At 32.7% G+C, this 121,896-nt stretch overlaps 12 protein-coding genes across 19 annotated transcripts; 4 read left to right on the top strand and 8 right to left on the bottom strand.

The window, feature by feature from the left end:
* The first annotated feature begins 363 nt into the window (after window positions 1-363).
* Window positions 364-4,263, top strand: LOC105322930 (post-GPI attachment to proteins factor 2). 3 transcript variants are annotated; one of them, XM_034443571.2, is made up of 6 exons: window positions 364-519; window positions 1,901-2,159; window positions 2,525-2,640; window positions 2,754-2,862; window positions 3,104-3,239; window positions 3,408-4,263. In XM_034443571.2, exons 1-6 carry the CDS (start codon window positions 376-378, stop codon window positions 3,430-3,432), a joined length of 789 nt encoding a protein of 262 aa, XP_034299462.2. In that variant the 5' UTR covers window positions 364-375; the 3' UTR covers window positions 3,433-4,263. The 3 variants fall into 3 exon arrangements, with proteins under 3 accessions (XP_034299462.2, XP_065931773.1, XP_065931774.1); XM_066075701.1 differs by having other exon boundaries at window positions 364-523; window positions 1,905-2,159; XM_066075702.1 differs by having other exon boundaries at window positions 364-523; window positions 1,905-2,159; window positions 3,104-3,271.
* A 1,174-nt stretch (window positions 4,264-5,437) lies between these two features.
* On the top strand, window positions 5,438-10,410 carry LOC105324196 (post-GPI attachment to proteins factor 2). Its single transcript, XM_066075699.1, has 6 exons — window positions 5,438-5,557; window positions 5,710-6,001; window positions 7,107-7,365; window positions 7,577-7,692; window positions 9,313-9,421; window positions 9,706-10,410. The coding sequence occupies exons 2-6, from the start codon at window positions 5,858-5,860 to the stop codon at window positions 9,840-9,842; spliced, it is 765 nt and encodes a 254-aa protein (XP_065931771.1). The 5' UTR covers window positions 5,438-5,557; window positions 5,710-5,857; the 3' UTR covers window positions 9,843-10,410.
* Window positions 10,411-12,267: 1,857 nt separating this feature from the next.
* LOC105348191 (neuropilin-1) lies at window positions 12,268-15,036 on the bottom strand. 2 transcript variants are annotated; one of them, XM_034443570.2, is made up of 6 exons: window positions 14,765-15,036; window positions 14,613-14,668; window positions 13,838-13,919; window positions 13,518-13,654; window positions 13,203-13,364; window positions 12,268-12,973 (listed from the first exon to the last, which is right to left on the bottom strand). In XM_034443570.2, the coding sequence occupies exons 1-6, from the start codon at window positions 14,773-14,775 to the stop codon at window positions 12,633-12,635; spliced, it is 789 nt and encodes a 262-aa protein (XP_034299461.2). In that variant the 5' UTR covers window positions 14,776-15,036; the 3' UTR covers window positions 12,268-12,632. The 2 variants fall into 2 exon arrangements, with proteins under 2 accessions (XP_034299461.2, XP_019930844.3); XM_020075285.3 differs by having other exon boundaries at window positions 13,838-13,922; window positions 14,765-15,035.
* A 395-nt stretch (window positions 15,037-15,431) lies between these two features.
* Window positions 15,432-20,705, bottom strand: LOC105322921 (ankyrin repeat and SOCS box protein 3). Of its 3 annotated transcripts, none has more exons than XM_011421826.4 (2): window positions 20,536-20,705; window positions 15,432-18,023 (listed from the first exon to the last, which is right to left on the bottom strand). In XM_011421826.4, the coding sequence occupies exon 2, from the start codon at window positions 18,007-18,009 to the stop codon at window positions 16,639-16,641; it is 1,371 nt and encodes a 456-aa protein (XP_011420128.2). In that variant the 5' UTR covers window positions 18,010-18,023; window positions 20,536-20,705; the 3' UTR covers window positions 15,432-16,638. The 3 variants fall into 3 exon arrangements, with proteins under 3 accessions (XP_011420128.2, XP_019920669.2, XP_011420127.2); XM_020065110.3 differs by lacking the exon at window positions 20,536-20,705 and adding an exon at window positions 20,416-20,486; XM_011421825.4 differs by lacking the exon at window positions 20,536-20,705 and adding an exon at window positions 20,308-20,421.
* Window positions 20,706-25,650: 4,945 nt separating this feature from the next.
* LOC105322920 (uncharacterized) lies at window positions 25,651-29,811 on the bottom strand. The gene is made up of 8 exons (XM_011421824.4): window positions 29,629-29,811; window positions 29,377-29,547; window positions 28,832-28,872; window positions 28,660-28,714; window positions 28,443-28,510; window positions 27,174-27,365; window positions 26,278-26,518; window positions 25,651-26,164 (listed from the first exon to the last, which is right to left on the bottom strand). Exons 1-8 carry the CDS (start codon window positions 29,675-29,677, stop codon window positions 25,863-25,865), a joined length of 1,119 nt encoding a protein of 372 aa, XP_011420126.3. The 5' UTR covers window positions 29,678-29,811; the 3' UTR covers window positions 25,651-25,862.
* Window positions 29,812-32,835: 3,024 nt separating this feature from the next.
* On the bottom strand, window positions 32,836-36,954 carry LOC105322929 (histone-lysine N-methyltransferase PRDM9). The gene is made up of 8 exons (XM_066075698.1): window positions 36,836-36,954; window positions 36,562-36,750; window positions 36,092-36,135; window positions 35,040-35,097; window positions 34,836-34,903; window positions 34,534-34,725; window positions 33,693-33,933; window positions 32,836-33,533 (listed from the first exon to the last, which is right to left on the bottom strand). The coding sequence occupies exons 1-8, from the start codon at window positions 36,870-36,872 to the stop codon at window positions 33,322-33,324; spliced, it is 1,041 nt and encodes a 346-aa protein (XP_065931770.1). The 5' UTR covers window positions 36,873-36,954; the 3' UTR covers window positions 32,836-33,321.
* Window positions 36,955-39,514: 2,560 nt separating this feature from the next.
* Window positions 39,515-43,511, bottom strand: LOC105322918 (histone-lysine N-methyltransferase set-17). 2 transcript variants are annotated; one of them, XM_034443567.2, is made up of 8 exons: window positions 43,329-43,510; window positions 43,059-43,247; window positions 41,884-41,924; window positions 41,735-41,789; window positions 41,524-41,591; window positions 41,182-41,376; window positions 40,418-40,655; window positions 39,515-40,064 (listed from the first exon to the last, which is right to left on the bottom strand). In XM_034443567.2, the coding sequence occupies exons 1-8, from the start codon at window positions 43,363-43,365 to the stop codon at window positions 39,775-39,777; spliced, it is 1,113 nt and encodes a 370-aa protein (XP_034299458.2). In that variant the 5' UTR covers window positions 43,366-43,510; the 3' UTR covers window positions 39,515-39,774. The 2 variants fall into 2 exon arrangements, with proteins under 2 accessions (XP_034299458.2, XP_065931769.1); XM_066075697.1 differs by lacking the exon at window positions 41,182-41,376 and having other exon boundaries at window positions 43,329-43,511.
* Window positions 43,512-45,906: 2,395 nt separating this feature from the next.
* On the bottom strand, window positions 45,907-50,588 carry LOC105322917 (histone-lysine N-methyltransferase PRDM9). Its single transcript, XM_066075695.1, has 9 exons — window positions 50,170-50,588; window positions 49,043-49,111; window positions 48,779-48,967; window positions 48,137-48,177; window positions 47,891-47,945; window positions 47,664-47,731; window positions 47,211-47,402; window positions 46,616-46,856; window positions 45,907-46,319 (listed from the first exon to the last, which is right to left on the bottom strand). Exons 2-9 carry the CDS (start codon window positions 49,095-49,097, stop codon window positions 46,054-46,056), a joined length of 1,107 nt encoding a protein of 368 aa, XP_065931767.1. The 5' UTR covers window positions 49,098-49,111; window positions 50,170-50,588; the 3' UTR covers window positions 45,907-46,053.
* Window positions 50,589-50,622: 34 nt separating this feature from the next.
* On the bottom strand, window positions 50,623-53,754 carry LOC136269528 (histone-lysine N-methyltransferase PRDM9-like). The gene is made up of 7 exons (XM_066075696.1): window positions 53,383-53,754; window positions 53,178-53,218; window positions 52,970-53,024; window positions 52,818-52,885; window positions 52,270-52,461; window positions 51,269-51,509; window positions 50,623-51,171 (listed from the first exon to the last, which is right to left on the bottom strand). The coding sequence occupies exons 1-7, from the start codon at window positions 53,435-53,437 to the stop codon at window positions 50,906-50,908; spliced, it is 918 nt and encodes a 305-aa protein (XP_065931768.1). The 5' UTR covers window positions 53,438-53,754; the 3' UTR covers window positions 50,623-50,905.
* Window positions 53,755-56,019: 2,265 nt separating this feature from the next.
* LOC105322915 (uncharacterized) lies at window positions 56,020-59,719 on the top strand. The gene is made up of 5 exons (XM_066075694.1): window positions 56,020-56,195; window positions 58,373-58,596; window positions 58,936-59,096; window positions 59,273-59,448; window positions 59,627-59,719. Exons 1-5 carry the CDS (start codon window positions 56,114-56,116, stop codon window positions 59,668-59,670), a joined length of 687 nt encoding a protein of 228 aa, XP_065931766.1. The 5' UTR covers window positions 56,020-56,113; the 3' UTR covers window positions 59,671-59,719.
* A 5,036-nt stretch (window positions 59,720-64,755) lies between these two features.
* On the top strand, window positions 64,756-73,209 carry LOC105322914 (uncharacterized). Of its 2 annotated transcripts, none has more exons than XM_066075693.1 (6): window positions 64,756-64,877; window positions 68,023-68,128; window positions 68,287-68,510; window positions 69,917-70,077; window positions 71,359-71,540; window positions 73,104-73,209. In XM_066075693.1, the coding sequence occupies exons 2-6, from the start codon at window positions 68,047-68,049 to the stop codon at window positions 73,145-73,147; spliced, it is 693 nt and encodes a 230-aa protein (XP_065931765.1). In that variant the 5' UTR covers window positions 64,756-64,877; window positions 68,023-68,046; the 3' UTR covers window positions 73,148-73,209. The 2 variants fall into 2 exon arrangements, with proteins under 2 accessions (XP_065931765.1, XP_065931764.1); XM_066075692.1 differs by lacking the exon at window positions 64,756-64,877 and adding an exon at window positions 67,875-67,913.
* Window positions 73,210-108,215: 35,006 nt separating this feature from the next.
* Window positions 108,216-112,915, bottom strand: LOC117682607 (uncharacterized). The gene is made up of 2 exons (XM_066075688.1): window positions 112,760-112,915; window positions 108,216-112,451 (listed from the first exon to the last, which is right to left on the bottom strand). The coding sequence occupies exon 2, from the start codon at window positions 112,445-112,447 to the stop codon at window positions 111,311-111,313; it is 1,137 nt and encodes a 378-aa protein (XP_065931760.1). The 5' UTR covers window positions 112,448-112,451; window positions 112,760-112,915; the 3' UTR covers window positions 108,216-111,310.
* Window positions 112,916-121,896: the final 8,981 nt, after the last annotated feature.

Genomic DNA, 121,896 nt, shown 5'->3' with positions numbered 1-121,896 from the left:
AATTATTATTTAGGCTAATTATTCAAATTGACATAGAACTACAACAAATACACATGTGAGCGTATTATTGAAGTATATAACTGTTTATAAGTACATACAAAACTAGCTGCATGTCGGTAGCTCCCGATCTGAACAAATGTGGATGGAAATTTTTTTCCGAATTAGAGCTACAGACATGCATCTAATACAAAACAACAAAGTTTAAAGCAAACGCCAAAAAATACCGTGGGTACGAGTTGACTAGTGAAGTCGTACTCAAATATTTGGGTGCGAGTGAACCACTCAGTTTTGGGTACGACCGGACCATTTGAGTACGAGTTTGTTTGGGTGCGAGTGGGTTTGGGTACGACTTCACTGTAATTCCTTCCGTCAACCATGCGTCGACAACAATCACTTTTCAATGTAAATTTTTCCCTTTTAGTGACAGTTGTTGCCCTCTTACCCTTATTAGGAGCTTTAACTTGTATCGTTTTATCGATCTTACTGAATTTTAAGGAATCAACATGGACGCATTGTCGGGTAAGTATAATAGGAGAATCGTATGCAGTAAGCCAGGAAACCCGAATTTCCTCTTGCCACTTCTGATTAAGCAAAGACTAATTAAAATGAGTAAATTATAAAAAAAAAAATACTTCATCGAATTCAACAATATTTTATCGTACATTGCCATAACTTCCCTTTAACCCTAATCTGTTTTAGACTTTTAGTGCAATAGTTACAGTAACTTCCTGAGTAAATATTAAGGTGGTGCGGGACTTCTGTGGATATTAATGTGGATTAAAGTACATATAATTAAAATACTTTCACTAGTATCGAATTTTCGAACTTTACATTATGTAGCCAAGAAATACGTTTTTAAAAAGTGTGGAAAAGAAATTTTTTAAAAACCCTAGCAGGATTCAAACTCATGACTTACAAATTCGCAGCGAACCCTCTAACTCGCACTACGCTTTCTTCCTTTTACTTCAATTTTTAGAGACAACCCTGTACATGTCTACAAAATAATGACACTCCTAAATTAAAAATGTAGATGCTCATGCATGAAGCGATTTAGCATAGTAAGTGATTGTTTAATTAATGGTTTGTGTCTTGCAAATGATAAATGTAATATGTTCGTTTGCAGTAAAATGTGTTCACCCTTGATGCCGTTCACCTTAGTTTCCGTTCACCTTAGTTTCCGTTTGCCCTTGGACAGTTTGATACAGTTCCCTCTACGTATATATGTCATTTAGAAATTAAATGATTAATTGTGTTGTGCTTGCATGGGTATATAAATTCTTCAAAGATGTAATAGGTGCTGATCCGCTTCTCCCCTTCAAAGTGGGCAAATTAATGTCTCAATTTTTTTAAACTGTTTTAAAACATCAAGCAAACCGTAAAAAAAAAAAAAAACCAAACATGAGAGTTATCTATAATATATGGCAATAAAATCAAGCAATTAGCCCAATAATGAATAATAATTTTATTATTTAATCGCTCGCCCACTCGTACCTTTTTTTTACTGGATGTCCAACGAACAAGAAATGATATTGGTGTGGCTTAAAAGTAAAATAAAATTTATCATTGAAAATGTTCAGAGTACCGTAAATGAAATAAAGATTTTTCTCTTAAAATGATATGGTTTATGAATGAGGTTTAGGTGGAGCGAACAAGGTCTAGGGGAACAATAATTAGAGCACAGAGACTATGGGTGAACGGGCTCAGGCGAACAGGTAGATAGGACGAATGAACCCAATACCATAAGTGACAGATCTGATTAAATCAGATAACACTGTTGGTAATATTAAATGAAAATAAAACTATTAAGAGTAAAATTTGGGGATTCAACTAATATCTAGATCTGAAATGTTTTGACTACCGTAATTTTACTTACTAACTTATGGTTATTTTTTAATTGCAGATAGCTAATTATCTTCCGTCCATTAGTTCAGCAATTGGAGGATATGCTCCCCAGAAATATATATGGAGAATATGTATAGCTCTTCATGCAGCACCAAGATTCTTGTTTGCTTTTGCATATTTTGGTTACTATACAAGTTTTCATGTGGGTCCAAGAAACACTTTATACAAAAATCTTGCTAGACTGTGTGTGTTCTTGCATGTTTTGGAGAATACAGCATTAGTGACTCTAACTTATGTTTCCTCAACTGATAATTATGGTAAGTTCGAGAAAGCTAAAACTAAGCTAAAATGGATTTTAAATTACATGTATTGTTTGTTAAACAAAATTTATCAGGAAAGCCTTTATTATATGGCCAAATGCATAATAGGATCTGTTACAATCTAAGATTTCTAAAATTCAGTATTTCTACAGGGAATCTTTAACCATATGCATATTGCCTTTATTTGATAAACTGGTAGTGAGTTATTAGATACTGTCACCATTAAAAGGACATTCAGAATCACGTTTTGAGAGTTTCATGTGAATTTAATTTTAGATTTGAATTGAACATCCTATTTCATTTCATATTACAGAGATGTACATTCTCTATTAATTTACCTACTACACAAATCTCTTTTTCAGCTGTTCACGAAAATATGTTTATAGTATTCATGGTGTGTTCAGAGGTTTACATGTTGTTGTCATGTATACTGTATAAATGGAGTCATGAAAGTAATGGCAGAGTCATGACCAAATCAGTGAGTGAACAGTTTTTATGCATTTTCCATAATTTGCTTTCTTATATTTACACTTTTATTTACATTGCTTTTCTTGTAACAAGAATTGATAGAAATATTATAATTAATGCCAGGAAGTCAGGTCGTACCAGTATAAGAAGAGACTGTTTGTCTTCAATCTAGCCATGTTTTTGACAGCAGTGTACACATTTTTCCGACATGAGTGGTATTGTGAAACAGGAGGTGAGAAAGACTTCAGTACATGTATTTATCTTTTAGCTCACCTGATTTTACTTATTACTTTAATATCATCATAGAATTACTGTAAGCATCATGAATTTTTTTGAAAACGACCTTAGTGTGTTAGCAGCTTTAAAACACAATTTTCCACAAAATTTGACATGTTTTAATGTCCCTTTAAAAGATAATGATGATCAATATATGTAGCAAACGGATGTCTAATATTTTTTTTTGTCTGTTTCAGTTTACTCCATTTTTGCATTGTGTGAATACCTGGTAGTATTTTCTAACATTGCCTTCCACTACACGGCTAAATACGACTTCTCTGACCAACAGGTGTTGCTGGCCGGGGAGGAGAGTGGGGACCACCCCAAAGAAATGTAAGCCCTGTCTACACCCACAGACTTGTTCGGTAATAATTGAGGATTCTATCATCATTCTTGTTTTTAAATGCTTTTTGAAATGTGATAACCAGATTATGTGTGTGTGATATAATTATATTTTTTATTATTAATATAGTGTTCACTAAAATTATTGTATATTTTCAGGGTTTTATCGCTTCATCCAGTTTGATTCAGATCAGGCACCCTTTTGTGATGTCCAGTAAAGTGATCTTTGTGATCAGCTTCGAAGAATAAGGCCTTTGTATTGTGAAGGGGGTGGGAAGAGAGCAATATTTGTGATCAGAAGAATATAATGAAATATCATTTTTACAATGAATGTTTCTCTGTAATGATTTTTTTGAAATCAAAAAGGAAAAACGGAATTTCAGAAATTGTGTCCGAACAGATCTTTCATATCTAATTGTATTCGATACTTTCTACCATTGAATTAAAAAATCTATTAAATCAAAACAATGAAATTTCTTTTTAAATATAAATGAAGTCCGAATTTGTTGTGTACCCAAATGCAGGCACTTAAATATAAATGTGAAAACATGATATGCATACTTTCAGGTAGCATAAAAGAAATTAATGGAATTTTACTTTATGCATCAATTTGATTTATCATTATACACACCTGTGCATCACAATACAATGCTGTTTATGTAACAATGCATTTTTACATCCCTACTAGGAATAATCAATTTATCAAGAAGCATGACATTTGTTAGATTAATGGTTAGATTATGGAGTAGTTGATATGTTTATGGAGTCACGCCCAGCAAACACTGATACATCTACATACTTGTATACCTTTTGTACAAGAATGGATCAAGAAGAATGGTGCTTGTATGATATTAATATGAGCAAAATATATTGGTTCGTTTGATACTGTTTAATGAAACGTTTATGTCTTGTTACTTTTAAAAGCCGATTTGTTACGATGAAAGTGAAATATTTTGTATATCTTTCATATTGAAATCTTGAGAGAAACAAAAATAAAACACTACCTTCAGTTAAAGTGCTTACTAATTTATTATGTACATCCACAAGGGATAGAATGTACCAAAATTTGCATAATAATCAAAGTATCAATTTCAAAATATTCGTTGAATAATTCATATGAAGTATAATGTGCGCACATGTGGCGTAGCTTTTTAAAGTAATGCCACAGTTGAAAACGTTTTGAAAAAGCTCGAACCTACAAAATATTTTAAAATAGACACAGTCTTAACCTTGTCAGACTGCTGTATATATGCGACGCTTTGCATCTCTAAACTAAGAACAAAAAAGGCCGCGCATGCGAAAACGTATACGATGTGCAGTTTTGCTTTGATTTATGGAAATCCCCAGAAAGGGTATTGAAATTAATTTATCAATCCCCATTTAATGAAAGTCTATGCAACGCTTATAGTCGACAGAGAGACGTCAAAGTTGGCGTCTTACCACGGGAGCCTGAAGTTATTCATTTTTCTCGCGATGAAAAAAATGACAAACAACATGAAAACAAAAAATTCAATCCATTGTAAAGTTACCTGATAAAAGCCCCCCCCCCCCCCCTTCAAAAAAAAAAACAAAAAAAAAAAACAAAACTGTGGAGAGCCGCGCATGTTTGCGTCGGATTGTTTCACTGATTTACATTTCCCATCGTCTCAAGCCACGGGTTTTGTGTCCATTCTATTTTGTGGAAATAGAATGGACACAAAACCCGTGTCTTGAGACGATGTACATTCCCTTAACCGAACGTTTTGCAAATCATGCACGGTGTAAGGTTAATTGTTGTTACATTGCGGACCAGAAAGACATACGGACAGATACTAGTGGCTGCAGATTTGTAGTTCTACATGTCAACCCGAATTTTACTGAAGATCTACTGATCTGCAGCGAAAAGCCAATTATATCACAACACGTAGTCTGGATGACTGTCTAGATCAGACTTGTCAATGATGTCGTTAAAAACATTTCTAATAAGATTTTTTTCTTTAAGTTTGCAAAAATGAGTGCATTTAAATCGTTTAAAGCATTTAAATGGAACGAGTCACGACCCAATTAACGTTGATTAAGATTTTATTCTGTATCATAATTATACAACTCTAAAAGTTAAAAAAAATCTACATATTAAAAGAAACAAATATTTAAACATTAAGTGCCTACCATCGTCGGACACCCACGGTTGACTACGCGTCGGTGATGTAGAGAGGAACAACGCGAAATCAACCGTGGATGTCCGACGATGGTGCCTGTGCTCGTATATAGTTGCAAGTCTGCGCATTTTATTTAAAAAAAAAAACAGACCTTCGATATTTTTGCCTGAGGTAAGTGATAAACTGTACATATGTACAAGATAAAGATACTACATAACTACTAACTGTTCAGTCTCTGTTTATCTAAGATACGTATATGTATATCTAATTTCTTGTCACGTGATTCAATTCACACAGTTCAATATTGTGTTTAATATTGACAGACGTCTATATCGAGGAGGTACATGTCATTGTGTGTTTACACAAGGACTAAAACATTGTTCTTTGGATTAAATGCGAAAGTTTTTAAAAATTAATGTTCAACAATTGAACAACAATCCAAGAGCTTAGTACACCATTGATCAACAGAACATGGAGAAGGAAAAGGCACTGTTTCGTGTACATTTTTCATCTTTAAGCAACGTTGTAGCTGGGTTGCCGTTTTTTGCAACTTTATTCTGTGTGGCATGGTCTGTGTATTTTAATTTTGAAGAATCAACCGCAACACATTGTCGGGTAAGATATTTAAAAATTTTATTTCATGTTCATATATGTTAAATGATTGTAAATGCTTAAAACCAGGATCAGAATTCTTTTCTCCCTTTTAAAAAAACCCCATAAAATAAGAATGTTGAAAAAAAATATTAGAGAATGAGATATGGAACTTGTATATTAAATTGAAAAGATCATCACTTTCATAAAATAAAAGTGAAAAAAATGCAAGAAAAATAATTAAAATATATATTTTCAGGATATATATATATATATAGGTTAGTCAGTGGTATGTAACTTAGTTAAAAGTCACTGCCTATTGTAACTCTTGGCCAAGATTAGAGGATCAACGTACTTGACCTAATAAATTATGTAACAATTTTAGTAATAAGGACCGGTATTACATGTATTTATATATACATATGTATGTCTTATGCCCCAGTCACACATTCATGGATCAAATGCCGGATTAGCTACGGAAGCGATCCGGAATCATTCGTGGCGATATGTATTGACCCGTGGCTTTTCCGTCTGTTATCGTATCCAAACGTAGCAATACTTGTATAGCTGCGACAATTTTTGAATATGTTCAAAATTCCACTACGGATGAAACCACCGTAGTACTTCCTTAGAAAAACTTACTAAACCGTTTTAGAACGTAGAAGTCCGTTTTAACTCCGTATAAATCCGTAGTAAATCGTATGTATCAATTTGTATCCATTTCCGTAGTGCATCCGTACTAACTCCGAATCATTAGATTTTCCTGTGTCAACCGTGGAAAATATTCCGTAGTAGAACTTAGGAGTTGATCCGTGAATGTGTGACTGGGGCATTAACGAATATTTGATTTTCCGGTGTCAACTGTGGAAAATATTCCGTAGTAGAACCGTGGAGTTGATCCGTGAATGTGTGACTGGGGCATTAGAGAGCAGAGCGGATACGATGGCCATTACAATAAGTCTGAGCGCCCTTGTCAAAAGATATTAAATTTGTTATTACTTGTGTAGAATAAACTGACAAGATAGTGTGTACTTAGTATAAATACAGTAATTGCGTGCGGTTAAGCATTAGTTTAGCCGAAAGACATGCACATGTACATGTAAATCAACACTTTTCAAAAATTGTGCAGGTACCTAATTACCTCCCCTCTATAAGTGCCGCCATTGGAGGATACATTCCACAGAGAAATGTCTGGAGAATCTGCATTGCTCTCCATGCGTTTCCTAGGTTCCTTATTGCGTTAGCTTACTTTCGTTTCCACATGCGATTTTTAGTGGAGAAATGGAGGAAGTTGTATTCGACACTGGCCGGACTGTGCACTCTTCTACACGTGGTGGAGAATTTTGCGTTAGTTGTGCTCACGTACATTTCGTCTTTAGATGACCGAGGTATTCGATTTGTTGATGACTATTCTTACTCAAGTCAATAATAAACTACAAACAAATTTCAATCTGCAATATTCTACACATTTAGCTTTATTTTGATACAAATGAAATATTTTGATTCATAAAAGTTTCAATTTCGTTTTTAGCTAACATGCATGACTATTGACTTACCAGATAGGCGCACGCTCTTTTTAAAAAGTATTTTAATTTATAGAAATTCACGAGAGCATGTTCGTTTTATTCATGGTGACATCTGAGGTCTACATGCTGTTAACCTGTTTGTTGTACCGATGGGGACACACAATAGGGGGCCGAAAGATGACTCCAAATGTAAGTAAACAATGTAATCAACACAGTGAACACCAAACGGGGGTACTTTTTGAGAAACAGTTTTCTCAAAATTACATATAGTAAAATGAATTTCAAACGAACTGCCTTTTTTAAGACAATGATTAAAACGGTATCGAAACTAAAGATATAGATCAAATTGTAAGATGCAAGGCAATAACTGTCCCTCAGGACGGATTAGGATTTTAAGGATATTAAAGACTGGCAAAGACAGTATTTGCCATATAGTCTCTAATTTTTTGATTATCAAGAGATTGCACGTCTAAATGATGCTCTCATTTGTCTACAAAGAGATGCGCTACATACTAATATGCATAACCCGATGCCTTCTGACTTGAAATAAATGACACATTATGCTCAAACTGAACTAAATTACAATCTAGTTTACTGAACAATAAGTGTATTCAAAAGCATCTCTTGATTATAAACGTGTTTTATTTATAATTAAATTCATGAAATGTAATCAGAAGTATCGAAATAAAATGTATAATCCCTGAGTCAGTGAACAGTTTTAATCAAAAATTAATGGGAAACCTAGGAAACTGGAAATAAAGTCACTAGAGCTAGAGTACTGCATTTAAAACGAACAAATCATTATAATTTGATCAATATTCCGACTGTTTCCCTTGTCTGCTGTGTATATAACCTTTAGAGGTTCTATCTCAGATGAAGCCAAAGAAACAAATGACACATCTTTACGTGTCAAAAAATTTCCGATCTGCTAACTACTAAGCTAACTAATGCACAGAAATAACTTCTCTCTGAATACATGCATGTACAGTGTAGTTTAGTGTGGCTCGATTACTAGTATCGCTGTCTTGCAAATAAAAAATCCCACTCCCACCCACCCCTCCAAAAAAAAATTAGAAATCAACGATACATTCTTGTACATGCTGTTTGTACATGTACATGATTATTCTATATCTATGTTTATTATGTTTATTTTTCGAGAAATCTATAACGGTTAATTCATTTAACAGCGGACAAAATTGAATAACATCTGTTACCAGTTCTAATCAATGAGTCCGTGTATCAATATCACGCACCCAGCGAACTTTTTGAAAATGATTTCAAATTCCATTTTGCATAGTATTTATTGCACGCTATCGAAATGCCTGCGATAAATAATCCTTTTGCCTCCTCATTCTCCTACCTACACATCAAACAAACATTTACATTGTCAGGTAACACATGCGTGTATTAATTTGTGATTGACCGAACGTTTTAGTGAAAGTCTGCACGGGTTGCCATCAGAAGTTTATTATAATGCAATGAAAAATTAACTGGTCAAGCTAACTAACACACTGATGGACAGTAATGACAATTTACGTTCTTTACGTACTCGCTTAAATTTATGAAAATAATTTAAGAGTGATTTAATTAGTGTGATGTATATTATAAAAAGTGAATGAATGTTTTCTTCGGTAGACCATGCAGACTATTAAGGTAGCTATCAATGCTGAAACAAAACCTTCAAGGGTATATGGTCCACCGCTGCAAGTTTTTTTTTTTCAATGTCCTCTACGTACCTTCATATTTGAACAACCGCACTGAATTCGCGACACTGAACACCAATGCAGTTTTCGTTCTGTTTCTTTTCAGGAAATACAATCCTACCACTATAAACTTGGAATGTTTGTGTCAAATTTCATCATTTTCATGATGGCGGTATACATGTATTTTCGACATAACTGGTATTGTGAAAGTGGCGGTGAGTACATTGATCGTCTATAGAGTTCGTTTTTTATATTATAAACATGTAGAATGCGCGGATCCGGATTTTTTCCCCAGAAGGGGTGGTGGTTGGGGTGTCAGACATGTGATTTAATTTTATTTTCCAGAGGAGGGAGTCCAAGACCTATTTTAGGTTACTTTACCAGGAACTGAATAACATTTTCCCGGGGGGGGGGGGACCACATGACCCCCTCTAGATCCGCGCATGTATAGGTATAGTGGACTCAGTGGTCTATTGAAGCTCTTTCTCTCTCTTTTCAGTGTACACTGGTTTCGCTGCTTGTGAATACCTTGTGGTGTTCACCAACATCGCTTTTCACTATACAGCAAGACTAGACTTTCACGACCAGTACTTGTCTCTAAAAGGTGAATCTCATCGGACGTCCAAGACGGCCTAGCGTCAATTGAAGCAATGCTTCATCCATTCCAAAATGTTCTGCTTAGAAGGAAGTGATCTGATTTCCCGCTAATAACGACTCACAGGCAACGAAGGGTTTATGACTGAAAGCAATAGCTGGTGTGGATTTCATCCAATATTGTGTGGGATTTATTATAAAAAAAATATTAAAAAGGTTTTTATGTAAATGCTTCGCTAATGAAGGGTTTTGAAAAACCTTATAGTGTGTCACATGAATCGATTTGTGTAATGCAAAAATATAAACATGTGAATTTTTCTTTTATTGCAACTGAAAAAATGACACTAAATTGATTTAACACATTATGTACATGCTGTTAGAATACAAAATTGTTTACAGATAACTATATATTTTGGGAGGAATAAACAGCTAAATGTAAAGTGCTGATTGCCTAAAATTTAATACATATCATGTATACTGTGCTCGTTTGTTGAATACTAGCATTTCTATTCCAATATTTCCATTTTTCAGTATCTTTGTCTGCATGTGATAAAACTACATGTGTATCGATTTTGTATTATACAGGCCAATAAATTCATATGGCGTATAATTGGGGTGCAAACGGGATTTGTTTATTTATATTCAAATATTTAATTGTACAATGACTAAAAATTATATAAATATAATTAATAAGGAATCGTTCTTTGAATATTAAGAGGCGAATACCATGTGATAATTTTGGTCGGGGCCTAATCAAATTTATCATAAAGCCCTTCGGGCTTTATTGGATTTGATCACGCCCCGACCAAAAATACCGGTATCACATCATAATACTCAAAGGATTCTTTATTCCTTAATTAAGAGGAATGGTCGGTCGTGACCATTTTATAGATCGTATGAATCTCCTTAAACAGAAAATCTCTGTATAGTACGATGGCCGATATGGGCCGGACAAAAAGAAACCATGAGATGTGTTTGATTTGCCGGTAATTCCTGAAATGCCGGCAAAAAGTAACCACGAGTTGTGTTTGATTTGCCGGCAATTCTTAGATGCCGGCAAATCTTAAATGTGGGCAAATCTTATATTTAATGTTTAATTAAAATACCAGAAGATTGAGGTCACAAAAGTCAAGTTATCTTAATTGGTCGTAAGGGTTGAAAAGAAGCAAAGTATGAGGAGAAGTAAGGGGGGAATTGCGCGCCGGCAATGTTGAGGGCCTTTCGAAACTTATTTATCACGGCAAATATAGAGATGACGGCTTTATTCTATTTAATGGAAGCCCGGATGAATTTAAAGAATTTTTTGACATAGGGAACTCTTGTCATAAATATCTGAGATTTACTTATGAATTATCTCACACCAGTCAATTTCTTAGACACGACCATATACAAGAAAACAAGATTCTCAGATAGCCAGCGATTAGACATTCGCTCATATATCAAACCTACTAACAGCTTCCAATACCTGCACAGACAAAGTGCTCATAGCTCATCAGTTTTCAAGGGCCTAATTAAAGGACCAGACATCTGAGAAATACTAGTGATCAAGCTGTATTACAAAGTATTTTTAAAGACTTTAAAACTCATCTAAAAAAAGAGATTAAAAACAATCAGAAATTGAACCTATTATGCAAGAAACTATTTCAGCAAATAGAATTAATCTTCTAAAAAAATAAAAGAAGAACACAATGAAAAGGCTGTATCTAATGTTTTGGTGACCAAATTTGTATAAAAGTATTAAGGAAACGACTTATGAAATACCTGGATAACATACAACATGACGAAGTATGCAAAAATTATTCACAACACCTCCTATGGTTGCATACAGTAAACACAAAAATATAGGTGATCTTATCATTAGATCCAAATTAAAACCAAATGAATTTCAGAGAGATTAATTGATTTATGTATAAGGTGAGCTCCTGACGAGGTGGGCCTTATTACAAATTTGAAATGTCACATGTGCTATTAATACCGCCAAAACGCTCTTAATTAGTTATGATATATAAGCAATTGACCAAATGCTTCATTAAGAGTGTCGGGTTCCAATGAGTTTAAGACATGTCTGGATGTTATGATGCCGTCTTTTTTTTTAATTTGCTCTTGTGTTCTGTTTGATGTCATTAATAATGCACGTTGCAAGTAAAACTGCCATGTTTTTTGTCAAACCCTTTTGTCAATTAAGATAACGAGACTTTTTGACCTCTATATCCTCTGGTATTTTAATTGAACAATAAGTAAGATTTGACCACGTTTGAGATTTGCCGGCATCTAAGAATTACCGGCAAATCAAATATAACTCGTGGTTACTTTTTGCCGGCATTTCAGGAATTGCCGGCAAATCAAACACAACTCGTGGTTACTTTTTATCCGGCCCATATCGGCCATCGTAGTATAGATATATAAAAAAAACATTCCAACTTTACAGTTTAAATTGACGGATTTTTAAAAAAAATACTAGATAGCAGTTTAAAGATTAACAAATCATTTTTCAAAATTTAAGGTAGATCTGATGGTTAATTTTGTTGACCACACAGCCTCCTTAATTATGCAGACTGTAAACGAACTGTAGTTTTCAAGTTTACACCCTTCTTATTTGCTTTCCTGATCATCGAATTAAATTCTATTTACACAAAAAATCTACATCACACAAAACAGGATAATAATAGAATAAAAACCTAATAATAATTTTGGAACAGTATTTACTACTACATTTACAAATTTCCTTTTTTCGTTAAAATTCCAAGTACATCTATTGTATCCATTACAGTCACCCATGTTACCAAAGCACGATACTTGTACATGTTGCTAAGTTAGAATTAACGTTAATGATTAACGTAATCGTTTGTCAGATGCTTTTGATACTGAGCCATTGCTGTTCGAAGTTCCCGCATTCGTCTGACCGTAACAAGATTCCAGTAAGTCTGGTGGTTTGGTCCCAGAGGTCGTTGCACCTGCCGTATTTTTTCGTAAATTGTCTTGTTCTAGTTTTTCTGAAGCCTTCAGAGTTTTCGGTAGATGCAGTCTTGGAAGAATTTTATTTGAGAATTTGGAATTAGGATACTTGTGTTTAAAATACAGTAGAGGCAGAAGCACACCCACGCAGGAAAGACAAACAGTCGTTATAACTATGATGATAATGATTGCACTCTCTGAGGTCAGCTCACTGCTATCTGGAAAACAATCATGTGAAAGATGAAATGATAGATATTACCGAAAAAAATACCCCATTTCACAAACATAACAACTTATGGAGAGAAAAAAAATCAACAAATTGCCTCCTCAGCTCCTGTAGAATTTCACTTCATATTTACAATTTACATGGACCATATCTGTATAACATTAGTACATGGTTATTAAAAATCTTACGTAAACATTTTCAATTGAACTATCAACACCTACCTGTTGCGGTCTCATTGGTGTAGAACTTGAGATAAAACCCTCTTCCATTCACCGTGGAATCCGACACAAATCGCAAAAAGAGATCTGGACCGGAACTTTGTAGTGTTGTGACGTCATTTAGACAACATCCTTGGTACAGAACAGAACTGTTTGAAAGGGGCCCTGTTTGGATCGGTTGAAAAAATATCGTTGTTTCAAAAGTTAAAAAGGAATAAACTTTTAAGTCTCTCAAAAGATACTTCATTTTTTCAACGAGAAATAGATCAAATCAATTTCAAAGTAACCGACACAGGCAAATCAGAGTTATGAACTGACCGTCATGCACTGTTATTCGGTCGAGCTGACAGTACGGCACTTTGGCTGTTGCGAACTCTAGATCACAGTCCAAGAAGTCCATGTAGAGAATAGCCGAACGACTGGTTGCCGTGAGGACCAAATCCAGTGTTAAGTTACTTTAGAAAATGAAATAAATATTTTTTTCCAACACCAATTAAATGAGTAGCAGAAATCTGCTTATTAAAAAGGACTTTACTTAGAGACTAAGTGTAGCAGGAGTAGAAACACTTTAAGGAGTCAAGTCAATTTGTTAAAAATATGAGAATTTTAAGTTTTATTCTTGCAGTTCTAAACATTACCTGGCATATGGCTGTGGATATCCGGGGGAGGAGAAATAGTCCGCTGTCCCTGTACCCGTCCGACTGTACTGAATGGTGGTACCTGCTTAATTAATGTTAAAGGTTCCTCACTACATCAAGACTTATTAATACTTTTTGAGACACCACGTCACAAGATGGCGATTAAAATGTTTTGTTAAATTGTTTGTATCAATTTGTATATATATGTAATCATAGCTCAGTCGGGCTTGTGAACCGCAGATTACTGACTAATGGTGCCAAAAAGAGTGGACACAAGTTTCAAAAACTTAAAGAGTCATCTCCTTGTTGTACATAATATATTGTAATGCCATACAATGCCAGTTAACATTTATGACAGTTATAGTACACTTAATGAAATAGAAATAAATCACTAGTTTTGAATGTTGTAATTCTGTGCAAATCAAATTCGAATCCGCCTGGGGCTAGGTTTTGTTCATATTTACTGAAATAAATTTTTGAAAATCATATTTTTTAAAATCTAAAATTGCTTATTTTTTCGCATATTTGAATTGTATACTTCATTTATTATATTTAAGTACATATTTTTAATTTTCAGCTGATTAGAGAAACTATTTCAAGGTGTAGCGAGTCACCTTAAAATGCACCATGCCTGTAATACATACATGTAGCTAACCTAAATACTATGCTGAATCACGGCGAACAATTTCTCATGGTACCAAGTTAATATCATTAACACAAAAATATAACAAAATGGGCAGAGAGAAAGTAAAAAAAAAAAAATTAATTCCCATACCTGTGGCAAGGCTGAATTGAAGCACCATAATTGCTGCCAAAGGACGTATACATATGCTGAAAAATTAAAATTAAAATCCATAATTTCTTTGAAAAATTATACCAATTTCCCGCAAAAATCAAATCAACAATGCCCATAGCATACATATATACCTTTTCTCCATCTCTGTGTCAATGAAAATGCTGCTTGACCCTATACCGAAAGACCCCGGTTCCCTCCCTCAATCAGTTTTGTTAATTATTAGTTTAATGTAGCGGTTAATAAGTTGGGGATCAATTGGTTCCGGACAATTATTGTCCAGATAGGTGACAGCAAAACTTCATTATGTACGTACGTTCCCATTTGTTTTTCTTGCAGATGTAAGTTGAACACCCCAAACATACGTTCTTTGATCTGCCCTTCCGCTTTGTTACCTTTGTTAATGAAAGGGATTTTAAAACGCGACATTGGCACTTGTAATGTTCAACTACATATAGTTATCTCTTTTTATATTTATTGCTAATTTTTTTTCATTATCTGAATAAAAGGTACTTTTTATACCCACACATTACATGGGCGTAGAGTAATGGAGCCAAGTGAGGAATGCCCCTATTTTGAAACGACAAAAGATCAATTTTATCCGAAATATGACAGTTAGAAAAATGCATTATGCAAAACGTTCGCAGTATTAACTTACCTATACATTACCTATAGGTTCTTATTTTGATGATAATTTTTATTTCGTTGCCACCGATTAACTGTTTGATTATTTTTTTCTACCATTTAATTAATGGAAATTTCCGGTATAAGCCCCCGCCGCCAAAAAAAAAAAATCAGACCTAAATCTAAATTATTTATGGAATACACAATATTAAAGGCATAAACAATCATTTTAACAACATCTTTTAAACGTAACCCGGCAAAAACTATACATACTCCTTATTTATAATATTTGTCAAAACTGATTATGACAATCTTCGCTAGCCGAGGCTTTTCGGTCATCTCCGCTCCCCATAAATTATGGGGAGTGGAGAGGACCGAAAACCCTTCGCTAGCGGAATAGGACCCTTTTTTTAAAAATGGTATGGGACACCTGCTGATACTAATGTGGATAAAAGAACATTATAATCAAATTACTTTTACCACTTTAGAATTTTCAAATGCAATATTAAACCAAAAAAATGTTTAAAAAAAATTTAAACGGTAAAAATTGTAAAATCCCCAGCGGGATTCAAATTCCTGACTTACAAATTAGTGTATAGTTAATGCTATATCTCATTGCACTAAGTTGTTAGCAATTTTGAGAGAATATTCAATAAAATTATACTTGATTTTATTATTTCTATAGGAAGTATGTCACAATACATGTATTTAGGTGCCGCATACCTTTAAAAATATAGGGTTATTGAATACTACAAAAAAGTAATATGCTTAAAACAAAATGCACAGACAGTGTGGAGTATAATGATTTAAAGGAAAGTTATGCACATTTTTTCTTCTGAAGAGGAGCAAAAAACAGTAACTTATAATCAATCATCATTACAGTATAGCAAATATTATTGCATGATTGGTCTTTTGAATTCAGCGCTATGGATTTCTCATTAATAATGAAAATCATCATATTTTAAAGATTTAAAAATCATTTTAAATTCCACAAATCAAATCTAAGCATCATGAATATGTCTTGGCTCTTTAGACTATTTCTAGTCTACAAAACAAGAAAGACAACTTTTGGTATTTGATATTTTTTAAAACATAAGCTGACTAAACAGTAATATAGAAAGGTGTTATAAATATCCAATAAAGTAATTCATAAGTATTATGTACTTCAAACAATTTCCTTTTTATATAATCTTATTTTATAAGTTCACTGTATCATATGGTATATATCGTAAATAAAAATAAAATCTTTAAGCACTTACAGCATATATTAAAACAATACTGAATAGTTAGAGATCACAAATGTATTAAATATACAGTTTCATTCTTTATATAGCATTTTGATAATATAAACAGTTTATCAATTAATGTAAATTATCACAAAATTTCAAAGATTTGGTGATTTGGTTGGAGACCTTGAACCAAATGATTCACTGGATGAAGCTTTTTCTGGCAAGGAAAACTCTGTCAGCTGCAGATATCTCTTGATTTCTGTTGGCAAGGGAAGCAATTCTATAGCAACGTCTTTAACAAAATTTCTCAAACTGTTTCTGATTACAATGCGACAAAGGCTTTTCAGGGACCTCATTGGAAATATCATATCCCAAACCCATGGATTGATTTTATCAAAGCTGCTGCAGAGGCGTAGTTGATCAATCTTATTGGCAAGAACAGGGTCATTATCTATTGGGGTAAAACCTGCATCTAACAACAAGTTCCAAGACATAAGCTCCTTGCTCCATGGCGTAATGACTTCTGGATTTTCCAAAATGGATTTTGAAAAGGAAAGGGAGACTAAATTAGTCATCTCTTCCCTGGTCAGCGTAGCTCCAAATGACAACAAAAGTTTGATTTTATTCACAGAGTTATGGACGTAAGCGAAAATGATTGGCTTCTGCTTCTTCCACCCCCCTCCTCTGTTTACATCAGCCCCGTGATCCAGAAGTAGTTTTACCACTTCTGTTTTCACATTAACACAGGAGCAGGCTGATCCTAGAGGTGTGCACATGTTGTCATCCAGCATGTTAATGTCCATGCCAAGGTCGATTAGTTCTTTGACAAGAGTCAGGTCACCAAACTGGACTGCTGTTGGAAGAAGGGTGGCCTCAGTTATGTCAGCACTCGCATGAAGTAATATCTTAGTTATTTGAACTGGTGGAAAGTAATTTGGATCACTCTGAGCACTGTTCACAGACATTTCCCTACTATGCCAGTACGTCCAAAACTTTGCATTCCTGCAAGCAACCTTCATTGGCGAGTCTCCATTCATCGACTGCACATTCACTTTGCAGCTAGATTGAACCAAAAGCTTAACCATGTCTACATCATCCACTTCACATGCAGAAAAAAGTGGTGTACATCCCATGTTGTTCATGGCCTCCATATTAGCACCATTTTTGATGAGTAACTTCAAGATCTCCAATAAATCTTCTTTCTTTTCATCCCTTCTCTCATCTCCTTCACATGTGTAATGAAGAGCAGTCTTGCCATCATGTCCAGACATGTTTAAATCCACCTTTTTCTGAATAAGAATCTTTACAACATCCACATGACCCATTTTGCATGCTAAACTCAAGGGTGATGTAGGTTCATCTTGGAAGATAATTCCTATTTTATTCAAATCAGCACCATCATCTATCAGCTTGGAAACTTCAGCCGGGTTGTTGCACCATATTGCTTCCAACAACTCCTCCCCCAAATCCAGCTGGTTTTCTTGCTTTTGAGCACTGTCTCTCCATGTCCCTCCAAATAAGTCCATGGGAACTGGAATATCTGGAAACAAAAACCAATAAGAATTATATATCCCTTTGAAAAAAAACCCACCTGATTTCCCCATGTAGATTTTTTTTCTACTTCTTTGGTGCCTTTACAACTGCATGTAATTTAAAATGTTTGTATGAATTAAGTTGTGGATGCCTGGAGTTTCAGAACATACTTAATGGTGCTATGCAGACTAATCCGGCTAAATCAAAATAATTTTGTATAGCTGAAGGTCTGTAGCTTCCGGCCTGAAAAAATTTGGATGGAAAACCTGGGAGGTACAGTGCCACCCATTAAAAAATTGTATATTTATTGTGCACAAAAACTTGCCCTAGTTTTGGACTGATTAACCTTATTTATACGCAAATTCTGAGAAAACAATTGTACCATTAAATTCTTCATGCAATTTACTTTTTTTTTTCTCTGTACTTGCAGCATGCCTCAGACTTTCTCTGGAACATGCTACCAACCTCGGAAAATCAAATGTTAAATTTACATTGAGATCGAGAGTTGCCATTTTCACATGTAAACAAACTGCATGACTTTAATTTACGGGGCTGGTTATGGAGCGGGGGTATACTGTTTTACCCTTGTGTGTCTGTCTGTCTGTCTGTCCGTAACGAAAATTTCTGTCACATTTATCTCAGCAACTATTTATGGCAGATGCTTGAAATTTTTACACAGTGTTTGTTAAGGCATGCCATATCGTGGGATATATTTTTGTACCAATCAGACATCAACTTCCTGTTAAATGACGACTTTGCTTATTTTTTAACCAAAATTTTCAAACAAATTTTCGTCAAAGATTTCTCAGCAACTATTTATCGCAGCTGCTTGAAATTTTTACACAATATTTGTACATGTATAGGCATGCCATATCGTTGGATATATTTTTGTACCAATCAGACGTCAATTTCTTGTTAAATGACGACTGTTTATTTTTAGCAAAAATTTTCAAACAAATTTTCCTCAAAGATTTCTCAGCAGCTATTTATCGCAGATGCTTGAAATTTTTACACACTATTTGTTTAGGCATGCTATATCGTGGGATGTATTTTTGTACCAATCGGATGCCAGCTTTCTGTTGAATGTCAACTTTGCTTATTTTGCATATTCACATCAGAGCGGGGGTATCACTAGTGAGCATTGGCTCACAGATATCTTGTTTTTTCAGACCAGGAGCTACAGACCTGCTGGTAAGTTTTGTATAATTTGTTGTTAAAAGAGTTTAAAATACTGGTTACTGTAGCACTCTCCCTTGACCATAGAATGCAAACATTAGTGTGATTTACTCAAGAAAGCCGTTTTTCTAAATGTCTATCTCAATAAATGATCCCTTTTACTGTAATAATGGTAACGAAGATTTGGGTAGATTCCTTATAAAAATTAAGCGGGGAATTAAATCTGACAAAATTAAGAAAAGCATCCTTTGTGGAGTTTTAAAATTTTGCTATTATATTTACAAGTTGTGAACAATATGTTATTCAAGATAACCCCCCCCCCCCCCCCCCCAAAGAAAAAAAAAACCAGCACACATAGTTATTTGATATAAAAAGTGGAATTGCAGAATTTTAAAAGTATTTACATAAATAAGGATTGTACTAAAGAATCTAACGTCAATACTTAAAAAAAGAAAAAAAAAAAAAAGAAGTTGGTCCAATCTTTTTGGTGCAAATAAAACTGGAAAAAGTTTTTTAATGTCTAATTCTACGGAACTATACATACATGTAACATGTTATAGTTGGACTAGCTTCAAAAAGACCTGCATGACCAAAGATATCAATTTAAACTTGTCAAAAGTGAAATGTAAATATATTTGGGAATCCAATCTGAGGTTTACTTGACCTACATATTGACATTGGTTAGATAGCATAATATAAACCCAAATATCATGTCCCAATGTTTGACCTAGCTATTATTAAATTATATAGTGCCATGTACTACTAACATTTATTTAACACATAAAAATTTTATGTACCTAACAATGTACATAAAAGTATAAGCATAAGTGCAAAATCATATAAATCAAGCTTTAACTGCTTGAATATAGGAAAACAATTCAAGATATACGCATTTTAATAGACATTGTTGAAATACCTGCGCTGATAACATTGTGAAACCATTCATTATACCTTGCAAGACACAATCAAATCTGTGACCCCCACCCTTGATAGAAATACATAAATGAAAGGAATAATTTAATTTAACAGATTTATAGAATATATAATTGCACATGCAACTTATTTAATATTTATTATATCTATAGTTCATTTACTGGAAAATCAAATTTACTTACTAAATTCTGCCATCACCTATTTTTTTATCAACAAAAACAGCTGACAAATTTAGACCGACAATGCTTTTTTTACTAAAGAGGGAGAACGAGATCATAAACTTGGCTTACCTATCACGTGTTAAATGAAACTGAAATTCGTGATGGTTTGCAATCAACATCGTGCTAAACTAATGTTTATGATAAGCATGCAGACATGGTAACCTATGATGAGCAAAATTAAAACATTACCTCCATATGCCAATATACAAAGTCCAATTAATTTCCCAAAGTTCCCCGAAGAATGAGACAAACGGGCAATTTTAACATGATAAGTGAACGTAACATGACATAATAGCCCAGTTTTCTATCATTCCTCCTGCACGTGCTCAATGCCAATGTAGGCCAATAACATTGTTATTTTTCCGGTTTACGACATCGGTTGTTTACATTTCAAACAACAACTATTTTGAAATAAACTTCGAATAATGATTATTCAAAGGGTATAAACATTCATAGAAAATGGATAGATTGTGCAATAGCTGAGAGGAAGATGCAATTTAAACGAATTAAACAACCAATTTCACGACAACCGTGAATAATACGGTGGCCCATTTCTGCAACAATTTTATCATAATTACTGCAGTATGGAACTCGCTCCATACTGGCTACTTGAATTAAATAAACTGGTTAACACGCAAAATTTTTAAACGCAACACATGTCTAAATGTAAGAATAAATAGTATTGTAAAAATAATATGTTTTACGGTGCTACCGTTCTGGCGAGCGCAACAAGAATTACACATACCTTGCATCATTGTCAACTTATAGTTTTATTTAGGTATCAACGAACGTCAAAGAATTTTTGAGAGAGTATTGCTCTACAATAAGTATGCCAAATGTACTAATTTTAATGGTTATGATACATACAGCGCAACCCCCTTCCCAGAGAGAGAGAGAGAGAGAGAGAGAGAGAGAGAGAGAGAGAGAGAGAGAGAGAGAGAGAGAGAGAGAGAGGTACCTGTTTGTATGTGTGTAATTTCCCACTTTTAAATTTAATGGTCTGACTATATGCAATATCTACATAATTTTTTTAACTGTTTATTTTTCATTTTATTCCTTTTCATTTAGTTCAAAATGTCTTATTGTTTATTTCCTCCCTACTTATGCATGCACAATTAGCTTGAAATGGATCGATATGACAGTAAATTATGGCTCTTGCTAATATATATACATAAAATCGGTATATTAAAAAAAAAATAAAAACAAATCATATGTCAATGAGGCAGGTATCGCAGTCTATACTGAAATAGCTAGTACACGCATTACAGATGTTTGATCCACCTCTAAATTTATCGCGGGAAATATAGCGCGAGTGCACTGTGACGTCATCCATGACTTTGTTCGTCTTTGTTTACGTTTCTCGACTCAATACGGAGGTATGGAAGCATGTAACAAATCTTGTTGAGTCTCGTCAGAGCATATGCGGTACTCAAAACGTGTCTTCAAACTGTAAGTCACTGTAAATTACGAGTTAAAAGTCGGCCAATTTTGGCATAGCACCACGGGTGAAAACATTAGAGAGCATTATGGGACGTTGACAAAAAATTTTGTTTGATGAACTGTAGGTTTAGCTCGTTCTTTTTCCCGCGCACACTGGTTCTTAGAGCTCGCTTCGCTCGCCGGCGCTGTGCGAGGTGCGCTCGCTATTACTTGGATATGAACTTGGTTGGTCACTCCCTGCAGTTTGATTATAACTTACTTTTTCGCTCACCTGAGCTGAAAGCTCGAGTGAGATTTTCTGATCAAAATTTGTATGTCTGTCGATCGTCGTTGTCGTTGTTGTAAACTTTTCACATTTCTTCTTCTTCTACAGAACCACTGGGCCAATTTCAACCAAACTTGGCACAAAGCATCACTGGGTGAAGAGGATTCAAGTTTGTTCAAATGAAGGGCCACACCCTATTAAAAGGGGAGATAATTTAGAATTATTAAGATTTTGTTTGTACTTTTAAAAAATCTTCTTCTAAAAAGTTTTTATGCCCCAAAAAGCTGAAAGTTGTATGGAAGCATCCTCGGGTAGTGTAAATTCAAGTTTGTTCAAATCATGGTCCCCAGGGGTAGGGTGGGGCCACAATGTGATATGGATTTTTACATAGGAATATATAGAGAGAATCTTTAGAAATCTTCTTAAAACTATTATGCCAGAAAAGCTTAAACTTGTGTGGATGCATCCTAAGGTAGTGTTGTAGGTATGTTCAAATAATGGTCCTGGGGTAGGGTGAGGCCACATTGGAGGATCAAGTTTTATATGGGAAAATATAGAGACAATCTTTAAAAATTTTCTTCTAAAAAACTATTTGACTAGAAATGCTTTAACTTGTTTGGAAGCATCCTCAGATAGTGTAGATTCAAATTTGTTTAAATTATGGTCTTTGTTGAATGATGGGGCAACATTGAGGGGGATTAATTTTTACATAGGAATATATAGAGAAAATGTTTAAAAATCTTCTTCTAAAAACTATTAAGCCAGAAAAGCTCTATTTTGAGCGGAAGCATCCTTGAAAGTGTAAATTCAAGTAAGTTTAAATCATGATCCCTCGGGGTAGGGTCGGGCCACCATGGCGGGCGGGGGGTGGGGGCTAATTTTTACATATTAGGGATATATAGAGAAAATCTTTAAAAATCTTCCTCTCAAAAACCATTTGCCCGGAAAAACTTAACTTGTGTTGAAGCATCCTCAAATAGTGTAGATTCAAGTTTGTTCAAATCATGATCCCCGGAGTATGATGGGGCCACAATGGGGGTGGTGGGATTAAATCTTTAAATAGGAAGGTATAGAGAAAAATCTTTAAAAATAATCTGGAAAAGTATTCAGTCCAAAATGCAGTAACGTTTGTAAAAGCACAGGTTGTGCAGAATAAAGTTTGATCAAATCACGATTCCCTAGAGAAAAATAGGGGGGGGGGGGTGGGGATTGTGGGGGATGGGGGCGGGGGGATGTTATATAAGAATAGAGAAATTCTTCTTACTAATACTAAAACAACAAAAGGGGCTTGGTATTTACCAAAAAATATGTGGATAAAAATCAACAGATTTTTGATATTTTTTTTTAAGCAAGATCTGCTGTACTTACAGTGTAGTTGTCAGGATATTTTGATTTTGAGACAGTTACTGCAATGCCGAGTTGACCAGCGTTAAGGCTATTGTTGCTCGGGTGAGCGATGTGGCACATGGGCCTCTTGTTTTAATTTACATTGATTACACTTTTCTTACATGATTAAAACATGAGTTTTCAGTGAACATTTTTAATCCAATACACAAAAATATACTTAAGATTACTCATTTTCATCATTTTTGTCCTTGGGAACAAATGATAAAGAACTCTACAGTCTGGCAACCGAGCCCCTATGGTTTATTACTTACCGGTCTTTTTGCGTTTTGCCTCCGAGTTTCACAGGATTTGATTACGTGACCAACCAAGTTCATATCCTGGTAAACTTGATGTTCATTTCTTATACTATGTCCTATGTTTCTGCTTTCACAACTTTTTGCTTAATATTCAGATCTTAGTGCTCAAACTACGTATATTTTTGAAACGCCCCTCTCCCACTTCAGGCTTCAATACACAACCAAAAATAGAGAGTCTACGGGGATTTTGAATTGCAGCAGACATAAAAACACCCGGATGATAACGTTAAGAAATTGTGCGATGCGTTCCCAGTAATTCCGAACGGAAAAAAAGATGTTAACATTTCCCATTATAAATCTCCGTAAGAAATTTGTTTTTGTTTATGTTAATTTCACCGGGTAAAAATAGATAAACTTTCAATGAAGAAATCTTGAATTCTCAACCTTATATATCGATTTCAATTTTACTTCTTTGACAAGTATGTGTATTTACGTTAAAAGTCAAAAAGTTGGGGGAAGTAATTACCTAGGACAGACCACAGAATGAAAAAGGTCCAGATTTCTGGTTTGAAAGGTCTTAGGTTTTAATCAAAGTCTACGGGGATTTTGCATGCAATCGACACAAAAAGTCCCCGGATGATAACGTTGAAAAAATATGCGAGGTGTCGATCCCGATTATCATAAATCTCCGTAAGAAATTTGATTTCGTTCATGTAGATTTGTTAAGGGTAAAAATAGATGAAGTGTTTATGAAGAAGTTTTGGATTTTGTCCCCTTGTATCGATTTCAATTGTACATGTACTTCTTTGAGTGGTAACACGTTATGCCGGTGTTTTCTGGTGAAAATTCAGCAGAAAATGATGATAATCTAACATGGAACAGACTATAAATGAATTTTTGTCATATATACGAGAAAATCATTGAAATTTCACCAGAAAATAACCAGTATGTCATTTATTAATGTACAAATTTTGAAGTTAATAACATATTATTTTTTCATTCGTGGTAAGCTAACAAAGTTGCCTACTTCCAATGACTCGGCGCAACCACAAACTCATCGCAACGTCATTTTAACGTTTTTACTTGGTTCTATGTTAAAAACACCTTACAAACGAATGGAAAACATGAATTATTCTTCATTTTTCATCTTTTCTTTTTACATGTATGTTAAAAATGGCAACAGTTATATATATTTTCCCTTCTTGATTTTTGTGTGGAAAGTTATTTCTTCTGAAAAGTCAACTTACTGTGAAACGTCTCTTACATTCAAACAGTGACAGTGAGCCCAAATTGGACTGGGTGTTCAAGGCATGTCTATTCGTGTAGCCTACAATCAAATATAATACATAACACATCTCCTGTGCGGATCCAGAATTTTTTTTCAGGGGGAGGGGGCAAGGTTTATTTGTTTTTGCCAGGGGGTACGAGGATTTTGTCAATAACGTTGAATTTATTATTTTTTTATATAAATGTACGTAAATGTGAATTTAATAAATTTGAAGGGGGCTGGATGGGGGGGGGGGGGGGGGGGGGGTTCCGGACACCTCACAAGGAAAATTCAAATTAATTTAAATTTGGGACCCTAACTCCTCTAGATCCGTGCATGCATTTCCCTATAACAGTAAATAAATAATTATTTTCTTACCTTACATCTATCATATGCGATTTGAAAAGTCTAAAGACGTAACCAGAGGTTGACGTCAACAAAACGCGAAAACACATCATCACGCACCTACTGTAGTCCTAAACATCAAGACTATAGATATAAAAATCTCATTCAATGTACCAATACCACTTACAAGAAAAAAAAACTTCCATCCAAAACAAACTGCCACAAACAGAATCCTGGATACTAAATAAATAACAAGTTCAAGATGATAACGCATTCCTTGTTTATTATATCTTCAAAGATCTGCAATTCAATGGATGTTGAGTCAAAATACTAACATCAGCAATGTGTGTATCAATATTTATTCAGGTACTGAATTGTTATTCTTCGTTTCTATAATTTCCACGTTAACTTTAATTCTATACAGAAATGTGATACAGGTACTAACAACAATATTTTCTGAATTTTTAAATTCTGCATGTCATCTATACAGAACAGAATGGTAACATGTAAATGCTATTCACAATTATAATTTTAGCTACTTCATAGGTTGTTAAAATCAATTAATATGTGACCTATCTTCACAAACAAATGGGAGTAGTAGACCAGTATCACCAGTGAAGTAAGAGTAATCCTTTTCGAACACCCACTTCCATTTTCCGTCGTAATATGCGAGTAACAAGCCAAAGGGATCGTAAACATGTTGCCAGTACTCTCGCTCTCGAGTTTTATTGAACCTTTTAGGAATCCAGTTTGTGTACGTCACAGTAGTGTTGTCATGGAAACAGTAGTCTCCGTCTCTTGTTTTTCTCAAGCTGCTGACCCGGATGTAGATTACGTCATCAAGGTCCAAATCGTCATCTGTTTATTAATCAAAGAAACGATTGATCTTATCAATTAAGTGCACATTCGGCAAAATTTCACTAAACATTAAGACTTATACACCATTTTACCAATTCTTCAAAATGAATAACCTGGGTGCACCCTTTTGATTCCAAGAAGATTTCCATACCAAGTACCGTACCACATAAGCAACTCAGTATTTGGCGCAATGTCTTTTGATGTAATGTAAAAGACTAAATCTTCACAAAAGACGACATTGATATTTTCTTCCTGCTCATTTCTGGCGCAGTTGACGTATCTTAACCAGTTGCCTTTGGCGGGAGAACCTGCGTCCACAAAATGGGTTGCCAATTCACCATCAACGTTGTCTAGCTACAAAATATTTTTTAATGTGAGTTTCAAGGTACTAAGTTTCCTGGGTTTTGATACGAAGAGACGTATAACCCAGAATACACTGCATTGGTATTATCGGTCAAATGAGTAACAGTTTATAAATTAATTTTTGGGAAATTCCTTTGAAAAACCGGGGGTTATCTTTGGGTAACATTTTTTCCTGTATTTTTCCCTAGCATGTAAATGTGGATAAATAACGCCTCAAGTGACCCTTTATTGAATGAAATTCAGTCCATACGATTCTGGCAATGCTTGATTAATAATTGTAACATCACAGTTTCTGAGAAGAATATTTGAAAAAAAATGCGCTTTATTTGTCGACCGGTTGTTATGCTGTGAACAAACTTGAAACTACATATTATCAAGAGATCAAGGTTTGAAATGGTATCTACAGTCAATCAAATTGCATCAATCTTAAAAAGAAGATTCTGAAAGAGCTTCCCATACATATTCTTTTGGGGAACTTTCCATTACTAGAATAAGTCTGAAGGTCATGTTTGAAAAAAAAAACCATTTCTCTTCGTCAATAATTATGTTTCAAAGCTGTTTAGAACAAGACACTGCGGTTTGTGAAGAGAGGAAGAATTAGATGGACAGCACCAAGCCGCCCCTCATATACAATGTAGATACTTACCATCCATCCATACATATATTCCCCGTCGTCTATGAACTCCTCCCCATCATACACCCCTAACACATTGTTGATGGGAAGGTGTGTCGAAGTCCACGCCCCAAGGCCTGCTCCCGGAATAGATGAGAGCTTGACCGAGAAACCAGGGGGCGTGGTCAAATTGGCCCTCTGTAGCTCATCGAAATCCACTGGGATCTATGTTTGAAGATAACAGAGTTGTAAAATTCATTTCAAGAAAATATTTAACAATGAAGGTCAGTTAAAATAATTTTATTAACCGGGCTTTCCAAAGGAAAATAAATGAAATGGTAAAAATGGCGGGCGGGCGGCTGCTAAAAGGGCATCCCTATTGTACGGATAACCCCTCCTACAGTTTTCAAGATAGGAAGTTGTTGTTTTGCTGATCAATTGTACATACACATGTATATCAGAGATGTGTATATTACTTGAATTATGATTTTTGATATATTTATGAAAAAATACCAGCTGTTAAACTTGAAAATTTTCTTGCAGAATATTGCATATAGGTTACTCCAGTATTGTACGGATAACTCCTCCGACAATTTTCAAGATAGGAAGGTGATCATGATGTTTTGCAAATCAATTTGACATATATCAGAAACATGCATGCTTCTTGGATTTTGATTTTTGATAATTTATGAAAAAAAAAATACCAGATGTTAAACTTAGTCATTTTTTCTCAGAGCACTGCAAATGGGCTACCCCTGGTGTACGGATAACCCCTCCTTCAGTTTTTAAGATAGGAATTCGAAGTTGTTTTGCAGATCAATTGGACATATATCAGAGATTTGCATATCACTTGGATTTAAATATTTTGATAATTAATGAAAAATGTATTAGCTGTTGAATTTAGTCATTTACACACATAATATTGCATATAGGGTACACCATTTTTCTGGATAGGTATTGTTTATCAATTCAGAGTTGACAAATCGTTATAGACACAGTTCACATAAAAGGACATTAGTTAATCGACTCGGGCTGCGTTTTACAAAAGAACTTTTTTTAAATGCTATTTAATCCCAAACTAACCATTATTTTATTATTCTGGCTGTAAAATTTAATAATGGAAATCAAAATAGTTGTAAATAAATGGTTTTATATATATTTTGTTCGTCAAAGATCATTCCATGTGACTTTGTCGTAAGTTCTTTTGTAAAACCCAGTCCAGACCCCTACGAGAAATTTCATTGAGAAATGAAATAGAATTTTGAAAAAAAGTACATTAGCTTCACTCTTTTACAATATTACCTCAGCATTGGGAATATACAATTCTTTTGTAGGTTTAATCCATCTAAACTTTTTATAGAAGTCACAATCTAAGAAATTAAAAAGTAAAAATACATGATTTCTTATATCATTTAACTAATTATAACAAGACTTTTCTCAACCATTGTTTAATCGAATACAGGGAATGGAGACATGAGTTATCGATTTCTGAAATCGATTCATTTTATTGTGTACGTACATCTTTCAGCGTGTTTATCAGCAACTTTTAATCTATGGTGAGATTTTAACAAATCCTGAAATTAAAAGAGAAAGAAGTAAAATAAAATACATAATGTACCATATGGTTTTTTAAATAATTTGACATTCATTTTCATTACAGTTCAATACCACCAACGAAACTGATTCAGCACCTCTCGATTAGAAACTGTCGTCTTGTATGTGAAGCCTTTAGCTACAAATCAAACAATGTTTGCAGTATAAATATGGGCATATAGATCTTACAAATAAATAAGAGGACTCGATGGTCGTGGCCATTTTTAGACTTTAACGATGTCCTTTAGAAGAATAACTCAATTAAAAATACTTGATAATACAGAAAAGTACCCATATTTTAAATTTAAGAAATATGGATTTTTTCCCTACTAAATCATTAATAGTTTGTATGTAAACAAAAAATAGCTGCATACTTGTAGCTCCTCGGAAAATTCGGATTGTCTAGCCGTGAACCCGAATTTCCCGTTGAGCTAAAAATCTACAGCAAAAAAAAAGCATATCTCAAAAGTTCAGATCTGATGGTTAATTTGTTGACCATCCAGTCTTCTTACTGAAATATTTACCTGTCTAACAAGTAACGAATTATGATGAATAAATAAGAAAAATTATGTAATTTTTAAGTAAAATGAAAATAAGAATGAATAAATTATTTTACGTCAAAATGCTTCGTTGCTTGACCAACCTTCTATATAGTCTGTCAGCATGGCTTCCTTCTCTAGTGAATCTAATACCACCAAATCGCCTCCGATCTCGCCACATATCTCACTAGATTTTACAAAAGATGCACCATTCGGATGAAAAGAGAAACACCAGTTCCCGATATTGTCAAAACCTTTCTTGCATCTTCTACCTTCTGTTTAAAACAGCAATGCATAAGAATGAACATAATTTTCGAAGGACTCGTAAAATAGGATTTGCAAAAACCAAGCCCTACCTATTATTTTGATAAGAAAGTAAAAAAGTATACAATTTAAGGTCTTCATAACAGATCCTTAAAAAAGATTGCTCATTCGGACAGTGTCGATTGACATCCTTTATAGTAAAGAAAATCAATTTCAGTCAAACACTGCTCTTGTTTCAAATACACGTATTAGTATAGACACAAGAGTGAATACATTGAAACACACTAAAGACATTGATTTAATTTTAAGGAAATCTTTTATGGTAATCAATAAACTTTGGACACAGCTGCGTTATAAAATTTGTTAACAAAGACTGCTTCGATTTACAAATAACAGTTTTTAGCGAGAAATATTCCATTTTTATTGAAATAAAGGTTAGGGATACAATCAAACAACAATTATTACAATATCAAATTCAACAACAGTTACCTTGAAAAATTATACTTCATAAGGTACTGAGTATTGATTGGGTTCTTTAGTTACAAACGCTGTAACTCCATCGATGTATGAACCGATCATTTGTTTACACACGTGTATGTGTGTACGTTTGTATTCCCATAGATTAAATAAAAAATAATTGAATTTTATAACAGTTATCTCATGTGATCTAGTATCTAAGTACATTCTAAATATTTGAATTCATTTCTTGTACGAAAGATAATACAAATTGAATACCGGTAGATTAGGTAATGAAAAATTGATAATAACAAACCGTCAACCATCTCAATCATTGATTAATTCAACTGTATTGAAACCAAAATACTTTAAATCCGGAAGCCAAAGTAAGGAGTCTGACTCTCATCAATAGATATTTTTTTCTTATGATGAATAAATAAACAATGCAGTGATAGTTTGCTAATTAAATCCTAACCCGTTCTGTTCTTTTTTTTTCTTGGATTTCAGAATGGATTTCTACTGGTGGAATTTTCACTCAAAACTCATCAGTAAACCAAAATCCAGTCTGAAACCCAAGAAAACGAAGAATTAAATATTATCCTAAAAAATCGTAACATTAATAAGACAACAACTCCTTCTAAACACATTTTTCATCGGTAAAACCCTGTTAGAATTACGTAGAAAAAAATTTGTTTGTTAATCTTCTTTCATCAAAAATTTTTAATTTGACAAGTCATCTAATTTGTCGTATAATTTCTAGATTGATTTCCCAGAATCCAACGAAAAAATGAAGAACAAATTGACGTATGAGGGTTGATCGTAAGTAGACAATGTCGCTGTTTTTCATTTATTTTTCACGAAAGCCTTTAAAACTAACACATTGAATGATTTATGCACAAACATGCATTTTTATTGACATATGAAGTTTTATTCCATTTGATGAAAAAGTATTCTTGTTACCCAATTTTAAAAACAGGTTTTGTCTACACAGAGCCAGCAACGTTCAAACAATTTAAAATACCCTATCTACATCTAATATATAACAGTCTCTAGTACCTTTCACTAGGTCAAAAAGGCTCTATATACCACTTGGCTATTTGATCACAATTGTTCGAGAATTTTAAGTTACATGAAGTTTTTCGAAGCTTTCATTTTTTTTTAAACCGTGTACATCTCTTCGTTTAGGGTATGGAAAAACCTCGAACGTCATCTGACGTTCCGATCATATTTTTTTCATATTCTACTTTATTTGGGACTGTTTGATGTCTAAAATACAATTCCAACTACCAAAAAAAACCCCATTGCATTTAAACACAAATGTGCGAATAATAGGGTTTAGCATCTCTGGATAAACAAAGGTTATCTGAAGCACAATTGTGTGTTCTGTCATTGTTGCAAGATCCATAACTCTTATTTATTACATCTTTATGACCGGGCAGTTGCTTCTTCCTTTTCCCACTTAATAGCCCAAAGTTGATAGGTGGTATGAATTCGTCTCCAAAAAAAATATCCAAAACATCCAAGATTAAAGAGGTAAATTATGAATACATGAAATTGAATAAAAATATAACTATTTGTTGTATATTTAAGCATTATTAATTTAGTAAACAAAATAGTATAATTACAAAGTAGCCTACTACATGTAATTCTTTCTCAAACTTCTTATATCATGAGGTGTTGAGAGCAAACAAAAGGACGTCTAAGTCCAAGAGCCCTTATGCCAGACCTTCGACAAGGGGAGCTGTTGTAGTCTCCCGGGCGTCTACACGGGTGGCAAACGTTGTGATATCATTCTCCAGCGGTCCTTCCTCAGTCGCATCTACCGAGACTTCAGGTAGAAGTTATAAAACAAGCCAAAAGTCTGCCAGATCCTGGGGTCCAACCATCTGTTTATCTGATCTAGAAAGGGCAAGTACCATATCGGATCAGTCAACATTAACTAGAATACAGTCGAGCCTTTGGTAGCAGGATTTAGCACCAATATAGGTACAGATTGTTTGTTTGACATCAAAAACCCCGAACATTTCTATAGTATAGTATCATCATCTGGGGCTCATGTACCCATTGCATTAAAAGAAAAAAATGTTGTTAACTTAACGAAAGAACTTGCATCAGCTATTCAACATCATATTGTATATCATGATCGGGTGATCATTTATAATTCAATGGGCTCAGAAATATGCGTAACAAAAAACCAATGACAACTTGGGACTAACAAAAAAATATTTTGGTATGGAATTAGGGGTATGATTTGGTCTCAGTCAACAACCAAAAGACAATCAACGAAATGCTAAAGCAGAATAAAAGACACCCAACACTTTTAGTAATACATTGTGGTTGCAATGATATTGGCAACCCTCATAATACACTGAGGGGTCTACAAAAGTACATGAAGTTGACTGTGTCTATCGTAACAAACCTGTTTCCAACGACAATTAATTAATGGTCACATCTTGCCACGTAGAAATTGGTTTTTATGTTTTTCGAAAAAAGATAGAGAAAATTGGAGAACTAGAATAAGTTCAGCTCTTGCTACATTTGTGGTTAAGAATCTTGATATTTCAAGTACACAGATTGTATACATTTGTTTGATTTGGGATATGAACTAAATGTAACTTCATTGAAGAATGCATTGTTGCAATACATGTCATCCATCGACAGAGATTTTTTTTTCAAATATGAAACAATAAGCTTTGTCATGGCCAAATGTTTTGAAGTTGTTGAGTATTGATGCAATTAATTGTAGTTTACTTATGGTTGTATGTTTAACTGATTACCATTGCAACTAATGCAAAATTGACCGCCTAGATTTGATGGGAGATGTACCACGGATAGTGGTTAATTTGGCTGAATTTTGCAAAGATTGGCTTGTTTTTGTGTATGGCGTCATACAATGTATTGATTTGATGATCGGCGAATAATTTGTATGTTAATGATCGTGAAAAAAAATCCAAAACAAGCACTCACAACAACTAATTAATAGTTATTTAATTTATTCTAAGGTCAAGGTTAGAAAAAGGTCATATGCATAATGCAGCCGGAATCGTCTAATGCATATCATGTTATTAATTCGATTATTTGTAATATAAAACAGTCTTAAAATAACTGTTGACATAATTTTTGCATAATCGTACAATTCTGTGTTTCCCAAGTTGAATGCATACTGTTATCACTTCTCAGTGTTCCGTGACGCCCGGCGACGTCATCATTTAAAGTCGATTTTTTTGATGATGACTATTTTTCTTTAGTAACTTATTTCTAATTCAACACCATTCAATTGGATATTCAAAGGCACAAAATACAAGACATTGCATACAGAGCTACATTAATCAGTGTATACCGGTATCTACAGGGCTATGTTCACACACAAACGGTAGAAGAAGTCCCGCTGTACCAGTGTAATAAGAGTAGTCATACTCTCGTTGAATATGCCGCCCTTTCTTGTTAAACGGATCGAAGAGGACAAAGTGATTATCCGGGTTACATGGATTTTTGTATTTTACTCGCACATAATTGGTTGATCGGAGTTCCAAATCACGAGCTACAATGAGAAAAAGAAGGCGGGGGATCATAAATTTTATTTTTTAAGAGGAAAAATCTACGTTTCTTAGAAATGCAACTGTCAACTTAAATAAAAGAGTTTTCTTTTGTTGTTCAGGTTATATACAGCTATAAACGTATTGTCCTATAATACATGTACCTGGGTGTCTGCGAGTGATTCCAAGCGACCGTCCATCGTTTTCTCCATACCAAGTCAATAGTTCTGTGTTGGGCCCGACATCTTTGGTCGCCATGTAAAATACTAACCCATCACATATTATTGGCTTTACATTTTCTTCATGCACATTTCTAGCACAATTGACGTAACGTAGCCAGTTACTTTTGGCGAGAGAAGACGCGTCAATAAAGTGCATTTGTTCCTCTTCGTCATCCTCAAATACCTGTTTAGTATGAGACAAATAACACCAATAAATCACTGAATTCTGGTCGTCATATACTCAACGTTAATTTAAATTACCAATTAGCATATACTTACGAAATAGAATATCACAAAATACAAACTTTCATTTTAAAATTACGACATTCCTGCAGGAAGCTACTAGCTATATATATATATATATATATATATATATATATATATATATATATATATATATATATATATATATATATATATATATATATATAGTGCTCATGATAAATACGAAGTGGTAAAGCGGCGATGCTCCTGTACTATTGTGGGTGTTCATATATAAAACCATCATCATTTAGTTATATCTTCAAGTGAAAACTTACATTTCGTTCAGGATAAAAAAAGTGGAATTGAAAGAAAAAAAGAGATATCTAAGATCAACACTTTAATATCAAATTGTAAAATGATGTAAATGTGCTTACGTGTGCATATGCACATACGTGTACTTTTCAGTTTGAATTTCTAAAATCAGTTATGCAAACGTGCAATCAAAAAACAAAACTAAGACAACTATATTTTGATGAAAATTATCCACACTAACCAGGAGTCAATGCCCCAGCCAACTTACAATCCAGGAGTACGACGTATCCCCCTCGTGCTTGTGCTCCTCTCCTTCATACTCCCCCAGAACTGTAAACATGGGAACTTTTGATGTTGTCCATGCCCCAAGTCCCGCACCAGGAATAGACGAGGTTTTAATGATGAACCCAGCCGGTGTTGTTCTATTTGCACGTTCGTTTGCATCAAATTGGATAGGAAGCTATACAGGAATTTACTACTAATAAACAATGATTCAACAGAAGTAACAAATCAAAACTCAAGATGCAAATAGGCATTGTTCATTTAATGATACGATTTATTCTTACAAACCTCCCTGTTTGGTATATACAACTTCCTTGTTGACCAGAACAGCTTAAACCTTTTGTAAGTCTTACAATCTGCAAATAGATAAATAAAAAAATGCAGGGTGACACTCACAATATGATACATTTGAATTGGTAGATTGCTAGATGGATTACATTATGCTAGCATTTGTATATGTAAGTTGGGATTTCAAATATTACAAATACGTACATCTATCTGCATAATCACTCATGTCTCTTATTCTACGGTATGACATCATTAAGTCCTGCTGAAAAAATAGATAAAAACTTTGATTACGGTATCTCACTCCTCACGTTTTGATTTCATTACGCAGATGATCATTATATTTAAAATGAAAATGATTTCATTTATTTAATATTCACAGAAAGATTAATAGCTTATAATTACATAGCATTCATAAAGAAAATCTATTTGAATGAAAGAAACAAACACATTTTCTGGGGAACTATTTTTTCGTGTGGAAGGTTTTTTAGACAAAAATGACAGAAATAAGCAATTTTATAGATGTTCAAAATACTTTTCCTTTCTTTATAAATTTATTCATTATCAACATTTTAAACATTTGATGGGTTTGTAACATATTCTATAGGTTCTGTGTGACATGTACAAAATTAAATCTTGAGAGAGTGATATACGTTTGGCATAAAATCACGCAAATTTATATTAAATATCTGAATTTTTTTAGGAAATTTTTCTAGAATTTTACGTTTGAAGCCCTATACCTAAAATTTGACATCACTGACCCCCATGTTTTATTATGTCAAAATGATACTGAATACATATCTTGGCAAACTGTATATATCTTATAAAATTCTTGATATTCAAATTGTAACTATTAAAGATATTGCAAAAAGATCACAAAAAAGTTTATGATATATTTTATGATATATCTATTCAGTGTGACCATTGTGCATAATTGAAAACGATATTTGAAGAAATAAGTTTGCCTAATCAAAAATACTGACAACTAATCCTAATCAGGCTGAAATTCCATTCCGTTTTAAGTGCAAAAGGTCAAATTAAACGGGCCATAATTCTGAGGGATGAATACTGACCCCCCCCCCCCCCCCCCCCATTTTATTTGTATTTTTTAACTATGTTTTGTCTAAATATTTCAATGATACACTTCTCAAAAAATTCATGATTCAACAACATTCAGGAGTGGGTTATCTTAAAAATCATTCAAATTACTCAATGTTAATACTCGCTCGTGCTACACATAGAAACGATTTAGTACGTACCTCCTGGGTTTTAATCGACGAAGCCAGTAAAAATTCTTTTTTCTCTAAATACAGAGATAAGAGTTAAAAATTTACGTTGAAGAGTTAAAGCACATTGATTAAACTGTCAGGAATTAAAATTTACGAGTACATTTTAATAAATTTCACTAAATATCATTTATGAATTATAATTTTTAAAACTTAAACATTATACATATAATTTATACTTGAATCAAAGTCAAACTAAATTCAGGGATTTCCCCTTTAATCACTAGTGATGTATAAACGTCCATTGAATTATTACACGAATATAACTCAAAACTCTTAGTAAAAATCGTTAGCTTATTATATTCAATAAAAAACAAACAATCTACCCGCCCTCAAAACTAATGAAAATGAAAAACAAAATAATAAAAAAACCCCACCCAAAACAAAACTAAAACCCAAACAAACAAACTAATAAATAAGCATTAAAGAATTTAATACTTTACCGTTAATATAGGTCCGAAGAATCTCTATCTTTTTATAGCTGTCCAGTAAGGCTATTCTGCCACCAGTTTTATTACAAATCTCTGCTGCCCCGAGCGCAGATTTTCCTTGCAGTTGAAGCATAAAACACCATTCTGCCGCACTATCATAGCCTACTTTGCACTTTTCACTTTTGACAGAAAATGGTAAAACTGTAAAATTAGATAAAATACACTTATATGCAGTTGACAATTTTAATAACATTAAAACAAGCTTTCTATCCATCATAATATTTACCTAAAATGAAAACGAAAAAACAAAATTTGTTGATCATCTTGAAAGGTGTCCATTAGGTACCAGTTGTTACAGTATGTCTTGTAAATTGATTCCTTTACCCTCTATTGATTCCTTCTTAAATGTTTCCTCGCAAATAATTTACTTTGTGTCCAGAAGGCTCTATTGTGTTTTTGGTAGCAAATGTGGAATAGAATAAAAAAAGACTCATATTGATCTACAAATTTTAAAATTTTGCCTCAGATTAAGTATTCAAAACATTTTCAGTGAGTGACAGAGCTCAATTTATGTTTCGATTTTCAAAGCTTATTTGTCCTTTTCCATTATCAAATTTAAATTAACGCTCTCAGTTAATTTTGTACCAGGTTTTGTAAATTACTACATTCGCTGGGATTACTTTCATTTACCACACAATTGCATCGGTATTTCGAGGGCAGTAAGCTTAATTTACACTTAGATAGAAGGAAAACGAAATCTAGTCAATTCATGTGTAATAAATGTTTGTAGGCTTTCTTTCATGTTGCAATGAAGATAAATATGCAAATTGAACCATCAGTTTGTTAATGAGATGTTTTAAGAAAACTGGGTGACAAACAACTTATCAGATAAGTTTAGATATTTTTAAATATATTTTTTAAGGTATAAACTTTTATTTGGTATAGAACAATTCCCTATATTTTAATTTTAAATTTGAACATGGCCTTGAAACTTAGTACAAAGCTCGTCTCAAGAAGATTAATCTGGTCTAAAATAGTCAGGACCAGTCAGCCTTTGAAAGTGTATGTGCCAGTACAAGTATTGCTAATTATTGTAATTATTTTTGTAGACTTAAAAATATTCACCAAAATCAAAAGAAACAGAAACATTCAAAGAGGATTTTACTAAAGCACTTTCGTGTATGGTTGTTTATTGTATCGAGAGAAAACTTTTGAATATATATTTACTTTAAACTTTTAAATCATATTTACACGTCTTAATAACGATTATTGTAGAGTTTACTCAGCCACGGAACTCACACATTAGGATAATTATTACTCTGAGCAAGTGTCTTAGTTCACTTCAAACTCAAATATTTACTCTATACAAAGAAAGAATGTACATACTTCACCTTTGTGTTCTGTCTTTGTTTTCTGTACAATCAATTCATGTTATCGAACATCTAGGTACCTTTCGGTAGCAGTTTTAAAAAGTGTTCAATATTTTCAAATGATGCATTGCAAGAATTACGGAAGCGTATTAGTGCCACTTTGTATTTTTTTTTTCTGTAAACTTCCAACTTAAAAGTTGGAATTTCCAACTTTATTCTTGAATTTTCCAACTTTAATCTTGGAATTTCCAGCTTTAAAGTTGTAAAAATCAACTTTAAAGTTGATTTTTATTATATTTATATATATAGATAGATAGATATATACTATGATTTTTTGTTCAGTGTGAATTAGGCTTTGCTCATAAAAAGAATGGGGGAGCTCATTCGCTTTCAAGAAGAACCCAATATAATAATACAACAACTCGAACTCACTGGAAATAATAGAACATGTCATTTTTATAATTTCAATTTTATTTTTTGAATTCCATGAAAACAATAACTATGTCATAATCAATATATATATATATGTGTATAAAAGGTTGCTTGATTGTATCATATACATATAAAATAAATTTTAAAAAAAACCTCAATAAATAAAAGAATTAAAAGGATTAAGCATTATGAAGCATAGTAGTGAAAAACATTTAGGAAAGTGATTATATATAAAAAATAATCTATTCTGCAATTTTCAACAAATAATTTTCAGTTAACACATACATATACGGTAGTATGATAATCTTGAACAATGAATATATATGTTGAATTGAATTCCAAGATTAAAGTTGGAAATTCCAAGATTAAAGTTGGAAATTCCAAGATTAAAGTTGGAAATTCCAAGATTTGAGTTGGAATTTGCAACTTTAAAGTTGGAAAAATCAACATGAAAGTTGGAAATTCCAAGATTAAAGTTGGAAATTCCAAGATAAAAGTTGGAACTTCCAACTTTAAAGTTGGAAAAATCAACTTTAAAGTTGAAAATTCCAAGATTAAAGTTGGAAATTCCAGGATTTAAGTTGGAATTCAAAATTTAAAGTTGGAAAAATCAACTTTAAAGTTGGAAATTCCAAGATAAAAGTTGGAAATTCCAAGATTTAAGTTGGAAATTCCAAGATTAAAGTTGGAAGTTGGAAATTCTAACTTTATAGTTGGAAATTCCAAGATTAAAGTTGGAAATTCCAAGATTAAAGTTGGAAATTCCAACTTTAAAGTTGGAATTTAAAAAAAAAATCTGTACATAGAGTGGCCCTAATACGCTTCCGTAAAGAATAATTTTATTACTTCATTTTGTTTTCCAGCAAGTATCCCATCTTTGTAGAGGAATTTTAAATCTTTAGACTCTAAAATAATATAAATGACAATTTTTAAAGATTCTATTTAATCACCAACCATTGCAATCATTTTAATGATAATTACTGATATGAATAATAATTTAGAAAACTTACTTAATAGTTTCAAGCGAAACAAATCATAAATTAAAATTAATGGCGGATCGAATGTTTAATTTGTTGACCATGTAGCCTTCTAAATGCTAGACATTTTTCACATTTTTGTCCTCATCTTTGGTGAAGTGTTAAATGTGAAAAAACCCTCGATATAATAGCGTAAACGCTTTTTCCAGGACGCTGTATTCAAATGGCCAAAAAATAATTCCAAATAAAATTAACCTCTTTATTGCCAGTTTGTATTTACTATCTTCACAAATATAAAGAAAAAAAGAAACAAAGAAAACTACGAGAGAGAGAGAAGAGAGAGGAGAAATTTGATACTAGATTTGTTCACATTAGGTACATTGATATATATGTTTTACAATCATAAATAATTCAAAACAAAACACTATGTACAATAATAATGTTTCCTAATTATGAGAATTGAGACATATGTTTTGGTTATATTCGCAGATAAATGGAAAATGAAGCCCATCGTCACTAAAATAAGAATAATTTTTCTCAAGAACCAATTTCCACATTCCACCACGGTAGGAATCCAGCATCCCAAAGTATGTTTTATTCAACATTCCATTGTTTGTCTCCGAGCTGTTCGGTCTGTTTGAAATATGACTGTTGAAGGAATACAACGTCGAGTCTGGAGCTTGAGGTGAGTAATATACCCGGATATAGAAAGTGGACTTCAAATCTAATTCATCGCCTATGAAATATTATAAAATTTACAAATAACATTTGATATACATGCACACGGCATAGCACATATTACATAATTCTATTAGAAATTCATGAAAAAATTGTTGAACACTTTACTTTCCAAACGTAAAAGATGGGCTACAGTGCATTTTTGTTTATCATTGTCGCATTAAAAACCCTCTACAAAATATAGCCAAGAACGCAGTTTTTTTTTCTCCTTAGTGTATAGTGCCGTAATGAATATACGTACATGTATAATGACCATCAAATCATAACTGATTATAGTTGTGAGTGTGGCATAATCTACCTTAAAATCCTTATAAAAAAAAGAGATATTTGAAAATAACCGACCATACTTACTAGGATGCATGCGCGTGATTCCGAGATGTTTTCCATACTCTGTACCATACCAAACCAGCAGCTCTGTGTCTGGTTCTACGTCCTTTGACGTCATGTAAAATACTAAACCGTCACAAATAATTGGCTTCAAATTTTCTTCATGCACATTTCTGGCGCAGTTGACGTACCGGAGCCAGTTACTTTTGGCGGGAGAAGCTGCGTCTATGTAATAGCTCATGGCCTGCTCAATCTCAGGGATCTAAATGTTTAAAAACAACAATGATACTTTTCTTTGCACGAAAAATCTTTCAAAATGCAATTTTAATTTCAGGCCAAGATTGGTAATTCATTATTCTTTACATACCCTCTCTTAAATTTTTCGAAGCTCAAATGCCTTAACAAATAAGATAACCGTCTCAACTAAACCGTAAAATAATGCAGTATTTGAAAATATGAATAGCTAATTCGAAAGACCTGCAACACTTACTTGCTATTTCAATCAGTTATACTACTGATCATTGGTTCGTATATGGTTTAAGTATATCTGATTAAATTTTATTTTAGGAGGCTGGGTGCTCAACAAAAGTAACAACAGATCTACCTTAAATTAAAAAAGAATGATTTTTCAAGCTGTAAACTGTTTTTTTTTCGTGAATAAAAAATCCTTAAATTTTAACTGTAAAGTTGGAATGTTTTCCTATATTTTTATACAGAGCTCTTCTTTTTAAGGAGATTTATATTGTCTTATAATGGCCACGACCACCCAGCCTCTGAATGACACGTACGGTCCATTGATAATGTGAAATGAATTCTTCATTCCTATGTTCTTCTCCTTCATATTCCCCTATAACTGTATACATGCGGACCCTTTTCTTTGCCCAGGCTCCCAATCCCGCACCAGTAATAGAGGAAGGTTCAACGACAAAACCAGTTGGCGTTGTCAAGTTTGCTCGTTGATTTTCAAGAAAATTTACCCGGAGCTATGAATGATTGTTAAGTAAAGACATATTTCTAGTTATACAATATAATTATAAAACAATACTGCTTATTTTATGAAAGTAGGTATTCTCCATATTCTATAAATAAAAAACAACATTTTTATCATGTTTACTCTTACAGAGTAATACCTTTTTGTTTGGGATATAAGTAACTTTGCTTGGTTTTGCCATTCTATAATTCTTGTACATACGACAAACTGCAAAAATAAAATTCAACGCATTAATTTTACCTTATATATTATTGTACACTCTTAATCTAGTTTACCAATGATAAAACACTTTGATTGAATTATTTTATTAGACAGAGGTGGGGGATAAAGAAATTATCAGATATACTAACACCTTTCTCCATAGTTAACCGTGTCTTGAATTCTGTGATATGAATTCAGTAAAATCTACAAATCAACCCAAGATAAACTGTAGTCTTGAATAAGTAATAAATCAACATAACAGAAAACCATAACTACAATGATGATATTGCGTTTGTACCTGTCTTTTTTGTAGATTCAGCTCTGATGTGAATCCTCTAGCTATCAAAAGAAACATCATGAGTAAAGTACTACGTAATGGATAAAGAAGTCATTATAAAAAGCAATTTCTTTTCGATCAAAGGTTAAATTTGATTGGTTATTAAGTTAAAGGGGTTTTTTTTACTGAGCAGTAAACTTACTTTGACATTCACATCCTCTATGCAGTATCATATAAATAGTGCCTATTTGGGAGGGTAACAAGTGAAATTGACACCCCGAGAAAACGATTGTCAACCGACGCGAAGCGAAGGTTGACAATGTTTATCGAGGGGTGTCAATTTCAACTGTTACCTTCCAAAACAGGCACTATTTATTTTATTATAGTGAATGTTTTAATTTAAGAGATAATTTATTGTATTTACATAGAAATGACGCGAATTCTACGGCAAACCTACGCGCATAATGTACGCACATGTAATATTTCGTTGTGTTACCCGTTGCTAAGTGTATTGCTAACGCTGAGGGTAATAGAAAGGATTATCAACTGGGTCTAAACCAATCAGATTTCAGTATTTAACATGAAAGTATAATGAAAATACTTGTTTCATATTCAAACCGATGGTTTTTTTCTGATATCGAATGTCTTGGTATATACCTGTTTTAGGCACCGTCATATGGTGCTTGGGAAATGAAATAAAATGTCTCTCATTGAAGTCACTGACCATGATGTGCACCATAATACAAAATACAAGTTATTGGAGAGAAAGATGATGTACATGTTTAATATGGCCATCTTCTGATTTGGCAAAATTCCAAAACGAGGACTTGTAGAATGTTCTTATTTATGACCACATCAAGACTGTATCAAAATTCGTAAGATTTCTTTGCACACACAAGTTTCAAAAACTTTTGATTTCAAACTGATTGGAATTCAAAAACAATTCTCACACAAAGGATACCTGTTTTGTCAATGCACGAAATATTTGTGACTGTTGATGTCTGACAGAGTGAGAATAGCGCTTTTTTGATGGAAGGGAAATGTAGACATGCTGATATCTTTAACAAAAATTAAAAAAACACACTTTTCTTAAACTGATTTCACAATATTTTTGAAATTTGAATTCGTTTCCTTTTTTGTGTGTTTATCATATATATACCGACCTATAAACATATTTTGTATTTACATAAAATTACCTTTTATATATTTCCTAACAACTGCTATTTTCTTATCTGAATCCAACATAATCAATTGACCGCCTTTTTCTGAACATATTTTCTCGGATGTATGACGTGGTTCATATTCCAGGTGAAAAGAAAAGCACCATATTCCAAGTCGTATAAATTCATCTTCACTAAGTGTATTTCTTATAAAGTTGACTAAAACTGAAACAAACTAAAACTGTGCATCATCATTTAACCAGCAACAATTCTGACTGACAAAAATTTACAACAGCATTATATTACCAGCAATGAAGATTAAATTTTCAGAGAAAGTTCCCATATTGCCTCTTTACCAAAATATTTTCACATTAAAAGTAATGTAAAAACCCAACAAACATTGATTTATTGATATTATGGAGGCTTTAACAGTTTCAGTCTGTATGGTGGCAAATAATTAGTGCTTGGGAATTTTAATGTATATAGGAAACATTTAAAAAATCGATAGTTTGCGAAATTGTTATTGATGATTAATTGAAATGCCAATAACTGATGGAAGTCATAAGGTAACAAAAATGATAATCATACATTGAAGAATTATTTATTTCTCCGTTGTCTAAGAAACATTTAATTTTTATTAATATAATGTTAAAGAACGCACATAATACGCTTTTGACGTAATTCTTTTAAATGCACATAACCCATTTGTTGCGAGATCAATAACTCTTTTTGTTTTTTTTTATAACTAATGTTTCATTTCAACCTCTTAGCTTGACATATTTATATCCACTGAAGTATTTTCTTTATTTCCAAAAGAAATCGATTGGGCTCGCGCTGATGGAACGAAACCCAATATGAGAACCAGCAGTTAAAATCAAAGTACTGACGTACTGACGGGAGTTGATTTTATCGATTATCATTTATTCAAAATCAACGATATGTGATTTTGCATGGCAAGAAGTATCAGTAATCGAAATATTTCTGAGAAATGGTATGGATCCAGGCAAGGTTAAACTCTTGTCTTGTTCAACCAAACGCTCGGCTGTCTCCGTTCATATCCGACAAGCAAGAGAGACTCTGTTTTGTCGGATATTAACGGAGGCAGCCAAACGTCTGGTTGAACGAGACTACATCGAACTCTGGCGTAGGAATACATACGACTTTAAAAAAAATCTAAACTGTTTGTACAATTTAAAATCTTACTATTTTCATGGTATTAATAAATAAGTTTTCTTGAAAAACAATGCTTCAGAATACATAGCGAATTTATCGATTATTTTCAAGAACTAAGTGTTGTCAGCGGTATTGAATTGTGCTTAGGTCCAAACACTGTTTTACTTTCGCTTTGCCCGAGCAAGTGCATAGGAGAGTTGATTAAAATCAACTCCCAAAAAGCCCTTCTAGATGCGCGCATGAACTCATCAAAATTGTTAGCTAAGTATTTTAGAGTATTCTCTTTATGAATTATAGAAGTTTATTTAGATAATCAAAACATTGAAAAATTATGCCGGAGTTTTACTCCTGTGAATTAGGAAAATAAAGTTACACTGTGTGTAAAATCCTCGTGGACAGGACAGAATGCACACAATTATGTCAGACTGAGAAAGTCTTAGAGACCTTTTCAATGATGAAGAATTGACGTTTCATCTCTGTGACGCATTTTTCAACCAGAATGATAATCTAATCAATTTAATCCATGTTAATATGTAGATTTCTGATGGAATGAGAGAGAGAGAGAGAGAGAGAGAGAGAGGTGAAACTAAAACTATTTCTACATGTAATTAGGTTCATTTGGATTGTAAAAGTAGATTTTGTTTCAGATAACTACCATGACCAACTAGCACGGGTTCTTCAACTTATTTATGAAATACTAATAACCCAATGTTTATATATGTGCGTGTACTCAGAAGCTCAATTTAACGAAAATTAATATTCAATTTTGTTCTTGCTGTCCAAGACCCTTAATTAAATTTCATTGTTATTTGCTCCTTTTCGGTATTTAAAACCAACCAAAATAAGTGATTCATTTATGTCTTTTTGCTTATCACTGACCTAGTTGACGTATTAAGAACAATTTTTGTGAATTATAGAGGAGGGGGGGGGGGTTCTCTGAAATGTTATTAATTAGCAACAATATCATTATATAAAGAGTTTATTATTCTCGTCTAATCTTTTGATTTTTCCTTTAAAATATGATGAAACAATTCATTTTGTTTGATGAACATTTTGATTAAGCGTTTATTATCAATTTTCTTAAATTTCAAATGAAATATTAAACATGGTAATTGCAAACCAGAACGAAAAATGGACTAAAGGTTGAAATAAGAAATGTATTTAAAACTTAAATCAACTGTGAATGCAATCAATGTTGCACAACATGTAGTAATATCTAGCACGTTGATAAAATCCCAACAACGAACCATTGTGACGTCTTAAAAATCACACAATCGTAAAATTTCTTTTAAAGCTAATACGCTTTAAAAACAAAAAGTGAATGGTATACCAGTAGTTGATACTGTAAACGTACTATATTTAGCCTGTACGATATTTGGCAGAAAAAGACTTTCAAACAAGTTCGCGTAAATTTGAATTAGCATGTTTTTATTGTTTCTATTCTCTAACATATAATATTTATGCAATGCATTTGGAGATATACTTGATATAACGGATGTCACTTTTCGCCTAAGCACCAAATTGAATACTCTGCCAAATGTAAACGTTTACGGTATTTCTGTCGGTTAGTCACTGACTGATAGAAAAACCAAATATTACAAAGAATACGTAAACTTGGGTTGTAGATATGCTATACATAAACATGTAAATAAATGACAAAAGAACACATGAGGTATTTCTCATGAAATATTTTATGCCAAGTGTATTATTGGTCATAAATCAGATTTTTATTGGTTTTCTAAACAGATTATTATATGTAAAACTTACTTCATTTTACGTCTATAAAATAAATAGCTTTTTGACATTTCACATTTCTATTAAAATATCAAAACACTATGCTTAGACAAACGATTTGATATTACTTAACATCAAGTGGTTGATGTTCACATACAAATGGAACTGAAAATCCGTCTTCACCTGTATAATACGTATAATTATTTTCCCGCTGAATTTTCCACGCTCCATCGTGATATGAGTCAAGAATGCCATACTGTATTTTATTGTCCTTTATATCGTGTTTATTTGAAAACCAGTTTTGGTGGTATTTGAGATCGTTTTTTTTTAAATCCTGAGGCATATAACTCAATCGAATATAAAATGTTGAATTCAAGTCCAACTCACTCGCTGAAATGAGAAAAAAATGACACATAATATCATGTGTTTGTGATCGATTAAATAAGTTTTCGTTGTGCATATATTGTCACAGATGCTGTGGCTTCGTCAGTTTTCATTTAATATTATATTTTTGCGTAGATTTTACTTAGTTAACCCACGAAATAAATGTCCATTGAAGAGCAATTATAACGGAAACAATAGTGTATTGATAGGATCATTAGCCACGAAATTAAGTATCCTTGAAACCTTGAACTCTATAACCACGAGAAGTTGTGCCTACTTATATTTATGAAAACACATTCTACCTGGATGTAATTTTGTAATCCCTAGCATCAATCCGTCGTTCCGTCCATACCATGTCAGTAACTCTGTGTTGGGTTCCACCTCTTTTGTTGTCATGTAAAATACTAAGTTATCACATACAAAGGAGTACACGTTTTCTTCCCACATATTTCTTGCGCAGTTGATATACCGCAACCAGTTACTTTTGGCGGGAGAGGAAGCATCTATAAAATGCCTCTTTTCCTTTTTCTTATCTTCATATATCTGCACATTTGAAAAATGGATTAACAATCAATAACATAATAAAACTCAAAGCACCGATTTAAACTGTATCAAGTCTTTACAAATTTAAAAAAGAGAAATAATGTTATTAATGCCTTGTTAAAGATGGATAAATGAAGTTAACGTGTCAGTTTAAGCCAATGCTTAAGCATCTTAATAATATTAATTAATATCGATATTTTGTTAATCTTAAACCTATAACATAATAAAGTTAATAAATGTTCATAATCCTATAAGGCTCGATTAACCACATAAACCGAAATATTATCAGATCTCTAAAGCATTCAAAACCTGACCCGAAATGCATACAATATAAATACTTATATATGTACATACAACCCAGGAATATGGACTATTCCCTTCTATCTTATGTTCCTCTCCCTCATATTCTCCTAAGACTGTATACTTCCGGACTTTAGTCTTAGTCCATGCTCCGTATCCGGCGCTAGGAATTGATGACTTTGCAATGAAAAATCCACTTGGAGTTGTCAATCTCGCACGTCCATTTCCATTAAAGTTAATCGGAAGCTGTAATTTAAATTTTTTTCTATCAAACTTTACAGAAGTGTTCTCTATGTGTTTCTATGGTGATGTCAAATGGGGTCAAATTTCATTCAGAAAATATTGTTTTATTTCAAACTATTTAAGCAAGTTCTAAGCAACCAAACTTGGTATCAATGCTTTTTTTCATATCAAACAATTGATGTGTCATGATTTTTTTATACCTTTGAAATTACGAATTTAGTTTTTTTCCACCTGTAATTTGTTTAAAAATAGAATGAATTCTACCTTGGCGTTTGGGATGTAAAATTCTTCTGCAGGTTTTAACAATCTATTTGTCTTGTAGGTGTTGCAATCTAAATATATGTTACTATATATTTTTGGTCAAAGTGATATTAACAGTCATAAAAGAGACAAAAATTGAAAGCTGTGTAATATATATATATATATATATATATATATATATATATATATATATATATATATATATATATATATATATATATTTTACTCACAATTTTCCTGATATGTTGTTACTTCACGAATTTCCTGATAAGATTTTATCAATGCCTTTAAAATTAGTTAGAAATTCATTTAACAGAAAAAAAACCAGTCGTGTAAAAGTTAATGCATATAAAAACATTAATTTGGAAAGTCATATACATAATCTTATGAATATTATCAACCATAATAATGGGCAAATAATTTGTGATTTGTGATATATATATATATACAATAGTATACTGTTACATTCAAATTACCTCTCTGTTTTGCACAGTCAGTTTATGTATGAGTCTTTTTTCTACAAAAAATTATTAAGTGACAATTCATTAGTATACATTAGTAAGCATTTGGAAAAAAAAACATCATGGAGAAAAATATTTAAGAATTGAACATATAAAGTTTTTTATTAATTTAAATAAGTAAATAGGCATTTTGTTGCTGTAGTTAAAAAAATGAACAAATGAAACAGAAGAGAAAAAAAAAATCAGTATCTCAATATCTAACCATCGACAGTGTGTAAAGAAAATTAGTAACCATTTAGTTTACTTTAACTAGACCTACTGGAATCAATTCTTCATCTTAAAAGGATATTATCGATACATGTATTCGATATTCGTCATAATATCTAACCCTTTGTCCATGTATTAGTGCACACTGTAACATTAAGCATTTAATTTTCTTTCTTTTTTTACGTATAAGGATCACATTCTGATCGATCTAAAAGTCGAAATGAAAACTAAACCGTATAAGATAAGTAATTTTTTGAGTACGAATTTCATACTGTATTAGAATAAGTGTATATATATATATATATATATATATATATATATATATATATATATATATATATATATATATATATATATATATATATATATATATATATATATATATATAACCTTTCATATGTTTTCGAAGCATCTCTATCTTCCTGTATTCGTCCATTAGAACCATGTTGCCACCGGCTTTTGTGCAAATCTCAATGGAGTCTGACAAGGATTTGCTCTCAAGATAAAATGAAAAACACCATTGTCCGACGTTTTCAAAACCGGCTTTGCATTTCACATTGGCAACATTGATCGTGAAAACTGTAAAAGTAATTAACAAACTTAATTCATTTTGGTTTGATTACATTTCAAAAAATGAAAAAAAAATATATTTACCTGAGGTGACGATTGTAACTATAAAGATATATAATGCAGATGATTGCTGTGTCATTTTATCTGAAGATCCTGTATAAAAGAATAAAGCCGATTCTTACAATGATATTTCTTAACGGTAAAACAGTTGCATTGAAACTGGGATTTGTATATCTAAAGACTTTAACTTTTAAGTCTATTTCGTTGAATCACTTTTTAAGAACAAATAAATTGAATACAACGATGTATACTAAAAAAAATACAATTTAACCACCTATTTTTTTGTTGGCCATGAAATATGCATATTTCTTACGGTTCGAAGCATGGTAATGATGTTAGCTAAATATTTTTTATTTTAAGTTTTCCATTTATGTTGTTTATAATGTTTTAGTATGTGACGAACACTAGATACCGTTTATTTGTGCTCATAAAGAGCAAACAAGAAGAAATTAATCCGTAAAAACGCTTTATACAGGAAAATTAAACAAACGTAAACATAACATAGTGCTCACCAGTCTTGAATACATTACTCGACAGCTGACAACAATGTTTGGCTGATCGTTAAAAATACCACAAAAGAATTGTTAACCAGTAAAGAAATACGAACCCTTTTTATTTCAGTTAACGATTTTATCGAGGTAACTAGATTTTAGACTTACTAAAAATTTATTTGTTGACTCCACTGATATTGATTTGAATGGTTATATTAATGTTTGAAAACGCATCTTTTTTCATCTCCAGAACTTTTTTTTGAATTGCAAGTGAAATTTGATGTGCGACAGTATTATTGACAGGAGGAATCGGATATAATTTTCTTCATCAGCACTAATTAATCAAATATATGCCGAACTAGTTTAAAATCACTGTGCCGCAATGACAAAAGAGGGTGTGTTCACAAACGATGAAATATAAAGCTAAATAAAATCCACTTCTCAGCTATATTATTTAATTGTCGTTTAATATATTCCCTTTGACACCCCAATCTGCATTTTTCTTTTGAGAAGTTAATGCCACATCAAATAGATATTGCAACAACAATGTGAAAAATTCTCTGGCATCTGTTGCTAATACTAGCCATTCTATATTAATTTGCAACACATATTCAAAAAATGACACCACTCCCTAAAAAAAGTGACATACATTGTACCTACCAGACGAACAGGAATGTCAGAAGTCCGTAGTTAAAATCGATCTTTCCCTTCACTCACTGTATATCACCTTCGAAAGTGCAAATATATAAACATTACAGCGAACTAAGGCTCTTTTCTCCTCTTGGCTGATAAAATTCCAAATTGTTACCTTGTAGTCTTTCGTGTATGATTGACAGTATTTTGGTTAACGATTTTCTAGAGGTTAACTCACTAAAATTTGGACATTATTTATTGACTCCCCCATTAAATATTTTAGTGATTATAATCGATACTTTGAGCCACAGCCGAAATATTTTTTTTTACTTTGTTTTTAATTGTCAACTTTCGCAATTATATTTTTTTCATGTCTCAGTGTCAGTCTGTCGGTAAAATGTAAAAGTTTTAGAAATTAGAACCACGTTCAATAGATAAACATTCAGAACGTTACATAAATGAAAAATCTAGAAGATATTGATTATTTGTACCCAAGATATTGATATAATAGTGACTGATTTGTATCATAAGAAAATAAAACGACCGCCATCAGAGGGTAAATGATTATCAATAGTTAAGCACGCAAGATATTAACGAGGGGCACATGAGAACGTACCTTGTAATATCCTTCACCATAAAAATAATCAGATTGAGATAGGAATAACAATCCTTTTATCTAAGTTATATTGTATGTATATCTAATACTTTACACAGGTATTTATCTACATAAACCATTGCACTAATTTAAATAACATATTTGATCTTATTCTTTTTCCAGTGGTTCATGTTCACACACAAATGGAACTAGAAGTCCCTGTTCCCCAGTATAATACGTGTAATTTCCTTCCCGCTGCATTGTCCACGTCCCATCCTCATAAGTGTCTATAATTCCATGATATGTTTTGTTGCTCTTTTTATCATATTTATTTGAAAACCAGTTTTGATGATATTTAAGATAATCTTTTAATGAATCTTTAGGCATATAACTCAGACGGATGTGAGAAGCTGATTTCAGATTCATTTCGCTTGCTGAAACATAGAAGAAATGGATTAAATAAATAAAAACATTGCGTTTATGCATGTATATATGTGTCTGATTTTTTTTTAATTACATGTAGATAACAACCTGGATGCAATCTCTTTATTCCCAAGAAACGTCCATCATTTTCTCCATACCAGGTCAGTAACTCTGTGTTGGGCTCCACGTTTTTTGTCGTCATATAAAATACTAGGCCGTCACAACCAAATGAAAACACGTTTTCTTCGCGCACATTCCTTGCACAGTTGACATACCGCAACCAGTTACTTTTGGCGGGAGAAGATGCGTCTATATAATGTTTCTTTTTCCTTTCTTTATCTTCATATATCTTGTATATTAGATGCATTGTAGATGAAAAAATACTTGTTAACGACAAGTAACATTATCAAACAAGTTACATTGTTAGCATGATCAAAACCATATTATTTAATTAAGGAGCAAAATTTCGACTAAAACAGTAGAAAACTGTATTAATACGTATTCGTTTATGATATTGGTTATATTTAAGTTGTAAAACTATGTATATAGATAGTTTTATCAAATGTTTCAAAGAACAATATCGTTGACATATCCCTCTCTTTATTCCTACTGATTCATTTCACATAAATAACCAGCATCAAGCTTGGTGGTCTAGGACTTGAAAAATAAAATGAATTTAAATAAGTTACTGAGTAAGCTAAAAAATTCTGAATTTAATGTTCTTGAAAAGTAAAGCTTGAAAATTAAAAAAAATCCCGAAATAATTAAAAAAATCAAAACAATATTAAAACATTTTATGAAACTGTTCTTAAACTCTCTGCATCAAATGAGCAATATCGATCGCTGTATAAGTACATTATTTTAAAACTTCAAGGTATCATGTCAACACAAAATTATACTAACTAGCTAATATTTTTATCAAAGTAACTTTGGAAACGCCATTAGCGAGTTCAAGAGATCACAAAACTTAAAAATAATGTACATTTTACGTAATGTAACGTACTTATTATTACATCTTTGTATACGAACCATAACTGTCTGCTTATGATTCATTTATAATCTTTCATTGGGAAAAATGAAGTAAAATGTATACAGAAATAGATACGCACAACCCAGGAGTAAGGCTGGTTCCCTTCTTTCTTATGTTCCTCTCCCTCATATTCCCCAAGTACTGTATACTTTTTGACTCCAGTCATTGTCCATGCTCCGTATCCAGCACTGGGTATTGAAGAGTTGGCAATAAAATAGCCAGGTGGGGTTGTCAATCGCGCACGCTCATTTTCATCAAAGAAAACGGGTAACTAATAATGAATGAATGAATATGATTTATTATATCAGAGAGAGAGAGAGAGAGAGAGAGAGAGAGAGAAAGAGAGAGTAATTTAATAAATTCGACTTTAAGCAACCGAAGTGCATTCTTTATAAACAAGTGCATTCTATACAAACACAATCGGATTTCCTTACATAAGTCTGAGGGACTATATTATGAAATATGCATGTTAGCACAAAGAACAAAATATCATTAAGAAGTAAAGTGTTTAAAAACTAAAATTTGTTTTACATTAAAAGCTATCTTACTAAAGACAGACCTCTGGTATCGTTGAAATCTGCTTTTTCATTTTATGTTACGTAAAAATATTATGCACACAATTTCTACCTTTGCGTTTGGAACATAAAATTCCTCTGTTGGTTTTTTAAGCTTGTTTTTCTTGTACGACTTGCAATCTAAAAGGTCAAAATTATTTTTAAAACAATGATTATTTAAGAAGATTACAAAATACTTTCTCAGCTCCCTTTACATACACTTACACTTTTTATGATATGTCAAGAGATCCTGAAGTTCTTGATATGATTTCAGCAATGCCTTAAAAATAAAAGACAAAAGCATTAACCATATTATATTGAATTTTATGTAATACACAACGTATAATTCTATATTTCCTTAAGTTTTTATATATTTAAAACATTTAACTCGAAGTTTTTCGAATCAACTGAAAACAAAGAAATTTTGAAATACCTCCTTATTTTTCACGTATAGTTTATGAATAAGTCTCTTTTCTGTAAAAAAAAAAAAAAAAAGCAACAAGATATCAGTCTATGACAAAAGTATACATTTGCTTCATGTAATAAATAACTTGAAAACAACACAGGCATAAAACTACAGGATGAAAACGGGGAAATAAGAAAAGTCTCAATGGAGTAAAACTAATTTACCAATTTACCTTGAATATATTTCCGCAGCAAATTTAGTTTCATATGTTCATCAAGTAGAACCATGTTGCCGCCAGTCTTCTCGCAAATCTCACGTGACTTGGACAAAGATTTGCTCTCAAGATGAATTGAAAAACACCACTTTGCGATGTTTTCAAAACCAGCTTTGCATTTCAAAGTGACAACATGGATAGGGAAAACTGCCCAGGTAAAAAAAAAACGTACTGAATGTAAGTAAAATCAATACATATCATACAATGCTAATAAATTGACATTTACCTGTAGTGAATATTCCAACTATAAGGATGAAGTATGCAATACATTGTTGATTCATCTTACTGAAGAATGAATGTAAATTGTCAAAATAGCAGATACATCTGACAACAATCACTGGAAAACATCTGTACCGATTAAAAACAACGGAGAATAAATACAGACTTCAACTTCGTGTACTCTCTCACGATCAATTTTTAATTTCAAATTTCTTTTATGCACCATTTAGTTATTGGATTTCTGAGGAGTTTTAATTGCGCTCTGAGGCCTTTATGTTTTAGTAATTTAATTATTAACGCTGAACCTTCTCTTGAGAGTTTGTTGGTTCCTATTCAAATATTTGTAGCCTAAATAATTACAGTAAAACATGCTTATAGGGAGCACGCTTAAAATGAACGAATGCTTATATGGAAGTATTTTTTATTTCCGTAGTTTTTAAACATATTGTGAAGCTAACGGGTATAAGGCATTACGTTTATAAGGAAGAAATGTCGCTCATCCCTTTCACTGCGTTATAAGCGTGTTTTACGGTAATTTTAATAAAACACATTTGAACTTTTGTGTGGATATACAGATTGAAAAAAAAAACGGTTTTAAAAAATCCTTTAATCCTTGAAATTATGATTCATATATTTGTACTTACATATATCATAAAAAATTATACGGTAGAGCATTCATGATTTCATCAACGTATTCTGTATGCGAAATTATAGGAATGAATGGTCGTAAACATATCTGATTGCATAAGTCTTCTTAAAATGAAGAACCCTACATAAAAAATAGTAAACGTTGAATATTTGAATTTTTTTCTCTTTCTAATAGTTAAACGCCAAACATACCATACTTAACATTTAACGTAAATCTGATAGGTTATTCTGACTATGTAGTCTCCTAAATTGATTTATTTCTGCTAAAAGTTGGACTGCTAAAAGATATATAACTCTCTCATTTTCTAGACTTTAAACTCGCATATTATTTTGGGCTTCCTCTGTATGTCTTACAATGATTGTACCAACACCATACATATTTTAAAAGAGTGTGTTTGATTGCCATATGAATTTGGGTTATTGATTGCTTTACCTGTATTTTGCTTTTCATGGATGCAGCACTTCCAGTTGGTTTCTGCCGTTTGCAGTCAACGGTTCAATGTATAAAAATTTACCATTATAATTTGCATTAAATTTTAGACACACTGTAGAACTGACTGAAACATTTGCTTCATGGTAGTGTAATTCCTCTACAATTCAAGATAAATGAAGTCTAGTGTTTGTTTCTAAATTTTTTTTTCACAATCTATCCTTCCTTGTCATTAAATATGTAGAAAATCTTCTGTGTTGTATTTGATCAATTTCTGATAAAGTAATCTCGCACTCCATATGCCCTCTCAGAAAAATTTGAAAAATCACTTTTTTTTTTTACAATTGTCAATAAAGAAACCCTTTGGCAAGTACACTATTTTTTAAACTAAGATAGATGAAGTCAGAGTCTGTATTAAGATATGTCATCAATATAATATCAAATAGAATCAACATAGCATAAATTTTCTAATGAGAAAAAAAAAAGACGGCAGATTTCATGTAGATTTGTAACCCCCAAGTACATGCAATGGATTTTAAATCATGTTTAGGCTGACAAAATTTTTTAAGTACACAGTATTTCCCTTTTATATTTGACTACCGCTATTTGTTCAATATATTACTCTTCAAAACAGTGAAACCTTTAGTAATGAGTCTAAAAAGATAAAAGCGCTTACATTATTTATGTAGAAGCCTCCCTTTGGCCGTTTTAATTTCCTACTGGAGAACTACCGGAATAAAATTCCTGAAGGAAATACTAATACCGGTATCCTTTAGGAATACGTATAATTTCTGTGAAATTTGTCGAAAAGCTTAAGGAATTTTCAAAATAACCTTAGAAAATATATTCTTCTATGAAAATTATTATTCGTCATGTGATACTAAATTTTTAAAGGTATAAAACCCACCGCTAGGCGAGACACAGAACAACAGTGGTAGAGATGGTTTATCGTATGCTTTAATTATATGGATTTTTACAAAACAACATGTACAACTTTAGCGGGAGCAAAAATACCACATCGACACTGACAAATTAATTCGGCAGAGTTTTGCATTTTATCGACACTATGTTTTTAATACATTGAATATTTCAAGTGTACAAAAAGTAAAATAAAATATGAATCATGGTATATATATATATATATATAATTGGTACAATAACTTACAATGTAATTGCATTGCATAACAGAAGATCCGAAAATGAGCATATAAATGATTTCGTTTAGGATAACCAATGGCATATGTAAGATCGCATGACGTAGCTTGAGAATTCGATAAAATACACACTAAAACTCTGAACCTTAGTCTTTTGTGTTTTAAAACAAATTAATCTCTAATCAAGTCGATCATATATTGTTTACCTACTTAATATTTTTGAGCCAGAATTGATATTATGACACCTGTATTCTGTATGGCTGTTTGCTGGATTGCGATGTTAGGATTTGGTTTATTTGCAGAACCTAAACCTTGCAAAGGTACTAATTTTTTATTTTGAAAAAAAAAAAATCCAAAAAACATGTTGTTCAATATACATATATATCGGTGTCCGCAAAGTATTAAAAATGAAAACTTTTGGTGGTATTTTTCGAATGGCAATTTTAACAAAAAGAATGTTTATGAATGCTCACTATAAATACCGCCGCTCTGATGTGAATATACGTCCTTTTTTGAAAATTTGTTTCTGACACGTGCATGGATAAACAGGAAAGTGACGTTTACATAACGTTTGTAAAAATGATTCCCAATAAAAGACATGCTAAATCAAAGAGTGAACCAAAGTATTTGGAGTATAGATCTTCAAACAGTAGTTGTTCAGAAAACTGCGACGAAAATTTGTTATAGACTGACAAAAGTAAACAGTATACCCTTTTTCTTTCGGAGCGGGGTAAAAATGAACATTGATTGTAATGCGCTAATTTATTAAATACTATATGAGTTCTGGGGCAATTTAGCGCAGAAAATGTTAATAAATTGAACCATATTTTTTGTGCATTGTTGTATATAATGAGTCCGATTTTTTTAACCCATTCTTTAAAAGCCAACTAACTGCATGACTGGATATTTAGAGGAGCGGACAGGGGTGAAAATCTAAACTGAAATTGATGTTATATATGTGAACATGGTCTAAATTAATTTTTGTTGCCGGATTGAAAAAACCTTTTTTTAAATTCTATAATTAAGATCTATACGCCATTACTTATTTCAAACCAGTGATCAGAAATTAAGTGCGTCGTGTCTCTAATTTTGTTGTTTAGGTCAAATTACATTGAAATTTTTATCACTGTTCCAAATAAGAATTTCAGATAAAAGATTTAAAAAGAACCGGGGAGGGCGTCACCTTCTCCCTTTATTCAACTTCCCCGTTTGAACTTTTATGCATCACAAATCTGTTCATTGTTCTATAATGGTGTGAAAAAGTATGAATTAAAATAAGCAAGTTAAAGGGTATTTATTCGCCCTACACTTTCGGTCAAGAAGTTAATTAAACTCTGTCCCGAGTTTTTGCTTCCACCACTTTTTGCTTGATATTTCAATAATAATAAATACCTTTGCGCTCAAACTACGTTCATCTACTAATATGAAAAATGTCCAGATTATCTTTTTTGAAACGCCCCCTCTACCGCTTCAGGTTTCAAAACACATCCTAAAATTGAAAGTCTACGGAGATTTTGCATTGCATCAGCCATTAATAAGCCCGGATGATAATATTGAAAAATTGCGCGATCTATTCCGAATGTATTCCGAATGGAGAAAAGATGTCAACATTTCCCATTATAAATCTCCGTAAGAAAATTGTTATCGTTCCTGTGAAATTTTATGTGTGAAAAGGGATAATTGTTCGATGAAGATATCTTGGATATATTCCCTTTCATCGATTTCAATTGTATTTCTTTCACAGGTATGTGAATTTTTATCAAAAATCATCAAAAATTGATGGAAGCAATAACTTGGGACAGACCCGAGGCAACTCGTTCTGAAAAGTTTTCTCCATCACAACTAAAATCGCATTAAGTTATTCCATTCTTATTTATTAACTTTTTTGTATTAATCATAGATGTTTGATCAAAAGTATCTACCCGTGATGCATGATGTACTCGTCCTGCACTTTTTGCCATGACTTTAATTAGTCAACCGGCGTTCTTGGTTACCCCGTTCTGGAAAGTTTTATCGTTCTTTGCATCAAAATTAAAATCGCGCATTCAAGAAAGGAATTGGCTCATTTTATTTGTTCAACAATTGTCAAATCTTAACTTCTATGTATTATCTAAATAATTTATCTTCAATAATTTAATCCTCCAATATTATTTTATTGCAAGTACATGTATATATTTTGATGCAAACTACCGCTGAATCGAATCCGAAAAAGCGTGTCCACCACCTTACTCTCACTTTTGCTATTTCGGGCTTGTTTATCTAAAACGAAAGTAGGTTTTTAGATTAATTTACAATAATAACTTATCAGTTAAAATTAAATTTTAGCTTAAGGACATCATCTCACACGTGTTGAAATACCAAAGGTGTAAGCAGTTACTCTGGTGCAAACATTTTGCATTTTTTTTTTTTTGCATAATGTACGTCTTGATTCAAAAGTATAGATTTGTTGAGGTGATATAAGATATATGAAATAAAATTAGAAAAAAAAATGTTTCAGATGATTGGGCGCTAATTTTTCATGCACCAAGTGGAAATGGCGAAGATGTCTTAAATACATGGAAAACCAGACACAACAACTGTGATATCGTATCTGGAATCTGTCCATGTTCGATGAGTGATGGCTGTCTGCCGCCTAAAGCCAGAATTGAAACTTACAAATCACCTTCAAAAACTTTAAGAAGTCCCTTTATAGATTACTGGGATTGCTTGAATATCAACAAAGTAAATATCCCAAGGCTTTAAAACAGATGTTTATTTGCCTAGATTATGTTATTTTAGCTATCAATCTAATGTTAATTTTGATATGTTAGCATTGTGATACAAAGACATTATAATCGACCGATAATTTGAAATCATTAAAAACACAATTCATCAACACAAATTATTTGATAATATGGCATACGCACATGTACACACGAGCTATCAATCAATTCTAACATCAAATTAGTTGGTCATTTACGATTATTTTCCTCTGGTTTTAAAGTCAACAATAACAATTCCATTTAGAATGCTAATCAGCACTAAGTAGAAATTATTGAGAAATATAACACTTTTCTGCAGGTCAAATTTGAACTAAACGTTCAGGGGGACACAGTAGCTTTCCTTGAATTTGATGGAAGAGATTCAAACTATTTAAACTGGTTTAACAACAGCAGAATCTTAAATTCAAGTTGGACCGATTTGGATAAAAGTGAAACTTACAATGTTTTTTCCATCGACACGTAAGTATTTTTGCATAAGTAATCTACAGAACCATTACTGTTGCTAAGTAAGTTTCTTGTGCTTTAAATATTATTATTATCATATAGAAATAAAAGGAAAGTACGATAAAAATTGTAAAACGTCTAATAAAAATAAAAAGTAAACATGATTTTATTAATTAATTTTCTATTTTAAGAGAGTCAATGTTTGGGAGAAACTTCTTCATCAACAAAAATAATGGAGTCTGTCATGTACGTAGTGGATGGTTAGTTGTAAAGGAAAAAACTAATCTCTGTGAATGGGATAAACACACCACGTATCCCCAATTCTTGTACAGCCAACATGGAAAAGTCACCAGGTGGATCGCTAAGGGTACGATACTTAAAAAAGCATCTGTCGTGCAACACTTGTATATTAATGTCTTTCCAGTAACGTCTTAAGTATACAAATATGACCCATATCCGTCTTAAACAAAAGCTAAAATGTGTTTAATGCTGATTTTGATTTTCAAAATATTTTTGAGTGTTTTCACTTTTCTTGCTTTTTTCAGAATACGGAAAAGCAGATGTTCTCAATGTATACATCCAAAATTGAGTCTTGTTTCTTTTTTTATAATCAATAAATATCGTCAGTTATATCATGAGATACGTGTTTCAAATGATGCACATGCAAAACAGAAAGGGACTAGTTTCATACTTATTTGCAAGAAATGCTGTATTTATTTATTTATCAAATTTGAGTGTCAACAAGTAGATCAATGCTAATGCATTTACAACTCAATATGTGTCCAGCCCCGGTCTAAGCTTTTACAATTATGCCCCCTGCCCCCCTCGATCCCCCAGATGCAAGGTTTAAGAGGCAGAAAGCATTCCCGCCGGAGCAGCTTTAACTAACTAAAAAGTTCAAACAGTGTCAAAACACTAATGAAGCTGTGGCAACAGCCATGCTCTCAACAGCAGCTCTCGCTGTTTTCAGGCAAACAGTTGCAAAGAATATAACATGATGTGGTCAACATTATATGCTAAAGGCAAGCCAAGCCGATCCCAATCCAAAGACTCTGGCCAAGCTTGGCGGGTCAGTATCCGAGTACTTGCACTATGGTAGCAAGGGACAATTTCGGATATATATTTTTGTAAAATCAATATTTTTGTAAAATTGAGTTGCTAAAATTTAATGAAATGATAATAATTACTATTATTAAAAGGGAAGTCTGTTGTTGAAATTGGTACACAATATGTAGGGCCCTACTGTTAAGTACTTAAAGTGAAATGCAAAACTTACGACTGTTGTGTTGACTTTACACGGTGAAATTGCAAGTTACACACGGGAGGTAAAATAACACGAAAAGTAGGTGGATGGTACAAAGAAAACTATACATCGGTAAGTTTCTGACATGTGATAGTGCAACATGCTCAAAGCACGAAAGGCCAGCCCTTTCTCTGTAGGGAATTAGGTTGGGGAGGTCAAAAAAGCAGAAAAGACATGAAAAATGGGCAAATATGAAAGAGTCGAAATCTCAGAAAAACCACTCAGAAATTGGTTATTGGCCTTTTAAGTAGTAATTAAAAGTATTTGTGCTGAATAGGAACTAAGTAAATTCTAGCTACAGAGTTCCGAAGAAACAAATCACTTGGCTACAATGAATTGTATAAAAAAAACACTGTCCCATGCCACCTCAACCCGAGATCCTTACTGACAATCATTTTTCCAGCTTACAAAAAACTGAATATTAACATTGTAGATTGGGAAGTTTCTATTAATGATGCAGAGATTTGAATACAAATTTATAAAATGAATTTAATATGTTTTTTCAAATTGATCGATGCATGAAAGTGAAAAAAAGCATGGTCAACTTAATCAATTCAAGTAGCGTATTAATAAAAATATCGGGCCAATATTTCCTTAGATACGTAAATACAAACATTAAAAAAATCAAATTCCTTTCTTTTATCACCGCATGTATGACCTATATCCCAGTAAATATATATTTACAGTTAATCCCGGAAAAGTCTGGTCCATTCACTTTATTCCGAGAATAGTAAAATCATACGAGTTTTTTCATAAGAATCTTCCGCATCTTTTCTTTTAGAATCTTTCTTCGCGTGGTAAGTTAAAAAAAATTAAGCTCTTACAAAATCCAAAACTTTCCATTCAAAAGTTAATATAGCTGTTAAAATTAAAGTAACATAAGATATTAATTGATTTTAAGGATATATTATTTGATGATGTGTATGTTGTCTTCAATTTTTGTGGAGTGAAGTTCAGTATTAAGCTCTGACACATAAGAACATATTGTTTAAACTCTTTATGATTCAGAAAGTAGACTTCTAATTTATTTGTATTTTTATTTCATTTAAACCATAATTTTTGTAATTTTGAAATGAGGAAATGTCGCGGAAACCTAAGTCAAAACGCATCAAAGGTCCAGCCGCGGTTACATGTAGCTCAGAGGATGACCCTACCCATACTGAATTAGACGTTACAAAAATAGGCCAGTCGACTGCGGGGCTGTTACTCCGAAGATACGGACCCAGGGAGTAGATACAGACACCCTTTCACAAGTCATATCAATGCAACGTTCATTTTATTATAAGTACTTTGTCGACCAAACTTACCCAACTTGTTATAAAAAATACTATACTCAACTTTCAATAGAAAAAATCAAATATCAAATTCTTTTCTTATGATTCAGTAACATTTTAAGTTATAACATATTATGACACTTGATAGAATTCATAAAAAACTTCGGCGAGAAAAAACAAAACTTTGGCGAGAAAAAAACCTTATATATATATATATATATATATATATATATATATATATATATATATAGGTAAATCCAGAAAAAGTTCACAGTGGTCGGATAAGATATAGACACAGTAGCTTTCCTTGAATTTGATGGAAGAGATTCAAACTATTTAAACTGGTTTAACAACAGCAGAATCTTAAATTCAAGTTGGACCGATTTGGATAAAAGTGAAACTTACAATGTTTTTTCCATCGACACGTAAGTATTTTTGCATATATATATATATATATATATATATATATATATATATATATATATATATATATATATATATATATATATATATATATATATATATATATATATATATATATATATATACACACAACTAACAGTAGTATTTTAAAGTTTTTTCTTCATAATTGAAACTTAAAAAATGAATGTGGGATCCTAGCTTGTTTTTAGTTCGTAAAATATACATGTATCTATAGTGACCAGTCAACAAATTTTCTAAGAAACTCACAGCCTACATACTTTTCTACATATCTAATGCAAAAGACAGATGCTCCATAAAAAAAATTTGGTGAATTTCAGTTTAAGTTATCTTATTGTTACATTTTGTTTTTAGGAATGATACATGTATACATGCAAATGATACGTTTTAATCCCGATGATCTATTGTACCAGTTACACAAAACGGTAACAATTAAAAGAAGAAGATTAACTCCAAATTTCTTTATGTTATTTAAGCTACAACATTCTTTAAATTTTTGACCATTTACTTGTTTTATATTTACCAAACTTATGCAGCTTTAAAAGGTTTCGCTCCTTAGGTTTAGGATAGCCATTTTGGGTCACCTCTAGTCTGAAAATTCTGCATCACATATTAATTCTAGTAGTTTATTTATATTTTACAATGCCAAATAATTTTATTGAATTAAATTGTTTTTTAAAAATTACATTTTACAGAGTTTTGTAAGGGTCTATATTCTGTGGCAGAAGGTTTTCAAGAAGGATATTGAACAATTTTCATAACTCACTAGTTATAGAGTACTGTGTCTTTAGCTTCCTAATTTTCAACGCAGACTAAACTTCTAGATAGTTTGTGTATCATGATATATTCATGACGTTCTAAAATCATATTTAAACAATAATTTGAGATTTCTATCGATGTATTTTGGCATATTTAGCTTATATTTCATAGAAGTAAATAAAATATTAACTCCAATTTTGGTATAAAATTAGCTTATTTCATGCTATATCTCAAATTTCTGAGATGTGACCCCTACTTGTTTTACTTTTTAATGAGACATTAAATGCATGTCTATTTATATGCAAAGTTTTGGAAAGATGACATTACATTGTACTATAAATATTTCGTCTTTTGCGTTATAATTTGATAACTTCAAAATTTTGTAACATGTGTTGTTGTGTTCATTATGTACTGGCCTTTGATGCCACCAGTAAAGCAAGGAATTTTAATATAAACTTTGACTTCGATTTTACGTTTTTAGTCACAACATGTGTTCAACTTCATACTGTATTAAAATATTACTAAATAATAGTTCAAACTATAAATTTTTGTTCGATTTCTTCAAATTATCAATTTCCATTTCAAATTTTAGCAAAAATTTCAGGAAATTTATCATTTCTGTTTTGGGCCTTATATTTCCAAAAAAAGGCATGTGACATGGATAACAAATAGAGAAACTGAACATTTTAGGTCCCAATCTTTATATCCAAGTTGTTTTCAGATGATCGACATTACTATTATTTCAGGTGCCAACCTCCTTAAGGTATACTCGGATGACTTACATGTAACATAAAAAATTAAATTTTACGAAAAGTATAATAATTTGTTCGTCAAAGACTTGGTCCATACATTTCGTACATGACATTATTATATTGTATTAGTCTTTGTAATCCTTTTATGATAATTAGGCTATATTATAAACACAAGCTGATTAAAATTATCCCCTTTCTTCTTACACTCGTCAGGATCTAACAGGTGATCGATAGAAGGTCATCTTCATACAACATTTACTTCTGAACAATCAAGGGAGTGCTTTCACTGCTTAAGAATATATATTTGAACTCTTCAAAAGGAGATAGACAAAAGAATTTATGCTTGTTTTCTATGCAACCTTCAGTGTGATAGGTATACATGTTTTAACATAAACAGACAAAAGCATACCTATCATTGATTGAGTCATATTTGAATTGCATGTAAATGTAGAGATACTGTGAAGATTACCTCTTTATCAATTCATGCCAGACTCTGACGAGTGTGAGGAAAAAATCGGATGGTTTTAATCGGATTGATTATAAACACGGCGACTGTATCTAATGGCAATAGTTTTCAATAATACTATATCTTTGTGAAATTGATTAACATAAAAGGTTGCTTCATAAATGCAAATCATTTGGAATTGATATAAATATGTACGATATATATCAAATATTAGACAACCACAAAACACATATACACATTTCCAAAAGACACCCCCCCCCAAACTCCAAAAAACAAAGATCTTGACAAGAAATTAAAAGAAGATGTTGGCCATGGGTTTTGGTGGAATTTGATTTTGAACTTGCAGTTATACTGCCCTGATACTGACTTTACACTAATTAATGTGTCATTAAAGTTTTTTTTCCTTTCAATTTCGATCAGTTTACAGATTTACGTTTTACATCTTAAATACATGGTAATTTATGTAAACAATTTTTACGCTCTAAATTGGACTATACAGCTTTAAGTCATTATAGAATTGTGAAGCAGGGTGTCATAATGTAGCATTAGTCATATCAGACCAGGAAGTGATGATGAAAATCTGCTACATACTTGAATTTGATTTCTACAATTTAAAGTCATGTGTGTTAAATAATATAAAAGATAACACGTCATAGCCGTGAGTTAATACCCTTAACACGTGTGACAAAGTGAAATAAATAAATGAACGAGATCCAAAAAGGACAAATTGCATTTTTTATAAATTCTAGAACATATATAGGTTTTTGAAACAAAAAGGGATGTAAACTAAAATAAAATTGGGTAAGTAAATGTATCAAAATAAGACTTTTAAAAACTGAAACAGATCTAGACAAATATTTTACAAAATGTGTTTGTAAGTCGTTTTTAATATGTGTACTGCACAGATGTTTGATGTATGGGAAACTCTTTGCTACCCCAAGCCCATAAATTACGAATTTTAGTTTTCAAATTTCTTGGATATGTCAGTCCCTCCAACTTCGAAACAATATGTTATTAAGGCTTGATATTCAACGGACTGGGAAAAAAATTTGCTTAAGATAAAATTACATTTTAAGAATTAAAATCTTATGCTGTCCCGATATTTGAAATTTTTATTGATACTCACAAAACCAATTTTTACCGAACGATGAGCAAAACAATACTAATCAACGATTCTTAAAGGACATATCGCATGTTTTTCAATTTTTGGAATTTTTTAAATAAAATCATTCTATACTCATTATCAAGTTTATTAACGTTTTCATAAAATATTCTGCCTAATTCGTGAGTTTGAAAGCGATGAAATTCAAATGTCGCGATATGCATATTTTCTCTCTCGATCTACCCGCCATGATGTGTGACGTCATATGCGACCTCGAGCGAGAAGGTGCTGTTAGCCATCTTAGTAATTGGATTAGATTTAAACGACAATTAAACTAATTATCACCTATTAAATTGTCGATAACGGGACATGATGGTGTTCTGTGCCTCCTGCGGGTGATTTAGCCACCGAAAATGGGGATTTGAACTGTTGTTTGTTTAAGTTTCCCTTACGAAAGTATGCGGAAATCCTTCGACAAATAGGGGTCTATCTGTCGACGAGAGGATTTATAAATAAACATTCAATTCATATATTATTAATTATATGGTACATTTTTGTAATTATAGTTTCATAAATAAATCTTATTCATTTCTCAAAAAGAAAAAAATAAAAGTTTATGCAAAGGGGCCTGTGTACAAAACGCAAGTTCATCGGAGAAAAATAACGAGAGGGGACGCCATTTTGGATACCGCCTCGCTTCATTAGCTGTTTTCTTTTTCTTATTGTTAAACTATACGTTCATGTATGCATTGGTTTTGTATACATGATTTCTTCATTCATACATGTAGTTCACCTCTGCAGAAATCATAATTTTAGTACGGGAGGTGAGATTTCTATGAGTTTTATTTTTTGTGGGAGAAGTCATGGATCGAGTTGTCGATATTGATTGTTTACGCAAGAAATAGACAAAGTTTGTTGATATACATTTATACGTACATGGATAAAAAAAATACGGAGATGGGATCTTACAGAAATAAACAATAATTAAGGAAAACGTTCTTGCTTGCTTTTATAATCCAGTGTAATATAGAGTAAACAACCTTAGAAAGTTGTGATCAGTTACTGCCGAAGAAACAAACTTCTTGTGCACCACAGTTTTACAATAATGAACATTCTGAGTCGTTAGGAACGCCAAAAACCAAGACTGTTGTAGATTTTAATAAATAAACACCTTTATCAGATTTATTTGAGCTACAATCCTTACTAAGTTGTGTTTACAATGTTTACACGTCGATAAATTTGATCGTTATTGCCGACTTCATCGTCGCTTCTTCGGCTATATCATCGTATTTTATCAGCACTGGTGGCTCAAACATGTACGACTGAATAATAAGATTCTTTTAATTTAGTCAGCATGTAAAAAAAAATAACTTACATGGTGAATGAATGTCAAAATTTAAAGAAGATAATGCTAACCCTACAATTTGTTTACAATTCGAAGAAGGTCGCATGTGACGTCACTGTACCACGTGACACGCTATCTAATTAACGAGTTTTTAAACGATCGGGGCTATAATTTAAATTGATATTATGGCTAATTACCGCTTTTATACCGTTAACAAACTATTAGGAGTAATTATTAGATACACAAGGAAGCCAAAAAATGTAAAATGTCGTATACTTTAGAAACATGCGATATGTCCTTTAAGAGAAGTGAAATAATTATTATAGAAGTGAATCGCTAGCGGCGTTAACGTTTCTGGTGTTAGGAAATCATGTTAAATACATAATAATTCAAGATAATTAAATAATTTAGCCTGAAAATGATTAAAATAAGTATATACTTTAAAATAACAATGGTAAATAAACATACATGTATGCAAGCGTAGAATTTATTCTGAACAGTTATATAGTTGAGGGCAAACGGACATATGGGTTTATTTTTCAAAAAATGATCTTTCGTAATACATGTAAAAAGTTATGAATATATGAAAGAAATATGACACATTTATGTTCAGAAGTGTTTTAAAGACTTTAGAATTATTTTTTTGGCCAATTTAAGATATTTTATAAGAGTTAAGGGACATAACATTTTACCGACTAGACATATCACTAATTAAAAACAATTCACTTGATAATACCTGTTTTGATATTATAATTTAAAAATCAGTTGATAAGATTTCACTCGCTGTAAAATCTGTATATTTTTACAGATGGCGTCAAAGTGGAACCAATATAATTAATTTTAAAATGCAAAAAAATTAAATATATAATCATTTTTGCGTTTATCACAAAAACACGTGATCAATAATTGAAGTTTGACGTAAAACTCAGATAATTTACCCATGACTCTGAGTAAATTTCGTACTTATTTGCAAAAATTTGCGTTTATTTAAAAAAATTCTATGTAAAGTTTATACGATGATTTAAAAAAAAAAGTTTTTGTAACAAGATGTGTTCAACCGGCTGTCTATAGGTCTTATAAATATAATGCAGACAATAAGTTGTTGCTATTTCTAAATTTAATTTTGTAGAACGTTATATATTTTAAACGTAACAACATAAAATTGTAAAATTATCCGTCCACTTCGTTTACATGTTGATGTTATCATTTCATTGATAAGAAAATGGGGTTACCTCTAATAGTGCGTATTAAAACAGATGGGATTTGATTTCATTTTAATGTCGGCATCGCATTCGTGAAACGTAATATTTAAACTCAGCAATAAAAACCTAAAAACAAAAATCAATCTTCTCACTTCTTGTAAAATCTTGCATGTGTATGACTTGCATGTGTATGACATTTAAATTGCTCTTTAAATTATACCATTTTCCATAACAATAATTTTTATTGAGATTTTATTCTTATACCTTTATTCTATTTTCATGTACTTTGATTTTTAGATTTAAAAACAAACCACAGTGAAAATGGCTTTTGTTTTTTGTATGACTTGTATTTTGTTTGTGATGCTGGGATCGGGATTATCCACTAAACATTCCCCTTGCAAAGGTATTATATTTTTTTACAACTACAATAATATTCATATAAATCAGTCTAAGACGTTTGTAATTTGTTTAAATACAAATAAGTGCTTATATTCTTGTGTTTTATGAAATAACCCATTCGGTTTTAATTCAGAATATAATTCAATATAACTATTTCTCAAGGAGATTGGGAACTAATTTTTCATGCACCGAGTGGTAATGGAGAACAGTTTTTAAAATCATGGAAAACCAAACACAATAATTGTGACATCATGTCTGGAATATGTCCGTGTTCGATGAAAAATGGCTGTCTTCCGCCTAACGCCAGAATGGAAAAATATAAAACAACTATGAAAACTTTAAGGAGCCCCTACATTGACTTTTGGAGTTGTCTGAATATTAAGAAGGTAAAGTCGCATCTTAGAGTTTCTGGAAAATAAAGTTGCGACTAATCATGAAATTATTAACATTATGATTTTACGTATTTGAACAGACGGTCGTTTCTTAAAACTAAACACTGTTAAAATTGCATTCGATTGCATTTTAAAAAGTCAAAGACATGTCAATACAATTAAGTATTATAATTTCTTACCAACTATTATTTTGTATGTAATTTTGACCATGACTTACATTTTATATGAATGCACTAAATCATAACTTGATCATGTCGAAAAATGCACACAAGGACGTTCTTGAAAAAAAAGTTAAAAGCCATGAATGGTTTATCTTCAACATGTATGCATGAGGCCATTTTAAAACATCTTTTATTTATTCATACTGCTAGTTTAAAATGTTATACAGTTGTATGTCTAGATAATATGATATATAAAGAATGTTCTTAAAATTATGAAACTAAACGATATATTGCTGCTAAATATGTCACAATCTTCTATCACTTATCCAAGATTTCTTCATCTATACATCATCTGTAATTACCCGGAGAATTTAACAAGAAAGAAAACAAACATCGTACAGAAATTCAAAATTGGAAATGTTGAGATCTTTTCTCCATTCGAAAGTACTCGGGACACCTCGCACAATTTCTTAACGTTATCATCCAGGGTACTTTCATGTCGTTTGCAAAATCCCCGTGGACTCTCTATTTTTGGTTGGCTTTTGAAACCTGAAACGGTAGAGGTGGCGGTTCAAAAAAGATAGTCTAAACTTTTTGGGAGTTGATTTTAATCAACTCTCCTATGCACTTACTCGGGCAAAGCGAAAGTGAAACAGTGTTTGGACCTAAGCACAAATCAATACCGCTGACAACACTTAGTTCTTGAAAATAATCGGTAAATTCGATGCTATGTATTCAGAAGCATTGTTTTTCAAGAAAACTTATTTATTAATACCATGAAAATAGTAAGATTTTAAATTGTACAAACAGTTTAGATTTTTTAAAAGTCGTATGTATTCCTACGCCAGAGTTCGATGTAGTCTCGTTCAACCAGACGTTTGGCTGCCTCCGTTAATATCCGACAAAACAGAGTCTCTCTTGCTTGTCGGATATGAACGGAGACAGCCGAGCGTTTGGTTGAACAAGACAAGAGTTCAACCTTGCCTGGATCCATACCATTTCTCAGAAATATTTCGATTACTGATACGTCTTGCCATGCAAAATCACATATCGTTGATTTTGAATAAATGATAATCGATATAAAATCAACTCCCGTCAGTACTTCAGTACTTTGTTTTTTTTCATTCTATTGAACGCATGGATGTAGTTTTGTAGCAAAGGTATTTATAATTATCGAGATATTACGTAAAAAATGTTGGAAGCAGGAACTTGTGAGAAATTCATTATTTGAGTTTACAGGTCAAGATTGAGTTGAACACCCAGGGTAAAACCATGGCCTTCATTGAATTTGACGGTCGAGGTTCAAACTATTTAAATTGGTTTCACAACAACAGGATTATAAAAACAAGCTGGACCGACATGCAGAAAAGTGGTTCTTATAATTTTTTCTCAGTTGACAAGTAAGAATCAAAACTTCTCTACAAACTTCCAGTTGTGGAGTGTCTGTATAAGATTTCATTTACAGTCATGTATTTTTATATTCCCTTACCAAAGTAAAATTATTGCGGCAATATTGCGGCAATATTGCAGCAACACATTTTTGTTACCAAAAACCAGATTTTGAGACTAGTGAAATGTTGCCGCTAGCTGCAACAACTTCTGGTAACATTTTGGCAATACTACTGGAGTGTTGCCGATAACGGCAATAACTTCTGGCAACATTCTGGCAATACTATTAGAGTTATTTCTGTAAAAAAATTCTATTAACATGCACCTAGAATATTGCCACTAGCTGCAACGACTTCTGGTAATATTCTGGCAATACTCAGTATCATACTGCCAGAAATAATTTTCTGGTAACATCTACATGTATTTGATCATTTAAAATCATGAAGTAATTAATCTATACATAATATATAATTCTGGCAATGCTGCTAGGCATCATATTTGATTTCTGCATTAATTATAACAAGCTTCATTCCAGCTCGAAATAATTCGTGTCAAATCTTCTCTGATCAGAATGCAAACATGCATTTAAATTAAACCACGTACTTAATTGAAAAAAAATAAATGCATAAGTAATACAATAAAAATTTCATTTTAATTTTTCGAACAATAATAAACATTTTAATTTAAGGAGAAGCCAAGCAGTGGAGGGGGGGTTAACAAATTGTCAATTATTTAGATATGATTTAAAATTATAACACCTCAAAATTTGCCAGAAGTTTACCACAAACTTTTCTTTTTTCTCTGATTGATTATGCTTACTGAGCTTGCAAAAGCTTTACCAGAATTTAAACTTATAAGATTTAACACATTCAGCACAAGTCTAAAACTGTCAATTAAAATTGCATGAACTGCTTTTGTATATTTTTCCCAAAAAATAATAATAAGTCGAAAAAACGAAATCAAATAAATATTTTATAATTAAAGTCTTATTCTTAGAAAGTCTCAATTAAAAATCCAATGATATTCCCTTCAATCGCATATAACTGTTATGCATGGTTACGATGTTTCACTATAAAAGACTGTTTGAATCACACCCCCCCAACTCATGTTTTACGTGAATACCGTAAAGGTATTGTCGCAACAGCAACATTGCCGCAATGTATTGCCAGAATGTTGCTGCAATATTGCTGCAATAATGCCATAATGTGTTGCCAGAAGTTCAATATTTTGGTAAGGGTTGTGTACGAATTAAGTCATCATTTTATTTTGTTCAATCAATATATCAAATCTAGAGAAACTAGACATGGAAGACATTTCTTCATCAACAAGAAATACCATGGCTGTCCGGGTGACGAAGGGTGGTTAGTTGTAGCTGATTCCATTGGCTCCAAACCATGTCAGTGGGAGAAGCAAAAGACATACCCTCAGTTTTTGTACGCCAAGCAGGGGAAATCAACAATATGGAACAACAAGAGTGAGATTTTTACTAAGTAGTTTATATATTTACAAAATCTTTGCAACAAGTACACTCATTTTAAAGACTGTGGCTTTGTGGCAAAAAATTAAAATTTTCTGAATGCTACAGTCCCTCATATACAAAATTTTTAACACCCGAGGCAAATGTTTATATTACTTTGTTTCTAAATTTAATCATTTTGACCAGGACAAGTAAGTATGAAGAAAAGCGAATTTAAAAAGCATTTATTTAGTTTTAAAAAAAACCCTCAACTTTATTTAAGGGCTTTATAAGACAAAAAAGATAAACGAACACTACGATCGAACAATTACAACATTCAACCTAGTGCGTTTTACATTATAATAACAGCTTTTCATAGAGAGAGATGCCACAACTAAATAAAATCCTTTGGGAAGGTGATTCCCTTTAAATTCTGATGCAGAGGACCTGTCTCACTAGCGGGTTTATTTCGTCCATAACATACAGGCAATGAATGTTTTTCAAAAGTGTGCCGTGCAGTTTCGCGAGCTATTAGGTGTCTATCAGAAAAGCGAGTGATCCTACATGTAATCTAGCGGTCATATTGACTTGTCTTTACGTGACCTTTAAACCTTCATGGTAGGTCCTCAAGACTTTTGATTGTATCGAATTTCCAAACAAGCCTCAGAATGATTTTTGTGGTGTCTTTAAAAAACTCTAGCAGTCTGGGATAAATACCATGAACTTTGAGTAGCAATTTTACTGTTTGGACATAATTTTTAAAGATTATTAGTAAATAAAGGAAATATTATGAGACATAAAAAAACATATCGTAAACCACATGGATCACGGCTACTGGTCTTGGAGGTTCAATTGGTTTTATGTTTTTGATAAGCAGTTAAAAGCAGAGAACCTAGCGAATCGAGTCGTTTTGAAAAAACACATCAGAAAAACATCTCATGAAGTTGACATGAACAACTCAACATATGACGATAGTGGCAATGATTTTAAAACTGCTGATACTTTTTTTTACAATAAAGATGATTAAAAATGGGCCTTTAGAAATGTTGACAGTATACATTTACTTAAAATTTAAAGTGCAAAATAACTTGAGCTAGTTTTGGACTGATTGGCCTCATTTTCTAATCCATTCTACGGAAATACTTATTATTATAATTCTTCAGACGATTTACTTCTGATGTTTTTTTGCTTCTCTTGACACTTACTCCCATTTAAAATCGACCACAAAGTTAAGTGCATTGTTATTGTTTAATTAAATATGTTAACCATCGACATTCATTACTTCACTTAACGGGATTTGCAATGATGTTAAAAACAATTTCTGGAGGAAATATAATGAAAAAAAATTAATTAAAAATGTCCGAGGAATTTGCTGAAATCATTTGTTTGTTCAGAATGTGTAAGGAAATATGTTTATTCAGACAGGAACTAGCGTTTTTGAAATAAATCTACTGAAAAATATTTCTTTAGTCTGCCAAATATGAACTTGCACGTCAATTTAATGAACGTATTTACATATCCTACATGGAATTTAATTTTTTTCAATTTTAAATATTACATTGAAATTGTTTTCTTTTTTAGAGTTTGGAAGAGCTGATGTTCTCAACATCTATATTCAAAGATAGTTGTGACAGTTTTGCAATCCTACTAATAAAAAAAAATTGTCATGCTATACATCAAGAGTTTGTTCTTTCTTGCAATAATGTATGCTAGTACATACTTCTTCGCGTGAATTACATAATATTTCAAATATCCTTTAAGGACAGTATTCAATAAGTGTTAATGTTTAATGTGATAGAGGTATTGTAATCTGAATCATTAAAACATGACACATCTCGGATATCTTAGAAAGAAAAACAACTTGACAATCTTGTTAGAGATATTTTTGTACAAACATGTAAGCTACATAATTCAGAAAGGTCAAGATCGCACGATTTGGAAATATGGAAGTGTTTGAAAACAGATCACAATTAATGATAAGGTTTACTGTACATTTGACTAATTACGTGTACGTACTTACGGTTGACGTAAACTCTAACCGAGTTTAAGTTAACACTTTTCTCGAGAAATATAGCACATACAGAGAACAATACCAATAAAAAGATGATTCTACTATTGTAAAATTGTAAGAAAAGACCCTGAGTCCTTTAAACCAGGCATGATCTTTCAATAGTTTAACTGCTGTGTAAAATCTAAGAGGAGTTATGGTACCTAGCGTTTGTGTAAAAATGTCAATTTTACGCATGTAATTGATCCCTGGATGAAGACACCCTTACATATTGTATTCATGCTTACTATTTGACTTCCAAATTAAAAATTGAGTTTCCAAAAAGTTATTTCGAATTTTCAAGACAACCTTATTCATGTTTTAAGAGATAAGTTTATTGTTAAATTGGTAAAAGGAACTTTGAGAACCGTTTTTAAAAAAGAATAAACGTAATTCTTTTAGCATTTCATAGACCCCTGAATGAAAATCTTATTTCCGAAACCTTATTGTGCATCCAAAAGGCATCCATTTTTCAAATGACTATTTAGCTATTAAGAAAATTGTGTGAAAAGTTTTGGTTGCTATTCTTTATTTGCAAGAGTAAACAGTTTTTTTTTTACACTATTTGCCCACCCCCCCTCCCTAAAGAAAAAATATTTAGAGATATTTCACGCGCATCTGCATGGCACCCCTATCTAAAAGATCAATTCTTAGTATCAATGATAATTGTATTCAAATATTAGTGAGAAATTACTTAGGGAAATTTGCCTACTTATCACGACTTTTCATATTATCTTCTATATAAACCATGTTTCGTATTCGTTCATTAGTAGTTATTGATTATAATAATTACTTGTAAATATTTGAGTAGTTGCCCTTTAAACTTACATCACTTTGCGAAGTCCAGAGCATAGAAAAAGTTAACATCTAGAATTGTTTAAACCTCTACTTTGCCGATAAAAGAAGAGAAAACGTTCAAAATCAAATAGAAACAAAACAGTAAACGTGAATAAAATTGTAAAAAGAGATTTTAAAAGCGTATTTGGAAGGTGAGAATGAAATTTTTTATTGTTAAGGTATTCAATGTATAATGACCACATTTTGTACCTAATAAATGAATGGTCTGATTTTCTTAATCATGATACAACATGTATCATTTTGAAGGTGTTATCAAATAAAAATACTCCACCAAAGGAATTTTCAAAATTTAATTATGGTCAAACTAACTACACCTTTAATTTTGCATTGAAGTCTATGGGCAACTTATGTTTTATTAAGATATTGTAAAAAGTAACTTATAATTCGTAAAACTCTCTTGGTTAATACATGCATAAACTTTTTATCAAAATATGAAATAAAATGAATCATTTACCGCAGATATTTTGACAAAATTAATTTTTTTTCTTTTTCCATCAAGGGGAGATAACTCTTTAAAAAAATTTAAGGTGCAAAATGACCGGCTTCTTGCATGTAGTCTGTCATGTAAATTTGTTTCATTTCACTTTTATAGTTATCTAGCAATAAATATTTAACTATTTTAAAATGATTTAAAATTGTTCAATATCCCTTCTTTATACATTGAATACCTTAAAAATTGTAAGAGATGTAGGGTCTCTTTGACAAGGAATTACGTAGATCATCAATTTGTAAATAAATGTCTCACTTGATAGTCCTTGGGAAAAAAGAAAACTTATTAGATTTGTTACTGATGGGATTATTTATCGGCTTTATTAATCTCATAGACGGCGAGGTGAAGTAATAGTACGTGTTTCCTTATATGGTTATCATCTACATTTTCATAAGAGCAACTCAAATGATTGAAAGAATACTTGCTGAGTGTGGTGTAAAATAGTATTACTTTTATAGGAATATAAAGTTCAAATTTAAAACATTTAACATATGTTTATCGACCAGAGAAAATTTAAGAAAAACAATGGTTAAGATAATTATATACTGATTGTATTCTTAAACATAACTATGAGGTCTGTACACTTTAAGGTTTATACTGAATGTGAATTTTTTGGAAATTGAAGCAGGATTATTAATAATATTCTTAAAAAGGCTGGAGGGTCAACAATCTAATCATTAAATCTACCAAAAATTTTAAGATTTGATATAGAAAACTATAAACTATAATTTATTAAACACGATATCTATATATTTTTTAGATTTTGTCAATTTTCTATATTTTTATACGGATCTTTTCTTTAAAAGGAGATCAAAACAGTCTAAAAACGGCCACAATTATCGAGTCCTCTTAAATTGAATTTTTTCAAAATTATTTAAAGGAAACGTTACTCTTGATAGCAGGTTTAGTTTGATCTAATTTGAAGTTTCTTGTAATGCGTTCAATCAACAACGAAAGAAATTGTTCTGACAGAATGTAACATTGATTTTAGAAAAATTGAAATATTAATAACAGACCAGCAATTAGTCTTCGAAGTTTTATTTACTTTAAGGTAAGGTTTGCGGTTACATAATAGTAGTCCAAAATTAAGACTTTTGTTGCATTTTATTCTATTTTTAGATAGTTCATCAGAAATTAATAAAAGTGAATCGTGATATTAATAGTGATATTATTTTCGAACATTTTAAGCATAAATAACCCCCGTAATAGTCACATATAAAATGTACATATTTTCACGAAATTGTTTACATTTCATCAAAATGAAAATATGAAATCATGAACTTTGACCTTTTGTAGTTATAAAACGAGACGGGCAAAATTCATTTGAATTTCATGAGAAAAAAGACTTTAGTATAGTGAACAAAATGGTATGTAACTTTGGTATAACCTCTAAAAAATGCAAGCCGCAAACCTTACCTTAAATGTTCTCAATAGATGGATTACTTGAACATTCAGGACTACAGATGAACAAGAAAGGTATTCTACCATTTTTAGCTTGATAATTAGAGTCTTAGATAGTTATTATAATCTCATAGTTTATACTGTTTTATTATGGTTTCGATCTCATGTCATGGTTCATGGAAGGTCTATTCATGGATTAATGCATATATTAAGGTAATTATTATTAAGATGAAGTATACAGAGGTAAAAATTTTGATCAATAAAACAAGTGTTATCTTGCTCAAAGCCTCTTGTGTGTCAGTGGTATACTAATCAGAAATAGAATATGCCATCAGTGGTTGGTCATTATTATGGCCTATTTATAAAGTTGCTATTTGTTCATGCTAATTTATTTTTACCAATTTGATCAAATTGTCAATTACACATGATTTTAATTTATTTGATAACATTTAATAATTAAAAGACATGTAATTCAAATCATTTTTTAAATTTCTTTCAATAAGAAGATGATATGTATATAGATATGAAAGCTGTCCTCTACCCACTGACCCCAACACTATAAGAAGTACATAAGGTACGAAGTGAAATGTTCTTTTTAAATATAAAAATACATTGTCATTTCAAGATGAGCTGATAAAACATTAAACTATCACATATATCATTTTTATGAAATATATATATGTAAACTTTTTCAGTTCGGGCTATCTACTGATAGGTCCCTAAATTTTATTTATTTTTATCTGCTCTAGCTCACCTCTTATTAAAAATTGTATTTCCCCTCTTATTGAAACAATAAATGCTTCCAATTATCGTAATTGAATTTGATAATAACAGTATCTGATTATTTTACTAATAATATCAATGTTATATTAATTACATGTATATAAACTATTAAGTCATGCTTTGTACTTACATTTTGAAATTTGTAAAGCTTTAGCTTTAAATGTGTTTTAAGTTTTTGTTGCCAAATCAAGGTGTGTCCGATGTATTGTCCAACTTTCATGATTAAATAAAGAACAAAAGCCTTGAATTGTGTTTTGATAACAATTATATTCTGCTCTCTACTTGAGATTTACTTGCATTTTTGCATTGCTAATTGAAATAAATTCTTTTTAATTTTTTTGAAAAAAATGTCCGATGGAAATAAACTTGTGCAAAAAGAGTTGTCCTCTTCAAGATATTTTTGGAATTGACGAAAGAATCTGTTCCATCGTAGTGCAGTTCTGCCAGATCAATGATAAACGCAGTCTGATGTTCGTTTTGTCTACTATTTTCCTTAGATCTTTATTATTTTTCGTCTTTCTTGCATTTTTGAAAGATTTAACACCTTTATGTGTTTGCTATCATTCTAATAGTTATCTAATGGTTTTATTGAGGGCAAATAAAATAAATGCTTAATTTGTCTTTAGTTCTGTTTGGTAGATTAGGTAATTTTACACTCCAAATGCCCTCTCAGCAAATTTGAACTTTTTTTTTTACATTTGTAAACGAGGAACCCTTTGGCAGGTAAACTTTTTTCCATTACTATTAGCATACTATTAACATACATACTATTAAATAAATATAGATGTTTTTTTTTTATTTCACTCTTCAAGAAAAATATTAAATAAAATGAATACAGTTTTTTGAATAAGTATCCTTTCATTCACACTTTCCTCACACTCATATTCACTTATATTGGAAGTGTTGCTGTTAATATGATTCAAATTTCAATTAATTTATAACTTGTAGAATCGATTTAGCAGAGATGTTTTAATGAGAAAAAGGACAATTCATGTTAAAGCTGACATGTGTGAATTTAAAGGTATGCTAATTATCCCTTTTATATCCAATTACAGTTAATTTGTTTAACCTCTAATTTTGCATAGGGTGAAGTCTGTTTAATGAGTCTTACGAGGAATCATACGAGGCCATTTCCACGTCAACCTAAAAATTTCAATATTCATTATAATCTGACAAAATAGAGTTTAAACTCGGTATTAATTTTCAAGTAAGTATCTTAATTATACAAATAGTAATATATCCCGATTTAATTCTATAATTTATTCATCAAGGTTTTAAACAATTTTTAATAATCTCATGACATTGCTATGCATAGAATAAAATATGAAAATAAGCGTCTTCATGGTCTCATTAAGGATAACCAATGACATTTGAAAGATTGAATAACGTAACTTAAATATTCGATAATATGCACATTAAAACTCTGGACATCAGCCCACTGTGTTTCCAAACAAATATATTTTCTATTTAGTCGTCTTTACTACTTTGTTGACGGTCATTCCTAAGAAAATGTTCGGAAATTTTTTGTACAGGAATTTTTACTTAGGCTTGGTGATATGACAACATCCGTATTCCGGATATGTACTTAAAAAAATTCTGCTGTGACGACATACCTGTACTGTAGACGTTTAAACACGCGCGCTTTAGCGTTTTTCGCTAAACACTATCAATTTTATAACATTTATTCCAAATAAAGATGGCCACACCCGTCGAACAAAATTAAATATATTTCATTTAGAAGAGAATAGAAAAAAAACCTGCATACTTTTATTTTGTTCAAGAGGTGTGTCCACATCTTAAATCCAACTTTACTATCAGCTTCACACTCATCGGAACAGTAGAATCACGGGGAATACCCCTCAGATATATTTAAAATAATGTCGCTACATTGCTTGTCTGATTACATAAATGTTTTGAAATGCAAAAATATTAATTTTATTTTGTTTGATAAATTTTCCTTTCGTTAGTTTTAACTGAAAACGAAAAACACTCGTTTTTATACTAAGCGTATGCAGGTACGTCGTCTTAATATTGCAGGTATAGCTCGCCTATGACCGTTGATTTTGTATTAAAAGGCCAAAGTCAACTTATCAATACGATGATTCTTAAAATAAGAAGGTAATTTGATAACGTGTAAACTCTTAAAGTATCTCTTTGTTCTATGATAACTGCATAAATCCATCATAATATAACACTTATCACCGTGTCGCCATGGTCACTGTTTACAAAAATGGCGATAACTCGAACAACGTGTATTGATTTGTCTATACGTTTTTTAAAAAAGAAATGAATGAATTAACATTCACTGGGCCCGTTTCACAAAGCTATCGTATGACAAATATCTGTCTTAAGACCAAAATGTGTCATAAGTTTTTATCATAGCTGTTTCACAAATGTGTCGTAACTTATGATAATCTTAAAATTGTTCAAAATCTTAAGACACCCAGATACTTCTCTTAAGTCAATTTTAAACATGTTTTGATAGAAATAGGCGTGAGGGTGTATTCAGGAATCAACCCGTTAGATCATATGGACGATTTTAACATCTTAGAGAAGTCCCGTTTGCCACAACATGTTATCTTTGACTTATGTAATGAGCCATAGAATTCCCTCAATCTGCATGTGTAAAGCATCAGTTGGTTCAGGTAGGTCCAATAATGCTTGCATATAAATTCGAGTAATTTTGTGTGGCTGTCCATACCTCTCTTTCAGTAGATCAATGGCCTTTATATAATTGGCATTGATAAGCGCTAATCCTTCTACCACTGATAAAGCATCACCCAGGAGCAGTGATTTCAAGTAATTGAACTTCTGAACATCACTTAAACTGATATTGTCATGAACTCCAGAGTTGAATGAATCCAAAAATGATTGCCAATCTAATTCTACCATAAATCACAATGACCTTTTCAGAATGTATGGAAGCCGTTTGATTTCTGTCCTTACATATTTCAAAAATATCATATCAATAATGAATATATTGATGATATTACATTTTTAATATTATCACAAAATACACAGGATTTGTTTTGATACTCGTGTGCATCTCTGGTTTCAAAGTTTGGTTTGTGTTGAAAGAATTGCTGTCTTCTATTGTTAGTCGGCTTTCCCTTAAATGCCTTTGCATAAAAGTTGCCGTCTCTGACATGTTGAGTCGTTGTAATACCAATCTTCATCAGTGTTCGATCCAGCTTCAAGAATTGACAGCTCATGTCCAATGGCTTTCCTCAGATCACCAAGTGTCCAGTCATCTCCTCCATGGGTTCTAGCCAAGTTCTGTCTGATTTTTGATGGTAGTTTTCTCAAGACTACAGGTACCAATAAGTTTCCATAACACTCTTCAGTCTGGTTCAGAGTTTCTAATCCACGGATGTATGTTTCCATGTAATGATCGTTTAGAGCACCCAACCAAAAATGACATGCCCTTCCAACATCATTGCATTTTCATGCAATATGGTTGCGCTTCGCTTTTATGAAAGTGGAAGTTTTCAAGCTGTATATATGCAGATCTTCATGGTTTGAGTAAAGCAAGTGTGTCCAGAATTGTTTACGCTGTTACATCTACTCTAGTTGCCTTAAGTCTTGTCTACATTAAATTTCCATTTACTGACAGTATTGTATAAACAATACTATACTGGACTTCGCTCATATATGTAATTTCCCAAATGTGATAGGGACAATAAACGGGACACATATTCCCATTCAGGCACCTTCAACTCATGAGTATTTGTTTGTTAGCAGAAAAAACGTTCATTCAATAAATGTGATTGCAGTTTGCAATTCCAATTTGAAATTTTTGAATTTGGTAGCAAAGTGGCCTTAATCATCTCATGACGCATATGTGTTCTCAAATTCTGTTTTGTGTCAAATGTTTGAGAATGGCAACATTAACAGAGGTTGTCTAGTTGGTAACAGTGCGTACCCGTTAAAGAATCACTTACTAACACCCGTCTTGAACCCAAGCAACCCCCATGAGGAGGCATACAATGATGCCCACGCTAAAACCAGTTCTCCAATTGAGCGAGCGTTTGGTGTCCTTAAAATGAGGTTCCCATGCATCGATCGCTCCGGAGGGACCCTACTATTCCGGCCCGAGAGACCTTGTGGAATCGTGACTGCTTGTGTGGTGCTACATAACATTTGCATAAAAAACAACGTCCATCTACCCCGAAACATAAACAATTATATAGTTTTTCAACCACCAGACAATGTTATATTCCAAAGAGTAAACAATGACGGACTAATTCAAACTCGATTCTGAGAACTAAGTAATTGCCATCTTTCCTCCGAATATTGTGTTCATTCAAATTGTATTAACATTTTTAAATTGTTTCTGTTGTTTTAGATACTGGTAATGATATAGTAATAGTAATTTAAAGATATTTCATTATTTTAATGCGAGACATGCATTTGTATACAGGTATTTAGGAGGCCAAATGGTCAGTAGATTACGATTTTGAATTACTGTAGAAAAAAATTACGATTGTATGGTTTCAAAATTATCATTTTACATTTTTATAGATTTATCTTTCAAACATTCAGCCTCCTTATTAATCATCAATCAATAAAAGAACACTATTTTCTTCACTGATTTGTCTTTATTGTTCTTATCAAAAGAAAGTACAAAAACATACGGTACATTATAAAGTATCCAGTAATCAAATGCTATTAAATATATATTTATACTGCAGATTTCGTAAATTAATTCGTTACTTTACAATTTACTCATTGAATTTTATGCAATCGCTTCTATAATAATTATCTTGATAAGTTAAAGTTATGACAGCGTTGTGAAACAGCTATGACATATCTTATGATAAGCACAAGTCAAATCTTATGACAATCTTAAGACATGTCTTATGATAAATCTTATGACAGCTTTATGAAACGGGCCCCAGATTTGTATAACGGCATGTCTACGAAAGATATTTAAATTCGTTCCAATAATTGGAATTCTTAAGTATGTTCAATTTCATGGAGATGTAGGTTTTATTCTATAGTGTTTCATTTTTTGCCGTTTATTTTACATCTTAACAGAGTAGATATGCAGTTGTTGTTTCTCCGCTCAAGCTTGCACCCGCATAGAGCGTCGTCAACTTCGACATCGATCTCAGCAAGGGGGGCTCATGTGGTAACGGTTAACATGGTGAAAGGACAATTGAGATATATTAAAACTGAGTTTATTAATTGGTAATAAATGCATAAATAAAGGCTTGTTTACTTCTTGTTTCAATATAATGTACCTTCTTCGACATCTCCGCCATTATCGAATGTTGTGGATTTTCCAAGATCTAAAAATAGCACAATGTTCGCTCGATGGTGTTAGCTTGGTTTCGATATGCGTGAGCTGTTTATTTGTCACAAGGATATTGGAAATTTGAGAATAAAGGTAATACACGGAGGCGTTGTCACATGAATAAAAACATCGTATATACTATGCCTATAAAAATGATTGACTATGTACATACATGTATGTAAAGGGAAGGGGACTGGTGTCAAGATATCACAGAAACCTTTATATAAACCCCGATTTAAACAGGAAATATCCACTGTCCAAAATAAGTTGAATGAAGTTTGATGTAAATGTATTGACACCGCACACTAACTCTGACAAACTTCCTCTGACAAAAAACAACAACAATAGAGCATGGTTATATTATTTAAATGCGCAGTGATTTTGCGCCAGCTGGGGCGCTTTTACGCTGCACCGCACACTAACTCTGACAAACTTCCTCTGACAAAAAAAAACAATAATAGAGCATGGTTATATTATTTAAATGCGCAGTGATTTTGCGCCAGCTGGGGCGCTTTTAACTCTGAAAAACTCCCCCCATGCATAAAAAATGTTCTAGGAAAAACACTGACATTTAAATTGTATAATTCATCAAAATTAATATTCAAACTTATTTAAAGTTACTTCTAATGACTGCTGATGACAACAATGAAACACTTCACAATCCAGCACCCCCCCCCCCCCAAAAAAAAAATCAACAGAGCTTGAGTGACTGGTTAAGCTAAATCGGGTCTTATGAAATATCCAAGTGATATGTTTTCTGATTGTTCACAACAAAATAATTTCAGTTATATAAGGAAAATACATGTACGAGCTATGGGGATGCTTGTCATATGCTATTAACGTAAGAAAAACGTAAAATATTACCACAACTTTGTTTAGAATTATGTCTATAGAAGTCATATCTTCAAACTGTATATAAAATGTATATAACTGTATATAAAATCTTGATTAATATTGTGTATTTGAATCTTATACCGGTATGAAAAATATGAACGACTTTCTACGCAAATTCTATTTGTTCTTACTGTCCATGTAAATGCTTAAGGAGGAACCGCATGAAAAAAAAAACCGTTTAACACGATACACGCTTTGCTCATGTTGTGTACACGCTTTGCCTGAAACTCCAAGCGATTCACGTAAAATTTTTCTTGTATACCCACTCCCCCCGATCGCTAGAAAAAAGGCTCCGTGCATTATCTGATGTACATTGTACTTACCAGCTTTTGGAGTATAAGGTTTAAATTGATTTGAACGTTTAAACACTTGTTTACTGACTTAAAAATAAAATAAGATGACGGATTACTATAATCATATTTACTTTCAGCAAGAAATTTAAAAAAACATATTGAAGCTCAAATGATCCATGAAATGTATGTGAATGTAAATGTTTTTCTCTGGTGTTTGGGTTGATTGAATTTTACATTATAATTGTGCACTGATTTTAAATAATTTCAGTAGTTTGAATTTATTCATGAAAAGCTAATGCCATTGTTTTTAATATGACGTCATAAAGCGTTTGTAATCCAACGTTAAACACAGGCTCTTTCCATGCGCCCTACACCATTGATAGGAACCAAACCAAACCGAGGCTTATATTTTTGTGATGTTCATTGTTTTGAGATTGTTTCCTGGTAATATTGTTAAATTTGGATATTAGGCACCCTTCGTGGCTTTAGCTCTTTACATCAGATCTGTATAAATAAAATCAGACAAAATGGCATGCTGAAGAAGAGCGTGTTAAAATGTAAAGCATCCGCAAACAGTAGTTCCTGAGAAAACTACGACAAAAAATTGTTTCGTACAGATAGACGAACACGATAATTAGGATTTAACAGTATACTCTCTCTCCCCCGGATCGGGAGTGTGAAATAAACATTTTATTGTGCTAGTTTACTTTATCTTTTATGTTGTTAAAATAGAATATTAAAATGTAATTTTTAAATAACTTTGAAATTTATTTAGAAAAATAGGCGCTACTTTTCCATGCACCTAGCGGAAATGGGGAAAAAGTCTTAGAAGCTTGGAAAACCATGCACAACAGTTGTGATATCGTATCCGGAAACTGCCCATGTTCGATCAGTAATGGTTGTCTGCCGCCGCAAGCCAGATTTGAAACATATAAATCAACTACAAAGGTGTTACAGAGTCCCTATACTAGTATTGATCACCGGGACTGCCTAAATATCAATAAGGTACCTCAATTTCTTGAATATCAACAAGATAATTTCCAAAAGGTTCCAAAACAGATGATATTACGTACATATTAACTTAATTAGTTATTATAGCGATCTGGTTTCTAGCTAATTAGCTAGAATTTTTTAATAAAGTCGATATATTCATTGATTGGCAATGCAAAACCAGTTAACACAAAAATCAATGTCATCTTTGTAGAATTACATACGTATGAATTTTATTATTCATTATGTCCTTTGAGAAAATACATCACTTCTTTTTTTCAATTCTTTTAGATTATCATGATCCTTTCTTTTAATAAAGGTCAAACTTGAGCTGAACGTTCAGGATAAATCAGTGGCTTTCATTGAATTTGATGGCAGAGATTCGAACTATCTAAACCGGTTTAACAACAGCAGGATATAAAAATCAAGTATGGCCGACATGTATAAAAGTCAAACTTACAGCAGTTTTTACATCGACAGTGAGTTTTTATCAAGGTCTATATTCGGAATACTAAGTGTTAGTTATTTAGTTTCACGCTCTGTTGATTAATTGTAATACATGTATATCGAATTATGTTGTGTACGTGTTACCATACTTGTATTTGTGTCAAGTGCGCATGTGTGTAGTTCTAGATAAATCTATGTTATGCAGATAATGCCGTGTCCTGTCTTGTTTGCTCAAGTGAAAATGTGTAAGTTCTGTGGAAAGAAACATGCTATGAGAAAGGAATCATGTCCAGCATTGGGGAAAACGTGCAACAAATGTCACAAAGAGAACCACTTTAGCGTGAAATGTCAAAGTATCAACCTAGTTGAAAATGAATCCTATAGTGACACAACAGATGAAGACGAATTGTGGCTCAACGCTGTGCATGCCAATAAAACCACATTGACAGCTGTCATGAATGCGAACAACTGCAGCATTCGATTTCAGTTGGACAGCGGTGCACAAACAAACACAATTCAGAAGAAGTATGTTCGTAAGGAACAAGTGCGCCCGTCCTCATCTACTCTTCGTGTCTATGACTCAACACCTTTGAAAACTCTAGGTGAAGTTGACCTACCAGTTACCAATCCGAAATCGAATGAAGTGATGAATGTAACATTTGCCGTTGTAAGCAATAAACTGCAGAGTTTATTAGGACTTCAGGTGATACAGAAGATGAACCTTATTACCGTGAACGACTAAAAGTTCATATCGATGGTGGATACCACATCAGACCTAGGTGACCTTGGTGAAGCTACACTCGTGGTAGACAACGAAGTTCAGCCGAAAACTCTCCCTTGCCGAAAACTTCCACTTGCTATCAAGGACAGAGACAAATCAGAACTAGACAAATTAGTAGACAGAGGGATCCTTGTTCCAGTAACTACACCGACGAGATGGGTCAGTCAGATGGCTGTGGTCCACAAAGCAAATGGAAAACTGAGAATTTGTATTGATCCACAAGCTTTAAATTCAGCATTATTGCGTGAACACTATAAATTACCAACTCTTGATGACATACTACCCAAGCATCAGAAAGCCAAGCTGTTTAGCAAATTGGACATCAAAGAAGTATACTGGCATGTGAAACTGGATGATCGATCAAGCTTGTTGACGACAATGATCACTCCGTTTGGTCGATACAGATGGTCAAGACTCCCATTTGGAAATCTTCCAGAGAAAACTTACCGAAGCTTTTGGTGACATTGAAGGTGTGCTCACAATAGCTGATGACATCATTGTTACTGGATGTGGAGATACTATTTCGGAGGCTGAACATGACAACACTGAAAATTTGAAACTATTGTACTCTAGATGCAAGCAAGCGAAGATCATCCTGAATGATGATAAGAAGGTGATTGGACTGAAAGAGATCATATTCCATGGACACAAGATTACTAGTGAAGGGGTGAAAGCAAATGATGGAAAAATCAAGGCTATTATTGACATGCCAAGCCCAACAGACATTTCTGGTGTGAAAAGATTTTGTGGTGTTGTTCAGTACATGGCCAAATTCCTGCTTAGCCTATCTACAACTCTCGAACCACTCAGAACTCTCACACGCAAAAACGCTCCATGGGCCTGGACTAAGAAGTGTGAGAAAGCATTTACTGACGTCAAGAAGCAACTTACGGGTACTCCTGTTATTGTGTACTTTAATCCTGATCTGGAATTGACCTTACAGACAGATAGCAGCAAAGATGGTCTTGGAGCTGTCCTCCTGCAAAACGGAAAACCTATCGAGTATGCATCTCGATCACTTACCTCAGCGCAACGAAAATGGGCTCAGATTGAAAAGGAGGCACTATCTATCTTATTTGGACTCGAAAGATTTGATCAGTATACTTATGGCAGAAAAGTCATCATTGAAAATGATCACAAACCCCTAGAAGCGATTCTCAGAAAACCTCTATCAGCTGCTCCTCGTCGACTGCAGGGTATTATGATGAAACTAAATAGATATGATATAACGTTCAAGTTTGATAAAGGCGAAGACCTTGTGATAGCAGATGCGCTAAGCCGAGCGACTGTAGAAGTATCTGATGAACGCCCGAAGATCATGAGCATATGCATGGATCCTGACATCTCAGACTTGCGTCTTGAAGAGATCCGCAAAGCAACAGAAGAAGATTCTGAATTACAGTGCCTGATTACATACATCACACAGGGATGGCCTGAAAAAAAGAACCTGATAAAAGACTCAGTCAGACATTTCTTTGATTTGTGCGAAACTTTAAGTGTTTATACCGGCATTGTGGTCAAAGGCGAAGCAATAGTGATACCAAAATCACTACGCCGCGATATCAAGCATCGACTTCACTCAGCTCATCTGGGATACGACTCCATGATTCCCGGAGCAAGAGGAACCATTTTCTGGCCAAACATGCAGAGTGAGATTAGACAAATAGCCGACAATTGTTATGCATGTCAGGAGATGAAACCTAGACCAACGAAAACTCCACTCACCCAACCTGATGATGCAACCAAGCCCTGGGAGAAAATAGGATTAGATTTCTTCCAAATAAAGAATCATACTTACCTGGTCAGCATTGACTATTATAGCAACTATATTGACATTGCCTTAATGCCGACAACAACCTCAGTAAAACTTATCAAAACTCTGAAGAAGCAATTCTCTCACTTTGGAATTCCCAAAATTATTGTCACAGATGGTGGACCCCAGTTTACTTCCAGTGAACTCCATAAATTTACCACTGAATGGAGAATAAAGCATGTAACATCATCACCAAATCACCAAAGAGCTAACGGAAAAGCAGAATCTGCAGTGAAAGTCATGAAGCATTTGATCACAAAGTGTGACAAGGAAGGAACAGACCAATTTGAAGCTCTGATGGAACAGAGAAATACCCCTCGACAAGACACTGGTCTAAGTCCGTGTGAAATGATGTATGGAAGATCTACTCGAACAAGACTACCAAAGTTGTTTCAACTCAATCCGTACAGAAATCCGAAACGAGAACAACGAAAGAAGTCTGTGAAACGCCATTATGACAAAACAGCTCATGATATACCTCAACTCGAGCAGAACCAGAATGTTTTCTTCGAAAGAAAACCGAATGAGAAATGGATTCTTGGTAAAATTATTGACTGTCTACATAACCAAACCTACATAGTTCAGTCACAGGACGGTGCAACTTACCGCAGGAATCGACTACACATTAGACCAACAAAGATAGAAGCAGTGATCCGTGACAAGTCTCCTGTGCGTTTTGAAAACAAGAGAAGACAAGCTGAAACTTCACATGAGGAGAAAACCACAACCAGTCATGAACCGTTCATCTTGACAGAGAAGAAATCTCCGCACAATTCCAACTCCATTACTCCGACCAACTTACCTTGTGAAAACCGTGACCTCTTGGAGAATTCCATGCAAGAAACTCCTACTGATGTTGAACCGGAAACTATCCCATTGCGTCGATCTTCACGTATCCGCAAAGAACCAGAAAAACCCAAAGACTTTGTTCGTTACTGATTGTACAATCCATTTGAATCTCATTTTACATTTTGGACAGTTAATAAGCAACCACAAAATCCTGATTTTTTATGACATTTTTTTTTATTTGATTCAAAATTTTCTTAAGTGCTGAATTGGAAATCCTAGTCGCATATATATACTCTAGTCAGACTGTGTTGTTTGTAACGTTTATTTTACTATGTTTTATGTACTATACAAGCTCTTTAAAGAAAAGGGGATGTTGATTAATTGTAATACATGTATATCGAATTATGTTGTGTACGTGTTACCATACTTGTATTTGTGTCAAGTGCGCATGTGTGTAGTTCTAGATAAATCTATGTTATGCATATAATGCCGTGTCCTGTCTTGTTTGCTATACAACTAATTCTGGCCCGTATCAACACGCTCATGCAGATTCGAATATTAGCTGTCTTCATAATTCTTATTTTGAATTTGAAAATAAATATCACATTTGATGATGCAACAAAAGGTATCAAGTGACTTATGAAATAAGTAAGACATGTTTATGGTGACCTTAATCAATGAATGAACATGTACATGTACTCTTTTAAGAGAATCAAGGTATGATAGAAACTTCTTCATCAGCAAACAGAAAGGAGGATGTGGTTCACAAATTGGATGGTTAGTTGTAAAGGATGGTAATGCCACTGTTCCATGTGAATGAGAAAAACAAACCACTTATAAACAATTTTTGTACGGCCAAAATGGAAATGTCACCAGGTGGAACGACAAGGGTGCGATACATTGATTGTTCAAACACCCCTTCTTACAAAAGTTGTACAATTTTCTTGACGACAACCTTATTTTCCTTAAAGCTATTCACTCAAATGTAATTCATATTTTTTCAATAGAAGAACTTAACTTTGTTGATTTTTTAGCTCACCTGAGCCAAAGGCTCAAGTGAGCTTTTCTGATTACAATTTGTCCGTTGTCTGTCGTCGTTGTCGTCGTCGGTGTTGTAAACTTTTCACATTTTCATCTTCTTCTCAAGAACCACTGGGCAGATTTCAACCAAATTTGGCACAAAGCACCACTAGGTGAAGGGGATTCAAGTTTGTTCAAATGAAGGACCACGCCCTCTTAAAAGGGGAGATAATTGAGAATTGTTGAAAATTTGTTGGTATTTTTCAAAAATCTTCTCAAAAACTATTCTTAGCTTAAACTTGTGTGGAGGCATCATCAGATAGTGTAGATTCAAGTTTGTTCAAATCATGGTCCCCGGGGATAGGGAGGGGCCACAATAGGGGGATCAAGTTTTAAATAGGAATATATAGAGAAAATCTTTAAAAATCTTCTTCTCAAAAACTATCAGGCCAGGAAAGCTCAAATTTGAGTGTAACCATCCTCAGATAATGTAGATTCAAGTTTGTTCAAATCATGGTCTCGGGGTGTAGGGCGGGGCCACAGTGGGAGATAAATTTTTATACATAGAGAAAATCTTTAAAAGTCTTCTTCTCAAAACTATTAGGCCAGGAAAGCCCACATTTGAGTGGAAGCATCCCCAGATCATATAGATTCAAGTTTGTTTAAATAATAGTCCAGGGGTAGGGTGAGTCCACAATGGGGGATGAATTTTTACTTAGTAATATATGGAGAAAATCTTTAAAAATCTTCTTCTCAAAATCTTTTAGGCCAGGAAAACTTAAACTTGTGTAGAGGCATCCTCGGGTAGTGTAAATTCAGGCATCGTGATGGCGGTTTGAATTTTTACATAAGAATATAAAGAGACAATCTTTAAAAATATTCTGGGAAAGTTTTCGGTCCAAAACTCAGTACTTAGTGTGAAAGCACAGGTTATGCAGATTTAAGTTTGATGAAACCATGATTCCCTAGAGAAAAGTGGGACCACGAAATTGGGGGGGGGGGGGTATATAGGAATAGAGAAAAATCCTCTTACAGGTACAACAACAAAAGGGGCTTGGTATTTACCAAAAAATAAGAGGTGGATAAAAATTGGCAGATTTTCAAATTGTTTTAGCAAGATCTACTGTACTCAGTTGTCAAGATATTTTGATACTGTAATGCTAATTTGATCAGAATTAAGGCAATTGTTGCTCAGGTGAGCGATGTGGCCCCTGTGCCTCTTGTTATTTAAATCTCAAAACACTTTGGAATTCTGTTTGACTTTAGTGAATTTCTTTTTTAGATTACGGTAGAGCAGACGTTCTACAACATCTACGTCCAAATAGGATAGTTTTGTGTGTTTTGTGTAATCAATAAAAGTATAGTCAGTCATGTCATGTGAAACCACCGGTAACAATTGATATATTATTTTACGCATAATGGTAATGGAGTAAAGAGGACCAGCATCAACCATTGAAAACCGTTGAAAAGAACGCAGACGAAGACTAATATGCCAAATCACTGCATCTAACCTTTGATCGTGCTTGAAGGTAAAACAATATGTATATGCTGATGTATTTACAGCATCCTCAACATCTCTGCTTTCAAGCAAACAATTGCAACAGGTGTACCAAGCCGTGGCTGACATTATAAGCCAAAGGCATGCCAAAACCGATGCCAACCTAATCACTCAAGCCACAGGTGTACCAAGCTGTGGCTGACATTATAAGCCAAAGGCATGCCAAACCGATGCCAACCTAGCCACTCAAGCCAAGCTTCGTTATTCATTACCAGAGTATAAGTACATGTACATGTACTTAGTCCGAGATCCCTACTACTAACCGGGAAAATCAAACCACTATATCAAAGTAGATAATTTTAATCATTATATTTATTCAATTTTGTGATCCAAGGGAAAATCCACAAGTCGGACGGAATATATCCGTAATAAAAATGAAAACCCCGAAAACTCTAAAACTGCTAAATTAACAAACAAAGTGAACATTTGTATACCGATAACAAACACAGGCACCTGACGTTAGAAATATCTTTTTACTATAAGATTCCAAGAACTTTAACAATAAAAAGATTTGTCACGGTCGCCATTTTGATTTTTAAGACCGACTTATCTGACACGATTTCTTCATTTGCGATGCATGCAAAATTAATAGGTAAAAATAAATCCGTTCGCCACTCACTACTTTTTTTGTGCAAACTCGTGCATTACCTACCCGAATTACGATACAACCATTCCTTTCAATAAAAATCATACTCCGAAAATCAGAGACATAAATAATAGAGATTGGCAACTCCGCCATTAGCGTTTAAAAGTTACGGGACCAACCTTACTTTGAGAACTACAAGTGCAACAGCAATCTTGTATAAGTCATTAAATTTGAACCTGATAGTGAACATGAACATGAACCTGTAAATATGTTTAAGCATGTTTTATTTATGAAATATTTCCAAAAACTCTTTATTTAGTTTTTAAATTACTTTTTTAAAACTTATTGACTTTTCACAAAGTAATGGTAATACATTACTTTTCTCATGTAATGGTAATGTAATGCATTACTTCAAGAAAATTAAGTAATGGTAATTTAATGCCCTAGTTCATAAAGTAATGGTAATGTAATGCATCACTTTAGTATGTAATTCACCCCTAACCTGATTTCAACTAAGCCAGAAAATATGAACATTAACATTAAACTTGGTTCTTCAATTGATAAGATTGTATATATTATATGATGTTTAAGTATTTCAAAATGTATAATCTATTATAGATTTTGCTTACAATGCATTGTTTAAAATTTAAATTTAATTTAATCAACTAAAAAGCCAACGAACGAGAAGGCAAATTCAGACTTGTTTTTATTTTCTTTCACGGTACAAAATTCCTTTAGAGACGAACAGCAGTCATACCGCAAGTAGCCAATGAAACATCTATTTAATTTGAAAAACATCTGACGTGTGTATCATCCGTCCCGATTTTAACTTCGGCTTGCGCATCAAGTTTGGTAGTATTTAGGTGAAAGATTGTCAAAATAAAATTCACAACTTTTCAAATATGGCGCATTGCGTTTGGGAACTTTAATTTCGATTCCACCATCAACCTCTTCTATTGTTTAATGAGCTCGTACACCAACAGGAATTTTAAATGGCGTTTAAATAGGTTACAAAAAGCTGTCCCTGCTCTTGATTATAGGAAGAGTGGTTTTTCTTCAGCTTGTAAGTTTTTTCCCAACATTTTTTTGAATCGAAATTTCGAAATAAAAATAAAACATGCGAATATGAACTTTTCAATTAAAACATAAATTGTTTACAGATTAATTATCCAAGATACCTGATGAATAAACTAAGAGAGATTGATTAGGACTAAATACTTTATTATGGTTTGGCGTTACTGGCCGCAGTGACTTTAGGCTACCAATGGGCTGCCTCACAACAATTCAAACAATACAACAATACGTGACGGCCCATCAATAGGCTCATTGCGCAGTGGGTGAGCGCAAATGCACAAACGTCACAAAATATAACATTCTGTACAGTGGGTAGGTGCAAATGCACAGACATACAAATGACAAAGTTTTACACAAGGTTTGTGCGAATGGGTAAACGCAAATGCACAAGTTTCAAAGTTCAAAACAAATTAAAATTGTCAAAGTTCTTGTGCAGCAAGTATGTGCGCGAATGCACAAGCATGAATACACAGCATTTTAAACACACACATTAACAGCATTATAAACACATTATATTGACAGTAAAAAACTGTATCCTATGATAATTTGAATGATTGCACTCTTCCATTGGAGTTGGGGTGCGACAATAGCGCCACTTGCAAGGGTCATGAACGTTTGTTTATGACACTGCAACCAACATGCGAATATGAACTTTTCAATTAAAACATAAATTGTTTACAGATTAATAATAATTAAAAAAACATAAATTGTTTACAGATTAATAATAATTAAACTGAGAATTTCATTATTTCAATACTAATCAGTTAAATTCAATTAAACTTGAAAACATTTTGTTTAATTAAAAAAATCATTTTAAAAAGGTGCAATATCAACACTTAGCTACATGTAAAGGTTATTAATAGAAATACAAGGAAACATTATATTAAAACAATCTACAGTAATAAACAGAACCAAAACAGTAAAAGCAAAATGAGCTGTATTTTTTAGAATTTTTTTTGCTGCAAGTATGATAAGTCTGCATGTAACTTAAACTTTTATGATAAATAAGATTTTAAAAAAGTCATAACTGTAGTCAAAAGAAAGATTTCTCTTTTAAGGAATATTTAACAGATCAATTTTTGTACAGGATGACAAAATTTCAATTTTGCTTCATTTATGACTTCTGTACGGCTTTTCCCACAAAAAGATGGCGAACAGAAATGTTAAAACCATAATCATTTTTCACAATTTAGTAGAAAAAAACATTTTCGTAAATTTTTCTTAGCATTAATTGTGCAGCTCATATTGCTTTAAATATAATATAACTAATGTAATACCATAAAAACAACAACAACATTAAGATTAAACTGTCAACATTTAAAGATAATGGTTTCATATTCAACTTGAAAACCTTCCTAATTGTGTTAATGTTTGGTACAGGAAGTCTCGATCAGTGTCATCAACTGGTCTATTTATTACCCTAGTGATGTTTTAAGTCAATGTACAACCAAAAGTTATACAATAACTTACAAGATACATTGACATAATCATATAGAAAACAAAAAATAGCTGGACATGGAATTTCTTACATAAAGTTTCAGATACTCCTGTACATATATAATGCTATTATATACATAATACAAGAGTGTTCAACTTAAAATAGCGTACAAGGCCCAGATAATAAGAGATAGTTACCTGTAAAATCTAAACCGGTCAGATAAAGGAAAAATGTCTTCCATAGTTTGAGTCTGAAGAGGTGGTGCACTCATTGGATGTTAAATCCAGCTCTGTCTCACATCTGTTTTGCTTACATTTTTGTATCTGTAGAGGATCAAAGTTTTCAGTGAATGAAATGGAGTATATGAATAGTCAATACTATTGTTAATTTGTTAACAGAATACAGTTTCTAAATTAAGATAAGAAATATCAATATTAAAAATTACCAATACAACAGAATGCTGGCTTTGTAGTGACATTTGTCCAACCCATTAAGGCACTCGCATGTACTATGCTCTATTGTGTAAATGTACTTAGAGAGATATCTAGATGAAGAAAATATTAACATGATTATATTTCTTTTCTAAATTAAATATCTAATAAAAGGAACTTGATTTTGTCATTAAATTTTACAATATCTATATATATGACTCTCAACAGGGCAAGTGATTAGGAAATTCGGGTGGCGTTTGGTAAAGAGTAATTGGTATTAATCATGTTTATACTTGGTAAATACGGATAAGTGATTAGACATAGTTATAATACATTTAACGAGGCCGGGTCTGATTTGTTCTGCCCTAGATTTTTGAATGAAATTTTTTACATGAATTTCTACTGATATATTTATTATTTTAAGATAGAAAAATAAGACATTTACCACACCGTTTGTTTAAGGGGTCATCTCAAAGTTTGATAATTTTTAACATAGGACCCTATGGGATTTTGCTTGAAATGTATCAATTTTGCACATTTTTTACATTTTTTAAAAACTTCTGACCTAGGGATTTCTTTTTCTGTTCTACATATTAAAGTTATTGCTAAAAGGCATCAAATGGTCAAATAAAAAAACCCTTTTACCTCCTGGTTTGTTCCAGGGGTCTTATCAAAGTTGTTTTTTGTATGCCCAATTTCCCAGATTTGTCAGATTATGGCTATTTTATATTTGACAAAGGCGGAAATGGTGATCTTTATTGTATTATTAAAACATTCAGACATATCTAAGTAATAAATAAATATATAACATCACATATTAAGGGTCATTTATATAAAATACATGGTTACTGTCTTGAAATGTATGAATTAAGCTATATTTAGGCAGGTTAAGAAAACGTGACAGAGGACTAAGCTTGCTCAACCCTCTTTACGATTTCGACCCGAGCCCAAATATAGCTTATACTTCGAGACATTTATGTTCATTCCACAATATAATATCAATTTTACGCATCAAAAGAGCTATTTTCAACAAATTTTGCTGAATATCTGCAGTTGAAACTATCACGCCATTGCGTCAACAAAGCAAAAAGATGACGTCACAATACAAATGAAACGCTGCGCGAAAGCGTGCGTACTCGTTCTGTACTCGGCCTCGTTAATTCCATATGTGCTGTTCGTCTATAAATAATTTTAATGGGGAGGAAAAAAACATGTTGACATATGATGAACTCACCGTAACCGTGTAGCTCCGATCACGCTTAGAGACTTGTACAATTCCCCATATAAATTTTGCTTCTTTGTCAAAGTTCAAACACTAACTTTAAACTATATTCCGACTGAACAGCAACTTTTGATTTTCTCCTTAATTTGGATGTACCAGCTGTGTAATTTGACCAGTACAGAATCGAAAAGGCCATCGCTTTGTAGAAGACGACGATGGCAAGTCTCGCTGCTTTGTTTATCTTCAGACGCGAAATCTCGCGTTGTCTCGCGCGAAGCTGTGTAGGTCTATTGCATATTGTTAAGTACATCATTTTGAGCATCTTTTCTTCTATCCAACATAACAAAATATTTTTCCTTTCTGCGAAATGGATAATAAAAAGTTTGGATTTTTGACCCCTAAGAACCCCTGGTTACGTAACACATGATAAAACCATTACATTGCTTGGATACATAACTGCAAGATAAACATATTTGCTTCTATAGCCTTTCACACAATATCTTTCAGTAAAGGGCCATAGAGATTAAACTTAAGAGCCCTCTGGTCCCCTATTTTGAGGGGCCAGCGTTTTTTTTCTGGTATCAAATGAAACGTATTGTAGAGGTCCGTGTTGCTCTGCTTTAAATTTGTATTTCGTTTTATGGATTTTTGAGATGGTTGACAGTTTGTTATTGTCATTTTCATTGTAAATTTAAACTTTCTTTCCATTGCATATTTTAACAAGATATTTTCCAGAAAAGTGATAAGCAAAAAAAAAAAAAATAATAATTTTTTTAGCCCTATATAGCTACCAAGCGCGTTTAGTGCAAGACATATAATACAACAACCATGCAAAACTTCGATCTTTCCTCTACCAACTGTAGAAATTTGAGCTCTACATCTTTTAAGTTGATAAGAATGTCTGCAGACAAAATACCTATACAAAATTCTTCCGTTTGAAACGGAATACCTTAATAAAATTGAAAAAGACACAATAGAACTAGACTTCCGTCCGATTTTAGAAGTTGAGATACATGTAAGATCTTGAATTTTCTATTAAACAGCGGAACATAACTTGAAAGTAGAGGAAAATAGGGTTTTCATTCTATATATCAGAGAGTATTTTGATTAAGGTGAAATATCTTTGATTTAAATACTTTAGACCATCCTTGACTCTTCTTTTAATAGATTAGTCCCCTTTTCTTGATATCAAATGAAAGGTCTTTTGATTTTTAAGACCTTTTGTTCAGCAAGTGTTAAGAAATTTGGTACAGATCTTGAGATATTTGGAAAAGATTGCTGAAGAGGTTGATCCTTTATCTCCTTATCGAGGCCGTTTAACGAAATTTTGAAGGTTGCATATTTGAGAAAATCTAAGACCTCTTTTGGTCCCTAATTTTTGAGTCCAGCCCCTTGCTCTTGGTATTTATCTAAAGGTAACTTAAAACTACACACATTTTGTTCAACAAGTGTTTACAAATTTGTCATCGTTCTTTAGATATCAGAGTAAGAACTTTATAGGGTTTGGTCCCTTATCTTCTTATTGGGGCTGCTGAACAAAATTTTTAAGACTGCATCTTTTCTTTTATTCTGCATTTCAAAATAGTTTACCTTTTTGACATAAAGGGAATCAAAATCTTAGACTTTTGACATATTTGCTTCTATAATCTATAACAAAATATCCCAAAATATTACAAATTAAAAGGGTTATAGATAAAAGAAGACTTTAGAACCCTGTAGGTCCCTAATTTGAGGAGATAGTCCCTTTTTCTTTGTATCAAATAAAAGGTCTTGTAAATTTAACTTTTTTTGGCATTTCATGTTTTAACAAATAATTAACTAAAGTAGAATCTTCTGCTAAAAACGGAAGACCCTATGATAAAAAGAAACCGCAGAAAAACAGAGGGTCTTCCGTTTCGAAGTAATAAAGAAACCGTAAAATAAAAAATGGTCTTCCGTTGGAAACGACCCTAATTTATTTTTTTTAATTGTGAAATATGAATTCCCATTTTATAAACATATCAAAATGTTTACTGAAATAAAGTATTCTAAAAGTGCTTTCATATTTTGAGCAACATTATACAATAATGGAGATTTTTGCTGTCGACACCACAAATAAAAAAAATAAAATTATTTTAATCAAAATAGTAGTTATGTGGAAGGTGAAGTTAATATTATCTTTATTATTGGGTGCGTCTTTTTATCCCAATGAACCCCAATGAACCCCAATGATACCCCAATGAACCCCAATGATACCACAATGAACTTTGAAATACCCAAATGATATGATATGTTCATAATTAATACACTTAATAAATTTTATGTAACAACATATTACACAAATGAAATTTCATTTCCGTGCCGTTTTTTCACCGATTGGGCCATATCTTGTATTATTATACTTTCATGTTAAATTCTGAAATCTGATTGGTTTAAACGCAGTTGGTAATCCGTTCTAATACCCTCAGCGTTAGCAACACACTTGGCAACGGGTAACACAACGAATTGTTACTTGCGCGCAAATCATGCGCGTACGGTTCGCTATAGAATTCACGTCATAAAGCAGTAAATTTTCTTTAAAACTAAGACATTCAGTATAATAAAATAAATAGTGCCTGTTTGGGAGGGTACATGTAACTGTAAAATTGACAGCCCTCGAAAACCATTGTCAACCTCCGCTTCGCGTCGGTTGACAATGGTTTTCTCGGGGTGTCAATTTCAACAGTTACCCTTCCATTAACAGGCACTATTTATATAATGGGAAATGATTAGAATTTTTTAAAATTTGACTCAAAGATTGTTTGTGACCTGTAATTATGTCCTGGTGGGAGCTTTGGTCATTTGTGCTAGTTCAATATAACTTTAAGAAAAAGAGACTCTTTTCCATTAGAGAAAGACTTCAGTTTTGATATTTTCATTTGTGAGCCTGCTCGCAGTACCTCTAGTTTCGTAAAAAAAACCAAACATTATCAAAATAATATTATGTATACATGTATTAAATTATACAAAACATATCCCCAATATTAATAACACAAGGCACCTTTAACGTGTCGGGTCTAATGTATAGATACTAAGCCAGTAAATTGAATATAAAGAGCACTGAAAATGGCTAACAACGCGAATTTTCACAATTTTAATTTTTCGTGTCGCTAGCCATTTTTAGTGCTTTATATACGAGCGGACCCATATACGAGGGTTTTTCAGTAATTATTGAGACATTTTCTCTTATTCGTTTAGGAACAAAGATTAACCCTTGAAATTTCACAAAAATCTAAATAAGGATAGAGTTTATTGATGTGAAAAGTTTTCTGTCTACGGCATGATTAGATCATCCCTAGTTAGCTGTTCAACGTGCCTTGGACCAGTGACCCGGTGCAAGTTCTGCAAATTTTTCGCAACGTCATTTTAACGCTTCTCATTGCTCCTGTGTTTTAAACACCTTACAAACGAACAGAAATAAGACTTGTTCTTTATTTCTCATATTTTGTTTTCATTTCAAGATATCATCATTTACATTTTCTCTCATTCTTGATTTTTGTGGAAAAAATTTCGGGTTATTTTTACACGAAAGTCAAATTACTGTAAATGTCTCCTTCAGTCATTTTGTACATACAATTATTTTAGAACTGTTGACAAAAGTTATCGTGTAATAAATGCTTGATATTTAGTCCCTTTGTTTAAATTCTAGTAAAACCATCAGTAAAAAAATATGACGAACTGAAGCTCTTTATCCCTTGTCATCGTATAGTTTTTGTTTAAGCAGTTGCGTGGCCTTAAAAGGTCTTCTTCTGATATTTCAACCAGTTTGAAGTATATTCGCTGCGCCGCCTTGACGTCAAAATTCAATGTAAAGTCGTTGTCAGATTTCTATTGCTTGGTAAATATATTCGTACCATATTCGTATTTCAACTCAAACATCAGTGAAACTTGGTCAAAAGGTAGTCGCAAAAATTGTAAAATGAACATATATTATTTGATTTCTTATAACATTAACTGTAAGTGTACGGGCACTTAGAAAGGGGATGTTCAAGTTTTTAATCTCAGAGTTCATGGCTGCGCAAGGTAACCCGACCACCGACTTGTTTATCTACCGCCGTAAACGAAACATTTGATATTCTTTTAATATTACTTTCTTTAATTATTTGATTTCTTCGATTTTTATACCAATTTTCACACTAATTCGTCATTTCAAAAGGGAAATATTTTAATTGTCTCAATAATTTCCGAACAACCCACGTATATATCTACACGCCCTGAATAATTGGTCGAAATCAGCGACTGAAACTGACAAGAAACTGATAACGGGGTTATGTAATTTTTATTCTGCAATGTCGCTACCTTCATATCCCGAATGAATCACCAAAGAAAGCATTTTATTGTTTAAATAAACATACACAGGGGTGTGCAATTACCATCGCCCGACGCCCGGGGCTACCGATTTTAGAGGTCGGGCTAGCTAAAACATTAACTGTGGTAGCCCGTCGGGCTAGTAAATCATAACCAGAGTTGGCAAAATATGCCGATAAATTTGCAGTGTCCTAGTAGGAAAAGTGTATCGTCATTGTTATCACAGAGGCATAATAGCTGCTCCTTTTAAGTCATGATAGATTAGAAATTTCTTAAGCATTTTTTTCTCGTGCTACATTCTTCTGAGAAAAAACACTCTGCTGTAAGTTTCACACTTTGAAGTTTTACCGACAGTGTGTGTTGACCTGACCAGTGGCTAGACGAGATAGTCACGCCTCACTGCACATGGCTTCCGTAGTTACCTGTGCAGCTGTTTCAAGTGACATCACTGTAAAATGATTCCTTTTCCTTTAATATGTATTCATTGGCTTTTTTAATATAATTTTTTTTACAGAGAGAGAGAGAGAGAGAGAGAGAGAGAGAGAGAGATGCATTACAGAGATATTATAAATTTCTGCACTAACTATTCTCATGAACACATTTTAAAGTGACCTGCTTGGTGAATTAAAAAAATATTCATATTTTGCATATTATTATTTGTGCATTTTCCATTATTTTTATTTAAAATTTACCATTACGTAATTAATTGCATAGTTGTATTTCGTACATGGAAATTAAACAGGATAAAATGCATGCACACATAGATTATATAGTTGCAGTGATTTTATAGAGTCTGTTCACATTCACAATGTTATGCTTGGGTTTTATTACATGTATATAAACAGTACCCAAACCAATTTTGTAACTAAAATTTGAGAGATCAATGAAGTTGAATATTTTTGAACTAGTCTACCACAAAAAACATGCAAGTAATAAATATTTCATATATTAATAATTATATACTAGTATCATACAGGAGAAAAAATTATGTACATAAAATTTAGGTTTTTTTATAAAATGAAATGTTGACATGTCCGAAATAGTCTGGCTAGTAACTTTGAATCTTGGGCTAGTAACTTTGATACTCCCACTAGCCCCTGGGCTAGTGGCCAAATTTTGTAATTGCACACCCCTGATACACACACCCTTAATCACACAAACACATATTCTTTGCTTTCTGGTATGTACGTGTTGATGAACATCCCAAATGAATAATCACAATAAATTTGAATTGAAAATTAAAATCCTATGAATGCCTTAATCACGGTAGATTAATCTAATAACACATGGTTACTGCAATATAATTGTCCTGATGAAAGTTATCAATATTCATTAGCCAATAAAAAGTCGCTTATTCAGTTAGATCATTAATCACACGTGGTGATTTTATGATACCTGAACATTGAACTTTTGATGATATATTCAAATGATGGTGTGTACTTGCACACATTTGGGAATTGGGGTGGAAAGGAGGGGGGTGGGGGGTGGGGGGCGATCCTGTCCTCAAGCACCTGTGTCCATTTTTACCTAGTATATGTTTGTATTGTTCACCATTATATGTGCTATAAGACGTACGTCTTTTGCAATAAAGAAATTGAATTGAACTAGGAAAATTTCACAAGATGCAAAGAAAATTATTTACCATAAAAATGTACAACAACGATCACATTGGATAAAGTAATTGACCGACAGTAATCAATTAGTAATCGAGAACACAATATTCATTGGCCAATTAACTACATTTTAACATAATTATGTCCATTGCTAATATAGGGTTGATTGGGGTACATATCGGGATTTATTGTAGCATCAGTGGGGTTTATTATGTACAGTGGGATACATTTGGATATCAATTACTATAACACTTTTTTATTTATATTCATTCAATATTTTCTCATGATAACCTTTTTATCGAACATCCGATTTTGTTTTATATTATATAACTCATTAACGAACAAACAAGTTTTAAAGTATATTTCAAATTTTAAAGTGTCTTTTTTTCAATACCCTCAGATGGTTTACTCTAGTCTATGACATTTCTCATCAACAGATTATCTCATCTCGGTTAAACGAATGAAAGACAGAAATTAAGATTTATTTTTAAACAAGATTACTATTTAAATGATTTGATGACATACGTTTAATGCCTATTTACTCCATTTTATACCTTTTTATATATTTTGTATATTTGTGCAACATTTACTATTTAATCGCTGCGTGGTCAACTAATTATCCACAAAATTTAGTTTTTTAAGATATAATTGTTAGGCTTTTACTATTATAAAGTGAAAAAAAGCTTTATACAAAATTCTTTTTCTGAAAGAGGTCAATATGCACGAAGTCTAAATATGGATACAATCGCGAGCACCCATTATATATCAACTGAAAAGCAAGGACTATCATAACACTGCTTCGATAGCTTTTTAAAAATTAAATATGTATAGCGCATTCTTAATCGATTTTATAAATAAGGTTTTAAAATTGCCTCTGTTTATCTTGAACAAGTGTCATATCATCTGCAGAATGTTCAATTCTTCTTGTTTTTAAAGGAATGTTCTGCTCATCTAATATTCATGAATGCTTTTTAATTTTGTCAATGCACAGTTTTCCGGTATTCACAACATAAATAACTTTTAATTGCGCTAGTTTATCAATGTTTTTTCTACGATCGAATGATGTAATGTTTCCCAAAAGCAGTCGTTTTAATCGTGACCAAATTTTCACAGCTGTTTGATTTCCCCAAGGTAAAGGATTAACAAGTTAAGGAGTAACATTTATTTTTCTGCAGGAATGACTAGAGAAAATAGATTGGACACGTTTCCGTGTCTCATTAAGTATTGTATTCAGATTATACATAAAGTACATACCAAGAACGGCAAACAAGTAACTTTTATTAAGGAAGTCCTTCTATAACTATCATATTTCATATCTAATAGATTGTATGTTTGATCTTTGTGTGATTTTAAGTGGTTTATTAAACAATCATGATTCACCGTTGTAATTTCTAAAAAAAAAAATGAATAGTAAAAATTCATCACATTCCGAATTAACCATTGAAGTCTGGGGGAAAAATGCATTATAGATATTTATTAAAATCACAATTAATTTTCTCTTGGAAAAAATTTGCAAAGAAAAACTTTCTATGAAAATGCCGAAAAAAAATCATAATTTACCGTACATATTTTGAGAAAATATTTGAAAAGAAATTTGAAAAGGGCAGACAAGTCCTTAAAAGGTTTCAAGTTCATTAAAGGTCAAGTTCTAGTAAATGAAAGGTGCCTACAGGTTTATGAAATTGAAAATATAAATTCTTTCCATGATACTTCATAACAATACCATTGTTTAATAGGGCCAAAATTCTCGGTAAGCACTTCCAAAAAAATGTTTTAAACTTTTGTTTTTTATGAAATATGAAGGAAATAAGCAGCAAAACTCGGAGTTTTGCCCATTAATGACTAATGAAAATTATCTAGAATGCCTACAGTCTCTCCAAAAACGGCATCAAACAAGAAAATGCTTTCACTCAGGGAACATTTTTGGAGAAGATGTTTACGACGACGACCACGGCAACGACAACAAATAACGGACAGTTTTATTTGAAAAAAAACTCACATGATCTTTCATCTATGGTGAGAAAAAAAAAACTCTATCCGTTTTTATACCGCCGATCTCAATTTTCAGGAGCATAAAAAAGATCGTACAAATATAACTTTACTGATTGATCTTGTATGAAATAACTGTCAGTATTTTAAATGATAAATCATAACGCATGACGTAACTAAATTATACATGTACAATGACAGAAAAGCACCAATCAACTTTTAAAATTAACTTAGATTGATTTTGTATAAAATGACTGTTAGCATTTGTATTTTTAAATCATGACGTAACTAAATTATATTATACATGTTCAATGACATAAAAGCACCAAATCCTAGTATTTTGTGTTAAACACAAATAGTTCATCCAGGAAATCGATTGCATCTGCTTCGACCTTGTTAATAGTTCTTTTTTTTGAACGTTTTTATTACAGGTATTTTCAGAGAAGGTCAGTGATAAAATGTCCTATATATTCTGTGTTGCCGTAACTTTGTTTGGAATGTTCGGTTTTGCATTATCTGTTGAATGCAATCCCTGCAAAGGTAGTTCTTTTTTTTCTTCTTATTTATTCATTAAATATATTATCTTATGTAAATTGCCGTTAACAATGTTTAAAATATTGAAAGCGAGCTAACCGCCTTTTAAAGAACTTTTAAATTTTGACTAGTATTTGTTTCGAAAATAATTCGGGAAAATCATTTTAGAAAATTGGGTGCTGATTTTTCATGCAACAAGCGGAAGTGGCGAGGATGTTTTAAAAGCATGGAAAACAAGACATAACAATTGTGACCTTTTATCCGGAATCTGTCCATGTTCGACAAGCAATGGGTGTCTGCCGCCTAAAGCCAGATTTGAAACATTAAAATCAACTACAAAAACTTTAAGAAGTCCGTATATAAATTATTGGAATAGCTTGAATATCAATAAGGTAAATGCATTAATTGATACAATATTGACACAACTTCAATAAAGATAGTTGTATGCACAGATAGAATAAATGGAACATATTTATTTAAGGTCAAAATTATAACAAACCAGAATAATGCAATCAGGGAAAAAAGATCATATTATATTAAAAGAAAAAATTCTCAGGTCCTAATTGTCTTTGAAATGCTGGTATACTTGACGTTTGATCAAATACTTCAACTGGAAGATTTTAAGGTCGCAATCAAAATATACTTTGATGTGTACATGTGAAACATTCAAATTACGAGTAGGAGAAACTTTAAAGAATGAAACCACTGAACTTTAGAATTGTCATTAAAAAATTAGTAATGAATGTTTATTAGTATCCAAATAAATAATGAATAAGAAACATTGTATTTATGTTAAAATAATTCATTTCTATTGAAAATTTCTAGGTTAAATCAATAAGGTCTCTCTCTTTTATGATCTAGGTCAAACTTGAGTTAAACACTCGAGGAAACACAGTAGCTTTCATTGAATTTGATGGAAAAGATTCAAACTATCTAAACTGGTTTGACAACAGCAGGATTTTATCTTCAAGTTGGACCGATGTGCATAAAAGTCAAACTTACAATGTTTTCTCAATCGACAAGTGAGTATTTTTAGCATAGTCCATTTTTGGAACACGTACATACATGTATTGTTCAATTATACTTCCTGATATGTGCTTGCGATGAAAAACATCATTGAATTAGTGTCGGCGAAAAAAAAACTAGTTCATATATTATAGTCTGTCCCAAGTTATTGCTTCCATCACGTTTTCATGATTTTAATAAAAATACACATACTTGTGAAAGAAGAACAGTTGAAATCGACTAAATGGAAAATATCCAAGATATCTTCATTTACAAATTATCCCTTTTCACTCATAAAAGTTTACAGGTACGAAAACAAATCTCTTACGGAGATTTATAATGGGAAATGTTTACATCTTTTCTCCATTCAGTATGTACTCGGGACACCTCGCACAATTTTCCAAAGTTATCATCCGGGCTTATTAATGGCTGATACAATGCAAAATCTCTATAAACTTTCAATTTTGGGATATGTATTGAAACCTGAAGCGGTAGAGGGGCGTTTTAAAACAGATAAACTGGACATTTTTCATATTTATGGATGACTGTAGCTTAAGCACAAAGGTATTTATTATTATCGAAATGTCAATCAAAAAGTGGTGGAAGCAAACACCCGGAACAGAGTATAATTGTCTTTCGAAATGTTATTTCCATTTCTACAACCAAACCAATCAAATTAAGTATAAAAATAAATATTTCAAAGTCGGTATAATATTACTAATGCAATTTGTACTCGTAGTCAAAGAATTTACTCGTTTTAGAGAATCAAGGTTTTATAGACACTTTTACATCAACAAAAGTTACGGAGGATGCCCTCAGGATGTTGGATGGTTAGCTGTAAAAGAATCTGCTAATTTCACTAGGGCGTGTGACTGGGATAAACATAGCACTTATCCTCAATTTTTGTACAGTAGAAATGGAAAAGTCACCAAGTGGAACGATATGGGTATAATATCTTTGTCTAAATATCCTTTCTAAAATTTGTAATTATGTCTTGATAATAACATCGAATATTTTCAAAAAGAATTACATACAAATTTACTTACATGTATATACATTTGTCCAAATGCAAAATACGTCTGTTTAAATTTCATCAACCAAATAATAAATTTCAAAATTCAAATTAACCTCTGTATTTTCTCTTTTTCAGAATTCGGAAAAGCGGATGTTCTGAACATCTACGTCCAAATGGGATAGTTTTGTTTGAATTCAATAAATATATTGTAATTCATGATATATTGTGTTAAAATCTTAGATATACGTTTATGTGCTAAGAATAAAAAGCGAGGGGAACAGTTTTAAACGTGTATGACCATTGAATGAACAGAATCATTGTGCACTGGACTTCCTTAGTTTTTGATATCAGACAATTAAAGATTAATATTTTTTTTAATATCATGAACTTTATCCCAGATACCTAATGAATAACATGAAAACCAAGTTATCTGAGAATAGTTTATTTGGCGCTTCTGGCCGCGGTGAAATTATGGGGGCTACCGCAGGGCCGCCCCCAACAAAAGCAAGCAAGCAAGCAAAAAGCAAAGCAACAAGCATTCAGCAAACATGATGTAATCAATAGGCAACTATGACGTAATTATGACGTCATCAACAAGCAAATATGACGTTATCAATAAGCAAATATGACGTAATCATGCACTGGGTAAACACAAGTGCATTAACGTTCTACTAAATATTTTAACCTTACTTAAGCCATATACATGATATAAGCAACCTTGAATGACAAGTAAATGGACAAAAATTTTCACATGTGCATATCCATCATTATGGATTTGAATTAGGATCAACTGTCCAATATGACGTCATGAGCGTAGAATATGTGTCGACTCTTCCATTTGTGTTGAGGTGCGGTCGAAATACGCCATATGGATTTTTTCACCGCGACGTTATCCAGTGTAGCCGTTTTGATGAACCAGTGTATAGCTGCAATATAATAAAAAGGAAAACCACAGCAGTATACGCTCTAAAAGATTCACATGAACATAAAATCTTGTAATATGTAATTAAGTAAATCATGCCAAGTAAGAACAAAGACCATGTGCATTCTAATAAGTATGGGTAGTGGGTGGGTGGGATAAAAAAGCAAGATTATGTTAAAATTATTTTAGCAAATTTACTACGTCTTACCTAATCCACGATTGTTTTAGAAAGGGGATTGTTCTAGAAGGGAAGTAACTAATATAAAAACACCCGTTAAAACCCAACCCGATCGTACTAAAAATTTCCGGCTAAAAGTTACTGAGATAAATGCGCATATCTGAGACAAGCTCCAATATGCGATATTATCCCAGATACCTAATGAATAACATGAAAACCAAGTTATCTGAGAATAGTTTATTTGGCGCTTCTGGCCGCGGTGAAATTATGGGGGCTACCGCAGGGCCGCCCCCAACAAAAGCAAGCAAGCAAGCAAAAAGCAAAGCAACAAGCATTCAGCAAACATGATGTAATCAATAGGCAACTATGACGTAATTATGACGTCATCAACAAGCAAATATGACGTTATCAATAAGCAAATATGACGTAATCATGCACTGGGTAAACACAAGTGCATTAACGTTCTACTAAATATTTTAACCTTACTTAAGCCATATACATGATATAAGCAACCTTGAATGACAAGTAAATGGACAAAAATTTTCACATGTGCATATCCATCATTATGGATTTGAATTAGGATCAACTGTCCAATATGACGTCATGAGCGTAGAATATGTGTCGACTCTTCCATTTGTGTTGAGGTGCGGTCGAAATACGCCACTTGCAAGGGCCATAAATGCCTGTTGTCTGATGCAAATCTATTACGGGCATTTATGGAACTGCAACCGCCACAATGGGAGGACCAAAGACCATTAGTGACGGCGGCAGTACCTCAACACATATGGTCACCAGCGGCCAGAGCTTGCTCATTTTCTTCTCCCTCAACCTTAAGTAACGATGTAACGACCTTTTCAATGTTTTCTAGGAATGAATCATTTCCCTTTTTTGACAAATGAACACCGTCATCATGAAATAATGTTGGGTCCTTACTGTCAAACTGAGTATGTTTAATAAAACTCCCCCCCATAGACGTAACTAACAATATTGCTTCCCTATTGACTCTTTTTCTTGAGTCCTCCATGGCCCTAATGTCCTCTGAATACCTCCAATTGAATCTTGGGAGCAGGTTTGACCATACCAACTTAGAATGAGGGAAAAGCTTGGCTATTTGTTCCAGTGTGTCTTGTAGCTTTTCCAGCAGTGACTTTAACTCAATGAGACCTAGACTATTTGCTCCGCAGTGTATAATTAATACATCTGGGTCATTCTCAATTCTTCGCAGCACACGAAGCTTGGGAAGTAACTGACTAAGGACCATACCTCCATAGCCTTGCCACCAGATTTCGGTATTAACTATTCCAAGGTTTAATCCCCCCTTTCGTTCCCTGGACGCTATGCTCGCTCTCTTGACTATGGAGGATCCTATGACCCAGACTTTATTGACACCTATGTGCACAAAACTTGGTAGATGTTAAGCTTAGCTACTATTTACTAAAAATAAGGAATGTATGATACAAGACTAGCCCAATAATGCTTATCATTAACGAATATATGTTAAGCTAAGTTACTACTTACTTAAAATGATGAATGTATGATGGTATATGAGACTATCCCAATAATTCTTATCATTAACGAATATAAGTGCGATAGGCATTAGATTGCCATCTACCCGCCAATTGGATGACATGTTGTGTTTCGCCCTGAAGTGCTAATGTAGTAGCTGCTCCTATCCGAAAGGAGTGTGACTTAAAATTCTTACTATCAATGGATGACTGTGCCAAGACCTTAGCTAGGACCGCACTAAACTGATACCGTGTTAGTGGTTTCCCCGAAAAATGACAAAATAATGGTCCCGTAATGCTTGGGCGCACTTGCAAAAACTCCCGCATTGCTTTTACTGGGCACGTTATTCCATGTGATGCATTAACTGACAATGTCACTCCCCTACCACACTGATCAGTTTTGGAGCGTTTAATGCTTACCACTAGTTTGTTAGTTAACAGTGAAACATCTTGGCATTGGAGAATGGTTTCATGTGAATTACCCTTAGATAGAGCAATTTCACCTATCCTAAGTAATGCATGGAATGCAAGGGAAAAGGCAGCCTTATACAATGAGGTTTCATAATTGCTAGAGCAAACAAATTGAAGGTTTGGGATAATGGTTTGTAAAATGTCCAGTGTGATTGGTAACCGTGTGTCTGCTGTATTGGTGGATCTTCTCATACCTTGGAGTAGCTTTTGGGTGACAAAGTTTTTTGTGGGATCATATAATGTATGACTTTTGCATTTGAAGCTTATCGCTGCAATGTATGATTTTGCCGTCGAGTGTTTGTAGTGTTTTATTGATAGATGTGCAATAAACATGTTTAAGTGTGTGTCTGGTGGCGGCCAAACCAGTGACAACCCTTGGCCAATACGAAACTGTTCAAACGCTTGGATCCCTACCCTGTATGCCTCGCTAGTGTTCACTGACATAGATGCACTGAATAAACGCTCTATTTCGCTTGAGAGAGCAAGGTCTGGAATTGCTCCGGAATTGGCTGAGGTTGTGCGTCTGCTGCGGGTGCCAGGCTCCTGAAAGTGTCCCACTTTTTGCGGGAAATAGAGTCAGCTATTTGATTAAGTTTGCCTGGGATGTGGTTGGCTTTAAACTGAATATTGTACTTTAACGCAACCAACATTAAGGGCCTAACTAATGACATGACACGCTCTGACCTAGATGACTGTTTGTTTAAAATATGAACCAAAGCTATATTGTCTATGAAAAGGATAAGTTTTTTATTATGCAGGAGGCTTCCCCAGACCATCAATGACAACACGATTGGAACTAACTCTAGAAAAGTAATATCCCGCAAAATTTCATTGTAAACCCATTGCTCTGGCCATTGAAGGAACATCCATTGGTCCTGAAAATAACAACCACAACCTAATTCTGCTGACCCTGCACTATCCGTGAAGAGTTTCAGTGTATCTGAGGTACTCCACTCACTGTCTGGAAAGTATACCACCCCATTAAAACTATCCAAGAATTCGATCCAGGTTTTCATATCTTGACGCATGGACCCCGATATCCGAATATGATGATTTGGTTTACTAGTTCCTATCATAGCATTGTAAAACCTGCGATTAAATGCTCTACTACCAGGTATAGCCTTGCTGAAAAAATTTAACTTGCCCACTAGAGATTGTAGCTCCGACAACTTAATTTTCTTCTTACCTACCCAAAATTTTAATAGAGTGGAAAGTTGATACACTTTCTCCTGTGGAATAGAGACTTGCATTTTGACCGTGTCTATTTCCAGACCAAGAAACACTAAATTAGTAGTGGGCAAAACTGTTTTCTCTGCGTTCAAGGGTACACCAATTTCCAAACACAACTCCTCAAATTTTTGCATAATAAGTTTACATTGACTTGTGTTAGCACTCCCTATGAAGATGAAATCATCTAAGTAATGATGAATGGTATTGAACCCTGATCTTTCCTTAGCTAACCACTCTAAGAATGTGGAGAACATTTCAAATAGTTTACATGAAATGGAACACCCAAATGGCAAGCACTTATCAAAATAGAATTTACCTTCAAACTGTAAACCTAATAATTCAAAATCCCCTGGAAATATCTTAAGTAACCGAAAGGCGCTTTTTATATCAGATTTTGCGATGATTGTCCCTCTCCCCAATTGACTTATTGTTTGAATGACCGTGTCAAATGATGTGTATTTTACTGATGTGTGAATAGGGTCAATGTTGTGATTAATGCTTGCAGACGGTGGGTATGAAAGGTGCATTACCATTCGCCAACCGCCATCAGCTTTTGGAACAATACCTATGGGGGACACATGAAAGTTTAACATAGGGGGAGACTGAAAGGGGCCTGCCATTCGCCCCTCTGTAATTTCCTTATCTATTTTTTCTTGTAAAACATTTGGATGCTGCTTTGCAGACACTAAATTGCTACTAAAAATTGGAAACCGGGGACCCTCATATTGCAACTTAAACCCATTAACTAGACCCTCTCTTAAAGTATGTGCTGCCTCTCTATCTGGGTAGTTAATTAAATGTTCCAGTATTTGCTGTGTCTTTAGTGGGGAAACGCCCAGGGCCCATTTGTCTTGACTGTGGTGTAACATGTCTTGACTGTGGTGTAACATGTCTTGGCTGAGGTGTAAATTGTCTTGACTGTGGCAAGACTTGCCTTGGTTGATAGGTGGACTGAAACTGATACGGTCTAAATGTAAATCCTTGTCCCCGAAATGACTGACCAATTGGGTGTGTAGGAGTTTGAGTGTCCATGCAGCGAATTAATGGATGTTTATTGTTGCATCTGATGCACTGGTGCAGATAGGCGCAATGGATTCTGTTACAAGAATCTCTGTAGTTAAAGTCAAAGCACTTGTTTGGTGAACTTGATGGACGATTTGTATTGGACTGGATCCCGGGCGTCATATACACCAGCCACAATTCACTATCTATTACCCCCCAGTTATTTGATGGGTTAATTGCCATCCGAAGCCTGTATTGCTCATCATATGTGACCCAACCCTGCGATTTTTCGGCCCCCAACCTAACGTCATGCATGTATTTGAATAGGTGGTGTGTTTTGCTAGGGTGGGCTGTAAGATATATGCATGCATAAATGATAAAGGCATCTGTCCATTTCTCAATGGTTGTCAATCTATGATTGTGTTTGGGCTGGGCTATAATTTGGCCTTGGGAGTCCATTGACAATGTGGATAGTTGTAGCCTATTAGCATCACGCACAAGCAGGGTGGCTAAATTAATGTATTCCCCATTGACAATTTTTTGTTTGGTTGCATTATCTACATGGTAACCTAAATCTACTTGGGTTGAATTGTTTATGACAGGTTGACTAAAGTTATTGCCAAACATTAAAGACTGAGACTGAGCACCAATGTTAGTACCTTGTGCCATTTCTGTCGATTCTTGCTGGGATGAGCCAATAGCATCTGTTGGTCCTGCCACAGTGATGGATGGCGCCACCATCATGGGTGCTGTGGAGGGCTGAGGGGAATGGGAAGCCACCATCTGATTCTCCACTGGAGGTTGCGCTACATGCTCTGCTGCTGTGCTGCTGCTTGCACGCCCTGCCCTCTCGGGCCTCTGTCGTCTCCGGCCCCCACGCTGGCCCCTCGTCGCTGACAAATCCGTTTTTTTTGTTTTGGGCATTTTGCTCGGAATAATAAGAAATAATTAAAATTAGCAAAAATAGTAAATACTTAACGGATAAAATGGACGGTTTTTGAGTACATCTGCATTCTGTTCTTACTATCATACCCTCACGTGGGTTTCAGCCGAACATGAATAAAAACCATGTAAATAAATTCAATCGATCAAATATCTTCATAAAGTAAAACCATCCATCTATATTACTTCTGGCAGCGTACAACATTACCCAATATGAGTTGAATGCTTTGTTAAAACAGCCATAAAAAAGCAAGATTATGTTAAAATTATTTTAGCAAATTTACTACGTCTTACCTAATCCACGATTGTTTTAGAAAGGGGATTGTTCTAGAAGGGAAGTAACTAATATAAAAACACCCGTTAAAACCCAACCCGATCGTACTAAAAATTTCCGGCTAAAAGTTACTGAGATAAATGCGCATATCTGAGACAAGCTCCAATATGCGATATTATATAACTTGCCGACAAAAAGACTCAAATGTTTTTGATATTAAATAATTATTAGGTTTCAAAATTGTTTTACTATTATTTTTTTTAACCAACCCAGAATTAAATTGGTAAACAACGAATTATTCTACAGAAAAAAGAGTCCAGGAATGAAAATAAAACTGCATGATATTATTTCTTATGAAAATTGAAGTCTTACGTTAAAAAATATAACGGTTAATACAGGCAAGTAGAAAGAAATTTGGAAAAATAATTTCAATTCGATCTGTAGCATTTTTATAAAACGACTGGATGTTTCAATAAACCAACATGTTATTTTTACTTAATTTTTATTTCTTTATATACAGTCACTATAGACGACACACTAGAATATAATAATAATAATAATAATATTAAACAACACATACTATTTTACGGTGTTATAGGTCATGTGATATATGTAAAATAACTGTATAAATTAGAGTTTGTGGTGGGAATTTTCGTGATATTCGTAGGTAGCCCCCCCCCCTCCCCCCACGAATTTCGTAAGAGTTATCTTTCTAACTGAAATTGCAAACCGATGCATTCACGAAATTACATCCCCATGGATTAGCAAAAAATCCATAATCCTGGAAAATTGGCCTACACAAATTAAAATGATTCCACTGTATTGAACAGAATTATTGTGTGTTACATGTACATTCATCCTTATTTAAATTGCTTCATAAAAATGAACAGGTTCATCATCAATTTTTTTTCTATCTTGTAGGTATAAACTATATGATATGAATGAACCATTAAAATAATTCATATAAATACATATTTAGATACAAGGTGTCTATATGGATCAACGCTTTGTCGTTACAGTTCGTTAAATTACCTTATAGACAGGGGGACTGGTTTCCTCTCAACGGATAGAACACAAGATATTTATAAAAATAAATGTGTGCAGACTGTAATGTTATTACAAAATAACAGCAAAAGCGGTAAAATAAATGTATCTGGATTTGTATTTCAAAAGCAATACAGAAGCGTAATTTAACAGAGCAGCTTTGAGATGTGCCTTAAGACCGTCTTCGTTTTCAAAAACTTGTCCTAAACTACAAAGCATTTTAAAGTGCTGATACAGATATTTAAAAAGTCAATGTAGCAGCTATTTTATTATTTTCTACGTAAAACATTCATAAATCAAATATTAACTTGTTTCTTTATCTTTACACATCATGCATTCTACTTTCACATTTACCTTTCATTTATATAACTTAGCGTTATTACATATTATTATAATAGTATATCGTTAGTAGTATGTAATAAAAATCCGCTAATTTTTTATCCTCAAATAATCAACTAATTTTACTAACATATCGTCGGATGTCCTAAATTTGTAACGGTCCTAGAGTCGTGTCCCTTTTGTTTTTGTTTTTTGCGTATTTCGCGAGATTTGGTTCGGGGATGCGCATTCCGTAAGAAAGATTTTACTGCAATATGTGACGTCACTTCTTACTATACATCAGCCAACAATGCGATTAAAACAGTAAATATTTTTTATTTTAAAGTTTATCTTTTTGCTAAGATTACTTATTCCCAAAAAAAGTTACAGATGAAAATAGTTAAAATACACGTCTACACATACAATTTGAGAATATAACAGCGGTTGTCTCCTTTGTTGATACCCAGTCAATGAAAGTCATGTGATCTAACTGGAATGTTTAAGGTCAAACAACGATAATTTTAAGTTAAGAGAAGTACAGTTCCTTATCGCATTTTAATTTTGTTTTTGTGTTAATGTTAGGTTAATCCCTTGTTCAAAAAGAATCAATGCAGATTGTATTCCCCAACAGATCTCACAAATGCCTTCAAAATGGTTATGGACCATAATATTTCAATGAAAAAAGCATCAGGGATATTTAAAGTGCCAGGTACTACTCTAAGCGATAGAGTTTTGCAAAAAGTTGACTCAGAGACTGCAGTTTTGGGAAAGAGTCCGGTGTTATTGTTTTACTGTTTATTATATTGTTCAATTTGATATTATCAATTTATTTTCATAATATGCTTTATTTCGCAATTCATTATTGTAAGCACTATTCTTCATTATAAACAAATGTTTAGATTGCTTTGGCCTTATAGTTTTGTTTAAATCCGACGTTACGACTCTAGGACCAGGTTTCAAAATGGCCTTTACTGCTTCATTTGTGCTAACACAGTCACTGCTCACTTATTTATTTATTAAAAAAAATAATGAGTACAGTGTAAAATTTTAACGAAGAAACTGATGTTCTTTTCATTAAGTGGTTAAAGTGGCAGACATTTTTAGGGTAACGACTCATAGACCTCCGAGGATATATACTTTCCCAATGTTGAGCTTCGTGAACTTTAAACTCTTTTGACAGTCTTGTGTAATAGTAAGATTATGTAAACATCATCTTTATAGAATCACATTTTCCATACAAATATCATAGCCAGTGTGAAAATAAAGTTCCATACTGATTTTCTTATATATAATTTTTGTTTTTGAAAAATCAAGTTTTTTCACCAAACGTTTCAACACAGAACAGTCTTGTGTTCTTAAAACCAAAATAGATTTATTTTTATAATATCAGCAAACTTTCTAAATTCTTAATGTTACCATTATCATATATTAGATTTTTAACATCTAGGATATACTTCTAACGAAATTTTCTAAAAACAAAAATTAAATAATCTATTTTTACCGTTGTAAATATCGCGATAAAAACTGAATAACTAAGATATTATCAAACGTTTACACATTCCCAACCCTCTTGTCTATCTTTTATTAGTAAAATATCATCTAAAAATGTTCAATACTTATTTTTTAAAGATGCTCTGCTCTTGTTATATTTATGCACGCTTTAGTTTTGTCAAGGCACATGTTTGTTTTCTGCATTCACAGTATAAATTTCCTTTATTTAGGTCAGTTCATCAATGCTCTTTTCTACGGTTGAATGATGTAATATATATCCCTGAAGACAACTGTTACAGTTTTAATTGTGACCAAAATATCACAGCTTTTTGATTTCCCCGAGTTAAAGCCTCAGTCACAAATGGCAGTACGTGTTTGGCAATCGTGCATGTGCTACGGGTTTTGTCAATCGTTGCCCCTGTGGCTGACTGTAGCGGTAAAAATCGTGTTGAAGAGAATGTAAGTGCAACGTTAGACAAACGAACTTAAATGTGCCATTATTAGGTAGCACGTAAAATTAAATTTAGAGACATAATTTAAAGGCATTAATTGTTTATAACAATTTGTAATACATGTACCAATAAAATATAACTAAAACAATTTGTAATACATGTACCAATAAAATATAACTAAAACAATTTGTAATACATGTACCAATAAAATATAACTAAAACAATTTGTAATACATGTACCAATAAAATATAACTAAAACAATTTGTAATACATGTACCAATAAAATATAACTAAATCTTGGAATATACTAATTACAAGAGTATGTTTAACTTGAAGATTCGGTGATGCAGGTGTTACGGGGTGAATACACTTAAAGCTTGTTGTGACTGCCGCCAGGGCTGTTGTTGCGGTAGTTGCGGCGGTTACATTTGAGGTTCTTGTTGGGACCACAGGGACTGCCACTAAGATTGCTATTGCTGCAACTTACCAGTACAAAGTGGTCTCTGATGATTTGATAAATAGTGGACAAAGCTAAGATTTTTTGGGTATTTATAGCATCCAAAATAAATCTTTGCTTACTGCGCTTCTGCATTCTAAATGAATTAATACTTTGTAAACAAGGGTGATTTTGAGTCTTGAGAGAAGGCGTTTTAAAAGTCAAAATGTTTTACAGAATAGCATGTTTTACATTAACTGAAATTATTTTTGTTACACATTCATATATAAATTTTTACACTCTGAGTAAAATATACTTTTAAATGAGTGGAATTTACATTACATACATGGTAACTGTCTTGAAATATATAAAGCAATATTTGGGCGAGGGTAAGAAAACATTTTGGACGGTTAGCTGTAAAGGATTCTGTTTATTTCACTGTAAAGGATTCTATTAATTTCACTAGGGCCTGTGATTGGAATAAATATAGCACTTATCCTTCATTTTTGTACAGTTGAAATGGGAAAGCCATCAAGTGGAAAGATATGGGTTTGATGTCTTTTTTAACATTTGTACTTTTATCTTGATAATAATATCGAAGTTTTTTCAAAAGTATTTTTTACAAATATAATTTATATTTTTTAAATTCAAAAACCTAAGTTTGTTGAAAGGACTGTATATGATATGGGCCTACATCGGCCCCCTAAAATTAACATATTAATGAACTGTAATTATTTGTTTCTATTGTACAGATAAACATGGTAAATGTTTTCATAATTTTGATCCAAATGCCCACAATTTTGAAATTTGACATCAAAAAGTTAACTTTTCTTTCCATTTTTTTTGTATATACATGTAACAGCTTGCTTTCAAGCGATTGCTTCAACAAACAAGATATCTTCATCAAAGATGTATCTGCCAAAGACTTATAAGTGACAAAAAGTCTGTTCTTGTTCAAAGCGTCGTTCCTTATTTCCAACTAAAAATGATAATAAAAATGCCAATTTTTGACTGATTTTGATTGAATTACAAATATAGCATCCCTTTTGACGTATTTACATAACCCAATATATTTATTTTATAACATCAGTAACACATTCTAATACTTACTGTTACTATTTTCATCTAGTTGATCTTTATCTTATAAATGGCCACTTCTAACCAGGTTATCAAAAATTAAAATGAATAAATTTTTTTTCAATGTCGTGAAAATCCTGATAAAAACTATAGGACTTAGATATTATAAAGCGTTGAAAAAACATTAAATGATAACCCCTGACTATCTTAACAAAGTGTCATATCATGTTCAATACTTTTTTTAAAGAATTTTTTGCTATTGTAATTTTCAAAACTTTAATTTTGTCAAAACACATTTTTTCTGCATTCCCAGTATTAATAACCGTTAACACAAATTAAGTTCATCAATGTTTATTTCTACATTTGAATGATGTACAATGTTGTTTTAATCGTGACCAAAACTTCACAGCTGTTTGATTTCCCCTGGATGAAGGATTAACACATGAAGCATTTACATTAATCTTTTTACAAACAGAGAGCAAATTAAGTTAATCAATGTTTATTTCTACATTTGAATGATGTACAATGTTGTTTAAATCGTGACCAAAACTTCACAGATGTTTGATTGCCCCTGGATAAAGGATTAACACATGAAGCATTTACATTAATCTTTTTAAAAACAGAGAGCAAATTAACGAGGCCGGGTCTAATTTGTTCTGCCCTAGATTTTTGAATGAAATTTTTTACAAGAATTTCTACTGATATAATTATTATTTTAAGATAAAAAAATAAGACATTTACCACACCGTTTGTTTAAGGGGTCATCTCAAAGTTTGTTAATTTTAACATAGGACCCTATGGGATTTAGCTTGAAATGTACCAATTTTGCACATTTTTTTAACTTCTGCCCTAGGGATTTCTTTTTCTGTTCTACATATTAAAGTTATTGCTAAAAGGCATCAAATGGTCAAATAAAAAAAACCTTTTACCTCCTGGTTTGTTCCAGGGGTCTTATCAAAGTTATTTTTTGTATGCCCAATTTCCCAGATTTGTCAGATAATGGCTATTTTTTATTTGACAAAGGCAGAAATGGTGATCTCTATAGTATTATTAAAACATTCAGATATAATTAAGTAATAAATAAGTATACAACATCACATATTAAGGGTCATTAATATGAAATACATGGTTACTGTCTTGAGATATATGAATTAAGCTATATTTAGGCGGGTTAAGAAAACGTTACAGAGGGCTAGGCTTGCTGAACCCTCTTCACGTTTTCGACCCGAGCCCCCAAAAAACCTATACTTCGAGACATTTATGTTTATTCCACAATATAATATCGATTTTACGCATCACACGAGCTATTTTCAAAAAATTTCGCAGAATATCTGCAGTAATAACTATCACGCCATGGCGTCAACCAAGCAAAAAGATGACGTCACAATACAAATGAAACGCTGCGCGAAAGCATGCGTACTCGTTCTGTACTCGGCCTCGTTAAGTTCATCAATGTTTATTTCTACATTTGAATGATGTACAATGTTGTTTTAATCGTGACCAAAACTTCACAGCTGTTTGATTTCCCCTGGATAAATGAAGCATTTACATTAATCTTTTTACAAACAGAGAGCAAATTAAGTTAATCAATGTTTATTTCTACATTTGAATGATGTACAATGTTGTTTTAATAGTGACCAAAACTTCACAGCCGTTTGATTTCCCCTTGATAAAGGATTAACACATGAAGCATTTACATTAATCTTTTTACAAACAGAGATCGACTGTGTATTAATAAAATTTATGAGAAAGTATGGAAGCGTATTGATAGCACATTTTTAATTTTTTTTTTAATTCTTTAATGTTTAGTTTTTACACTTCAATCTGTAATCCGACAAAATTACACTTTAATATGTAACATTTAGACACCAATCTGTAAATTTAACTTATAAATCTGTAAATTTTTTCCCTAAATGTGTAAAATTTACAATTTAAATGTAATGTGTGGAATTTGAACTTTAATCTGTGAATTTCGCACTTTAATGTGTATATTGTATAGAGTAACCTGTATAATCCACACTTTAATGTGTAAAATTTACATTTTCATGTGTAATAGCATGATATTGTCCATGAAGGTACACTATACGTAGATATCCGCATTATGAGAGTATAATGTATGTACCTAATAATTCCTGTACTCGTAGTAGACATGAATTGAGCAAAAAGCAAAATACCGCTATTTGACTATATTTCGTTATATATCTTAATTTTTAGATATCATAGTCAAAATTGACATTTTAGAGTACCAAGTTGTTTTAATCCGGTATATAAAGTAAATGCATAGTTATTCATTGTTGCTTTATGTAGTTGAAGCAAAATGTAAAATGCAAAAAGAACCATAAAAAGGGTTCCTATCCCCTTCCATACCGCCAATTCTCGATTTTCAGTGCATAAAAAGATGGTTTAAAACTAATGTGTCAGATTGATCTTGTATAAAATAACCGTAAGCGATTGTAACGATAAATCATGATTATTAACGCATGACAGATCCAAATTATACGATGGTATAAAACACCAATTCCAACTCTGCTGCGGTAAACACAAATAGCTCTTCTTGTAAGTCGGTTGCATCCTGTTCTTTCTTGTTAAAAGTTGTTCTAAAGAATTTTTTTAAATTTTTTATTACAGGTATTTTCAGAGAACATCAGTGATAAAATGTCTTATGTTTTTTGTGTGGTCGTCAGTTTGATAGGGATGCTCGATTTTGCATTATCTGTTGAATGCAATCCCTGCAAAGGTAGTTCTCTTGTTCTTTTTATTTAAGGTTTTTTTTAATGAAACATATTGTTCTATGTAAAATGCCGCCAACAATATAACATTGATTGCGAACTAAAAACTTTTAAAGTACTTTTTAAGTACTTTCTTGATGTCAAGATAAAATACATGATTATGCTATTAATTTTTGTGATATTGCTGAAGTAATTTGTTGCAAAAATACTTTGGGAAAACTTCGTTTTAGAAAACTGGGTGCTGATTTTTCATGCAACAAGCGGAAATGGAGAGAGTGTTCTAAACGCATGGAAAGCAAGGCACAACAAATGTGACATTGTGTCTGGAATATGTCCATGTTCGATTAGCAATGGCTGTCTGCCGCCTAAAGCCAAACTTGAAACATTCAAACCAACCACAAAAACTTTAAGAAGTCCCTTTATAGATTACTGGGATTGCCTGAATATCAATAAGGTACCTTATTAACTTAAGATAAATGTCTCAATTAAATGAATAACTATAAGATAAACGCCTCAAATGGTTTAATATAAATATGGATAATGCATCACTTGATAAAATATTGTCTGATATCATGGTAAATGCTTCATGCCTCCAATATAGATGTTTATCTGTACAGATAGAGTTGATATAATATATTCATATAAGATCAACATTATCTTTGATCGGCATAATGAAAACATTAGAAAAGTAATATATATTCACAAAGTCTTAGGCCAACCTTATGTATAGAATGACATTATTATTCAAGAAGTTGGACCTTATACTTCAACTAATAACGTTTAACGTCTAAAGCAAAGTATACTTTAATGTGTAAAACATTTTAAATACTAGTAGAGAATTACAATTACGAAAAAGGCATGAACAATTTAGCAAAAAAGCCTATCATAACCCCCCCCCCCTCCCAATTTAAAAAAAAAAGTCAAAGTTCCGAAAATTTTGTATGCATGTTATTAAAATTCTTTCTGTTTAAATTTTTTAGAGTAGTTAATACAGTTTTTCTTTCTTTTGTATTGCAGGTTAAATTTGAGTTGAATGTTCAAGGGGACACAGTAGCTTTTATTGAATTTGATGGAAGAAATTCGAACTTTCTAAACTGGTTTCACAACAGCAGGATTTTGAATTCTAGTTGGACCGATGTGTATAAAAGTCAAACTTACAATTTTTTTTCAATTGACAAGTAAGAATGTTAGAATAAGCCATTTGTAGAACACGTAAATAAATGTACATGTATTATTCCATCATGTTTTATGATATGTGCTTGTGATGAACATTATAATTATCGCTAATGAATGTCAGCAAAAAAAATTACAAAATGTCTTCCAAAATATTGATTCCATTTAAAAAATAAAAACAATCAAAATTAATAGTACATTAAAAGGTTTTAAATTAATCGTCTTATTATGAAAAACTCGGTAAAATATGACTTATTATAATGTGTATATGTATGAATTTACTCCATTTAGAGAAACAAAGTTTTACAGACACTTTTTCATCAATAAAAGTTACGGAGGATGCCCTCAGGATTTTGGATGGTTAGCTGTAAAAGATTCTGATAATTTCTCTATTGCCTGTGATTGGGATAAACATAGCACTTTTCCTCAATTTTTA

This window comes from Magallana gigas, chromosome 2 (assembly GCF_963853765.1).
Source record: "Magallana gigas chromosome 2, xbMagGiga1.1, whole genome shotgun sequence".
NCBI lineage: Eukaryota > Metazoa > Mollusca > Bivalvia > Ostreida > Ostreidae > Magallana > Magallana gigas.
The sequence above is the reverse complement of the archived record's forward strand: the minus strand, read 5'-3'. Positions and strand labels throughout refer to the sequence as shown.

Excerpts from the sequence above, each read along its gene's own strand:
- LOC105322930 (XM_034443571.2), top strand. The coding sequence starts at position 376 with ATGCGTCGACAACAATCACTTTTCAATGTAAATTTTTCCCTTTTAGTG. Across the intron at positions 520-1,900 it reads CAACATGGACGCATTGTCGG|ATAGCTAATTATCTTCCGTC; the intron begins GTAAGTATAATA and ends TTTTAATTGCAG. Across the intron at positions 2,160-2,524 it reads TTCCTCAACTGATAATTATG|CTGTTCACGAAAATATGTTT; the intron begins GTAAGTTCGAGA and ends TCTCTTTTTCAG.
- LOC105324196 (XM_066075699.1), top strand. The coding sequence starts at position 5,858 with ATGGAGAAGGAAAAGGCACTGTTTCGTGTACATTTTTCATCTTTAAGC. Across the intron at positions 6,002-7,106 it reads CAACCGCAACACATTGTCGG|GTACCTAATTACCTCCCCTC; the intron begins GTAAGATATTTA and ends AAAATTGTGCAG. Across the intron at positions 7,366-7,576 it reads TTCGTCTTTAGATGACCGAG|AAATTCACGAGAGCATGTTC; the intron begins GTATTCGATTTG and ends TTTAATTTATAG.
- LOC105348191 (XM_020075285.3), bottom strand. Across the intron at positions 13,365-13,517 it reads CCGAATAACAGTGCATGACG|GGCCCCTTTCAAACAGTTCT; the intron begins GTCAGTTCATAA and ends CGATCCAAACAG. Across the intron at positions 12,974-13,202 it reads CACCAATGAGACCGCAACAG|ATAGCAGTGAGCTGACCTCA; the intron begins GTAGGTGTTGAT and ends ATTGTTTTCCAG.
- LOC105322920 (XM_011421824.4), bottom strand. The coding sequence starts at position 29,677 with ATGAAGACCTTAAATTGTATACTTTTTTACTTTCTTATCAAAATAATA. Across the intron at positions 29,548-29,628 it reads CTTTCTTATCAAAATAATAG|AAGGTAGAAGATGCAAGAAA; the intron begins GTAGGGCTTGGT and ends TGTTTTAAACAG. Across the intron at positions 28,511-28,659 it reads TGATAAACACGCTGAAAGAT|ATTGTGACTTCTATAAAAAG; the intron begins GTACGTACACAA and ends TTAATTTCTTAG.
- LOC105322929 (XM_066075698.1), bottom strand. The coding sequence starts at position 36,872 with ATGATCAACAAATTTTGTTTTTTCGTTTTCATTTTAG. Across the intron at positions 36,136-36,561 it reads TCTTCGGACCTATATTAACG|AGAAAAAAGAATTTTTACTG; the intron begins GTAAAGTATTAA and ends CTCTGTATTTAG. Across the intron at positions 33,534-33,692 it reads AATCACTCGCAGACACCCAG|CTCGTGATTTGGAACTCCGA; the intron begins GTACATGTATTA and ends TTCTCATTGTAG.
- LOC105322918 (XM_034443567.2), bottom strand. The coding sequence starts at position 43,365 with ATGGGAACTTTCTCTGAAAATTTAATCTTCATTGCTG. Across the intron at positions 41,925-43,058 it reads TGTTAGGAAATATATAAAAG|CTAGAGGATTCACATCAGAG; the intron begins GTAATTTTATGT and ends TTCTTTTGATAG. Across the intron at positions 41,377-41,523 it reads CTTATATCCCAAACAAAAAG|CTCCGGGTAAATTTTCTTGA; the intron begins GTATTACTCTGT and ends AATCATTCATAG.
- LOC105322917 (XM_066075695.1), bottom strand. The coding sequence starts at position 49,097 with ATGACACAGCAATCATCTGCATTATATATCTTTATAGTTACAATCGTC. Across the intron at positions 47,732-47,890 it reads AACAACATATCAGGAAAATT|ATTGCAACACCTACAAGACA; the intron begins GTGAGTAAAATA and ends ACATATATTTAG. Across the intron at positions 46,320-46,615 it reads GATTACAAAATTACATCCAG|CGAGTGAGTTGGACTTGAAT; the intron begins GTAGAATGTGTT and ends TTCTCATTTCAG.
- LOC136269528 (XM_066075696.1), bottom strand. The coding sequence starts at position 53,437 with ATGGTTCTACTTGATGAACATATGAAACTAAATTTGCTGCGGAAATAT. Across the intron at positions 53,219-53,382 it reads GCTGCGGAAATATATTCAAG|AAAAGAGACTTATTCATAAA; the intron begins GTAAATTGGTAA and ends TTTTTTTTACAG. Across the intron at positions 51,510-52,269 it reads ACCAGCCTTACTCCTGGGTT|ATATATGAAGATAAAGAAAG; the intron begins GTGCGTATCTAT and ends CTAATATACAAG.
- LOC105322915 (XM_066075694.1), top strand. The coding sequence starts at position 56,114 with ATGACACCTGTATTCTGTATGGCTGTTTGCTGGATTGCGATGTTAGGA. Across the intron at positions 58,597-58,935 it reads ATTGCTTGAATATCAACAAA|GTCAAATTTGAACTAAACGT; the intron begins GTAAATATCCCA and ends ACTTTTCTGCAG. Across the intron at positions 59,449-59,626 it reads CACCAGGTGGATCGCTAAGG|AATACGGAAAAGCAGATGTT; the intron begins GTACGATACTTA and ends TGCTTTTTTCAG.
- LOC105322914 (XM_066075693.1), top strand. The coding sequence starts at position 68,047 with ATGGCTTTTGTTTTTTGTATGACTTGTATTTTGTTTGTGATGCTGGGA. Across the intron at positions 68,129-68,286 it reads TAAACATTCCCCTTGCAAAG|GAGATTGGGAACTAATTTTT; the intron begins GTATTATATTTT and ends CTATTTCTCAAG. Across the intron at positions 71,541-73,103 it reads AACAATATGGAACAACAAGA|AGTTTGGAAGAGCTGATGTT; the intron begins GTGAGATTTTTA and ends TTTCTTTTTTAG.
- LOC117682607 (XM_066075688.1), bottom strand. The coding sequence starts at position 112,447 with ATGCCCAAAACAAAAAAAACGGATTTGTCAGCGACGAGGGGCCAGCGT.